Source organism: Pan paniscus, chromosome 3 (genome assembly GCF_029289425.2).
Source record: "Pan paniscus chromosome 3, NHGRI_mPanPan1-v2.0_pri, whole genome shotgun sequence".
In the NCBI taxonomy this organism is placed as follows: domain Eukaryota; kingdom Metazoa; phylum Chordata; class Mammalia; order Primates; family Hominidae; genus Pan; species Pan paniscus.
In genome coordinates this window covers 61,007,081-61,151,259 of record NC_073252.2, presented here as the reverse complement: position 1 = coordinate 61,151,259, position 144,179 = coordinate 61,007,081, and the positions used below count along the sequence as shown (strand labels likewise).

Here is a 144,179-nt window from a genome sequence, read left to right as displayed (position 1 = left end):
TGTTTTTTGTATATCAATTGTACTTCAGTAAAGCTATTAAAATTATATGCATCTATTTTTGAAATTTACATAATGCGTTACTTTTATTGATGTACAAATTATTTCTTTACAGGAAATCAAATAATTCATTGAAATGTTGGGAAAATGGTATTGTTTTTATTTAAATTGATGATCACAAATTTCACAGAGAAAAACACAAATATATCAAAATAATCTTTCCTGGATCCGACAGAAATTTATTTAAATTTTAAACTCTATATCTGATTCTTAAAATTACTTCCCACAAAAGGAGATAAAATTTCAAAATTCAGGTTTCCTTTAATACTGCAAATCTTGACTCGTACTGTTTTCAAACCATTTTATCAATATAAACAACAGATGACATTTTAAAATTATGGACAGAAACCCAGCTTCTGTCTATAAAATAAAAAAAAAAGTGAATGCCTTACTTTATCCATCAACCAAGTTCTATGATAATGGATTTTCTAAATAAAGTGAGAAATAGCTAGATATATAATGATAATTCCTATCTCTGTTACAAGGCCTTCTTTTTCCAAGCTAAGGGCATTTCCTCCATTGCTCCCCAAATAAACTTTCCCCTTCCTTGGGGCCTCTCAAGTACAATCTGTGGTGCATGGGGACAGCTCTTAGAGCCACTGAGTTGCTATTTGAACTATTCAATAGTTGGTATTGGAAGGAAGAAAATATAGTCAGTTGGGACACAGGATACTGGCACCGCCGTAAGAGAGGGGCTTACTCCTTTGATGGGAAGTGGGGACAGAAGGCTAGAGTACAGCAGCTGTTCTCTCAGACCTGGCCTAGAGGACATCCACCACCCCCTTTAAGCTTACTAAGCCTCCTGTTGCTAATTCAGAGATTTCTCCTTGAAGGACAGTTTTATGGCCAGGCCCACATAAATTGAGCCTTAGCATGCAAGCATCAGTGGTGCCCCAGACCCAGGCCTTGCCACCCTGGAACAGGTAGGATGCATTGGCAGAAGAATGACAATAAATCCAACAGTCTTTGTGCCCCATTTAGTGGTCAATGGGCGCACAGCAGGGGCAAGGGAAGTTTCCATCCCACGTGTAAGCATGGTTAAATCCGGTAGATGGAGGGCTCAGGGAAAGCGGCCATGAGCTTTGAGCACAATTGGGCCTGACCCTTGGGGGACGGCCTAAGGGAAGATGAGTCCCAGGACTAACCAGGATTGCGGGCATCCCGGTGTTTAAAATTCCAGATGGGCACCACACCTTCCAAACCGGACACTCCCTTAAAATGTATCCTGAATAACTGGGACAAATTCGACCCTGAAACCCTAAAAAAGAAGTGGCTGATTGTCTTCTGTGCCACTGCCTGTCCACAGTATTCCTTACAAAATGGAGAAACTTGGCCCCCTGAGGGAAATATTAATTATAACACCCTTCTGCAATTAGATATTTTCTGTAAACAGGAAGGTAAATGGAGTGAAGTCCCTTAGGTACAGAGTTTCTTTGCCCTTCGTGACAATACTGCCCTGTGCCAAGCCTGCAAGCTTTTCCGAAATGACAGAGGCCCACAATTGCCTCCATACTCAGGGCCTCTTCGCTCAGCCCCACACTTCTCCACACTGACTCTCCTCCATCCGGCCCCACTGAGGTGTTAAAGGCACACCAGCAAGAGAAGATAAATTCCATGAGTCAGGCACTGAAACTATGTCCCTTACAAGCAGTAGGAGGAAAATTTGGGCCCATTCACGTGCATGTCCCCTTCTCACTCTCAGACTTAAAACAAATAAAGGCAGATACAGGGAAATTCTCAGATGTCCTGATAACTATATAGATGTCCTGCAAGGATTGATGCAGTCCTTTGATCTAACATGGACAGATACCATGTTGCTTCTTGATCAGACCTTAAGTCCTACTGAAAAAGAAGCAGCTTTAGCAGTAGCCCGGCAATTTGGGGATCTGTGGTACCTTAGCCATGTAAATGATTGAATGACCCTGGAGGAGAGGGAAAAATTCTCCACAGGGCAACAGGCAGTCCCCAGTGTATACCCTCATTGGGATACTGACTCAGATCATTGAGATTGGAGCTGCAGGCATTTGCAAACTTGCATTTCAGAAGTCTTGAGGAAGACTAGGACAAAGGCTATGAACTACTCAATGCTATCCACAATTACACAGGGAAAGGAGGAAAACACCTCGGCTTTTCTAGAAAGGCTAAGGAAGGCCCTAGGAAAGCACACCTCCTTAAGTCCAGATTCCGTAGAAGCCCAACTTATTTTAAAGGATAAATTTATCACCCAATCAGCTGCTGACATTAGGAGAAAACTGCAAAAGTCTACTTTAGGCCCAGAACAAATTTAGAGACATTATTAAACCTGGCAACCTCGGTGTTCTATAACAGGTACCGAGGGGAACAGGCTGAAAGTGAAAAGTGAGGTAAGAGAAAGGCTGCAGCCTTAGTCATGGACTTCAGACACGCAGACTTTGGTGGCTCAGAGGGAACCAAGAGAGGAGCAGACCAATTGCCTAGCAGGGCTTGTTATCAGTGTGGTTTGCAAGGACACTTTAAGAAAGATTGTCCAACAAAAAACAAACTGCCCCCTCGCCCCTGTCCAATATGCCAAGGAAATCACTGAAAGGTACACTGCCCCAAAGGATGAAGGTCCTCTGGACCAGAAGAACCCAACCAGATTATTCAGCAATAGGACTGAGGGTGCCTGGGGCAAGCGCCAGCTCATGCCATCACCCTCACAGAGCCCTGGGTAAGTTTGACCATTGAGGGCCAGGAAGTGGACTTCCTCCTGGGCACTGGCGTGGCCTTCTCAATTTTAATCCCCTGCCCCAGATGACTGTTCTCAAAGTCCGTTACTATCTGAGGAATCTTAGGACAGCCTGTAACCAGGTATTTCTCTTGCCTCCTCAGCTGCAATTGGGAGACTTTGCTCTTTTCACATGCCTTTTCTATTATGTCTGAAAGTCCCACACCTTTATTAGGGAGAGACATATTAGCCAAAGCTGGGGCCATTATCTACATGAATATGGGGAACAAATTACCCATTTGTTGTCCCCTACTTGAAGAAGAAATAAACTTTGAGCTGTGGGCCTTAGAAGGACAATTTGGAAGGGCAAAGAATATCCATCCAGTCCAAATCAAGCTAAAAGACACCACCACTTTTCCTTATCAAAGGAAATATCACTTAAGGCCTGAAGTTCTCAAAGCATTACAGGATATTGTTAGAAATTTAAAAGCTCAAGGTTTAGTAAAAAAATGTAGCAGTCTTTGAAACACCCCAATCCTAGGAATACAAAAACGAAATAGTGGAGACTAGGGCAAGATCTCAGGTTTCACCTATCTACCTTCAGGAAATTTTTTTCATCTGTGATAACACAGCCTATCGATGCCAAAATGGCACTCCAAAAGAACTATGCTATGTCTCATTTCTAGCACCTCCCATGTCCATATATACTGAACAAGAGTTACAAAGTCTCCTTATGCCCCAGTCTCGCCACACCCGAGCCCTTATTGTCCCTTTTACAGTAGGAGCAGGAATACTAGGCAGGCTTGGGACTGGAATTGGAGGCATAACCTCCTCCACCCAATTCTATTATAAATTATCACGAGAATTAAATGATGACATGGAATGAGTTGCCGACTCCCTAGTGACCCTACAAAGCCAGCTTAATTGTCTAGCTGTGGTAGTCCTTCAAAATCAGAGAGCCCTAGAGTTATTAACAACTGAAAGAGGAGGAACCTGCCTCTTCTTAGGAGAAGAATGTTGCTATTTCGTTAACCAGTCAGAAATCATTACTGAAAAGGTTAAAGAAATAAGAGAACAAATAGAAAGCAGACAAAAAGGAGCTTGAACACTCAGGGCCCTGGAATATGTTTAACAAATGTATACCTTGGCTCCTCCCCTTTCTAAGCCCTGTGACAGCCATCCTACTATTACTCGATTTCGGGCCTTGCATTTTTAACCTCCTTGTCAAATTTGTTTCCTCCAGGATCAAGGCCATCAAGCTACAAATGGACTTACAAATGGAACCTCAAATGAGCTCAACTCACGGCTTCTACTGAGGACCCCTGGATCCACCCGCTGGTCCCTCACTAGCCTAAAAGTTCCCCTCTGGAGGACACCACAACTGCAGGGCCCCTTCTTCACCCCTAACCAGCAGGAAGTAGCCAGAACGACTGCTGCCCAGTTCCCAACAGCAATTGGTGTGTCCTGTCTAGAGGGGGGACTGAGGAGATTCCAGCTGGGCTTCCTGGGTCAAGTAGGGGCTCAGAAAGCTGTGAAACTCACTCATTTCCTGTATCAGGACTTACTCTCATACTGGATGAATAATATTGAAGATATATGCTTAAAATATTCCTAACATCAGAATTTGTGCATGTGTTTTCTTCCCCCAAGAAAGCTATAAACAGCAAAACTTTTTCTGTAAGCTTCCCTGTGTCCTCACTCCCACTCTCCCTTCCCCCTCCCCTGAAACAAAAAGGAATGGTAAAAGCCAGTTTCTTTTTGTGACCAGCAGACCTTATCTATGCTCCCAGATCCAATTCCTTGTAAACACAATTTGTAAAATCCTGTGAGATTCTGTCTCCTTTGCCATGCGGCTGCAAGGTTATAAAGTAGATAAAACTTAAGTTAGAATTCCGGTTTTCCTTAAGACCTAAAACATGTTAATTACCTTTGTTTCTCACTCTGGTAACATCTTCCCGCCACATGTATTTCCCGCCTTAAAGAGTTTAAAAGGTGATAAAAAAATTGATCACTGGCTATCCCCTAGGGACAACTTCCACACTGTGGAAGCTTTGTACTGTCACTCTGCTCAATAAAGCCTAGGGCTTTTTTTTTTTCTCTTAGTCGGATCCGTGTCTCTCTCTCACAGGGGGCTGCCGCCACACCAAATTTTTGGCATGGCTAAGGCAAGAACTTTCGGTGTTACACAAATATCAGTACCATTTGTTTATACCAACAACATCCAAGGTGAGAGCTAAATCAAGAATGTACTACTATTTACAACAGCCACAAATAAAATACCCAGAAATACAGCTAACCAGGGAGGTGAGAAATCTCTACCCCAAACATTACAAAATGCTGTTGAAAAAATTAGAAACAACAGCAACAAAAAGAAATATATTTCATGCTCAATTATAGAAAGAATTAATATTGTTAAAGTGATCATACTGCCCACAGTAATTTACTGATTCAGTGCTATTTCTATCAAACTACCATGAACATTTTCAATGCAATTAGAAAAAAAACCCTAAAATTCCTATGAAACCAAAAATAGCCCAAAAGTCAAAACAGGTCTAAGAACAAAAACAAAGACAGGCATCAAAATACACAACTTCACACTATAATACAAGGCTACAATAACTGAAACAGCATGGTAATGGTACAAAAACAGACACATAGACCCATGGAACCAGTTAAAGAACCGGAAATAAAGCTTTACACCTACAGTCATCTGATTTAAGCAAAGTCAATAAGAACAAACATTGGGGAAACAACTCACTATTCAATAAATGGTGCTAAATAACTGGCTAGCCATATGCAGAAGATTGAAACTAGATATCTTCTTTTTACCATATGCAAAAACCAACTGAAGATGGGTTAAAGATGTAACTGTTTAACTAATATGGTTTGGCTGTGTCCTCACCCAAATCTCATCTTGAATTGTAGCTCCCATAATTTCCACATGTTGTGGGAAGGATCCAGCAGGAGGTAATTTAATCATAGGGGTGGGTCTTTCCCATGTTGTTTTTGTGACAGTAAATAAGTCTCATGAGATATAATTGTTCTATAAAGGAGAGTTTCCCTACACAAGCTATTTTACCTGCTGCTGTGTAAGATGTGACTTTGCTCCTCATTCACCTTCTGCCATAATTGTGAGGTCTCCCTTGTTATGTGAAACTGTGAGCCCATTAAACCTCTTTCCTTTATAAATTAACTAGCCTTGGGTATGTCTTTATTAACAGCATAAGAATAGACTAATACAGTAAATTGGTACTAGGTAGTGGCGTACTGCTGTAAAGATATCAGAAAATGTGGAAGCAACTTTGGAACTAGGTAACAGGCAGAGGTTGGAACAGTTTAGAGGACTCAGAAGAAAACAGAAAGATGTGTGAAAGTTTGAAACCTTCTAGAGACTTGTTGAATGCTTTGAACAAAATGCTGATAGTGATATCGACAATAAAGTCGAGGCAGAGGTGGTCTCAGATGGAGATAAGGAACTTGTTGGTAACTGGAGAAAAGGTGACTCTGCTGTGTTTTAGTGAAGACTGGTGGCATTTTCCTCCTGCCCTAGAGATTTGTGAAACTTTTAACATGAGAGAGCTGATTTAGAGCATCTGGTGGAAGAAATTTCTAAGCAGCAAAGCATTCAAGAGGTGGCTTGGGTACAGTCAAAAGCATTCCATTTTATGTATTTACAAAGATGTGGTTTGGAATTGGAACTTATGTTGAAAAGGGAAGCAGAGCATAAAAGTTTGGAAAATTCATAGCCTGACGATATGGTATAAAGGGAAAAAAAAACATTTTCTGAGGAGAAATTCAAGCTGGTGGCAGAAACTTGCATAAGTAATTAGAAACCAACTGCCAAGAAAATGGGGAAAATGTCTCCAGGGCATGTCAGAGGTCTTCCTGGCTGAAGCCCTTTCCATTACAGGCTGGGAGGCCTAGAAGGAAAAAATGGTTTTGTGGGCTAGGCCCAGCATCTTTCTGCTTTGTGCAGTCTCAGAACTCGGTCCCCTTTGTCTCAGCTGTGGCTAAAAGGAGCCAAGGTAGAGCTCAAGCCATGGCTTCAGTGGGGCAACCCCCAAGCCTTGGAAGATTGTCAGCTTTGATGTGGTGTTGAGCCTGTGGGTACGCAGAAGTCAATAATTGAGGCTTGGGAACCTCTGCCTAGATTTCAGAAGATGTAAAGAAATGGCTGGATGTTCAGGCAGAAGTTTGCTGCAGGGGTGAGACCCTCATGGAGAAACACTGCTAGCACAGTGTGAAAGGAAAATGTGTGTGGTGAGTGCCCCCAACACACCCACACACAGACTCCACCAGAGCACTACCTAGTGGAGTTGGGAGAAGTGGGCCACCATCCTCCAGACTGCAGTATGATACATCCAGAAACAGTTTAGACCATCCAACTGGAAAAGCCACAGATACTCAATGCCAGCCCATGAAAGCAGCCAATGGGAGGGCTGTACCCTGCAAAGCCACAGGGATTGAGCTGCCCAAGACCATGGGAGCCCACCTCTTACCTCAGTGTGACCTGTATTTGAGACAATGGAGTCAAAGAAGATCCTTTTGGCAATGACTGACCCCTGGATTTTATTGCCTTACCTGGATTTCAGACTTGCGTGGGGCCTGTAGGCCCTTTTTTTGGCCAATTTCTGCCATTTAGAAGGAGTGTATTTAACCAATGCCTGTTTCTTCATTGTATCTAGAAAGTAACTAACTTGCTTTTGATTTTTAGGCTCATAGCTAAAAAGACTTGCCTTACTTCAGATGAGACTTTGGACTATGGACTTTTGACTTAATGCTGAAATTAGTTAAGTCTTTGGGGAACTGATGAGAGTGCATGATTGGTTTTAAAATGTGGGGATCTGATATTTGGAAGATGCCAAGGGAAGAATGATATGATTTGGCTGTGTCCTCCCCCAAATTTCATCTTGAATTGTAGCTCTCATAATTCCCACATATTGTGGGAGGAACTTGGTGAGAGGTAATTGAATCATGGTAGTGCATCTTTCCCATGCTATTCCCGTAATAGTGAATAAGTCTCTTGAGATCTTATGGTTTTATAAAGGAGAGTTTCCCTACACAAGCTCTCTTGCCTGCCTCCATGTAATACATGACTTTACTTCTCACTTGCCTTTTGTCATGATTGTGAGGCTTCCCAAACCATGTGTAACTGTGAATCTATTAAACCTCTTTCCTTTATAAATTGCCCAGTCTCAGGTATGTCTTTTGTAAGAGCATGAGAAGAGGCTAGTACAGTATCCTAAAACTATAAATTCCTAGAATAAAATCAAGAGAATAGAACATAACTGAACTAAAAAGCCTTTGTCCAACAAAAGTAACTATCAACAGAATAAACAGATGACTTACAGAATGGGAGAATATAATTGTAAACTATGCACCTGAAAAAGGTATAAAATCAAAAATCTATAAGGAACTTAAACAAATTAACAAAACATACACAAATAACTCCATTAAAAAATGAGCCAGGGACATCAAGAAAGAATTCTCAAAAGAATATATACACAGGAATGTGTTCAAGATGGTCAGCTAGATGCAGTCAGGAAGTGCCACTGCCACCAGGGGAACACCAGGATTTTAATCATACCAACAGAATTTGAACAGATCTTTGGAGAGAAAATGCTGAATATGGATGGAGAAAAGAAGTAGTCACTGAGGCCGAAGAGGAAGAAGGCTGAGGACGCTCAATGGGGTGCCTGAATACTACAGCTGGTTCTCTGCCCTGAACAGTTTCTAGGGAAGTGTGAGTGAAAGGACTAGTAGATAGCTCCCTCTCACTGTAGACATCTGGAATCCTGGCTAGATGGGGCTCCATACCTTCAAGGACATGTGGACTGGCAGACGGGTCTCCCAGAGATTGCCCAGAGATGGAGCTGCAGACAAAAAGCCAGGGACGTTTGTGCATAGGTCATTTCTGGTGGAGCCCAACCATAAGTGCCCACATACCACGCAAATCTACCTCTAATAGGCTCTGGCCTTAGCTAACCAATGGGGAGTGAGGAGAACCTACTTTCAAATGGAACTGTGACACACATGTTCTGCAGGAATACTGGCCCACCAGACCCCTCAACCCAAGGGCCCCTATCTGGCTGCTCCATAGGAGTTTGTACACAGTATAGCCTCTGTTTTCCAGTTTGAGTGCTTTGCTCCATCTGAATGCATTCTGGCACCCTGGAAGCCCTTCACATTTTACCCCACCCAAAATCCAACCCCAAGGGACCAGACGATGGAGCCACAAACAGGATCTTAGTTCCCCAGGGCTGCAACCTGCAGCTTTGGAGTGCCCAGCTGGTGGCTATGCTCAGCACTTGAACAAGGAAGGAGACTACACTCTCTGCAATCTTGGAGAGCTGGGGCACACAAATGCATGGTCTTGTGTAGGTTCCTCCACAGGGTTGTTTCAGTGGGGGTGTGGCCTATTTTCCTACCAGACTTCTCCCTAAAGGAGCCCCAATAGACCTTTCTATATGCTCTAATATATTATCCAAAATTTTTCCTTTTCTCTACTTCTCTCTCAGGAAGGCCAATGAGTCAGAGATTTGGTCTTTTTAGATAATTGTATTTTCTCAGATGTTTTATTCATTTTTCTTAATTTTTTTATTTATTTTTCTGTGACTGGTTGATTTGAAGAACCAGTCTTCCAGACGGAGCAGGTCACCTACAGAGTGAATCCCATCAAGCTAGCAGCAGACATCTCAGAAGGAAGTTTATAAGCCAGAAGAGACTTAGGGCCTGTTTTTAGTGTCCTTAAAGAAAAGAAATTGCAACCAACAATTTTGTATCCTGCTGAGCTAAACTTACTAAGGGAAAGAGAAAAAAGAAGGCTTCTCTGGCAAGCAAATGCTAACAGAAGATATTTCTAGTGGATCAGCCACATAAGAAGTCCTTAAGGGCGTGCTACACATAGATTCAAAAGAATTACCCCTTCTACTACAAAAGCACACTTAAACACATAGTCCACAGGCACTATAAAGCAACCATGCAATCATGTCTGTATAACAACCAGCTAACCATACCATGACAAGATCAAAATCACAAATATCAATACTAACCTTGCAGCATATACAGGGACTCTCTTTGAATGTATACCGGCTAAATGTACCACTCAAAAGACATAGAGTATCTGATATGCCAGACACAAGAGTATGTTGTATACAATAGACCCATCTTACATGTAATTATATAATAGGCTTGAAATGAAAGGGTACAGTAATATCTATCCTGCAAACAAGAAATGAAAAAGAGAAGGAGTTACTATTATTATGTAAGACAGGCTTTAAGTGAATAAAAATTTAAAAAGAAAATAAATGATATGACCTAATAATAGAATATACAGTCCAACAAGCAGTTTTTATTATCCTAAATATATACTCATCCAACATTGGTGCAAACATCTTTATAAAACAAGTATTTCTTGGCCTATGAAAAGATTTAGACAGTCATACAATAATAGTGGCAGGAGTTGACACCACACTGACAGCATTAGACAGATTATTGAGGCAAAAATCTAACAAAGAAACTCTGGACTTAAGCTTGACGCTTGACCAATTGGACCTAACACTCTGCAGAACACTCCACCCTACGGCCATGAAATTTACATTCCACTCATTTTTATATGAAACATAGTCTAAGATCAACAACAACCTTTGTTATGAAGCAAGACTGAATACATTTACAATAATTGAAATCATACCAAACGCAAATCACAGGGGAGGTATAAAATGTCCTGCAAGGAAAAGGACACTATGTCATCTTCAAACAATGGAAAAATGCTATCCCTTAACAGAAAGGAGTGGACCTCTTTTGCAGATTCGGAGTTCAGGGGAGTCTAGAAACTGAAGATTTTAACTGCAATGAATTATTTCTCAAATGTCTTATAATTTCACTCTATCGAAACTGAGACCCTGAATCTGGTTAGTGATCAGACTAGACTGGGAATTCAGCTAGATCTGAGCTGGTCTTATTTTTAAAATTCAGTCCTGGACTTAAGATTCAGATTCATTTGGTGGTGGGGACCAGGTGCTTCTGCATGAAGTGAGAGTCTCTGTATATGCTGCAGTTAGGGAAGCAGGAGCTGAGGAGAGACAGAGTAATGTGATTTTAAGTTCAGCTCCCTATAAACACACACACCTGCAATGAAGAGTCCAGATGTCCCAATACCCAAAACGATACATGATTTCAAGATAATAACAGTTATGTTTTGATGTATTCACACAAGAAAGTGTCAAGGAGAGTTTTCTTGGCATAAATAGAATAATCAGTTTTGTCCTGTTGTCTGACCACCCACAACTAGACACAGCTTAATTAACCTTTACAGAGATGAGACTCCTACATAAGAAAAACTTAAAACAAAGGTGTTGCATTCAACTCCTTGCCTTCTGAGGATGCCCTACTCTGTAATGTCATAGCTTTCAATGAACTGTCTTCTCACTGCACTCTGTGACTGACCTTGAATTCCTTACTGTGTGGAATCCAAGAACCTTCTCTTGGTGTCTGAATCTAGACCCCTTTTTCTGGTAACACTTCCAAGGAGACTTTTCTGGCTTTCACCGTTTGCCTTAATTTGATGGTTATTGGTCCTCACTCTTCCATTATTTTCTCCCAAGCATTAACTCTGCAGAAAAAAAATTTGCCTCTATTGTGGTCATAATTTCTACTTTTCCCATATTGATAAATTTGTGATATATCCTAATAAGTAAAGCTTTCCCTTTCAAAATACTACCAGCATAATTTACCATTACTGAAAGTATGAAAAATTTAAATTATCACATTCCAGGGGCTATTTGTGTTCTCTGTACCAATAGTGATAGGATTCTCATTACAACTGGTAGTGTATGATCCAACTCTAAAATCTCATTTTGTTGTCTGTTCTTTTTTTCTGACCTCTCTTGGTGCATATTATCAAATGCTGGGTGCTTCCAAGAAGTAGACTCGAAGCTGAATATTTTCTGAGGGAGATAATTAGGGAGATTTCTTGAAAATAACATCTGTGAAAAAGTAGGAAGCAAGATTGGACAGTGGAACAAAATAGTACATAATTCAGTGCAATAGTTTGAATGTTTGAGTGCCCCCAAAATTAATATGTTAAAATTCTTATAACCAAAATGATTGTATTAGCAGACAGAACCTTTTAGGAGGTGTTTAGGTCATGAAGGCAGAGTCCTCATTAATAGAATTAATTCTTTTGAAAAATATGCTCACAATAACTCATTCATCTATTTTCCCCATTAAGACATGGTGACGGGTTGCCATCTTGGAGGAATGCCCAATACCAGCATCTTGATGGTGAATCTTTCAGCCTCAAGAACTGTGACAAATAAATGTTTGTTGTCTGTAAGCTAGCCAATGTATGGTATTTTTCTATACAGCACCCTGAGCATGCTAAGACATGCAGTCTCAGCATAGGTTTCATCTCACCCACTGGGAATTCTGAAGCTAAGTTAGCCCTTCAGAGTTGGTCCAAGTTGAAATGAGGAAAATGGGCCTTTGGAGTCCTACACGTGACCAGGAATTGGATATTGGCTGTCTTGGAAAAGTCACTACATGCTAGATAGCTTTCAGCAGAGATGTACTGAGAGAGAGAGCTTATAGATGAGGTATGTCAGTTGTTCATCACTTCATCAGCTGGAAAGTAATTTCTATATTCCCAAAAGGGAAATCTGGGTGACACATAATGCCTGCACTCAAGGACATTAAAAATATTGAACAATATTGCCACTCTGCAGGCAATATTTGCTCAGAAACTGTGTTCAAATATCTTTTTAAGAAATATTTACCTCATTTCAGATTAACAGATTATTAATAGAATAAAAACAAATTTCTCTATTTTGTGACATGCATCTTTTCCTTCCTAATTCTACTTTGATGTAAATTTCTGGTGAGACCTTTTTAAAAGTACAACTTGCCTGAATTACAAGGCAATCTGTGAAACAAGTTAAGTAGTAGGCATTTAGAAGATAAATACTTTCTAAGACTGAGGAACGTAAGCAATGTTGCAAATATTCAGAAAAGGAAATTATTGTGATTTAGACAAAATATTTTCAAATGAAACAAAGTAACCGTAATTGTACTTAAAACATATCTGTTTGGATAAAAATAAAATGAATTTCTACAGTCAGAAAAACAATGTCAAGGAACATGAAATGAAGCTAATATAATAAGTGTGAAACTACATAGAGAAAATGAAGATGTTCTATTTGAGAATGTTTAGATAAATAAGAATAGATCACACCGCTGCCTCACTGTGGACAGAATGATGCTTTCTTATACTAGAAACTCTTTATATACAATTAAATTATCTCTTGTTCTGGAGACAGCCACATTTACAATAAGTAAATAACAATAAATTTATTATTCACACATACAAACACAAAATCATTCATCCTTTTCTTTATTCTCTTGCTTTCCAAAAACTCTATTGTCAACACTTAAATCATTGTGACATTGATTGACATTGATATGTACCAAGTTAGAGAAAGTTAGAAAGAAAGATAGCATTTTAACAAGTTGTCTAAGAAATGGGCTTTTTTGTTTCTTATGCTGACAGTTGTAGTCTAGCTCTGAGTCCTGTGAGAATGTGCTGGTGTGGACAGTGAAATACCGTCTTTATATCAATTTAATAATGATGCTTGATGAACTTGCTCAGAAACACCATGAGGTAACTGTGCTTGTCACCTTCAGCTTCCATCCTCATTGATTCCAACAATTTGCTGTTAAATTTGAGGTTTATCCCACATCTTTTACTGAGAATGAACTTGATTTCATTTTTATGAAATTGATCAAGATATGGACATACAAGTTTCCAAAGAGTACATTTTGGCATATGATTCAAAGATGCAAAAAACACATATTATGAATGTTCTGATACTGTTCAAAAGCTCTGTGAGTATGCTGTTTTGAACAAGAAACTTATAAGGAACAACAAGATTCCAGAATTTATGTCATTCTTGCAGATGTCATTTCTCATTAGTGAGCTGCTATCTGAACAGCTTAATCTGGTAAACATTTGTTATACATTTGGTCTACTATCATCCATTTACAACTGGCAGTATGTACCAAGAACTCTGTGGAGGACTTTCATTACCTCCTTCTGATGTAGCTGTTGTCATGTCAGAACTTAGTACCAAAATACATTTACAGAAAGATGAAAAATCTTTTGCATTTTCTTCATTTTAACTTTGCATTTGATAATTTTAACAAAAAGAAGTGTGATCAGTTTTACAGTCAAGTATTAGGTAAGTTAGTGGTTAATTTATTCCCTTTTCCCTCCAATATGTGGAAGGAAACTTTCCTTTCTTTGTGTCTGTTAGAGTGTGTTTATGAATTAAAATAAAAAATAACCTTTTTTGTTATTTGAAAGATGATGTTTGGCAAGTTGGTGGAGACACTGAAACTCTCATACATTGTTGGTGAGAATAGAAAATTATTCACCCACTGTGAAAAAGTCTAGCAATTCCTCAAAAGTTTACACATATATTTACCACATAATTCAATAATTGCCTTTCTAGGCATATACCCAAGAAAAATAAAAACATGTCTACAGAAAGCATGTACATCAATGTTAATCAACGCTATTCATAATGGCCAAAAGTGGAAGAAAAACAATGTCCGTACACTGATAAATGAATTAAAAAATTGTGTTTATAAGTAGCATCTGATACTATTTGGCAATAAAAATGTGAACGCTATTCATAATGGCCAAAAGTGGAAGAAAATCAATGTCCATCCACTGAAAAGTGAATAAATAATTTCTGCTTATAAGTAGCATCTGATACTATTTGGCAATAAAAATGAAGTCCTTATGTACACTATTCTATGGATGGTCCTTTAAAAACATTAAACTAAATAAAAGTAGCCAGCCACAAAAGACCACATATTATATAGCTTCATTTATTTTTAAAAAGATCCTGAATAGGCATATTTGTAGAGGCAGAAATTATATTACTGGTTGCCCAGTGCAGTGTGGGTGCAGAAATTCAGGTGGGGAGATGACAGTTAATATACAGGATTTTTTTTTTTAGTTAAAATTGATTGTTATGTTGGATGCACAAGTCTGTGAATTTACTAGGAAATATTTAATTTTAAATAATAATTCATGAATCATATGGTATGTGAATTATACTTCAACAAAGTTTTACAAGATATTCCTTGAACCACGATATTCAAAAATTCTATTTGCATTGTATAATTACTTCATCTCTCATTCTGTGTCAAGGGGCCTGCAGGACTCTCTCACTTGCCACTGTTCTTGACACTATTATAAAATACATTATATAAAACAGGATACTTGCAAGGTCATTAAACTTAGGTGGATGACACCAAATATAAACATAAAAGAAACATCAAACATCCTTGAGTAAATATGAAGTAATCGAACTTTGTCTCCTTGCCATCCATGTACTCAGGATGCTCATATAATGTATTTACTTTGAATTGCAGGAGTTATGTTTTAACTTGATTGATTTATCTCCGTATATAAGTATGAGAAAGAAACAGTGACTGGAAAAGAATTATCACATTGCACCAGGATGGCTCTGAAATGGACTACAGTTCTGCTGATACACCTCAGTTTTTACTTTAGCTCTGGGAGTTGTGGAAAGGTGCTGGTATGGGCCGCAGAATACAGCCTTTGGATGAATATGAAGACAATCCTGAAAGAGCTTGTTCAGAGAGGTCATGAGGTGACTGTACTGGCATCTTCAGCTTCCATTCTTTTTGATCCCAACGACTCATCCACTCTTAAACTTGAAGTTTATCCTACATCTTTAACTAAAACTGAATTTGAGAATATCATCATGCAATTGGTTAAGAGATTGTCAGAAATTCAAAAAGATACATTTTGGTTACCTTTTTCACAAGAACAAGAAATCCTGTGGGCAATTAATGACATAATTAGAAACTTCTGTAAAGATGTAGTTTCAAATAAGAAACTTATGAAAAAACTACAAGAGTCAAGATTTGACATCGTTTTTGCAGATGCTTATTTACCCTGTGGTGAGCTGCTGGCTGAGCTATTTAACATACCCTTTGTGTACAGTCACAGCTTCACTCCTGGCTACTCATTTGAAAGGCATAGTGGAGGATTTATTTTCCCTCCTTCCTACGTACCTGTTGTTATGTCAAAATTAAGTGATCAAATGACTTTCATGGAGAGGGTAAAAAATATGCTCTATGTGCTTTATTTTGACTTTTGGTTCCAAATATTTAATATGAAGAAGTGGGATCAGTTTTACAGTGAAGTTTTAGGTAAGAATTTTTTCAGTTAGTAACATGAAGCTCTAACTTATTTGTGTCTTTGAAGCAGAACTTGCATAAAGCCATAAAGTCAGGGAAGTGGAGTTTTTGGTAAATGAATTTATGAAATGAAAATACAAGATGATCTACCAATCTCACAAATATTATAGAAAAGGTTAAATTATAGGGTCAGTGAAAATGCTGTGACTATCACTCATACAGAACACCCCAGGAAATCATAAACCTATATATTAGTACACCTAAGACTTTAAGCAATTACATATCTGTTTTACTATAGAATGTTTCAGATCTTAAAAACAGCAAGATCCGTCAAGTAACATCTAACCGAATGCATAGATTTAGAATGAGTAATTACACATTTTTTCTACAACTATCTATATAACTGCAGAAATTTTTCCTTCTAAATCTCAGTTGTCTTATTTAGAAATTAAAAGATCTTCCCATGTTACCAGGAGGTTGTCTTCACAGTAGAGAGAGATAATGTCTATATCTCAGATGCAAAAATCAATAAGGATAATTTGAAGTTTCAAATGTTTCTATACTCCTTCACTAAATAATTGGAAATCTTTTATTTAAAGTCCAATCATCTTGTTGAAGTGTGAAGGTTGTTATATCTATATAGTTTATTTGAAACTATGTCTCTTTATTTAAAAATACGAGACTGATTAAGGTCGAGTACAGATCTCTATTTCAATAATTTCTCAAAAATTTCTAGCTATAATTTACAAATATTTTTACTTAATATTATTGAGATCTTAGCTTGGATCCAAATGAGTAGTTGGTACAATGATTTCAGCCATACTCACAAAATAGTCCACAGTTAACTTGAAGAACCAAAGATAAAAGGATTAGCTTAATGAGTTGTGTAAACTAGACTGTTAGAAAATTGTTTCTATGGTTACTGTAGAATTAATTGATTATGGAGCTCAAAGATTTGTTTAAATATCTAGAGGCTACTATTGAAGCTTTAAAGAGAAAATAAATTGATGTTTAATTCTCTATGACTTATTTTAATAATTGTGAGTATACTGACATGACATTAGAGATGTAGCTTAACCTCATAATTCTCCCACTACTTTGCCTTTCTTATAAATAAACAAGGGCAAAATATAGAATACATAAAAAATAAATTATGTTTTATATGAATATATGTACATATTTCTCAAAGCGCACAAACTTTACCAACATTTTTGCCTACATTATTCTAACCCCTTTCAGAAAATTACATAAAGTAATTATCTTATGTCATCCACTTCTTCTTTTCTTTATTCCTATCAGGAAGACCCACTACCTTATCTGAGACAATGAGGAAAGCTGACATATGGCTTATGCGAAACTCCTGGAATTTTAAATTTCCTCATCCATTCTTACCAAATGTTGATTTTGTTGGAGGACTCCACTGCAAACCTGCCAAACCCCTACCTAAGGTAAACATACTTTCGTTGGTTTTATTTTGTTGGCTTCAAATTTCAGTAGAAATGACTCTATAGTCTTCATTCAGAGTGTTTGACTAACACTGAAAAAAGATGGGAAGTAGGTGGGGTAAAGCAGATACCAATTAGAAACTCATGTACATGTTAATACTATCACACATATGTGAGTTTTATGCATGTTACAAATAGAGAGGAATACTAAAGAAACTTTGAAAATAGGATTGGTTAAATTAAAGTCTTGATTATGCAACACCTAAGAAGGTATTGGTCATTCATTCAAAGAATATTTACAAAGAGATTAGCACAAAACACAGGTAAGTGCAGAATTTTCAGAGAAAAAAAATAGACACAGTTTCTGTCCCTACATACCTTATATTCTACTTTGAAATATAGAATATAAGTAAGTAATGAATATTATATAAAAACTATTATCTCAAGAAAAAACCCAATGCTAAGAAAGCATCAGTGGAGATAATAGAAAGTATCCTGGAGTCACTGATGAGTACGATGAGAGCTGAACAATATGCAGGAATAGGGAAAAGAATGATGGGGAGAGGCAGACAAAAAGGGAAAGCAGATAAAGTGGTCAGGACAGTTCTCAAGTCCTCAGGTTTAGTTTGCAGGGAATGATTAAGAATCAGATGATGCTAAAAGGTAAATTAGAGCCAGGTACGTATTAGGAGTTGAAATATTTATTAAGAACATTGAAAACATCCTAAAAAGAGTTCAGAAATAAGGATATATGAAATGATTCTTTTTATAAGAAAAGCCTCCAAGATATTCAATGGATTAAATTGCAGAAGGGCCAGACTGTAAAGACCCAAACATTCAGGAAATTTTTCATGGATTCAGGTAGCAGATGATGAAAAAGTGGACTACACTGTTGATAGAAATAATTATGCCTACATTTACAAAAATAGTGCCAACTTCATATTGTGTTGTGTGGAAAAAATATTAACACAGACAAAACACTTAAAATGTCTCTGGCATATAGTCAGTGACTCAGACATGTTATTAATTTTGCAATTATGGTTATTTTATTACTAATACTACTAGCTACTTAACATGTGCAAGTCACTTGAGATATCATTCCTCATTTAAGAGAACCAGATTATTCAGCACATCAAGGTTATATTATCTTGGAAAGTCATAGATGACAGATACCCTTGGACTTGATTAAAAGTAGACATATCATTTGTGACAGCAAGATAAGCTAGTTGAAATTCTAAAATTCTTCCATAAGTAATAAGGATCTTCACCAGTATTCCAGCTTAAAACACTTCCTCAACAATATAAATGTGTGCCTCAAATATGTGCAGACAAACACAGGGTTCACATGATTTTAATAAAGCATTTAAATCATTCTGCATTGAGATCCCAGAATTTTACATTTTAGAGCATAAACATACCCTATTAGAGCAGATGATTTCTGCCTTATGACAAGCAACTCAATAAAGCTTCCTGGGGGAACTCATCTTGACATCATAGGTGACTGACAGAGAAGCACAGAGATAATGAACAATGCATGTATAATAAAGACCAAATAATTTCTGCCACTTGTTTCTGAATAGTGCCCTTAGTTTCAATACGAAAAAAAATTCCGTCAGCATAAAAGATTATATTCTTTTTGAAGGAATACAAGAACTTCATATATTTTAATTAACATCACATTTTAAGGCATATGTAAAAAGTAAGGCTTCTTCAATGCATTATTATGCAATCTCTTAAAAGATCATTTTTGCTTGCATAAAACTGAGAATTTGTTCCATTGTTAAAACTCAGTATCTATGTTTAATGCAAGTTGTATAGGCTTTATATAGTCAGTTTCTCAAGAGACAAAAGTTGCGGTAAGACTAATGAAAAATATATGCCACTCTACCCTACTCTTGAAAGATTTCCCCACTCACACTAAGGGAAACTGATAGTGCCAGTAGAAGGAGGAAGAGAGTAGGATATGTAGAAGGACAAGAAAAAAAGGTTCACTGGTAGTACATTAGTGGTAATAACTAATACTAGCTCTTGTTATTAACTTGCAGAAAGCATTGAATGAAAGTCAATGGTTGTGAAACCAGTTCTTTAATTGTTTATTATGTAAAATATTTGCTAAGCCAGGTTGCTTTCTTTTCAATTATATATTAGATTCTCAGATAATTTCTATATATTTGAAGAGAATAAGACACTTGACAAAATGTATCAGGTGTTTTAAAAATACATATTGTTATTAGTTTTATAATATAGTCATGTGAAATCATAAAAAAATTAATCAAGGTGTACCTATTAAACATTATGGAAAATATTCACAAAATTAACATTGGAAGTAATCCAACATGTTACATTAAATAATGATTAGAAACATATGCCTACAATAGCACTAAAATAATTTTATCAATGAAATGTTCAATTATGCTGTCAGCCATAATACACATACAGTGAATAAGAAAATTATAAATATAACAAGATGGCAAATTTTGCAGGAGGAAATGTATATCAAATGAGATTAAAATTTTCTAAATAAGTGTCACATATGTACATTGACCTATATAAGTAGGGCAAAATCCATAATAAAAAATACATATTTTCTATAAATAATATCTCTAGATAGAAATTTTAGAAAAAATTATTTTTAAAAAACTTTTCATACTGTTATAAAATTTTTTACATTAATTTTGTAGTATTTTTATAATATTATCACAAAAGGAGAAACAACCAGTCAATATCAGTGATGAATCTCTACACAGAGGTTAGATTCCTTCAACACTGCATAGAAAAACAAGGCTCTGGCATCAAGCTAGTGAGGTGAAACACTGAACACGAGTTACATTAAATGTGGCTACAGGTAACTGCAATCACACACAATACCTAGATGCCCCAAGTATTATGTGGAATAGTAGTACAGGGACTCTCAGGTTAACTTAAGATTACAAATCACATTTTAAAAAACGTTCTGCCATATGTGGTGCACAGTTTACACTTAGACACATTTTTTCTATGTTTTATTAAAAACCACTGGGGAAAGTTTTACCCCAATGATTAAATCTGAAAGTATTTAAATTTATATATTGGCATACATTGGGGAACTCAAGTCAGAATAATTCTCAATCAATTGCAGCCAAGCACATCTTCACCAGGCGTGTAATGTGGTGTACGTGAGCTACTCAAAAGAGAGACAAGATCCCCCTGAAGAAAGGCCTGGTGGCCTCTCCTATTCTGGTGCAAGTGCTGCCTCTGAGACACAACAAAGTGATGATGAGAGTTCCTCACATGCAGTTATAAACAGCACATCAATTTAACAGTGTGATTTCAGGGCAATAGGTGCTCCACCTAAACAAAAACCCGAAAGGTACAATTATTCAACTACCAACTATAAACTGTACAATTCTGTATTATAAATGAGACTCTAAGGACTGATTAATAAATATTCCAAATCACAATACTAGACTCCAGAATGTCAGTGATTCTTAACCACCAGCTTTTATTTTTTATTTTATTTTTTGAAAAACTACTGGAAAACTCTGACAAATTTTAAGTGAAGCATAAAGCATTGTAGAGTAACGTAAATGTAGATATAAAATCATCCCAACTGTGAGTAGCTTTTCCTCAGTACTCATAGTTAGGGAAGTAAAACACTAATGACTTCAAACTAAAAGAATTCTACAGAAAACCTGCCTGAAATAAACACAAGTGATTTAGTAGAACAAAAATATAGGATTAAACCCTAGTGGTGCCACTTTTCCAAGGACTTATAGTAGCAATTATAGTATTATAAGTGAAGAGTCTGGGTATATTTTTTAACATTATCTCCCTAACTACAATGTAATAGCTCCTTTTCTTTTCTCAATTACACACATACAGACACATACCTACATACACACACATATTTACACAAATATCCTTAACAGAGGCCAAATATCTCATACATCTTCTTGCAAAGAAACAGTGATTGAGTCAGTTAAAAAATATTATTTACTCCAATAATTCCTCAAAATACTGGATTTTCTCTCTTTGATATTTGGTACCAATTCTTTCAGTAGTGCCTGCTGTGGTGATACTCTTTTGTGATGCAACATTTTTTTTTTTCACAGGAAATGGAGGAGTTTGTACAGAGCTCTGGAGAAAATGGTGTCGTGGTGTTTTCTCTGGGGTCAATGGTCAGTAACATGACAGCAGAAAGGGCCAACGTAATTGCAACAGCCCTTGCCAAGATCCCACAAAAGGTAAGATAAAGTGCCTTACTGGTGTGGAAAACTACTGAAAGAGGCTGTTAAAGTTTGTGATCTACATAGAAAGAACATTAAAGACTAGACTGAACTATTTATAGCTGACTACAACCTTAAATATGCTTGTGTAGCATCCACTGACAGAAGTAATAGTTGTGCCTCAGACTAAGGGGTTGCATGTGGCCCTGGGGGAGTTACTACCTTTGGTATGCATGAGTGATTCCTATTAGCATCAGTGGGAATTCAGTACTCCATATGTATCCACAAAAGGGAACTTGAGACCCACAGTTACTTTTAATTTCTGATATTAACAGTCATACCTACTGCTGAATTTAACTCAGTATATTTCAGTTAAGTGAAAATGGTGCTTCATGTAGTCTTTAGAATGACTTTCAGGTGTTTTCAACTAAAAATATATATCCAGAACTGTTTTCTTGTAGAAATACAAGTAAGATTTATGATAATTTTCTTCAAAAGAGTTTTCCTAATCTCAGCAGTATCCAATGGGTGAAGAACACTTGACTAACTCTTGGGCCACCTCTATTACTTGTACTCTGGAAGCCCTTAGTGAATGTTTACAATTAAGGAATGTAGTATTTCTGTTTGTACTTTAAGTCAAATGCTTATATGAAATATGTGGCAACAAATAGAGAAGACTGGCTCTGTTGGTCATTATGCAGCATATACTGTATTTAAGGTTCAGTGGTAGTATAGCATGATTGAATGTCATTAATATAGGAATAATAACTGGCACATGTGGAGAGTAGGGGAGTAAAAAGAATGAATTCCAGTCCTGTGATTAAAAGTGTAAACTATAGGCTGGGCATGGTGGTTCGCACCTGTAATCCCAGCACTTTGGAAGGCTGAGGCGGGCGGATCACGAGATCAGGAGATCGAGATCACCCTGAACGATATGGTGAAACCCTGTCTCTACTAAAGATACAAAAAGTTAGGCAGGAGTGGTGGTGTGTGCCTGTAACCCCAGCTATTCAGGAGACTGAGGCAGGAGAATCCCTTGAACCAAGGAGGCGGAGGCTGCAATGAGGCAAGATCACAACATTGCACTCCAGCCTGGGCTACAGGGCCAGACTCTGTCTCAAAAAAAGTAAACTAGTAAACTATAGACTCTACTGTAGTATATTTCAGGACCTAGAAGTTTTACTTTTATAAACATGGTGCCTGGAAGATGTCACTAATGTATTTTACTTCAGCATAGGGAACAAACTTTTTAAGTATATTAATAAATATTCCTGTATGGTAAGTTTTTAACAATTTTTTAAAATAAACTTTATGAATATGACAAATAAAAAAGAAAGTTCAGGCCTAAAAATTAGAGCTTTTGGGAAAGCACTAATTATCTCAGATATTAGTTCAAAATCAAAAATATACATGGATGATGCTATAGTAATAGGCTGTTTTTCATTGATAATAAATTTGGCATTAATAATATGACCAGGAATAAATTTATTTAAGAAATGTAGATGAAGTATCGATATTATCATGTTATTGGGATCAGGTAAGAGTTATCACCAAATTCTGCCCCTGTCATTTGACCCTTTTGTTTAAGAATTCCTGAGGGCACTGTACACACTACAGATGTTATCAGAAAAAGTTACGTTTTAATGGGTGACTTCAGTAGCACAATAACAATAGCAGGTATTTCAAAAAGTCTGACATGCATCATGCAGTTTAGGTTTGCCATATTATCCAGCCTCAGATACTTCCTCTACATTTTGGAATAGGCCTATCTGAATGATGTTCAGGCTACTATTCAGAGAAAGAGTGGCCTAGGCCGACAGACAACTAGTCCAAGTACCCACACAACCAGGTAGATTTAGAGAAAGAGAAAAAGCAGCTTGCCCTGCTGGACTGGGCCCCGCCAATATCTGAAGCAGGAAGATGAAAAGGAAAGGGTGCAGATGGATCCTGACCTGAAGGTGGATCCTGTCCAGTATAAAATGTGGCCCCACAAGGACTCAGCACTAAATACCAGATTAACAACCCCTCCCACTGGAGGCAGCAGAAGGAAATATAGGAAGGAGACAAACAGAAGGAAGCCAGGCAGGGGAACAGGTTCAGATGCCCTCTCCATAGAACATAGTAGGAATATATTTTCTTCTATATAGAATAAACCAGTGACCTTTGTGCATTTGTCAATTACTTTTTAATTTCTTATCTGATAAAGCTTTCTTGTAATGACCTCTAAATTTTGCTGAAACCTGAGTTACTTTAACACTGATGTAGCAAATAAAATTAAACATTGTAAATTATTGTTCAGTTTATGAGGATTGCTTTGGAGTTTCAAAATTAGTAACAACATAAAAATGTCTTGGCTATAGCAGAATATATTAATCACTGTTGTCAAAGCTTTGTAGCACCTTGTCTAAGTGTTAATAATCTGTTGACCAAATTCAGGAAAATACAATTTTGAGGTTATTCAAAAGCTTTATTTTTATTCATGATACCAACATGTTCCTTACTTCTATGCCAAAAAAAAATCCAAAATTAGCAATACTGGTTGGTAATACTCTGAATGTGTGTCAAAAATTGTCACTTGAAATTTTTCTTGGAAGTAGTGCTTGATAATTTGTAATTCCAATGAAGTTATACATAAAACCCTTGCAGCATTTATTTATTTCTTGTAAGTAGCTTATTTTATAGACTTGCTATTTTGTCGATCAAAGGACAACAGGCTGTAATATAATAACTTACAGACAAGTAGATATATTGAAACTATTCATATTACTCAAAAAGAAATGAATACATTACAATTAAATTTGAAGATGAAAACTAACATAAAATACATAAAACAAAATAAACATATAGGTCATTACTAAATTGTTACTTTTTTGTATACCAGAATTACAATGACTCCCTATAATTTTTTATACTTTTTTTAGAATATTTTTATTTTTTTAATTAAATTAACTTTTATTTTTAACTTTTATTTTAAGTTCAGGAGTACATGTGCAGGTTTTTTACATAGGTAAACTTGTGTCATGGGGGTTTGTTGTACTGATTGTTTCATCACCCAGGTATTAAGACTAATATTCATTTATTATTTTTCCTGATCCTCTCTTTCCTCCCATCCTCCACCTTCCAATACATCTCAGTGTATGTTGTTGCCTTCTATGTGTACATGTGTTCTCATCTTTTAGCTTCCACTCATAAGTGAGGACTTGTTACACTTGGATTTCAATTCCTATGTTAGTTTGCTAAGGCTAATGGCCACCAGCTCAATCCTTATCCCTGCAAAATACATATTTTTGTTCTTTTTATGGCTGCATAATATTCTGTACTGTATATATACCATATTTTCTTTATTCAGTCCATAATTGATGGTCATTTAGGTTGATTTCACGTCCTTGCTATTGTGAATAGTAATGCAACTAACATATACTTTCATGGATCTTTATGAAAGAACAAGTTATAGTCCTTTGGTTATATACCTAGTAATGGGATTGCTGGGTATTTTTGCCTCTAGGTTTTTGAGGAATCACCACACTGTCTTCCACAATGGTTGAACTAACTTACATTCCAACCAACAGAGTATAAGCATTCCTTTTCTATACAACCTCGCCAACATCATGATATTTTTTGAGTTTTTAATAATGGCCATTCTGACTGGTGTGCGATGTTATCTCATTGTGGTTTTGATTTGAATTTCTCTAATGATGTGTGATGTTAAACTTTTTTTCTTCGATGGTTAGCCGCAGGTAGTTCTTCTTTTAAAAAGCATAAAAATTTTCTAAATACTTGAACTTTTCATTGATAATCTTATTTTTCTAAGGTATTACTTTGGAAAATAATGGTTTCTTATATACTTAAATCATTATAAAAGTTCAGAAAATAAAATGTGGTCATTCTTTTTACATCAGTCTTTGAGTAGATTTATTTACTAACATCCCTTGATTTCATTTCTACTCTTTTTACAGTTCTAACATTCTACAATTTTTGAGTTCCACTCATGGAATAAGATATTCTCTTTACTCTGACAGGTTCTTTGGAGATTTGATGGGAATAAACCAGATGCCTTAGGTCTCAATACTCGACTGTACAAGTGGATACCCCAGAATGACCTTCTAGGTAACACTCTGGTGAACAAATACTGGATATATTAGTAACTGCACATTAGAGTGTTAATAGTTCATCTTGAAGCATGCTTATTGAATATTTCTTATAGGAAAACAAAAAAGAACTTCTTTATATTTATTTTCCAGTCCTAGGGGAAAAGAATATGCTATAATTGTTGGCATTTTATGATATACACTCACATTCTTTGTGGTCAGAATCAGAGGTAATCTTTATTTCAGGTGCTATTATACCTCACAGAATTTTTCAATATCTTCCTGGGCTGTCCCTCTGTCTCCCATTTCTACAACTTTACACCTGTTTTCTCCTCTCCTGCAGGGTTATTTCAAATGCCACTAAATATAATAGGTCTTCTATCACCAGTGACTGTATTTTCTGGAGGACTAAATTCCTAATCTTAAAGTAATGACACATTTCATGATGAAGTGTGACCTGTCTTTCCTCAATCCTAGCACCACCACCAAGCCACTGCCTGCTGCCTTCCACACCCCACATATCACACTCTGTGACTGTACTTAAAATAACACTTCATTTCATGACCATCTCTTTGCTGTCCTCTTTTGTGCACATTTTTAAAATCTAGAATGCTCTTTTTCATTAGTCCAACTGGAAATCTTGTATTAAGTTTTGCAGTCTGAAGTCACACCACCATATAGCCTTCAGTTACATCTCCAACACAAGTACCTTTTTTTCCTCTGAAGTCTGAAAAGTAATAGCAAATTAGTTCAATGTGTTATCTAGAAAACACTGTCACTTTCAGAGCCTTTCATTGTGCATTTCATTTTATTCCTATGAATAATTTTGCTAAAATTCATCCAATCCTAGGTCATCCAAAAACCAGAGCTTTTATAACTCATGGTGGAGCCAATGGCATCTATGAGGCAATCTACCATGGGATCCCTATGGTGGGCATTCCATTGTTTTTTGATCAACCTGATAATATTGCTCACATGAAGGCCAAGGGAGCAGCTGTTAGATTGGACTTCAACACAATGTCGAGTACAGACCTGCTGAATGCACTGAACACAGTAATTAATGATCCTTCGTGAGTAGAACAATATTTTTCACTAGATGGTATTAATAGATAGCTTTTCTTGTCAATAGTGAGCATGAGTTTCATCCTTTTTATAAGAGAGTGATTTTGAAAGAATTTAAATGATTTAACCAATCCGAAATCTGCTTTTACTTTTTATCTGTTATTTAAAAATTGTATTTGAACCCCATACATCTAATGAGTAACCAGTTAGTGAAACAGTTTTCTAAACAAAAATAATTTTAAAATGATATAGATAATATAAAAAAATACATTTCTTAGAAATTTGACATAATGAATCCATGGTAGAAAGGAAGAATAATCTTGAAATAATACAATAAAATGTTTTAATTAAATATCTAAAATGTCTCAGAATATAACTATTTTCTTGCTGAAAAATTAATTTTTATTATTATCTTTATTGTAACAGACTTGAAAATGAGATTTAATTTTGAGAGCATAAAACCCACCTATTTATGGCAAAAATTCCAAATATTTTTACTATGTTTACAGAGTCATGAAGTCATCTCCAGTGTATAAGTTTGGAACATTTTTATCAACGCAAAAGAAACTGCAATGACACCAAAATCACCTCCCATGACTGCTTAGTCATAGTCTAACACCAATTTGTTTTCTTTCTCTATAGATTATTCTCTCTAGATGTTTCATATAAATGGAATCATACAGTCTAGGGTACTGTGTAAATGACATTTCACCTAGCCTAATTTTTTTTATGGTTTTTAGTTTAATTCATGTTGTTGTGTGTTTTAATATTTAATTTCCTTTTACACTTGTATAATATTTTGTAATATGGATACGTCATAATTTAGTTGTTCATTTATCAGTTCATTGGCCTTTGTGTAAGGAGGGTATCATCTAAAGAAATACTCTAAAAATACTTTATCACAAAGACAATAGAAGGAGAAGAATGATCAAAACACCTTTAAAGAAGATGGGAAATAATTGAATAGAAACACAAACCAACTTGGACAAATAGAAAAGAAATATAAAACAAAGTGGTAGATTTAAATGTGATTATACAAATACTTTCACTCAATCTAAACAGACTTTTTTGAAAAAACAAGAAAATAATGAGTAAGGACATAAAACATTTGAAGAACACAATTAACAAATGGAATCTTATAATGTAAAATGATATACACACGTACATATACAATGCACATATATGTAACGTATATATCAACTGGAAGACACATTTTCCTAGAGCATGTTGAATAGTTAATAGTCATTTGAAGTGGCATGTGGTGGGAAATAAATCAAGACTTAGGAAATATAAAAAGATTCAATATCATAAAGACTATATGATCCAGCCATAGTGGAAGTAAGGGAGGTTAAAGATATCACTAAAATATCTTTAAATTTTGGAAATTAACAAAATACACTTCAAATATTTAAAGTCAAGAAGTAAATCATAATTATGCATGCACTGTTATCTCAGCAATTCTACTCTCAATTATATACCCAACAGATATGTATAAATATATAAATCTAATGGTATATAGAAGAGTGGTCATGACAGAATTATCAACAGTTCCAAAAAGTGTTAGCAACCGAAATATCTATTCAACATAAAATGAAGACATAGTTTGTGCTTTATCAATCAACAAAATACTACACAGCAATGGAATTACCCAAGAACGGTTACACTAAAAAAATAGACACTAAGGAGTACATATTATATAATTCAATTACATAAACAAGCAAAACTAGTGTTGCTATTCAAAGTCAGGTTATTCTTTAGTTGGTGGACAAAAGTGGTGACTAAATGGTTCAGAAAAAGACAGCTATTCTAGGCAGGTTGTGATCTCCTGTACTATGAACTGAACAATAGGTAAATTGGTATCTTTGCCTCAAGATAATGTTCAAGATAATCTTCCATTTTTGAACTATTCACTTAGTGTATGTATATTTATCTTTTGTATTTTGTATTTAAACGTATATTTTATGAGATATATAAATCATTTTAAAAATTCTAGGAATCAAATAGAAAATAAGCACAGAAAACAGAGAAAATCCTAGAGGTTCCATCAGATTGTGGCCAGTAAAAGCCTCTCTTAGAGGTAACACTTAGAGGGAAGCCACAAAAAGGGAGAGAAGCATGCCTTGGGTATAGCAAGAAAGAATATTCCAAGAGCGGGAGAGAAGGGATAAAATGTGTAAAGTGCTAAGATGAGAACACCTTTGGAAGCTTAAAGAAAAATAGAAGGCCAATCTAGAAGACAGTCTGCAGGTAAAAGTGTTAGAAAAAGACCTTGCCAGTGTCTAACAATGTAGGGTTCTGTAGACCAAATAACAGAGTTGGATTTTATTCTGAAAATAATGAGAAGCCAGGCAAAAATCTTAATCAGGAAAGTGCCACAATCTCACTTTAATTGCAAAACATCATTCTGGCTACAGGGTGGGAAACAGTAGGAGACAAAAGAGTAATCTAGAAGCAAAGTGACTAGCTATGAGGCATGTCACTCACCATGATAAAATTCCTTTTTAGGAACTTAGAGATGTTAATTCTCAGATTGCATTTTTCACATCTTTCTTACAGCACTTAAAATGGCTCATGATATTGAGCACATTCTAATATGCCTGTTTTAGAACTAATAGTGTAATGTGGAATGTGTTCATAATACAAAGGATAAATGCTTAAGGAATGAATATCTTATTTTCCATGATGTGATTATTTCACTTTGTATCAAAACATCTCATATACCCCATAAATATATGCACTTAATATGGACCCACAAAAACTTAAAATTAAAAAATTAAAAACAAATTAAAAATGCCTCATACTTTCTCTGCTTGAAAAAAATAACTTTCTCACCTGACTTTCCTTTTCTACTTTAAAAATATGTGTCAATGAGAAAAGTCCAATTTAAAAGCCAAGCTTTGTATGATGACTCAAATTAAAATACATAAATTCTATATCAATTCTTTAACATTTAATTTGAATTATTTGACACTTTAAAAGCCTTTCATAGACTTGATATGTACAGGCAAATTAACTTACTTTCAGTGTTGGTATCTTTATTTTTATCCTTCAGATATAAAGAGAATATTATGAAATTATCAAGAATTCATCATGATCAACCAGTGAAGCCCCTGGATCGAGCAGTCTTCTGGATTGAATTTGTCATGCGCCACAAAGGAGCCAAACATCTTCGAGTTGCAGCCCATGACCTCACCTGGTTCCAGTACCACTCTTTGGATGTGATTGGGTTCCTGCTGGCCTGTGTGGCAACTGTGCTATTTATCATCACAAAGTGTTGTCTGTTTTGTTTCTGGAAGTTTGCTAGAAAAGGAAAGAAGGGAAAAAGGGATTAGTTATATCTGAGATTTGAAGCTGGAAAACCTGATAGATAGGGATACTTCAGTTGATTCCAGCAATAAATATTGTGATGCAAGATTTCTTTCTTCCTGTGACAAAAAAAAATCCTTTTGAAGTCTACCTTGTCAAGTAAAAATTTGTTTTTCAGAGATTTACCACCCAGTTAATGGTTAGAAATATTTTGTGGCAATGAAGAAAACACTAGGGGAAATAAAAAATAATATAAACCATATGAGCTTGTATTGAAATTTGTTGCACTTATATTGAAATGTGATCATGGCTCACTTCAGCCTCAACTTACTAAGCTCAAGAGGTTCTCTCACCTCAGCCCCCCGAGTAGCTGGGACCATAGGTGCATGTCACCATGTCCAACTAATTTTTTATTTTTTGTAGTGATGAGATCTCATTGTGTTCTCCATGCTGATTTCAAACTCCTGGGCTCAAACAATCCTCCCATTTCAGCATCCCAAAGGGATGAGATTACAGGTATGTACCACCATAACTTTACAAAATGAGATTTTTATATAAGAATGATTCAAATGTTCAGGGATGAAAGAGTCACTAACATAAAAGAAGAATGGGATGAGGTGAGAAGGATGAATACAAAAATAATTAGATATTCTTGAAATCAGAAATGTGCTCCCTAATTATATGAAATGTTGTTTGATTACATAAAATAAAGTGGAAATGAATGATTGACTGAACAGCCCACAAGAAGAATCACTTAATGCTCTGAAAATTACCAGTAAACTGATTAAAATCTAAAATTGCTTTCTGTTAAAGCTTTACTGATTAGTTTTTCTTCCAAAGCTCTCTTGTTTCTAGTTGTTTTCTTGTTCTTAACTACCCATTATATGCTTTGTTAAAGTGTTTATGCCCTGATTCAATGTGATTATCTCAATTTTTATTTCATTCTGTCCTAACTCTTGCAACCTGCATGTCCTCTTTATTATTGATCAATCCAACTGCAAAGTTCACCTTACCTGACTAAGGATTATTCATTAAGTTTTACTTGTTTATCTGACCTTTATTATTTTGTCTCTTTGCTAGTCACTCTGAGCCATGGTCATGATGACTTAGGATTCTGGATCTCTTATGAATAACAAATTTATCCTTAATAAAGTCTCTATACTAAAGAAGAATCTAATGAAAAATATCACTTGATAAAATGAGTGCAGTACGTGAACAAATTTCTGACTGGATCATAAACCCAAAAAGTGTTTAATCAGTTTATTATTTAGGGACTAACAATGAAATCAATTATATATCATCATATAATTTGAATTGGTAAAAATTAATATTTATCATAGGTAAAGCACAAAATAACTGGCGACTCCAGTGTTGGTTTGTTGGGAGTATGAATAGAGTGGTGATAGGTGAAGGGCACCCACGGGCCCAGCACAACAAGAATCCCTCTAACCAGGTCCGAGCTAGCAACTACTGAAATCAAAAATCCAACCTACTAGTATCTCAATTTTTAATATATATTTGGACATTAGACAAGTGACCACCAGTGGAACTGTGGACTCAGTAGCCCAAATCTAAACTCACCTTTGTCTGAACCTCTATATGCCCCCACTTTCAAAAAAGAAAGTCATGCCTCCTACTTATCCAAACTTTACCAAGATTCAGTGTCTTAGGGTACAACTTTAAAATAATAACAAATGAGAAATTTGAAATTTTATGCCTCACCAGTTTTCAATTTATCGTCCCTCATATCCTAATACAGCTTTATGATACTGAATCAGGATCCTGTAAGCATTCCTCCTTTGCCAGCTAGTTGCAGGTTAAGCTTCATCAATAGAGGACACTCGAGTGATGGTGAGGTGCTTGATGCAGGAAGGTGCATCCCTTCCAAGACTCACACTTTAGTTATTCAGTAATGTTTATCATTAGTATTGGAGTTTAAGAATATGAATGTTAAAGAATATATTTAAGAATACTAAAGAATATACTTTAAGAAGGTAAGAGGAAAACTTCTAATAGCACATTTGTTTTACCTTTTATTAAATATTGCATTCTGCATGGAAATTAATTCAGAAAACTCCTACATAAACCATTTATATGAGTCTTTTGTAATCACTGAAAGAAATAGACTGTTGACAGTCATCTTTTAAAAGGGTGTATACCATTCAACTCTTAGGTATACCATTTATTATTTTGTTTCCTGCAAACTCAAAGCATCTAGGAGTGAGATTACAAAAATAACAAAAAAAAAAGCAGTGTTGGCTAATTTGTCAGCATATGGAAGTTAAATTTCTTACAGACACACAACTTCTGTGTAAATGTAAATCACTTGGCCATTCTAGCTCTATTATCAAATTTATAGTTTCCCAGAGACAAACATTGCTTTGGCTTTTGTCTGGTTTTGGATAGTTGGTTGTCTTTTCTCTTCATGCTTCCTTATCTCCTTTATTTCATTTATTTTTAATTAAAAAACAAAGAGACAGGAGTTACCTATATTTCATTGTTGAAGGTTAAATTTTGTTTGCATTTGTACCTTAGTTCCACACTTTTTTCTTTCTGGAAACGTATATGATAAACATATGCTTGAAAACAAAGGATTACATGGATATTCTGAACTCCCAAAAAGAGAATCTCATGACTAAGCCAATTTCACATTTCTAATTAGCATACTTGCTTTCATTGAGTGTTTTGAAATTTAACTAAACATAAAATTAAAAAAAAAAACCTCTAGGCTAGTGTATATATAGCACTAACTAAAGAGAGGAAAACTAGAATTACAGTAATAACAAAATTAATTGAATATCATAAAGAATTACATGCAGGTTGTTAGACTATAATATTAAAATCATAATTACCTTTTAACTATAGGAAAACTCTAGTTTATTCCAAAGACTACATAAATCTATGCTTCTACTTTTATGTTCAAATACACTGAATAGAGTTCCTATACAATCAAATACGTGGAGAATACTATTGAGCATGAATCTTCTCTTTCTTATATCATTCCCCAATTTTTATGTTCATTTGAGCTAGTGTATTTAAAAAGTTTCCTTTGGAGTCATCAGAATATGTCTCAAGATTTCAAATCCTGCAATGTGGAATAGGGACTTAATGCACTATTTTTATTTTATTATTAACAAATGACAAGCAAGGGATATGTTACTAAAGTAATAGAAAAGATCACTAGGCAAATAATCAGTTGTGTCCACATACACAACCATAATGCTTTCCATATTGTTATGTAAATCTAATGCCTGTTATGCGAATTGAAAAATGAGATTCAAATTCCAAATGGAAAGCCATACTTTCTCCATTGTGTGAATAGCTTCTTATAAGGATTGGAGGTTCTACTGACTTTTTGTGGTATCTGAGCCAGGCCTGAAGTGATAAGATCAACCTTTTCTTCTGTAAGGTTTTGCACAACTGACTCCAGAGAAAACACAACAACACCATCCTCATCAGAGCTCTGGACAAATTCTTCCATTTCCTACAGAGGAAAAACTTTCTTCATTATAAAGATGCAATGCCACATAGAATAATATAGTTTACGTATACTTCTAAAATAAAATTTTGAAGTTGACATATATATAGTTATATCATCCCTATTTTCTGAGGTGCATTTTAGAATAGAAATGTTCAAGTTTGTGTTAGAAACATATGGCTTCAGTACATAATAATTATTTACTAGAAAAAGCACACAACCAAATAATTATAAAGAACATTTAAGTGAGAAATGTGCAGCTCATTTAATATTTAGTAGACATCAAATTCTAAAAACATAATGGTTTGCAAACTCATAAAACTATTTCAACAATATCAAGTGTCAATTTGTTGGCATTTTGTGATGTCAACAAAATAATAAAATTTTTAAAACCCCACATCAATTCCCCCACAAAAGTACAACTAGTAGCTATCCAAATACACAAATGTCACTCTGAATTCACCAGATCTCAAGAGAGAAGGAGAAAACCCTAAGACTCACGGACATGAAAAACTTATGATTGGTAAGATGAATAATTATTTTGGACTGTACCACCCCCCTTCCACACACCAAAATGATACCACTGTGAGAGAATTTCCTTTTACCTGTGGTTACTGAAATGGGAAGAGGGAATTTCAAGTGGACATATATTCTATGCATAATGATATGCATATCTGGTCAAGAAAAGCAAAACTACATAACACACACACACACACACACACACACACACACACACACACACACACATATTCTATGTTCCAAAGAAGCTGAGATTACAGGAGTGGGCCACCACACCCAGCTACTTTTGTATTTTTAGTAGAGATGGAGTTTCGCCATGTTGGCCAGGCTGGTGTTGAACTCATAACCTCAAGTGATCCTCCCGCCTTGGCCTCCCAAAGTGCTGAAATTACAGGCATGAGCCACGATGCCTGGCCCCTATCTAACCCTATTCTTGAAAGGTTTTCCCATTCTCATTAAGGAAAATGATAGTGCCATTAGGAAGGCAAAGAGAGTAGATGGAGAAGGAGAACAAGAAAAAGAATGACTAGTAGTACACTCATGATAATTACTGATAATAGCTGTTATTAGCTTGCAGAAAGAAGATTTGAATCCAAGTCAATAGTTGTGAAACCTGTTCTCTAATTCTTTATTACATAAATCAATTGTTACTTTACCCCTAATTGCTTGCTTTTCAATTGAATATGAGTTTCTTTTAAAATTTCTGTATATTTTAAAAGAATATTTGGCAAAAAGTACCAAGTGTTTTAAAAATGCATTGGAGTCATAATATGTTATATAAAAGCATGCAGAGAAAACAATAAATCAAGATGTATATATTCAATATTTATGGAAGATATTCATAATATAAACATTGGAAGTAATCCAAACATCTTAAATTAAGGAATACTTATACTCTGTGTATGTCATACCATCACAATCATTTTATCAAACAAATATTGTTATTTAATTACACTGGCACCCATAATACAAGTTTAGCTGGAAACTGAGGATCTAAATGATAAATATAGCAAAATGTCAACTTATTTAAAGATGAAAACGTACATGCAATAATATTAAAATTTTCTTAATAAATGTCACATATGTACATTATATTATATAAATAAAATAAAAACCATAATGAAAATATACCATTTTTACATTGGTAACGCCTCTGGGACAGAAATTATAGGAGCATTTTATTTTCTTTTTAAAACTTTTCATATGTTTATAAAATTTCTTGCATTGATCTTTTTTTTTTGAAATGGGGTCTTGCTCTGTCACCCATGTGGGAGTGCAGTGCACGATCTTGGCTCACTGCAACTTCCACCTCCCACGTTCAACAAATTCTCCTGTCTTAGCCTCCCAAGTATCTGGGATTACAGGAACTCACCACCACACGTGGCTATTTTTTTTTTTTTTTGTATTGTTAGTAGAGATGGGTTTTAACCATATTGGCTAGGCTGGTCTTGAAATCCTGACCTCAGGTGATCCACCCACCTCGGCCTCCCAAAGTGCAGGGATTATAGGTGTTAGCCACCGTGCCCGGCTCTTGCATTGATCTTGTATCACTTTTGTAAAGTTTTCACAGAATGGGAAAAAAATAGCCCACATCAGTGATGAATCTGTAAACAGAGGATATATTATTTTAACACTGGGTAGATGAAGGCTCTGGACATCAGGCCAGTGAGACAAAACACTGAACACAAGTTACATTAAATGTGGCTACAAGTTACTGCAATCACATGCAATACCTGAATATACCATGTATTACCTGGAATAGTACTACAGTGACTCTCATGTTGACGCTGAGGTCTTAAGATTAAAAATCATATTTTAAAAAATACTCAGCAATTTGTGGTCTGCACAGTCAATATTTTCTTTCTTCATTTGTAAGGAACACTTAAGAAAAAGTTTTACCCCAATCATTACATTTGAAAATATTTAAATTTAAAAATTGGCATAGACTGGGAACCACAAGTCAGAATAATTGTCAATCAATTCCAGGCAAGCACATCTTTACCAAGAGTTGTATATAATGTGAGAAAGCTACTCAAGACTGTTACCGGAACTCCTCTGGAGAAAGGCCTGGAAGCCTCTCCCACTAAGGTGCAAGCACTCCCTGTGAGACATAGCAAAGTGATGATGAGAATTCCTCACACCCAGTTACAAATAGCACATCAATTTAACAGTGTGATTTCAGGGCAAAAGGTGTCCTACCTAAACCTTGACCTGAGAAATATGATCATTCAGCTATGTAACTATTTACTGTATAATTCTGTATTACAAATGGGAGTCTCTGGCCCATTTCACAGAAATTCCAACTACAATACCAAACACCTGAATGTCAGTGATTCTTAATCACCAGCTTTTAATAATGATTTTTTTTGGTAAAAAGACTGGAAATTTCTGACAAACTTTAAGTGAAGTATGAGGGATATAGTCCAATATGAAATTTGATGGCGTGTGTAAACAGGAAATTCAATGAAAAATGGATAATAATTATAAAAGATGACAAAAGTTATTGATGTTTAAGAAAACAAAAATGAGGTCAATAAATCATTATCCTACAAAATATTTGCAACCTATAAAAACCTGAGAAATCTATTCTTGAAGAAGTATAATGTAAATTAATCTTTTCAAATAAATTTAAATATACCATTTGAAACTGAAGTTCTACATCTAGAAATCTGTCATGCAAAAATCCTTGCACGTAAGCACATGTATGAACAGGATGTTTCCTCCAGCACTTGAATGACTATAAGTCAATATCTTCAAGATATTTCTGGGATAGTATTTATTTCCTCTATGTGGGGCCCATTTGTGAACATCTATTTCATATTTAAACATCTATAAATAAATATATTTAAAAGTTTTAAAAAATATTAGCAGTTATATAAATCTAAATTCACAAAATTTTAGTAATTTTTCTGATTTCTATGTCAATATACAATAAATATTACAGTAACTTAGTGACTGCTGCTGCGTACTTCAACAGGTTATATATATGGTGATTTTGAGATATAATTCAAATACTTTGACAATACTTCTGTCAAGTCATATTGTTTTTCTTTGAACTTTGGCAAACCTTGTGGCTGTTTCAACAAAGAGAATGCAGTAGAAGTGATATAGCTTAACTTTCAAGGCTCTCTTAGAAAAGCATACATTCCTTCTTTGTCTCTTTGTCTTGTCTCTGTCTCTTTTCCATTTCTCCATCTCCGTCTCTTTCTATCTTGCTACTACCCATACCTCCTCAACTAAATGTAAAGCTTGGTGCCATATCTGAAGTCCCTATGTTAAATAACATTTTGCGGAAAAACAAAATAAATGAGATACATATATATCATATAGACTAAGAAATCCTGATAGTTTTAGAAACTATGTGGAAAAAACACATAATTGTTCCAAGCCAGCACCTAAACTGTAAGAGATAATTAAATAATCATAGTTTTATGGCTTAAATTTAAGGGCAATTTGTTATTCGGTGGTACCAATATTTCTATATATTTTACATTTGTAATAAATTACTTTTAATATATAACTACATAAATGGGAAAATGTAGATGTTATATTTTAAAACTAACTGTAACCCAGATAGAAGAGTCAGCATAACATGGTGGTTAAGTGTTTCCACTTTGGACCCAAAGATGGCTTGATTCAAGTCACTGCCAAATCCCACTACAAAATGATGTGGGATTGGGCACATTAATTAATCTTTCAATGCCTCAGCTCCCTCATCAATGAAATGATAAGGATTATAATGACATTATCAACCTCATGGAGTTGTTAAGAGAATAAATTCATTAATATGGCAAAGCACCAAATACAGTGGCATATATAGCAAAATAGAATGTAAACTAATTATCATAATTATTAGACAGAGAGAAAAATTTCCACAATAATGTTATTGTTCAAATAATTGTATGAATTTATTTTTAAACATGACAAGTTTCTAATAGAAATTTTTAAAAACAGCATTTACTATTTCAAATATGTGGAAATTAAATTTATTGTGTCAACCAAGTGCTGGCAAACAATGGCCTCTGGGCCAAATCTGGTCAAATCTCACCATCTTCCTTTTTCAATTAAGGTAGAAATTATAAACATAAAAATCACCATGTTAACCACTTAATTTTTGCAATTTGTTGGCATTTAATACATATGCAATGCTGTGCCACTATCACCAGTATCTAAATCTAGAGCATTTTCTTTATTACAAAAGGAAACTCTAAATCCATTAGACAGTCATGTCACATTCCCCATTCTCCAGCTTCTGCAGCTTGACATTATGTATTTTCATCATTCTATAGCCCATTAGGTAATGCAAAGCATATAAAATAAAATAGAATGAAATAAAATATAAAGAAGTTTCTAACATCAACCAAGAATGTTGCTTCTTTATTTCATATATGGTATTTGTTCATAATTAACAATTATCTGATTTATAGAAATTCTACTTTAATTACATAATTACTATTTTCTCAAATATACACAGAAGTGTTGTGATATATACTGTTGTAGTTTCTTTCTCATTTGGTATTGAAGTATCTTTCTTGAGACTGGCCATAGCCAAGATAGCCACTCCTTAGGAGAGTGCTGACCAGAAGAGAGGAGAAGTGGGTTCAGGTTTATGTGTTAGGTAAGACACATTGAGGAAGTAAAACCAAAATGCATCAAATAAAAGAAATTTGTTCCAGGTCCAGGGGGGTTGGGTTGATGACAGAAAACTAACAAGGCATTCATAGGAAGGAGGAAATTCAACAAACAGTGTGAAAATCAGAGTCAGAAGCCCTATGAAGCCATTCCTTTATTAAGTTCTGTGAGTGTTAACCCTTAGATTTTATGAGGGAGTTTTAGAATGGCTAATTTAAAGAACATGTAATTATAAACTTAAAAAATATGTAAAGGGAGGAGACTAATTATACAACTCTCATGTTGACAATAGGTTATATCATGATCATCAGTTATAAAGTGTGCTTGGTTTTGGGGTCAGTGGAACAACAAACAAATGAACTATATCACAAACAACACATGAGAAAGAAAAGAAAAACTGCTATCACTAGGTGTTAAACAACTTACGTCAGGCCTGAAATTGGATGCTGAGTTAGTAACTATGTTAAGCAAATTTATCACAAGAAGGAACAAAAAGTGTTAGGAGAAAACATTGATGTAGCCCCTTCCTGATTGATAGTGTGAGAAATGCTATGAACCCATGAACCAGCTCCCCAGTATAAGAATAACTAGTAAAAAATTATTGTCAAAATAAAACTATTTGAAAATACTAGGAATTATCCTCATCATATGTGGAAAAAAAATTCAAAAACTTCTGCCAAATCTTGGTAAAACAGTAAGAGCCTGTGGCATTTAAACAATAACCTTATTTTTCCTCACTCACCCTCCTAATTCAGTGTGACTAAATCTCCATTCCAGATAGGTGCAGACAAAGACGATAGGGCTTCAAATCTACAAAACTCCAACAAGAGGGAGATGTATCTTCTGTAGAGAGGAAATCATCCTAAACTCTTCCACTCACACCCAATCGATGTGTTATAGAGGGTAAATTCTAGGCTAGTTAAGTCAAACGGGTTATCTCTTCTTCTATCCAACCACAGTCATAAGCAAAAGTTTTACTTAGGAATGGCATACTGAGAATCTGAGTACCAAATAATTATAGCTGAAACTTATTTATAGGATGGTGGTTCCATGATGGAGATGCAAACTAAACGTAAGGGCTATTATTTTTCTGTTTGAGCACAGATGTCACTCAGAGAGAAGTGTTCCATTGTCCCTGCCCTCCAGTTCTAACACCAATGGGAGATTTTGCCCAAGGAAGGAGTCAGACCATTCAAAAGAGTGTTGTAAAGCACTTGCAAGAGTAATTTACTTTACTTGAATCAATATGTAGAAGTTCAAGCCTAAGAGTACTTTCAAAATATGGAAAGTTTTGTTGGTAGGCAGTTATTAATATAAAGAAGAACATAGCTTTATGAAAGATGCAAATTAGCTGATTATACAAAACTAGAGAGAGACAGACAGATAAAAAGAGTCTTTCTGAATCCAAACCAACCCATAGTTTTGTGAAAACTGTATTGGGGTAAAAATAAAAACAAATGGTAACCTGAATACAAAAAAAAGAGAGAATCAGAAATGGTAAGTAAAAAGAAATTGTGACCAATGATATAAACAAATATCTGCTTTCTAATTATTTTTTGCTTCTGAAAAGACATAAAATTATATAAAGTAATAATAATGTAGTGTGAGGTTTGTAACACACATAAATGTAATATAACAATAGTCGCACAAATTACAAGAGGGAATGGAGTTATGTCTAGGTAATATTTTTATATAGGAAGTAAGGTAGTATGAGTTTAAAGTTTATTCTAATAATTTAATGTGTATATATGGCAAGTCCTCAATTACTCACAAAGTAAATAATGGAAAAAATATAAAAATTATTAAAGAGATGGAAATGTTACATTTAAAACATAAATTAATGTAAAAGAAGAACATAAAAATATAATGTATTAAAAAAGACAAACAACACATAAATCCAGCTGTATGAGCAATACTAAATATAAATTAATTAAAAAATCCTATTAGAAGTTGAATATCACAGATGATATTTTAAAAAATTCCAAGTATATGCTACCTAGAGAGACACTGTATAAACTTACAGATGTAAGCAGTTGGAAATAAAATGATGTAAAATATATACAATGCAAATAGTAACAAAAATAAATGAGTGGCTATAGTAATTTCAGACATTAAAGGTTCTTGTTCAATGTTATTAAAGAGGAACATTTTTTATTATAAAAGTGTCAACTCATTATGAATATATAAAAATTATAAATACATATGCACCCATCATTAAAACCTCATATACATAAAGCAAAAACAGATAAAAAGAGACATAGACATTTTAACAATGACACACGCACCTCATTCCTTCATTTTTTTTTAAACTAGGATTACAGGTGTGAGCCAGTGTGCTCGGTCTGCATTTGTTTTTATTTTATTATATTTTTTGTAGAGACAGAGTTGTCCAGTGCTCCACAGATTGGTCTGGAACTCCTGAGCTCAAGCTATCCACCAGTCTGGGATTCTCAAAGTGCTGGGAGTACAGGCATGAGCCACGCACGTGACCAATCCTCTTAATTTAAAATAAAGTATGACTTTAATTTAGTCAGTAATGTATTAAGCTGGGAGGAAAGTGATCTGGCTGTTCCTTAAGTTCTTCTCCTGTTGCCTAAGAGGTAAGATGGAGGTATCCTAGAGCATCCTTGGCCAAGGAAATTGACATGAAGGCTTTTTGGAGGTAGTGTCTTCTAGGGAACACTAAATTTTCTTTTCCTGTTCTTTTTTTCTTTTTTTCCAAAGTTTAAGTTCTGGGGAACATATGCAGGATGTGCAGCTTTGTTGCATAGGTAACAAAGCTGGATTTGGTGTTTAGAAGTGGGACTAGCCTCGGAGAAAAGAGGCAAGAGGAAGTTTGTTTGACAGGCATTAGGACCCAGGAGGCAAGGGTCAGGATAGATAGGATAGATGGGCGAGTCTTGCTTGGGAGACATAACTTTGAGAGTTATGCTTATAGCTGCAGGGTCAACCAACTTTTTTCAGGACCCTGGAGCTTAGTGGCTTTCCTGTCTGTTGACTCTCAACTCAGCCCAGAAGTACAGGAAAAGCAGAAGCTGGTTCCCAGCAAACCAACACTCCTGCCTCCAAAGAGTTGGGGGTTGTTAGAGAGCTCTTTCCCAGAAAGCCTGATACTCATGCCTTTAGTCTGGCGGCTGAGCTAGTCACTTTTAACTGGCCGACAGGTGCCCGGTGACTAGCCCCCAAACTCTAAGGAAAAATAGGACAGAATACCAAGCAAAAGGGGTCGGATGGCACTCACTGTGTGGCAACATCCTGGATGAGCCCCCAAGATGTTTCTGGAGTTTCTTCCTGCTGGTGGGTTCGTGGTTTCAATGACTTCAAGCAAGAAGCTGTGGACCTTCACAGGGAGTGTTACAGCTCTTAAAGGTGGCACGGACCCAAAGAGTGAGCAGCAGCAAGATTTATTGTGAAGAGCAAAACAACAAAGCTTCCACAGCGTGGAAGGGGACCCAAGCATGTTGCTACTGCTGGCTGGGGTGGCCAGATTTTATTCTCTTATTGGCCTCTCCTATGTTTCATGTCTGTCCTATCAGAGTGCTCTTTTTTCAGTCCTCCCTGTGATTGGCTACTTTTAGAATCCTGTTGATTGGTGCGTTTTACAGAGCACTGGTTTGTTCATTTTACAGACTGCTGATTGGTGCATTTTACAGAGCACTAATTGGTGCATTTTACAATCCTCTTGCTAGCTACAGAACACTAATTGGTGTGTTTTTACAGAGCACTGATTGGTGTATTTTACAATCGGCTTGCTAGCTACAGAGAGCTGATTGGTGTGTTTTAGAATCCTAGCTACAGAGTGCTGATTGGTGCGTTTTACAATCCTCTTGTAAGACAGAAAAGTTATCCAAGTTCCCACTCGACCCAGAAGTCCAGCTGTCTTCATCTCTCAAGTCTAAAGTTTTTCTAGTAGATTTCTAAATGTTTTCTCTATATAAAAGCATGTCATATGCCAATAGTTTAAATTTTTTCTTCCCTATATAGATTACTTTATTTCATATTCTTGTCTATTTGTCTTAACTAGAACCTCTAGTGAGATGTTGATTAGGAGTAGAGAGAGTGGATTTAGCCTTTCTACATTAAGTATAATGCTAGCTATGTGTTTTCTTATAGATGTCACTTATCAGGTTTGTGTCAGGCTAGGTTTCCTTCAACAATTAGAACAGTCAGTTTTCACTAATCCTTAACTATAATTTTAATGAATCCATAAGTTAAGCATTAAAGAACTAGACAAAGTTTTACCTGAGTACAAGGACTGGGATGAGAAAACAAACCCATTCAGACCCCACCTTGGTTTTCACAGCCCCTACAGTCTGATAGAATAATAATAGCATTTTTACACATACACCTCATAAGATTAAATGGAGATTGAATAAATCACTCCTTCTTGTAGGTGCACTCCCACACATAGGCATGCAGCTTAAAGTGTATCTAAGCACTAGAAAAACACTTGTAACTTCGAATTGATCTGGTGAGTTACTGCAACCTTCTCCCTGTAACCAATTGCATAAATAAACTCCCCTCCTTCTGACTTTGTTTGCTTCTTGTTACTGGACCATGAGAACAAGCAGGTGGACCTTGTTCTGTCAGGGAACAGTTTGAGGAAGTTTCCCTCTATTCCTACTTTATTGAATATTGTTATGATGAAAGATACTGGATTTCATTAATTTTTTTGTGCATTCATGGAAATGATAATGAATTTCTCATTCTTCATTATAATTATATTGTGTATTACATTAATTGAAAGTGTTACAGGATCTTTGGGGTGTTGCTTTTCTGCTCAGAAACATCTGTGGCCAGTGGCACCTTTGCCCAAGTTCTTGTCATGCAGCCAGGAATAATGAGGTACACAGAAAAGTGAGGGGTGAGCAAGACAAAGAGGAGCTTTATGGAGCGTTAGAACAGCTCAGAGGAGGCATGCAGTGGTTAGCTCCTCTCTGTAGGCAGGTAGTCCCATCAGTTTTCAGCTCTCAGAAGAGGGGAGGCCCTGGAGAGGGTAGCTCCACATGAGAGAGATTATTTAAGCTATCTGGTAGAAGAAACGTCTAAGCAACAAAGCATTCAAGAGGAAGCAGAGCATAAAATTTTAGAAAATTTGCAGCCTAGTGATGCAATAGAAAAGAAAACTCCATTTTCTTGGGAGAACTTCAACCCTGCTGCAGAAATTTGCATAAATAATGAAGAGCTGAATGTTAATCAACAAGACAATGGGGAAAATGTCTCCAGTGTATGTCAGAGCCCTTCATGGTAGTCCCTCCCATCACAGGCTCAGAGGCCCAGGAGGGAAAAATGATTTTCTGGGCTGGGCCAAGAGACACCCTGCTGTGTGCAGCCTAGCAACTTGGTGCCCTGTAATTCAGCTGTTCCAGCCATAGCTAAAAGAGACTAAATTAAAGCTCAGGCCATGGCTTCAGAGTGTGCAAGCCTCGAGCTTTGGCAGCTTCCATGTGGTGCTGAGCCTGCAGGTGCATAGAAGTCAAAACTTGAGGTTTGGAAATCTTTGCCTAGATTTCAGAGAATGTATGGAAATGCCTGGATGTCCAGGCAAAAGTTTGCTGCAGGGGTGGAGCCCTCATGGAGAATTCTACTAGGGCAGTGCAAAAGGGAAATGTAGTGTCAGAGTCCCCACTGGGATACTGCCGAGTGGAGCTGTAAAAAGATGGCCACCATCCTCTAGACTCCAGAATCATAGATCCAATGATAGCTTGCATCATGTACCTGAAAAAGACAGGCACTCAACAGCAGCCAGAGAAGGCAGTTGGATAGGGGCTGTACCCTGGAAAGCCACAGGGACAAAGCTGCTCAAAGCCATAGGAGCCCACCTCTTGCATCAACTTAACCTGGATGTGAGACATGGAGTCAAAGGATATCATTTTGGAACTTTACATTTTAAGGACTGCCCTATAGGATTTTGAATTTTAATGGGGCCCGTGGCCCCTTTATTTGGTCCAATTTCTCTAATTTAGGATGGGTGTATTTATCCAATGCCTATACCTCCATTGTATCTAGGAAGTAACTAGCTTGCTTTTGATTTTACAGACTCATAGGTGGAAGATACTTGCTGTGTCTCAGATGAGACTTTGGACTTGGACTTTTGGGTTAATACTAGAATGAGTTATGACTTTGGGGGACTGTTGAGAAGTCATGATTGCGTTTTGAAATGTGAGCACATAAAATTTGGGAGTTCCCAGAAGCAGAAAGATATGGTTTGACTGTGTCCCCACTGAAATGTATGTTCCAAGGAAGCTGAGATGGGGTTTCACCGCATTAGCCAGGATGGTCTCGATCTCCTGACCTCATGATCTGCCCGCCTCTGCCTCCCAAAGTGCTGGGGTTACAGGCATGAGCCACCATGACCGGCCTAGTCAAAGCTGTTTTACAAGTCTCTAGAAAGTTCCAAACTTGTACATATCTTTCTGTCTTCTGAGCTCTCCAAGTCTCTAGGAAGTTCCAAACTTTCTCACAATTTCCTGTCTTCTCCTGAGCACTCCAAACTGTTCCAACCTCTGCCTATTACCCACTTCCAAAGACACTTCCACATTTTCAGGTATCTTTACAGCAACACCCCACTCTCAGTGGTACCAATTTACTGTATTAGTTTCTTCTGACACAGCTATTAATAACTGCCTGAGACTGGGTAATTTATAGAGGAAAGAGGTTTAATTAACTCACAGTTCTGCAGGGCTGGTAAGGCTTCAGGAAACTTACAATCATGACTGAAGGGGAGGAAAACACATCCTTCTTCACATGGATGGAGGAAAGAGAAGAATCAGCAATAGCAGGGAAAGCCCCTTATAAAACCATCACATCTTATGAGAATTCACTCACTATCACAAGAACAGCATGAGGGTAACCGCCTCTATGATTTAATTACCTCCCACTGGATTTCTCCCAGGACATATGAAAATTATGGGAACTACAATTCAAGATGAGATTTGGATGGGGACAGAGCCAAATTATATCAGTGAACTTTCTATGTTCCAAAATATAACATAATTATTTCTATTTTTCTGAAAAATAACATGATCAAAAAAATTAAAAATTTGACATCCAAGAAAGATATGATGCTGAGGATGGAAGAAATGAATTAAGAATGAAAGTTGGAAAACATGTTCAGGGTGCCTGACTAGAAGGTACTAGTGTGCATGGCTCTCATGGAGAGTAATGAAAAGAGCAAGTAAATACAACACTTTCAAGTGAAACATCCAGGGACTTGCATTGAGAATAATCAAGAAAATAACTTGACCCACAGAGATTAAAGAAAAACAGGACAGGATAATGGTCCACCTGGGAGCAACAAGCAGCTGGGGGAACCCCACCCTCCCAGGGAAGCATTGAGTAATTGTGCAACCACAGGAAACCATACTTCTCCCAAGAATCTTTGCAACCCTCAAGTCAAGAAGCCTACCTGTGAACTCACATCAACAGGGCCTTCATTCTGACAGCCAGAAAAAGGTGGAGTCTCAGCAGAGCATCTACTCAGGCATGCGAGGTGACCCTGGAACCTTAGCTATGTGGGCTTTCTGGCAAAAGTAACTGCAGCTTTGGCAAATTAGGAGATTAGAACCACATACATATTCCTAGGAAAACGGCTGAATCCAAGGGACTGAGAAGATACAGCCTGCAGGCCCCACTTTCACAGCACCTCACAGGTGAGCACCCACTGGCTTAAAATTCCAGCAAGCCACCAATAGCGGCATTGCAACTCCATAAGAAGGAGCTCTCAGTGGGAGTGGCAGGCTGCCACCTTTGCTGGCCTTTATTCTTAGTTTTTCTCTCCCATCACAGAAATTCCATCCTATGAGTGGACTGGGGCAATGGCTATTTGGTACTCAGTATTCTTTGTGCCGTTCTTGAGTTGAATCTCTGAGTTATGACTGTGGCTGAATGAAAGATGTGAGACCCTTCTTAGCCACACTTGCCTAGAATTAAGCTTCTGCAGCATATGCCTGAGTCTATATATATAAAAAAATCAGAGAGACACCTTTTCTCAACTGCATACCCTGACACTCAACTGGGAGCTTTGAAGAGTGAGAGCCCTGTGGTAGCATCAGCACCTCCCTGGAAGAGAGGGAGTTTCTGTCACTGAACTAGGAGCGGGGGCAAATGAGCATGTTGTGGCTTAAATGCCAAAGACACTTGCTGTTTTCACCACAAATTACTGGATTTTCTTCAGTGAATGTTACTTTATTATATGCCTTTAGGATTATTGCCAGGGACACCAAATGGTTGTTTTAAAAAACAATTTTCACCAGTTATTCCTGTTTCCCTTGAAATTTCCTCCATGGAACTTTTTATGCTACCATTTGAGGATGGTCTATTGCAGAATGTCTTGTAAAGTCTCTCTACTTTCTGCATATATTAAAATAATCAATCAAAAAGTAAAAAGTAATATTCTTTCTTTTAATTTTTATTTTATGTTTGGGGTACATGTGAAGGTTTGTTATGTAGGTAAACTTGTGTCATGGTGGTTTGTTGTACAGATTATTTTGTCACCCAAGTATTAAGTTTAGTACCCAATAGTTATTTTTTCTGCTCCTCTACCTCCTCCAACCTTCCACCATCTGAAAGTCTCTAGTGTCTGTTGTTTTCCTCTATGTGTTCATATGTCCTAATCATTTAGCTCCAACTTACAAGTGAGGACATGCAGTATTTGGTTTTCTTTTCCTGCATTAGTTCATTAATTTGCAAAGGATAATGTGCTCCATCTTCCATCATATTCCTCCTGCAAAAGACATAGTCTTGCTTTTCTTGTGGCTTCATAGTATTCCATGTTGAATGTGTACCACATTTTCTTTACCCAGTCTACCACTGATAAGCATTTAGGTTGATTCCATGTCCTTGCTAATAATTAGTGATGTTGAGCATTTTTCATATGCTTATTGGCTAGGAAATACCATCCTACACATAGAAATGGGCAAAGCTTTTATGACGCAGATGCCAAAAGCAATTGCAACAGAAACAAATGATGACAAATGGGATCTGGTAAAAATAAAGAGCATCTGCACAGCAAAAGAAACTATGAACACTGTAAACATAAAACCTACAGAATGGTACCAAATGTTCACAAACTATACCTCTGACAAAGTTCTAATGTCCAGCATCTATAATGAATATAAACAAATTAAAAAAAACAAACAACTTTATTAAAATGTGGGCAAAGAACAGGAAAAGTAAATTTTTATTTATCAGAAAATTGCAATTTAAGGACTAGAGATAGGAGACAAATCCATGACAAGATTCAGGTCAAGGCAAAGCTCATAAGAAGCTGGCATTGACCAGGAGTTAGTATTGTCATTATAACAGTGGGTTAGTGGTCAAAAGTATGAAAGCACATGGCCTCAGTTTGAATCCTGAGCTGACATCTACCCGTCTTATTAAAAGGATATGAAAAGACACTTCTCAAAAGAAGATATTTATGCAGCCAACAAATATATGAAAAAAAGATCAACATCACTGGTCATTAGAGAAATGCAGATCAAAACCACAGTGGGATACCATCTCATGCCAGTTAGAATGGTGACCATTAAAAAGTCAGGAAATAACAGATGCTGGAGAGGATGTGGAGAAATAGGAATGCTTTTACACTGTTCGTGGGAGTGGAAATTTGTTCTACCATTGTGGAAGACAGTGTGGTGATTCCTCAAGGATCTAGAACAAGAAATATCATTCTACCCAGTGATCCCATTACTGAGTATATACCCAAAATCTTATAAATCATTCTACTATGAAGACACATGCACACGTACATTTATTGTGGCACTGTTCACAATAGCAAAGACTTGGAACCAACCCAAATTTCCATCAATGATAGGTTGAATAAAGTGGCACATATACACCATGGAATACTATGCAGCCATAAAAAAGGCTGAGCTCATGTCATTTGCAGGGACATGGATGAAGCTGGAAACCATCTCTCAGCAAACTAACACAAGAACAGAAAATAAAACACCGCATGCTCTCACTCATAAGTGGGAGTTGAACATTGAGTACACATGGACACAGGGAGGGGAACATCACACACTGGGGCCTGTCAGGGGGTAGAAGGGTAGGGGAGAAATAGCATTAGGAGAAATACCTAATGTAGATGACAGGTTGATGGGTGCAGCAAACCACCACGGCACAGGTATACCTATGTAACCAACCTGCACATTCTGCACATGTATCCCAGAACTTAAAGTATAATAAAAAAAATTTTAAAAATAAAGAATAAATTGTCTGTACAAAAAACTTCTTAAAAAATTAGCCTAGCGTTGTGGTGTTCCTGCAGTCCTAGCTACTCAGCAGGCTGAGGTGGGAGGATCCCTAGAGCCTAGGAGACAGAGGTTACAGTAAGCTTCAATGTCACCACTGCATTTCAGCCTGTGCAACAGAGAGAGAGACCCTGTCTCAAAACAAAAGAAAAGGATTACCAAACCCAAACATAAAGCTTTTAGAGAAAAATAGGAGCCATCTCCCTTGATTACTTGGCAGCAGGCAAAGCTTTCTTAGACAGATTACAGAAAAAGCATAAAAGAAAAAATAATAAAATAATAAATTAGACTTCATAAACAAATGACAACAGTGAAAACTCCCACTCACAAGACACTGTAGAAACAATCCAAGTATCCACCAATTGGAGAATGAATAAACAAACGAGGTGCAGAATATGCAGTATACTCATATACATCTGTGACACGCAACAATACAGATGAATCCAAAACATGTTAGGCTGAGTGGAATCTAGCCACAAAAGAGTACATACTGAATGCATAATTTCATATATAAGATATTCTAAAACAATCTCCTCTGGGAAGCAAGGGCTGAGTTGGACTGCGAAGAGGCATGAAGGGACATTTGTGTGGTCATAATAATGTCTTATGGGTTTGGGTTTATAGAGGTGTAAGCATTTGTTGAAACTCAAAAAATGTATAGTGAAGATACATGCATTTCGTTGTATGCAAATTTTATAACAAAATACTGAAAAATATACTGTAGTCAATTATATATATATATGCTGACTATGAGTAAAAAAAGCACATCTCTTCCTAGATTTTACTGTTAAATTGAATGAATAAAAATCATATATCTTTCTTATCTGGTTATTGTGAGTAGCCATGCAATGGTTCTTAGAATTCTTGCTGAAATTATTCTCATCATAAAGAGATTCTTAGTAAATGTTTGCTACTATTACCATTTTTTCTTGTTGTATTTTGATTTTAGAATTTAAGAAGAGTTCAATATTTTACTTTGAGGCATTGCATTGAATGCTTTGAGGCATTTAGTGTTAAAATAATTATGGACTAATAGACAAATAATAAGGATGGATATAAGTATATGCTTACCAAGTTAAAATTACGAGGTGTTAATGCATAGCACTGTAGCAATAGCAATGGAGGTAACTTCTGCTCTTGTTATTTAAAGATCACAGTGGGAAGACTGTGTTTTTCAGAGGGTGACATTAATCCTGATTTATGTTTTTAATACAATTGTAAAAAACTATAATCAAGAAGTTACATAATACAAAGAACCAATACAATGCATGTCATTTCATATACATTCAATATGTGTTAACTATTCAAAAATTATCTTTATTTTTCAACATCAGAATGAGTTTATTAAAATTAATATTAAAAACATAATAGTAAATATTAAAATTATTTAATTTTTGTTAATGTAACTATTAATAAAATAGCATAACTAAAATTATTGTGTGTACTGAAATAATTTAAAAACAACAAATTTCTGGTTTCAGACATTTTGGCTGTTAAACAGAAATATTCCAATTTATCTCTTTCAAGTCCGTTATTTTATAATTATTTCAAATGAGACAAAAGCAACCACAACCACAATAACAAAGAATATGGTCACATTTATACTAGTATCTTATTTTTTTCAATTGTTTTAAACAGGTAAATTTGAAAGGCGTAGTGGTTTACAATTCATCAGTGATGGGATTAAAAATATTAACATGATAATTATTTCCTTATAATTAAATAGAAGAGGAACTAGTGATTGATTATGTCATGCCAATTTACTGAAAATAAAGCATTTTGGAAGAGTTTTAAAAACAATAAAAAAATTGAGTAACTAATGTGAGATGATTGACACATGCTTACCTGCTTCATTATAGCAACCTTTTCACTACATATTTGTATCTGATGATAGCATCTTGTATACATTATATATACCAAATAAAATTTATCCAGAAAAATAACATTTGATGAGCTCTCATGCTGAAAGACTGGCATAAACATGGTGAAAACTAGACAGTACTCTAATAATATTTATGCTTCCCTGCTTCAACTTTGTTCTCAGTCTTCTCTATAATGCATTGTTACCATCTTCAGCAATTCCTATTTCATTTTTGACTATTTTAAAACTTATGCACTAGCCTAGAACCTCTAATAAACATTTCCACTAAAACCACCAAAGTGAAGTATAGGCGACACTCCAGTATGAAGTGTGTTACCACTTCATGATAAAGACTGGGGATTTTTTCCCATAGAAAATGCTGTCACTGGAAATAAAAGACAGGCTGTTATTTTTCAGTTGCAACTGAAATATCCCTACATAAGGAGAAAGGGTGTTTGTAATGATTGAATTAGGAGACAGACAACCTAGAAAATTATTGAACTTTTATTGTTTAAGAGGTAACTACAGTTGAAATAGAAATAAAGATAATTTGTTTCTAGCCATAAAGAACGTAACTGTGTATAAAAAAAAATGGTAACTGTTGTAATTTAATGTATTTTTCCCCCAGGACTGGAACATAAATATAAACATGCTAGATTTTATTTTTGAGTGTTTAAATAATAAATGGTGAATCTGTTTGTTTTCTGTTGAAGTATTTTCATCATGATTGGCTGTTAGCCATGTTTTCAATCTTTGTTCTTCAGAGTCTCACCAAGGTCATTCTGGACTACCCACTATACAGCGAAGTATTGATACTAAGGTATCTGATTTCCTGTCATCAAATTTCCATGTGATCATTTATATAAAGAAAATACTTTGTTCTGAGTCAAATTCAAATTAAAGCATATTTGTTAGAATTCTAAAAAGCCTTAACAGGGTCAATTGTGAAATGATGTTTTGTCACAGGAGGAAGGAAATTTTCCATTTCCACCACTTCATGCTGCAATAAACTGGACAACTCCTAATTTTTGGTCATTCCAGCTTCAGGCCTTTGATATAAGTAATCCTTTTTCTCCTTCTTTCCTGTTTTGACAAACTTTCAGAAACAAAACAGGCAATATTTTGTGATGATGAATATCACATTTGTCACACAGGCCAGCAGGAACCCAATCACATCCAAAGAGTGGTACTGAAACCAGGTGAGGTCATGGGCTGCAACCCGAAGGTGCTTGGCTCCTTTATGGCGCATGACAAACTCAATCCGGAAGACCGCTTGATCCAGGGGGCTTCGTTGGCTGATCATGATGAATCCTTGATAATTTCAAAGCATTCTCTTTATAGCTAAGGATAAACAGAAAAATACCAACATAGAAAGTAATTTTTTTCCTAAATATATCAAGTCTATGGAAAGTCTTTGAAAAATGTTACACAAATAATTCAAAGTAAATATTATAGAATTGACATATAAATTGAATGTTTTAAATTGGGTCATCATAGAAAGTTTGGTTTTAAATTATAATTTTATCATAGGCAAAATTTTTTTAAAGTGAAATGGAGTCAGGTGGGAAAGTTAATATCTTTCTACCAGAGGAAATATGATGAGCCACTCTAAGTGCTATAAGTAAGAAAATAGAAATGCAATCTGAGAATGATCATTTTGATACACATAGTTTTTGAGAGACGGTTGTGCTCTCTTGCTCAGGCTGGAGTTGTTCCCTTTATCAGGGCTCACAGTAGCCCTGATCTTGTGGGCGTAAGCAATCCTGACAACTGAGCTTACTGAGTAGCTGGGACTACGAGCTCAAACACTCTGCCTGGCTTATTTTAAAATTTGTTTGTGGTAATGGAATCTCGCTATGTTGCCCAGGCTGGTCTTAAATTCCTGGACTCAAACAGCACTCCTGATTCACCTCCCAAAGTGCAGGGACTGCAGGCATGAACCACCGTGTTTGGACTATTTTCATATTTTAAGAAATAATTGTGTTCAGTGGTTGAAATGCCCTCTAACTAATCTCTCTGCTTCTATTCTACTCTTCTGTCTTCTGCTATATTTTCCTTCCAGAAGCCAGAATAATGTTTTTTTTTTGAAACTAATGTCAGATTATGACACTCCACTGATTAAGATTTCCATCTGGATTCTCATCACATTAAGAAGAAAATCTGTAATGGGAAGACATGAATGAACACGTGGAGGGGAACTGCACACACTGGGACCTAGCAGAGTGTAGAGGGTGATAGGAGGGAGACGATCAGAAAAAAATAATTTGTGTTTACTAGGCTTAATACCTGGGTGACAAAATAATCTGTACAACAAACCCCCAAGAAATAAGTTTGCCTATATAACAACTTGCATTTTTTACCCTGAACATAAAGTAAAAGTTAAATAAAAAATAAAATAAAAAAGAATGACATGCTTTTTAATAGAAAAAAAAAGGGAATAAGATCTGTTTTTGGTCTACAGAACTTGACATGGTCAGGCACTGGCAACTTCTCCTAACACTTTCCCCCTGCATACTCTCTTCTAGGGACACTGGGCTTCTATTAATCTTGAAGCTCTCAAAGGCGTTCTCACCTTAGCCCCTTTACACCTTTTGTCTCCTCTATCCCTTTTCAGAGCATTCTGTCTTGCAATAAAATGAGGCTTGCTTCTATATCTTTTTGAGGCTTCCCCTTAAATGATACTTGTTAAAGAGGCTTTTCCTGGCCACACTATATAGTACCTGTAGAATTTTCTCCAGTATTTCATGCTTATTTTGCTATTTAATTTCTAGAACTTTAAAATATTTTATATATCTTCTAAAATAAAATCTTAAGTATGAGATACATAAGATAAATATACACACACTAGTGAGTAACTCAAAATTTTAAGATTATGTTAAATATTATCCTGAAATAAAGACACCTACTTCTTAGGTTCTGGGTTATTAAAACCTGCCTAGAAGAACTCTCTCCTTTTGGACAATTTTAGTCACTACTTTCATTCTCAAGTTAAGTATTAACCTGACTTCTAATTTAATAAATTAGCATTACTTGTTTATGTAATTGAATTATATAATATATACTTATTTGTGTCTTTTTTTGTATAGCAGTTATTGGTTAATTACATTGCTGTATAGTATTCAGTTGATTGACAAATACAACAGAGTATTTCTTTATTTTATAACTGATGGACACCTGGGTTGTTTACATTTTTGGACACTATTAGTTATTCTGGTATAAATATATTTATCTATATGTATGTCATTAGTTTTACATATTAATTTCTGTTAGATATATAATTGGGAGAAGAGTTGCTGAGATAAATGTGCATGTATAATTACAATATTTTGTTGACTGAATTTTTTAAAAATGTATTTTTAATTTCCAAAGTTTAGAGAATTTTTTAGTTATCATTCTTTGTATGATTTCTAATTTATTTCTAGTATAGCTAGACCACATACTTTTTATGATTTTGAATCTCAACCAACGAATTGAGTTTTGAGTTTTTGCCCAGCATATGATCAGTTCAGGTCACTATTTCCTGTACTTTTAAAAAATGTTTATTTCCAGTATACACACATGCACACACACACTATATGTGTATGTCTACACATAGAATATAGAATATTTGAAAATATTTGAAAGTATAGAATATTTGAAAATCATTCCAGTGAGTAGTGATCACAGAGAAATTTCAGGGCAGGACATTACAGAAGAAAGTTAGTTTGAAACAGGAGAACTTAGTTTTAAATAAACAATTATGAGTTTGAATGATAATTTATTGGCAAATAATTCTTCACTCAAGTTTTAAAAGACAGTCACAAGATCAAGCCTTTCTTTAGCAAGAAATTCTTGCATCTCAACATAGAGTGGTATGTAAAGGTAAGAGTTTAAAAGCAGGGAAAATGATAAAATTGTATATTAGTTACTGAGACATGTCAACCTAATGGAATGAAACACAAATTGTTAATAGTAACTGCAAGAAATTAATTTAAAATTTGTATTTACTGATAATATCTGAGGTAGGAAAAAATGTACAGGAGAAAAGACATGGTTGTGGTTTCTGTCTTAATAAGCAGAAGGCTGATAATGACATTAGGTAAAATGAGTTTTAAAAAGCTCATCTAGCAAATGCATAAAGAGCTGATCACTCGGTGTTTTGAGCCCTCATGGAGGTGATAGATGTCTGGAGAGAGAAACTAATGAGAGAAGAAAGAATAAGTAACCAGTTAGGCAGATAGTTAGGACAGGTTCTTGGTAGAAGTCCTCCCCAAAAAATGACAGTGTGGAAGAAATCAAGCTGCAAGCGCAGATAAGGAAGCAAAGTCCAAAGCCCTTGTCTTCTGTGCAAACAGTGAGCTCCGCCTACACACGGTGGCCTTCGGTGAGCACATTCCTTTTCTTTCTGGGCACACTCGGATAAAGGAACTTGCACAGGGTGCTTGCCTAAGACAGACCTGTAGCTGTATAGATAAGGAAACTTACACAGAACCAGACATGTCTGCAGTGACACATAAGCAATAAGCAAAATAAAACAATATGCAGTAACTCAGGCTAAGGACCTGCATGCACACTAGAGAGAAGAGGTGGAGCTAACAAGAATTTGTATGTATGCAAAGAAGACATCCAGTCCTAACCTGTTTTTCGTGCCTTATGTGAATGAAACACTCTGCCCTATTAGCTTTTTTTTTTTTTTTTTTTTTTTTTTTTTTTTTTTAATAAAAGTCTTTGGATTCAACTGTGAAATGTATGACAGCCCTCTCAAGAACTCCTGGTGATGCGTCAAACAACAAGACTGCTCCAGTGACCCTAGGCTGCTTCGGTGTAAGAAGTAAAGTAGAAGTTCCTCTTCAAAGACTTCCCTCCCCATCTAATTAAGAATAAATAGTAACTTCTCTTACAAGCAAAATTTATTCAAAGACCTGTGCTAACATTCTTAAATATCTGCTAGCCATAATAAAGAAATCCATGTATTTTATGTTCTCAGCTCCCACAATTTAGTGTAAATATTTGCCCTGGCATGCTTACACTGGTCCAAGCAAGCATTAGGTCATAGCCTGTTCCTCTTCCTTATTTGAAGGTGTTTTTACCTTTCTCAGTATACCACAAGTTACTTCTGCCTTCCTTTGTTCTCCTCTGCCTTTGCCTTTTTTAAAAAGTTCTAAGTTGCCAGCCAATCAGGACAAATACACAATGTGACGTCCTGTTCCTTCCAATAGAAACCCCGGACACAGCAGTAAGCTTGACGTGTCAAGTTATAAATGACCGTCTCCTTTATTTGGTGTACTCTCATGGCAAAACTGCTGATGTGTGCACCTTTTCTGCATAAAGTAAAAAAAAAAATGGCCTCGCTGAAGAAATTAAATTTATGTTCCAGTGCTATTTCTTTACGGCACTGAAGAACAAAGATTTTAAAGATTCACTAACACATGTAACAAGGCAGAAACAACTCAACGTTAAAACATGTGGAGCCTCACTTACAATCAGCACGCATTGATGCACCACACAAAAAAGCCTAGGCCACAGCTCGCTCGGTTCCTCCTTTTAAGAAAAGAAGTGTGAAAGAATTTAAGAATGAGGAAAGACAATGAGAAAAACTCCTTTGGAACAATTTTTTGGTTTCGTGGGTCTTCTATTTGAAAGCATTTGTGTAAAATGGAGAAGTGTGAGGGCATTCCACGTCTAATGGTTTAGGAACACCCCCTAGTGCTGTGTTGCCATGGAGCTTTCAGAAGATGTGGTTGTTTAAAAGTGCGTAGCAGCTCCCCCCACCTTCCTCCTGCTCCAGTCAGGTAGGACATGTTGACTTCCCTTCACTTTCTCATAATTATAAATTTCCTGAGGCCTCCTCAGACAGGGTACCTATACAGCCTAGGGAACTGTGAGTAATTTAAACCTCTTTTCTTCATAAATTACCCAGTCTCGGGTAGTTCTTTACAGCAATATGAGAACAAATGTGAAAACAAAGTAATACAGAAGATGTGAGAACAATGTGACAGCAAACTAATACAGAAAACTAGAGAGGTGGGGCACTGCTGTAAAGATACCTGAAGATGTGGAAGCAACTTTGGAACTGGGTAATGGGCAGAGGTTGGAATAGTTTGGAGGGCTCCTAAAAAGACAGGAAGATGAGAAAAAGACAGGCAGATCCACAGGGCCAGAGCTTCCCAAAGCCTTGAGAGCCCTCCTCTTGCCCTGGTATGCCCTGGATGTGAGACATAGAGTCAAAGGAAATTATTTTGGAGCTTTGAGATTGAATGAGTGCCCTGCTGGGTTTTGGACTTGCCTGGGGCCTTTGTTCTGGCCATTTTTTTTCTTTTAAAATGGGAACATTCACTCAGTTGCTGTATCCCCACTGTATCTTGGAAGTAACTCACTTGTTTTTTATTCTCCAAGCTCATAAGTGGAAGGGACTTGCCTTGTCCCAGATGAAATTTAGGATTTGGACATTTTGGGTAATTCTGGGATGTACTAAGACTTTGGAGGACTGTGGAGAAGGCATGATTTTGTTTTAAAATGTGAGAAGGACATGAGATTTGGGAGGGTTCAGGGCTAGAATAATAAGGTTTGGCTCTATGTTCCCACCCAAATCTCATTTTAAAATGTGATGTGTTTCAGCTGTGTCACCATCCAAATGTCATCTTGAATTATAGTTCCCATAATCCCCATGTGTTTTGGGAGGGACCGGGTGGGAGGTAATTTAATCATGGCAGTGGTTATTCCCATGCTGCTGTTCTCATGATAGTGAGTGAGGTCTCATGAGATCTGATGGTTTTATAAGGGGCTTTTCCCCCTTTTGCTCAAAGGACACGTTTGCTTCCCCTTCTGCCATGATGGTAAGTTTCTTGAGGCCACCCCAGCCATGCTGAACTGTGAGTCCATTGAACCTTGTTTTCTGTATAATTTACCCAGTCTTGGGTATGTCTTTATTAGCAGTGTGAGAATGAACTATTACAAATTGTTATCTTCAGTGCTAGAGGTGGAGGCTGGTAGGAGGTGATCGAATCATGATGGTGGTTTCTAATGTTTTAGCACCATCCTCCTAGTGTTATCTTGTGATACAGCTCTCATGAGATCTGGTTGTTTAAATGTGTGTATCAACACCCCCAACCTTCATGCTGCTCCAGCCATGTAGAATATGTTGGCTTCCACTTTACCACCTGGCATGATTGTAAGTTTTCTTAGGCCTCCTCAGTCATGCTACCTATACACCCTGTGGAATGTGAGTCAATTAAACCTCTTTTCTTCATAAATTACACAGTCTCAGGTAGTTCTTTTTAACAATGTGAGAATGGAGTATCAGACTTTCTAGTGCTCCAAATAGTTACATATTATGTTCTGTTTTGCACATTTTAAACTGATGGCCAAATTACGTTAAGTAAAAATTTAGACCCAAAGGCTGACATGTACTAGAAAATTTCTATGTTCTCTATTTTTCTATTTTTTTCCCCTACTTGCTTTAAGTCTACTGTTAGTTTTCTACTGATAAAAAAAAAAAAATCACTTTTTGGCTAGGACCATTGTTTTGGTGTTTTTTTCTTTTTATTATTATTACTATTACTTGTAAACCAGTGAGTTTGTATCAATATCTCATGTCTGGAGTTCTAAAGTGAAAGCTCTAGAATCTTTGTATGACTGTGTATGTGTCTGTTTATCTGCACATACATGTATTTTTTGTGTGTTATAGCTACAAGGAACCAAATTAAATTAAGGTTAAGGAGACGTCATAAATTAAGGAAATAATAAGCCTAATGGCTTTTCAAGTCCATGTGACTTAAGTAAAATTTTTAATGAATAAGCTAGCTTTAAAATTATTGGTAAAGTAATACTAGAGATGTCTTAAGAATTGTCAGCATATTTCTTTCCACTTATTGATCAAGTGGTTTCATACTTATTCCTGCCAAATATTTTTTTTTCCTGCCAAATATTGTAAGGTGCCAAAATTTGGCCTAAGGTTTGTAATACTATGAACCCAGCCCAAAACAGAATGATCTTTGCTTGTGTAATTTTTAGTAAAGAAGACATTTAATATTATTGGTTTAATGAAAGCAACTAAATCCTGAGTTATTGGTAAAATACCCATATATTTAACCTTAAGTTTCTTCGTTAGGTAAATACCTGAAATTCATAGGGTATAAAAATGTTTAACAGCAACAAAAAAATAATTAAGTGATGACTGTCACAGTTTTTATAAATAATCTAAGTAAACTATTAAATAAATGTATTATGTGACTATAATAAAATGAATGTCATATAATTTAGAATCTAAAATTATATTAAATAATAGATATATGTTAAATGTATGGGTACTTTTCAATTTCAAAAATTATAAGGAAACTTTTAAAAATGTTTTTTTATTAAAAGACAATTATTTTTGTAGTTCAAAGTTTATTTAAACATTATTTATAATACAAGGCAAAAGACACTAGGGAATAAGAGAGATTTAAAGAAACATAAATATAAATAGGTACCTTTGGTAAGAAAGATTACAAGAAAACAAATCTTGTATGATAAAATAAAATAACAGGTTAAGAAGATGTATGTTTAAGACAAACCCCAAAGCCGAAGTATGTTATGAAGAATCTGTTAAGTCATAGTAAGTTTAGTAAAGTTAAATTTATTTAAAAAAATGTATAAAACATATGATTAAGTAGGCTATAATTAAAATGAGATTATAATAGTCTTCCTGGTAATTGGATATTAATATTAAAATTAGACAAATACAAAACTAATGAATTGGTTATAAAAATTTGTATTAAAATATTGAGTTATTCAATGCAAGACTCTTTCAGTTTTTAAACTGTATAATCAGTGTAATAGAAATTTAGTTTCTGCTGAACCCTGGTGCTTCAGCTCTTTCTCTGTTTTGAGAAGGCCTGGGATGGTAACTCTCTCCTTAAATTTTTGTTAAATTCTGTAACATTTCTTTTTATTATTAGTCTAAAGCAAAGGAGACAGTTTTTGAAAACAGGCAAATGAAAAACATTTTTCAATCTGCCTGCTGAAACCAGCTCAGTCGTGGAGACACTAACCCAGTGGTGCTAGAGGAATTAAACATACAAACACAGAAATATAGCGTGTGGAGTGGGAAATCAAGGGTCTTACAGCCTTCAAAGCTGAGAGCCTCGAACAGAGATTTACCCACACATTTATTGACAGCAAGCCAGTGATAAGATTTACTAAAAGTATTCCTTACGGCAAATAAAGGGATGGGCCGAAATAAAGGGATGGGCTCTGGCTAGTTATCTGCAGCAGGAACATGTCCTTAAGGCACAGATCGTTCATGCTATTGTGTGTGGTTTAAGAATGCTTTAAGCGGTTTTCTGCGCTGGGTGGGCCAGGTGTTCCTTGCCCTCACTCCGGTAAACCGCAAACCTCCCAGAGTGAGTGTCATGGCCATTAAGAGCATGTCACAGTGCTGCAGAGACTGTTTCTGGCCAGTTTTAGGACTAGTTTATGGCCAGATTTTGGGGCCTGTTCCCAACATCTGCCTTTGTCTGTATGTCTGTTATGTCTATATATTACTTGTGTCATGTGGAAGCGATATTTCAATTATCAAAATATATGAAAGAGCTCTAACCAACTGACTTAAAGAAAAGTTAATTGCTTATCACTCTAATAAAAGCTAGCTTGGATACCTTTGAGTTCACATGACTATAGCAATATTTGGTAACATTAATTTGGTAAATTTAATCTCAAATTTCTCTCCAATAGTTTAAAATCTGAGTCATGTTATGTTAAATTAAGTAATCCTCAGTATGGCCACTGAGAATTTAGGTTACAAAGAGTTAAAATAGTTGTAGAATAAAACGTTTTTTTGGGTGAGGTTTATAAAAACAGAAGGATGTGATTTTTGCTATTGAAAATGTAATTTTTTTTCTTTATGTTTTATTATACTTTAAGTTCTAGGGTACATGTGCACAATGTGCAGGCTCATTACATACGTATACATGTGCCATGCTGGCCCACTGCACCCATCAACCCATCGTTTACGTTAGGTATTTCTCCCAATGCTATCCCTTCCCCCTCCCCCTACCCCACGACAGGCCCCGGTGTGTGATGTTCCCCACCCTGTGACCAAGTGTTCTCGAGGCTGAGTCAACTTAAAATTTATATATATATACATATATATATATGTATATATGTGTGTGTGTATATATATATGTGTATGTGTGTGTGTATATATATGATATATATGATATATATATATGACCAGATGGATAAAGAGAAAAGTGAAAACTCAGGAAATGAGAAACTTTTGACTCTCAGATGGCTACATGGTCTCCCATCTTCAGAAGCTGCAGCTGGGCTGCATTCAGTTACTAAAGGTAAAAGTTAGCAGTGGAATTTAGAGATGGATGATAGACGTACTCCCAGGGAGTTAGTTCAGTGGATGCATCACAAAATGGAAACTAATAAGAAAACTACAAAATGTTAATTCCCTTGGTTATTGCTATCTGTAATCGCTAAAATGAAAGTAAAAGAGTGCGGAGTTTTGCCTTAAGGCTTGACCAAATTTACATGTGGACTCTCAGCTCAGGCCACTGGCTTCAAAGCTAGACACACACACAGGCGCGCGCGTGCGCGCGCGCGCGCGCGCGCACACACACACACACACACACACACACACACACACACACACACACACACACACATACATCTTAAGCCAGGGCAACAAAGTTACCTTTGAGACCTGTAGTTACCAAGAAGATAGCCAATGCAGTTAAATAGAAAAAGAAGTTAACTATTAAGCCCAGAGGGTATAATGTAAAGAAATTGCTCCTTTGTAGAATAATATAATCAGTTTCCTGAGAAACCTTTACTATAATGGACTGGAAAAATAACTACTTTAAGGACAATATTTTTTATTTTAAATGCTACAGAATGAAAAAGCATAGGTTTATGCAGGTCCCACAGCTCACTATTAAGCAATCACTGAGGAGTATATGTGACCCAGCTTCACAAGCAGCCTAGTGGACTGAATAATTGCCACCGTAAGGTTTGATTACCTGAGAAATGGACTGCCCAACTCACCCTGTAAAATTCCAGGTGGAGTTCCCCAGATGAAGCACCTGATATGCTTCATATGCAAGCCATATGGAACTGGCTTTATGATGACCAGAATATTATTCAATTAAATATACCTATTACCCTGGTCATAGTAAATGGTATGGTTAAGGGGGCCCTTTCTACCTGGGCATCCCAGGTGACATTACTCCTGCAGTATCAAAGAGCTGTTTGAGAAGCCTTCCCAAATTTGCTGTCCCCCATGGATCTTACCGATGTTATTAAAACATTAGGGTAATTAAAAAATTGGGCAAGGTAAAAGGGAGTCAAAGGACTCATCTATCATGGTGGAAATCTTTAGATGATTATTAAGAAATAAAATAAATAAAATAAAAATTGATAGGGTAAAAACAAAGGCTTTTACAATGCTATAAAAGTGGGGTGAACAAAACGGAGCTCCTGCTGGTCTTCAAACATTATAGGGACCTACACCAGTTTTTTTGTATTTGCCTTAGATTGGATTTTTTTTAAGCAAAGTTTGTAATCTAATGGGAAAGCTGACATTGCCTGCGCAATGTTGAGGCAAGTTTAGATAAAAAATTGATAAAAGGACTTGAGTCTCTTGGATCAACCCTCTTCTGGGAGGGTGAATTTTTTACCAGAAAGGTAAATTGGTTTGAAGAGAAAGAAGAAAAGCTCCTGGGATCAGAGCATAAAATTGTAAATGTTGAGAGGATTATGAAATTTGAGATGTTTAAACAGGTTATATGTAAGGTGGTTGTGATTCCTTTACCTAAATGTTTTATGAAAATGGGTATTCTATCTGAATGGGGGAGATTTTCCCGATGTAGTTGTATAAAGTTGAAGGCATGTAAACCTGCTCTTTGAAAAATGCTATTTGGACAGCTAAGTGAGTACTAGCTAAAGTGCTGGTTGAGACAAATCCTTCACTTCATAGCCCTTTGTGGAAAGTTTATTTGGGCTTATGGCAAAAGCCTGTGAGCACTTTCAAATGACAATTACTGGGACTTGAGACTAGAGAATTTCCATTTGTGAAGTATTTACAGCTTTGCTATGGGATGTTAACTGAAACTACTTCTATGCTAGCAGAAATAATGGTGACTGAAAGAGTTCCATGATAAAATAAAAATGGTTTATAAGGGAGCCTCTTTTTCTCCTTAGGATGGACTCTGACTATGAGAGGAGCTGTTATATTCTACAGTGCTTAATAAAAAGCTCTCATATTACAAGAGCTGCTTATCTTGTGAATGGCAGTTCAAAGGTGAATAGATGCCTTCTTGTTTGGAAAGCTGCTGCTCCAGTTAAAGAGGAGTCAAAGAAATATTTTTCTTTTGAGTTTTTTATAGTTTAGAGCAATTGGGTAAAATTTGCTTTTGTAAGCAAATTTACCTCTCTGAGTTCTCCAAAATTTGCAAACTGTTCATGAGTCTTTTGATTGTGTGATAATATTGTTATTGGTATAAGTTTAGTAAAAAATATATATTTTTAAAATAGGACAATTGGAGACACCAGTTATTTTACCAAGGCTTTGACTAGAATAACGTTTTTACGTAAAGTTCCAGTAAAGCTAACTTGAAAAGAGCCTATGTGGCCAAACAATTCTTGCTGAACTTTATGTGAATAATAAGGCCAAGTATAATAATCCTGAAACTTATTTTGCACACTAATTGATCTTACTATAACTTTTTTTTAGTATGAAAAGCAACTAGAGAGAGAGACATTGTTTCAAAAGAAAAGTCACTTTCGTTTTTGAGTGCAGGTTGAATCATGACTCATTTCTTGGCTGCAATAATCTCCTAAAGAATACCAGGTTATCATTTTTCTTCATGTTTTTATTTGGCACCCTAATGGAATAGTTTTTTTTTTCTCCTCTGCCACCCACATTCTCTTTTGTCAAATTATTAATGTTATTAATGTCTCCCCCTAGTTTTAGTTCTGAGAAAATCAGAATCATGCTATTCCAAAGACTAGAGATGATTTGACAAAGCCTGTTAACCTCCTTCATTTGAAATCCTATTGGGATTGATTTGTTTTTTACTGCAAGTGGCCTTCTGTAAAACAATACAAGTACCTTCCCTCTTTGTCCAGGGACTACCACAGAAATGGTGGGACCATGAGATTGTAAGGGCCAGTTTTGAGGGATAGAATTAATTCAGACCCTCCAAATCAAGAAGGGGAGATAAACAGCTGGTAAAACTAGGAACTTTGCTTTCTGAGCTATTATATGACACATTTTTATTTATCCCAACCATAAAGAATTTTCTGCTTCCTGTAGAACTAAAATAAAATTATTACAGAGGCAATATTATGATACCTCATGACAAAATGTCCTGGATATAATACTCACAATTATGAGATTTTATTTAGATAGATACATATTTGAAACAATTTTTTTAAGTCACATTAAATTAAATTACTAGAAGACTTCAAAAAGTCTTGCAGCACAGCAAAAGCCTCTAAATTGCAAAAAAGCATTTTTAACAATGTTCATGGATTGTATAGCTAATTGGTATAGGTCTATAACTAAAACAAAGACTACATTAGCTATACCTATAACAATTTAAGATAAGTTAGTTTTTTAACCTCAACTTTGGCTTTTTGTTTCTTGGGTTTTATATTACTTTAAACATTTTAAGAGTTAATTATAATGCTTGTCCATATTCATTCCTGTCTGGTCTAGAACATTTAAGTTGACGGTAAATATGTTGGCTCTAAGTCTCTTAGCCATAGGTGTCTCAACCACAGACAGTAAGAACCCAGGGCACATGCCATCCCAGCAATGCTATGGAACAAAATAAGAGTTTGCTGGCCATTGACCTTGCCTCTGGCAAACCCTGGCAAGAAGGGGAAAAATGTTAATGAAAAATAATATTCTAAGGCCCACAATCATCCGAATGAACCCTTCCGCTCACAAAGGGCATTCCAAAGTTAACCTGAAAAGCTAGTTCAGGCCATTTTGGAAATGGGAGAAATGAGACATGCTCCATTAGAGCCTCCTCCATTTTGGAATTCAGGAAAAGCTGACAGCATTACATCACCACAGAACAAAATACTGATAGAATACACTGTTTAAGTTTGAAAAGAAACTTTTTTTCTATTGATTCTAATGCTTTAGACAATAAGATAATTCTTTTAACCAACTGCCAATCAGAAAATCTTTGAATCTAAATATGACTTTCAGAATCTCACTTGCAGTTGCCCCACCTTTTCAGACCAAACCCACGTATCATTTACATGTATTGATTGATGTCGAACGTGTCTCTAAATTGCATAAAACCAGGTTGCAGCCTGAGCACATTGAGCACATGTTCTAAACACCTGAAGGCTGTGTTATGGGCCATTACTCACTCATATTTGGCTCAGAATAAATCTCTTTGAATATTTTACAGAGTTTGACTCATTTCCTCACAATAATTTGACACTTGAACATGTGGGAGCTCCCAGAAAACCCAGGACCCCCAAAATGTTTCCTGAACTTGAAACTAAAGTACCAGAAGGGGCCCACTGAAGGCCTTTCAAACTTTAAGCTCCTCTGATGGAACTGGTCAGTCCTCTTGAGCCCTGGATCTCCCTTTGGTTGACAGACATCAATTTTTCCTCAACTTATTTTTTTCCTAGGAAGTTGTTGTTTAGGATTCTAATTCTAGTTCTGGGGTGCATTCTGAAGAGTCTCCTCCATTGCCTTTTATCCAAAAGATAAACTCAATTGGCTTGTCTGCACATTTACATGAAGATAGAACTGTCATTTTTATAGATAAACGAGGGACTGAGCTCCTCAGCTTTGAAGAGAAAGAACATTTTGCTCCTCCCAGAAAATGGGCCGTGGATGACCAGGGGCTAAGTGGGAACATCTAGATGTTTGACTCCCATCCCCGTTATGTGCAGTGCCCCTACAGAAGATGCCCCAACATAATTAGTTTCTTCTGTGTTTAAATGTTTTTAACTGCTGAGATATTTAAAAGCTTGTAGAAGCAATCTCTAAGAAGCAGACACATCATATTATTGCAATTTTTGTAGTTCAATTTACTATGGAATTTTTATGACTCTCCATCAAGTATACCTTCATGTTCATATATTTTCCTAAGTATATATGTACATATCACTTTATGTAGAAAATCTTCCTCAAATTAAACTAGTGAAAATATTACTTGTTCACTCATGGATAGACATAGATTTATGTATCTGGATATATGGTCTAAAAATTTCAAAGAAGATCTATTTTCAGAACATACCTTATTAGGAAAGTATATTCTGATATATTCTGATACATTTTCAGAAGATACTTCATTAAGAAAATATAAACAGACTAGAATTTAGCTTTTGTAGTACATGTTGAGCATCATTGCCTCAGACTCATATTTATCTATAAGTTTTCCCTCTTTAATAAAAAGACATTACTATAATAAAGTGCATGAATGCATTACTTTTTTCCTTTCTTACGCTTTATTTTTTTCTTTCTAGTGGCATGACTATATGTTCAAAGTTTAATAAAGTAAAATATTCAGTGTATATTTCTTTTCTAGATATTAAAATGATTTGTTTTATAACCAATTGTTGATAAAAATATTTTTATAGACAAGAGAACTATAAAAATCTTTTTCATGTGTTAGAAATGATCATTATGCCTCTCTTCCATCCGATTGTTCAGGCACATCTCTTGTCAGACAGAAGAACTGCTCTTAAGTTGATTTCTTTCTTCTCTGTGATTTGCTTTGCAAACCTTTTTCTGAATCCAGAGGCTGTAATGACCAATATTTAAAGGCAGGATTTGGAGATCTTTTACCATTTATTATGCTTTCTTCAACATAGGTTTTAAAAATTATTGCACAGGATATTTGGCTCTTTATTCCGTCTACAATTTATTTTTTCATATTATGATGGGAGAATAAGTAAAATGATTATATATATTTCTGATTTGTGTATCCTCGGTATTCCCGGTATTAAAGAAGTCGGAAATGTCTGGCTTAACAAAATAAGGCCAAGAAATAGTGAGATCTTGTTGCAGGAGAGAAATCATGTAACATTATAATCTAGAGAGACTGGGCTAAACCTGCGGGACCATGTCTATAATGCCTAACTAAAGGGAACTAGCCTCCTCCTTTATTTTGTGTATTATTATCCAGTTACAAAGGGTCATTACTAAAGTGAAAATAGTAACTCAAGCATATTTAAGGCCTCATGTGGAAAACATCTTTAGTCTTTCTAACCAAGGATTTTACCAGGTTGCATAGTTTTGTATAGGAAGTCAGTTACGACCATCTATAATTTTAAAGCAAAGAACATTTCCATTAAGAACTATTTTGTATTTCATGAAGGATTTGAATTTTAAACTCCCAGGTAGCACAAAAGACTTGCATAAACACCATGTTGAGAGACTTGGCCAAGTTTAGCTTAACTTATACATGCACTAGGTCATGAATTTGTCTTTAAAGGTCACCCTAACTTCCATGGTAGGTCTTGGCTCAAAAGAATATGATCCTGCCAAACTGCAAAACATACACTGTCTAACCCATGTTGCCTAATAATTTTCAATTATTTCCCTCTTAATTTTATGTAATTTTTCATTTCCACGTAACCCACTAGTTCCTTGTTTTCCTCATTTTTATTCATATCAGTTTTCTCTTTAAAAGCCTCAGTTACCTTTGTCTTAGTTAGAGTTCAGTTCAATTTATACAGTAGTCTCTATCTCCTACTTCAGTAGTCAGAATAAAATCTGTCTTGCCATTTTTAAGAAGGATCTTGCTCTGTTTTTCTTTGACAGGGACACATATAATACATATCATTGTTATTTGTTTGTATAGAAGAGTATTCTTTACCTACGTAACAAACCTGCACATCTTGCACATGTATCTCTGAACTTACAATAAATGTTGGAAATGAAAAATAAAATAAAATAAAAATAAAAAAGAGGTTCCTAAAAATGCACAGTAGAAATGCACTATTTCTGACCTTCACAAATAAACGGCCTGAGTTTCCAGTGAATCTCATTTTTTTAGCTTAGAAATATACATGAGTAAGCATTAAAATGGAATTATTTTAGGTTTTCTGAAATTAAAATTGTATATTACTTAATATTTAACAAAGAATAAAATATTTGAATAAATCAGGAAGGCCCAAGTCTTGTGAAATATAGAGGAGAATTTTGCCACACCTTGATGACTAGTTGTGGCATTAAATGTCATGACCTTCCCTATCATGCCTGCCTGCCTTAGATATCAAACAATGCTACCTTCTTTTTTTTCTTTCTTGTCTTAACAAACTTTTGATAATCAAACAAAGAACATATTATGAAAAAAGAGTAAAAATTGCCTCGCAGACCAGCACAACCAGAGAGCAGTGCTGGAACCAGATGAGGTTTTTTGCAGGTGGCGGCAAGTACTTGGCTCCTCTGTGGCGCATGACAAACTTGATCCAGAAGACTTTTTGGTCCATGGGCTTCATAAGCTGATCATAATGAATGATTCATAACCATATAACATTCTCTTTACAGTTAAGGAAAATCAAATAGACATAAACTTATAGAATATAAAATAGAAATATGTGAAATTTTTGTGTAGATGTTAACAATTAGTGCCACATAAAAGTAGATGAAAAATAAAATATTTTATTTCCTGGTGGTTATAGAGATTTTGGTTTATGGGTTAGAATTTGTTGGATGCATAAGATTTCAAAATGTGAAAAGAGAATTTAAGAGAGAACAAGTATTTCTATCCTAGAAATTAAAATTAGTTAAGTCTAAAGGATAAAAAGAAATCATTTGAGGGTACAGAGGTTGAATTAATCATTAATGAAATTGTAACGAACCTGGTGTGCATGTTTCAAAATAGTATCAAAGTCTAGGGATAGGAGACAAATCTGTGACAAGGTTCAGGTACATGTCAGGGCAAAGCTGATAAGAAGTTGACATTGATCAGGAATTGGTGTTGACATTACATCAGTGAATTAGTGATTAAAAATGTAAAAGTAAATGGCCTTAGTTTGAATCATGACCTGATATCTACTGATCCTTTTTTTTTTAATGTATCTGTTCCTAGTTTTTTTTTTATTGTTAAATTGAATGAATAAGAATGGTACCTTTCTTATTTGATTATTGTGAGTAGTAATGTAATGATTTTTAGGATACTTGGTAGAATTATTCTCATCATAAAGAGAATAAGTAGATGTTCACTATTATTACTGTTTTACTTGCATTGTGATTTTAAAATCTAAGTGGTGCTTAATATTTTACTTTGAGGCATTGTAGTTCCATTTATTTAGAGTGTTGAAATAATTATTGACTAATAAGGAATAAGGATGAATATAAGTATGAGGCTTACCAAGTCAAAAATCAAAAATTGCTAAAGCATGGCACTGTAGCAATATCAATGGAGGTAACTTCTCTCTTTGATATTTAAAAAACAGAGTAAGAAGACTATGTTTTCTTAGAGGAGGGCATTAATCCTGATACATATTTTTAATACAATTGGGAAAAACTATAACCAAGAAGTTACATAATACAAATTACCAATATAATGCATGTCATTTCATATACAATGTGCATTAACTAATTAAAAATTATTTTTCAACACAGCATTATATTTATTAAAATTTATTCATATTACCAATATAATAGCAATAGCATAACTGAAATTAATATATGTATTGAGATAATTTAAAAATCCTCTATTTCTGGTTTCAGACATTTTGGCTATTAAACGGGAATATTCCAATTTATCTCTTTCAAGCCAATTATTTCTCAATTTTATAAATCTTCCAAATAAGCAAAAGCAATGACAACCATAAGAGCAAAGAATATGGCTACATTTATAAAGTATTTTCTTTTTTCAATAATTTTTAAAGGCAAGTTTGAAAGCTTTAGTTGCTTGCAAGTTATCAGTGATGGGATCAAAATGTAAGCATAAAAATTTGGAAAACATTAAATATAATGGGAATTAGAGATAGATTGTCATGCTGATTTACTGAAAATAAATTATTTTACAAGAGTTTTAAAAACATGGAAAAAGGGTAAGTAGAGTGAGATGATGGACATGTTTATTTACTTCATTATGGTAGTCTTTTAACTAAGTATTTGTATCCCAAAATATCACTTCACATACCTTCAATAGACAAAACAAAATTTATTTAAAGACTAATATTTGATGAGATCTCATCCTAAAAGGCCCTCATAACTGTGCTGAAAATTAGTCAGTGCTGTAATAATGTTCATGCTTCTTTCCTTCAACTTTGTTCTCAGTCTTCCTTATCATCTTCCTGTTACCATCTTCAGCAATTCCTCTTATTTCACTTTTTGGCTGTTTTAAAATGTATGTACTATCCTAAAATCTCTGACAAATGTTTCCACTAAAACCACCAAAAAAACAGATTGTGATACTCACAGTGGTTTATTGACAATTGTCTTTAAGCATTACCAAAAAAAATGTACTCAGCATTGTGTTCCTGTTTAAAGTCACTGCTGCTTCCTTGGCCTTCATGTGAGTAGTTATCAACACACGCTATGTAGTTAAAAAAATACATTCATGAAGAGTCATTAATGACTGCTTTTCATGCATTGATCAAATCTATAGTTGACATTGTTTTTGAGTCTACTCTAACAGCTTATGCCTTAGCCTTCATGTGAGCAAACTTATCAGGTTAATCTACAAACAAAGAAAGCCCACCATAGGGATCCCATGGTAGATCCTCTCATAGGTGCCATTGGCTCCACCATGAAGTATAAAAGCTTTGGTTTTTAGATGACCTAGGATTACATAAATTTTTGAATCATTATTCGTGGTGAGTCTTAGAATTAAAATGAGCAATGCTCAATATGAGGCAATGAAATGGGCAGTGTTCTCTAGATAACAAATTACTGCAACAGTAAAACTGCATTAAAATTACTTTCCGATCTCAAGAAAGAAGCACCAAGTTCTCTGGGGCAATAAGTGAAGGCTACACATTGAAGAAGTGGTATGTGACTTGAGACTTGAAGAATGAGTACAAGATTGTCAAGTGGACAAATAGAAAGAGCACACTGTGGATAAAGAAAACTGCATATCCCCTACTCTAGCCCCCTAAAAAGCAGGATGCATGCTAGAACATCTACTTGCTATCTGAGTTGTAAAAGTAACTCCCATTTGCATGAAAAATATTAGTATAGATGATTATAAGAATGCTATACAGGATATAAAACTAAAAACTGCTTTACAAATATTCAAATATCAAAGTTGTGTTGTACATATTAGAGAGCTAGTTATTACTATATTTTATGGTGGAAGGAGCATCTGAACCTCTCTTCCTGCCTGGCTTCCTTCTGCCCGGTATGCGTTGCTCTTTTAGTTTAGCAGTCCATAGATGGCTTGTGTTAGTCAGCTCAATTAGACACCTGCCTTATCACAGGAAAAAAGGGCTTTCTATATCAGGGGTTCTTGCCTTGGTTTATCAGAAGAATGGGATTGTCGTGGGCTTGAAGAATGAGTGCAAGGTTTTATTGAGTAGAAGTAGTTCTCAACAGATGGGGGAGCCAGCAGGCAGACGGATTTCCCCTAGAGTAGGGCTGCTGAGCAGCCTGACTCTTCTTCAATTGCCCCAGCCAAACTCCGCATTGTTCTGCTGGTTGATGGCCTGCCTGCGTGCTCCCCTGGATGTCCTTTTGATGTCCAGCCACTTGTTTCTTCTTCTGCTAATCCACTCGTTTTGACGTCCAGCCACTTGTGTGCTTGCCTGCTAGAGTCTCAGGAGTTTTATAGGCACATCATGGGGGCATGGCAAGGCAGAGTGGTCTTGGGAAATGCAACATTTGGGTGTGAAAGCAGGAGTGCCTGTCCTCACCTAGGTCCCTGGGCACAAGCCGGGGGTGGAGCCCTTGCCAGGGACCCACCCTTCTCCTCCCTGCAGTTCCCTGACCCTCTTCCATATCATTTCTTTCTCCTCCTCCTCCTCCTCATCCTCCTTCTTCTTCTGAGAAAGAGAGAGAGAGCGAGCGAGAGAGAGAGGGTCACATTGTGATTCTGAAGTTGGAATGCAGTGAAGCAGTGGTGCAACCATAGCTCACTTCAACCTTAAACTACTGGGCTCAATCAATTCTCCCGCCTCAGCCTCCTGACTAACTAACCCTACAGGCATTTCACCTCAATGTCCTGCTTTTTTTTTTTTTTTAAAGAAATGGGCTCTCTCTAAGTCATCTAGTTTTGTCTCAAACTCTTGGGCTCAGGGGATTCTCCCACTTAGGCCTCACAAAGTGCTGGTATTATAGGCATGAGCCACTGTGCCTGGCCTTGACTCCTGCTTATATCCCCCTTCTTTCTCAGATGGGAGGTAGCATCAATATAGGTGTTAGAAGCAAAGTCGTTTTGGGGAAATGTTTTATACTGTACAGGATCTACTTTAGACCCTCCTTTCTGTTACTTCTTTCTTTCAGACATTGGCGAAGTCCAGTCACCAAAGCAGTTTGGTTTTTCTATTTTGCTAAATATACTTGGCTGAGTGGGTACTTAGACACAAGAAAGGTGAGCCTTGGGTTTCCATTCTCTGAATAGCCCTCTGAACAACATACTGAATAGGCCTATTTCAAAATTAGGGTAAGTAAAAAGGCCCAGATTACATGGAAAGCCTAAACTCCATGATATGTTTCAGATTTTTTTCAATACCTACTTCTTGTTATTGTGCTAGTGAAGTTACCCATTAAAACATAACTTCTTTCTGATAACATTTGTAGTGTGTATCCTTCAGTCATCCTGTAAACAAAAGTACTAAATGACAGGGCACAATTTGTTGATATCTGTTACCTGCCTCCAATATCATGATAATATCAAAATGCCACACTACACTTCCTCATTACTGTTCTTTTTTGTTCTTATAAATTCAAGTTATCATTTGGTGTCATTCATTTTTTTTCCAAATTATAGTTTATAACTATTCATATTAAGCAGAATTTCCATATCATCCACAATGTTATTACAGTAACTGAAACACAAAGAAATAAGAGATGGGTGGGGATGCTCGTGGTGTGTGACCTGATATACTCTAAAGTTTCTCTCTTTTTGTTTGCATCTCCCACAGGCAAGTATCAGTTCTCTCTCTCTCTCTTTTTTGAGATGAAGTATCACTCTTGTTGCCCAGGCTGGAGTGCAGTGGCGCGATCTTGGCTCACTGCAACCTCTGCCTCCCTGGTTCAGGCAATTCTCTTGCCTCAGCCTCACAAGTTCCTGGGATTACAGGCATCCACCACCACGCCTGGGTAATTTTTTGTATTTTTAGTAGAGACAGGGTTTCACCATGTTGGCAAGGCTGGTCTCAAACTCCTGACTTCAGGTGATCCACCTGCCTTGGCCTTTGGTTCAGGTTTTGAAGGAGAGTAGACTATCCAAGATTCATTTATTGTTAGATGTATTTTCCAAAGTGTGAAAAACAGGAGTAAATTCAATAATGAATATCTGCTATCCAAAACTATTTAATACAATCAAGAATATCTTTCTTATTATCCCAAACATCCCAGTTGCCTCCTTTTAAAAATTTCTTTCAAGTATTAAAACACAATTAATTCTACCTTATTAATTATCTCAAAAGCAAAAATAAATATGTACCATTCAGCATACAAAGTTACACAGTAAAAATGAAAGTGCGTATATACATATATATGTATATATATATATCTTTGCTAATTGACCCACTCATTAAATTTACATTTGATCATACTTACTCTTAACATGTACATATAAATGTAGGTCACTGTAAATTAAAAAAAACTAGTTCCACACAATACATGCTTTTTTCATGATATTTAAACCTCATTCAATTCTCATATATTGTAAACTTAGATAAACCCACAGTTTATTGGACAGTTAACATACAAGACAAACATCATAATTTTCACTAAAAATCTGGGCCAACTCATTGTTTATTTGCCCCTTGAAATCAAAAATAAATTAGAATTGAAGCAGTGTATTGCTGTAACTTACTTGGAAGGTAAGTAGGTTCTCTCATATTTATAGAACTTAGATTGAAGACATTACTGGTAAACTCCAATACGAGTGCTTTTAAAGAGAATTTAATCTTAAACCTTGAGACAGCATAGGACAAACCCTATAAAATTCAGTTTTATTTTTCAAAATAAAAGATCCTTTTGAAACTTAATATCTTCACTTATCAATATTACTGCATTATAAAGCTAGTTTATATAATCCTGCATAGCATTGGTCAAAATCACAAGGCACAATAAAAAATTAAAACATTATATGAACAAGAGAAGTCATTGAAAATAATTTAAGGCCTTGAAGTGATTTAATCAGTCTAACTTAAACCTGAAAAATAAACCATTAATTATCCACCTGAAATTCAAGAAATATGCTTTTTAAGCTTCTGTTCTGTGGACCAAATAACAGAAACAACTCTTTCTTATGGTTTATGTATTAGAATCCTTCTGGACTTGAATGACTAAAAATCAATTCCATTTTTCAATTGTTCATGGAAGATTTAGGACTGTTTTAGCCGTGTGTGTGGAATGCCAAACTGTGGACACTGTGCAGATGCTAGTGCTCAGAAGGCTTCTGCTGCTAAGTAAGGGTGAGACTGAATCGTGGACTTTCGCCTTGATGTTTCCATTATGTTGGTTGCTTCATTGACATTCCAGTTTTTCTTATCTTTACAGCCAAGTTGTCGAAGCACACTGCACCTATTAATAATGTCTATGGTTTGTGCTTTCAACTGTTCTGCAACATGCAAATCTGCAAGGACAAGGGGATCAGCAATATTTTCTACTGAGAGATTCTACTGAGGAACAAAGCTTCCTCACACATGACCTTTAGCTGTTCCCAGTGCATGTTTGTCTGCAGCTGCCAACAAGTTGTCCGTCATTTTGTCAAGGTTTAGTTCTTTCCCTGTGTTAATGAATCTCATCACTTCTTTAAAAACATCAGGGTCTAAATCATTTATTTCCACTCAATTCTTTATGCTTTCTTCCATTTCATGTTGAAACACGGCATTAAAAACGAGATTGAGGTACAAGCAGATTTATGAGCTTTAAATTCTTGTCCTCTCAATAAATTAGGTATTGATGGGACGTATCTCAAAATAATAAGAGCTATTTATGACAAACCCACAGCCAATATCATACTGAATGGGCAAAAACTGGAAGCATTCCCTTTGAAAACTGGCACAAGACAGGGATGACCTCTCTCACCACTCCTATTCAACATAGTGTTGGAAGTTCTGGCCGGGGCAATTAGGCAGGAGAAGGAAATAAAGGGTATTCAATTAGGAAAAGAGGAAGGCAAATTGTTCCTGTTTGCAGATGACATGATTGTATATCTAGAAAACCCCATTGTCCCAGCCCAAAATCTCCTTAAGCTGATAAGCAACTTCAGCAAAGTCTCAGGATACAAAATCAATGTACAAAAATCACAAGCATTCTTATATACCAATAACAGATAAACAGAGAGCCAAATCATGAGTGAACTCCCATTCACAATTGCCTCAAAGAGAATAAAATACCTAGAGATTAATAACCAGAATATATAAGGAGTTCAAACAAATCTATAGAAAAACATCTAATAATCCAAGTTACAAACAAGCAAAAAATCTGAATAGACACTTCTCAAAAGAAGAGGTACAAATGAAAAACAGGCATATAAAAAGGTGCTCAACATCACTGAACATATGAGAAATGCAAATCAAAACTACAATGAGATATTATCTTACCATAGTTAAATGGCTTTTAGCTATGTCAGACAATAACAAATGCTGAAAGAATGTTCAGAAAAAGGAATCCTTGTACACTGTTTTTGGTAATGTAAATTAGTACAATCACTATAAAGAACTATTTGAAGTTTCCTCAAAAGACTAAAAATTGAGCTACCATATGATCTAGAAATCTCACTGCTGAATATATACTTAAAAAAGGAAATCAATATATTGAAAGGAAATCTGCACTCCCAGGTTTGTTGCAGCACTGTTAAAATAGCTAAGAATTGGAAGCAACCTTATCAGTAGATTAACGGATTAAGAAAATGTGGTACAAACACATAACACTGTAATACTAAGCCATAAAAAGAAATGAGATTCCATCATTTCTGACAACATGGATAGAAGTGAAAATCATTATGTTAAGTGAAGCAATCCAGGCACCAAAAGACAAAGATTTTATGTTACCCCTTATTTATAGGATCTAAAAATCAAAACAATTAAACTTGTGGAGATAGAGAATAGAAAGGTGGTTACCAGAGGCTGGGAAAGATAATGGGGGTGTGGGGTTTAGGTGGGGATGGTTAAAAGGTTAAAGAATAAGTAAATAAGACCTATTATTTGATAGCACACCAGAGTGACTATAGTCAATGATTTTATTTATTTATTTATTTATTTATTTATTCATTTATTCACCTTGAGATAAAACCCCCATCTCCCTGGGACAGAGAGCACCTGGGGGAAGGGGTGGCTGTGGGCCCAACTTCAACATTTAAATGTCCCTGCCTGATGGCTCTGAAGAGACCAGTGGGCCTCCCAGCACAGTGTTCGAGCTCTGCTAAGGGTCAGACTGCCTCCTGAAGTGGGTCGCTGATTCCTGTGTATCCTTACTGAGAGATACTTCCCAATAGGGGCTGAAAGATGCCTCATCCACGAGAGCTCTGACTGACATCTGGCAGGTGGCCCTCTGAGATGAAGCTTTCAAAGGAAAGAACAGGCAGAAAACTTTGCCATTCTGCAGCCTCCTCTGGTGATATCCAGGCAAACAGGGTCAGGAGTGGACCTCCAGCAAACTCCAGCAGACCTGCAGCAGAGGGGCCCGACTGTTAGAAATAAAACTAACAAACAGAAAGGAATAGCATGTCCACTCAAAGACCCCATCTGAAGGTCACCAACATCAAAGACAAAAGGTAGATAAATCCACAAAGATGGGGAGAAGCCAGTGTAAAAAGGCTGAAAATTCCAAAAACCAGAATGCCTCTTCTCTTACAAAGGATCACAACTCCTTGCCAGCAAGGGAACAAAACTGGATAGAGAATGAGTTTGATAGGCTTCAGAAGGTGGGTGATGACAAACTCCTCCAAGCTAAAGGAGCATGTTGTAATCCAATGCAAGGAAGCTAAGAACCTTGAAAAGAGGTTAGATGAATTTCTAACTAGAATAACCAGTGTTTGACTTCTTCCTGGTTTAAGCTTGGGAAAGTGTACGTGTCCAGGAATTTATCAATTTGTTCTACATTTTCTAGTTTATTCGTGTACAGGTGTTTACAGTATTCTCTGATGGCAGTTTGTATTTCTGTGGGATCAGTGGTGATATCTCCCATATCATTTTTTATTGCATCTATTTGATTCTGCCAATTCATAGCATATACAGCGTTCTGGAGAACTTTGGCCCAGCCATGAAAAGTACTGTTACCTAGCTGACACTGTAACTATAACTTCTGAAGGCCATTTCACTATAGTACAAAGGTAGTTGCTTCAGGAGAATGAGGAACATGGTAAAACCAGTAAATTTCATGAGCATGAGCTCATTGTTGCGCTTCTTTGGCAGTAAAGCCAGTTCCTTAGTCAGAAAAAATACTGTGTGGAAGACCATGATAGAGAATTAGGCATCCAGTAAATTTATGGATGGTAGTTTTGACAGATGTTTATGTTCAGAGAGGATAAATCCATATTCAAAATAAGTATGTATTCCAGTAAGAAAAAAATGCAGCTCCTTCTATGATAAAGGTGGTCTAAGGTAATCAATCTGTCACTGGGAAGCTGGTTGATTATCTTGGAGAATGATGCCATATCAGGGGCTTAGCATGGCTCTCTGTTCCTGCATATTGGGCACACAGTGGTGGCTTCAGCCAGTTTGAACTTAGTGAGTGAAAGATCATGTTGCTTAACCCATGCATAACTTCCATCAATGCCATCATAGCCACTTTGCTCATGAGCCCATTGGGTGATAACAGGGGTAGCTGAGGAAAGAGTCTGACCCCAGATCTACAGGAAGGGTCATCCCATCCACTTTATTATTAAAATTTTCTTCTAGTGATGTCATTCTTTGAAGAGCATTCACATGACTCACAAATGTCTTCATATATTTTGCCCCCTCAAAGAGGTTTATCCAGATAGTTTTTCCTTAATTTTCTTCATCATCAATCCTATAATCCCTCACAAATCCTTAACCTTCCAGCCTAATCATTGGCTACATCCCAATGTACTATATTAAATGCAGAATCTCTACTTAATGAGACCACATATATTAATTTGGTGTCATCAAACTTCGTGTCTCTTCTATTGTTATTCCCACACCCTTATTATCCATTTTCACATATGTTTACCAGATTTCTGATTATATAAATTAGAGCACTCAGGTGTTTCTTTCAGAGTGCAGTGCACCTCCTCATGGGTGATATCTTGAATCTCCCTTTAGGGACCTGCTGAGACTTAAGTCTAGTTATAGGTTTAGAAACCAAAAGGGGTCGTTAGGATAGGTCCTGAGGAAAATCAGCCTTGCTTCACCTGCCAACTGCTTCAGGAGAGGCCATTACTGTTATTTCTGGCAATGCAGTTACGTTGACATAGGTGGAAAAACCGATGACACTGTGGGAATGGGTGAGGAATGACACTGTCATTGACATGGGAGGTCACTTACCTAGGCAAAAAACAAACAAACAAAAAAATTACTCAAACATTAGGCTAAATGTCCCTAGCTTCATCAGGGTCCTCCCATAGATCCCCATTTCAACTTACAGGGTCCCATTCTTTCTCAATCAATGCCCTCATTTTAACAGCAGACTCCCAGTGAGGTTGAAAATCCATCTTTACTATACGTCAGCTAATTAAATGACAAGGGTTTCTCTTTGATTTTCAGCCATTTCATCCCTATGGCTAAAGGAGAGATGCTTCTCCTTTAGGGAACATGTAGAAATGCTTAGGCTATATCCATTTTCAGCCAAGAATTTGAATCTCTGAGCTCATCCTTTTCTTTCAACATTGTCCAGCAATGTTAGCAACAAACCAACATCATTATATTAATTGGTTTTCCACAAATTTCTGAAAGTATCATGTATAGTGTCACAAAATACCCTGCCTCTTATAAGTGGTAAATTAGGTGTATAAAATGCATTTTTTAGCATATCTCTATAAACAGCTTAGGCCAAAAACTATCTATGTTCTCTGTATTATCGGAAGTAGAGTTCTTAGGACTTTTAGGTCTAATCAGATTATACAGCCAATTCCAGAAACCCCAACAACAATTAAGGAAATTCATCCTTAAAATTCTGTTCCTCTAGAATGACTCCTGGTACCAAAATCTGTATTAGTCAGGGTTCTCCAGAAGGATAGAAACAATAAAATATAAATGAAAATAATTTTTAGGAAAATTGTCTCAGAAGATCAATAAAGTGAAGTCTTAAAACAAGCTATCTGCCAGCTGGAGAACCACAGACATTAAAAGCCTGGCTTAGTCAAAGTATAGATCCAGGAAACCAGATAGTGAAGTCCCCGGTTTGAGACCAAAGTCCTGATTGCCTGCAGCGGGCCACTGGTTTAAGTTGCAGGATCCAGAAGATGAAGATCCTAGAGTCTTATATGCAAAGGAAAAAATGAGAAAAAAGATGTTCCACTGTGGAATAAAGAGAGAGGAGCAAAGGCATGAGCAGAGTGTTGCCCTTCTTCCACCTGCTTTGTCGTGGTGGGACCCCAGCCAATTGAATGGTGCCTGCCCACATTGAGGGTGGGTTTTCCTTTCTCAGTCCACTAATTCTCATGTCAATCTCCTCTGCAAATATCTTCACAGACACACTCAGAAACAAGGCTTCATCAGCCATCCAGGCATCCCTCAATCCAGTCAAGTTGACACCATCACATTTAGTATATTGTGAAAATTAGTAGTAATCATTCAAATTTTTTTTTTAAATGTTTAAGTGAAAGTTTTAAGTCATTGTAAACCATGGTTTAAGCGATGGTAAACGAAGCACAATCATCAGTTTTATTTAATGTGAAACTGAATATTGTGTTAAAGGAAAGTAGGCTATTCACAGATTGGCTGGGTAGCCATAAATATGGAGAAACTGGTTAGAGAAATTTCTATGTCCCAAGATGTAATTATTACTACTATTTTGAAAACTAACATGATCATAAAACTAACAAAAACTGACATTCAAGAAGAATATAATGCTGAGGATGGAAGAAAGTACTTAAGAATGAAAGGTAAATGATGATATTTGTTTTACTGACTGAGCTTTAAAAGAAGATTTTAAATATTTAAAAGAATATTCTAAAAAGGAGTGCTTAGAAAGTACAATAAATACAGTTTATAATGATTTTTTTTTTCTTTTACTTTTTCTAGGATGGAGTTTTGCTCTGTCACCCAGGCTGGAGTGCAGTGGCACAATCTTGGCTCACAGCAACCTCCACCTCCTGGGTTTAAGGGATTGTCCTGTCTCCGCCTCCAGAGTAGCTGGGATTACAGGAGTGTGTCACAGAGCCCAGCAAATTTGTATATTTTTAATAGAGATAAGGTTTCACCATGTTGGCCAAGCTGGTCTTGAACTCCTGACTTTGAGATCCACCCAACTCGACCTCCCAAAGTGCTGGGATTACAGGCATGAGAAATCGCACCCATCCTGAATTTTTTTTCTATGCCACCAGTGCCCCAGCTTATACTGAGTGAAGCAAAACTGGAGAGGTGTGTGGCATTGAAGAAAGAGAAGTGTTGTCAGAGTTAGAAAGTCATATTTACAAAGAATATCTAAAAATTAAGAAATTTACTCAATATGTGAATTAAACTAATATATGTTTCATAGTGTACTTTAAAAGAATCACGCTGATTATGGGAATATATTTTGATACATATGTTGGCATCAGGTGCAGAAGGTGTTCAGGAAAGTGTGTAGAGGAACTGGTTGAGACAGCTTTAGACAGTAAGATACTCACCATATGCAAAAGAATTGCTACAAGACATGAGTAAAAGCTTCCTAATCAGTTTAGGGGAATTTATGAGGTCAGAGACCATACCTTAAATTAGTCAGATTGGTGTATGTCCCAACGCACTAAGCAAGGGAAGAAGAAGAATGTGGATATGGACATTAATGGGTATTCACTCATTCTCCCAGATGACTGTATATTAAATATATTAGACAGTGAAGACTGGAAATGAGGACAAGTGTAGCCTGGATTTAAAGGTTAGTAAAATTATTTCCAGATGTGGTGGAATTATTTTCTAAGCTATAAAGAACACCATTCTAATGCTGATCCATTAAACATTAACACATGGATCAACTTCTTAAAATTTCTGCTTGAAATGTTAACTTCATAAAATATAGTAAATTGTCACATATCACTGTTCCTGTTATCTTTACTGGGGGCTGGAAAAAATGGGAAGAACTGGGCCTCCAGACTTTTCTTGGATGCCTCATTGTCAAATGTTAATAAAGAGCACAGCAGGACTTTGTGTTTTCTATTTTTGATGGTGCCCAAATGGTCTGTACTTTCAGATGTATTGCACATTTACATTCTCAATAAAGTATATTAATGATAAAAGACTTGTAACATGGAGAATAGTCATCCAATTCAATAAAACTAAATTCTAAAAAAAATTCCTATTTAATAAATGGTGTTGGGAAAACTAGCTAGCCATATGCGGAAAACTGAAACTGGACCCCTTCCTTACACCTTATACAAAAATCAACTCAAGATGGATCAAAGATTTAAACATAAGACCTAAGACCATAAAAATCCTAGAAGAAAACCTGGGCGATAGCATTCAGGACATACACGTGGGCAAAGACTTCATATCTAAAACACCAAAAGCAATTGCAACAAAAGCCAAAACTGACAAATGGGATCTAATTAAACTAAAGAGCTTCTGCACAGCAAAAGAAACTATCATCAGAGTGAACAGGCAACCTACAAATTGGGCGAAAATTTTTGCAATCTATCCATCTGACAAAGGGCTAATATCCAGAATCTACAAAGAAATTAAACACATTTACAAGAAAAAAAAAATCATAAAGTGGGCAAAGGATATGAACATACACTTCTCAAAAGAAGAAATTTATGCAGCCAACAGACATATGAAAAAAATGCTCATCATCACTGGTCATTAGAGAAATGCAAATCAAAACCACAATGAGATACCTTCTCATACCGGTTAGAACGGCAATCATTAAAAAGTCAGGAAACAACACATGCTGGAGAGGGTGTGGAGAAATAGGAATGCTTTTATACTGTTGGTGGGAGCGTAAATTAGTTCAACCATTGTGGAAGACAGTGTGGCGATTCCTCAAGGATCTAGAACTAGAAATACCATTTAACCCAGGAATCCCACTACTGGGTATATACCCAAAGGATTATAAATCATTCTACTATGAAGACACATGCACACATATGTTTACTGCAGCAGTATTCGCAATAGCAAAGGCTTGGAACCAACTAAAATGTCCATCAGTGATAGACTGGATAAAGAAAATGTGGCACATATACTCCATGGAATACTATGCAGCCAGAAAAAAGGATGAGCTCCGCGGGGCTCTGTGGCTCACTCCTGTAATCCCAGCACTTTGGAAGGCCGAGGTGGGCAGATCACAAGGTCAGGAGATCGAGACCATCCTGGCTAACATGGTGAAACCCTGTCTCTACTAAAAATATAAAAAAATAGCCGGGTGTGGTGGTGGGCGCCTATAGTCCCAGCTACTCGGGAGGCTGAGGCAGGAGAATGGTGTGAACCCGGGAGGCGGAGCTTGCAGTGAGCCAAGATTGTGCCACTGCACTCCTGCCTGGAAGACAGAGCAAGACTCCATCTCAAAAAAAAAAAAAAAAAAAAAAGATGAGTTCATGTCCTTTGCAGGGCCATGGATGAAGCTGGAAACCGTCATTCTCCGTAAACTATCACAAGAACAGAAAACAAAAAACCGCATGTTTTTACTCATAAATGGGAGTTGAAAAATGAGAATACATGGACACAGGGACGGGAACATCATACCCTGGGGCTATCGGCGGGTGAGGGAATAGGAGAGGGTTAGCATTTGGAGATATACCTAACGTAGATAACGGGCTGATGGGTGCAGGAAACCACTATGGCACGTGTATGCTATGTAACAAAACTGCACGTTCTGCACACGTACCCCAGAACTTAAAGTATAATAAAAAAAGAAAAGAATAACACTGCAAAATTTCTCTCTTCAGACCTGCTGCATCCTGTGATAATAATTTTAATTTCATAACTTAATAATTTCTCAAGATTCGTTATTCTCTAATATTCAGCTTTTAACAGTGGAATGCTTTTCAGGCAGTATAAATACTTTTAATAAAAAGATGAAAATATTTTTGAAGCCAAAAAAAGGAATTTCTAATTTTTAAATAAAAGAATCAAAAACATTTTTTGAGATATACAATAAATTGTTACTTTTCTTTTTTATCACCTTCTATAGTAATATAGTGCTTTAAAGATATTTTAATAGAAATTTCAAACATCTTGTTGAAATGTTCAAGGCATCATTTGTGGTAGTGGTTCTTTCCTAGAGTACTTTGTGATTATATATTTTTCCCTAGAAAAATAATCTTTCCTAGAAATAATCTTTTAAATAGTATTTGGACAGGTGTTCAGAAAAAGTAGAATACCTACTTGACTTTATTGAAATATTAAAAGAGTAACACTTTTTTGACAAGTAAAAACATGATATATGTTGAAAGAACACATGTTGATAATAAGAATAATTTGAGATGGGGAGTGCTGTAGATAAGAAAAAAAAACTATGGAGAGGGACATTTATTTACTCCTCAAAATTACTTGTGGAGATTAGATTTTCCTGAGAAAAAGAAGTTTCTACTTTGCTGGGTAAATGATTTTTTAAAATGTATTCAGTTATTTTCATTACATATTGACAAATTTTAATTGTGTATACTTATGGAGTATAAAGTGGTGTTATGAGTTTATATGCTTATATTTGGTATATAAAGAAAAAGAAAGTCTTTGAGATAAAATGCATGGGCCTAGATATTAATCTGCAGCCTGAGTAGAAGAAAACTAAATAGGTCCAAATAATGAAAGTTGTGTTTATGACCTATGAGCATATGAATGACTCAAGGCTAGTGCCCAATATTGATATGGTTATATGATTAATATGCTAAATTTACATAATTGTACTCACTCTAATACACTCATGAGAGTTGATCATTAATTTTCAAGATTTTTTCCGTAGCTGGTTGCTATACCATTAATTTTATTAGACATGATGGAGTGATTTCCATCACCAAATTTGGCAAAGTGCTATAAAATATATTTTTCTTTTTTATTTTGTTTATTGCAGAAGTAGTTGCTAAATATTTATACCACAACACTAGCTAATAAAATGTAGAAAACAGAGTCCATATGTAGAGTAAAAGCACAGTAGATTCTAGGATTTATCAAATAGAGTAACTCAAGGAGAAAGTCTTTTATTAGTTTTCTGTTGCTGCATTACAAACTACCTCATTTCTTAATATCTTAAAAAAAAAACTGTTTAACTCATGGTTTCATGGTTCTTCTCACAATTTTGATCTAGGCTAGTATAGCTGATCTCAGCAGGTCCTGCCCACGTTCAGGTGCATATGAAACTATAGGAACCTGGCTGATCCTAAAAGCCATTAGTTGCATGCTTTGCATTTGCCTGAGCCGTGTCTTTGTAGGTATATGTCATGTGGGTGTCTCTCATCATCACAATGCACAACTGTAGTACAAGTGCTAATAGGAAAGTCTCATACGCTAAAGTAAACAACATTAAGCATACTATATTTATGTAATAAATGTATGATTGTGCACCATATGTCCTACTGGAAACAATTTTTAAAATTCTCAAACTACTGCCTTTCAATTTAAGACTCTACTGGGCTACATAATTTAAAGAAATTTAGAAATTTCTCTCATAAAAAATATACATTTTGTGAAAAATATCCATACATGTTAAATAAATATGAAGAGTGTTTTAATAGGCCCCAGATTTTTAGGACAGTCCAGATTACACCTTCTCTGCTTGAGTCACTTTAATGATGCCTCAAAAATTGGATAATTTTAACATTCCACATGAAACTTTGTAATAAATTATATATATCGCACATATTTTACATACATATAACTTTATATAAAAACTTTAAAAATAGTAAATATACAGATAATTTCTGATATTAGAGATTACCAAAGTGTTAGTTTCTGCCTTCTTTATACTTTCTTTATACTTCATGTTTCATACATATCAGTTATGCCCTTTTCACATATATCTTTATATTTCTAAAATTTACATTTTTATTTTGTTTTCATTCTTACTCTAATAAACTCTCACCAAATCTGTACTCTTTGTCTACCATCGACTTACATTCACTTTTGTACACTCAACTTTACTAGTTACTCCTGGTGTATGCAATTCATGTAAAGTATGTAAAATCAAAACAACATTTTACATTTGTCATACTTTATGTAGAAATTATGTCATATGTTCTCAGTCTTTGCATAAAGGATGTGTGGTGATATATTCAAACTCTGATAATACATGTTATAGCAATATATTATTATTATAATCCAATTAGAATTATGAAGTAACATGAGGGCCTATAATATGCCTTTTAAAGATTCCTAATTATGGCACTATGACAAATTCTAACTCTAGTCAAATGAAAATAATTTCATTATACAGCAAATTTTGTGAATAAAAGTTTAGTTGATAATAACATAGATCCCATCTTATTTTGAGAGCTCAATAGCAGGTACCTATAATCTCTAAAAATGCTTGGTGTAAGAATAAAAAAGAATACTGTACAGAAACTAAAGAAAGAAAAGCTTTTTCTTCTGGCTAACAACATAAACTTTAACATTTGTCTGTATATAACAATCAACCTCAAGTATAACTACTTACAAAGTTGAAAAAATTTGACTTGGACTAAGAAATATGAGGTAAATTCAATAAATGATAAAAAATAAAAAGCAAAAATCTTATAAGATCAGACATAATTCAGGCCAAAGTATTAATCAAGAAAATGAAAAATTTTATATTTTTAAACATACACTTAACAAAAAATAAAAATAATTATACATATGCACCAATACCTACATTTTTAGAGCACTCTTAGGCTTCTCACATTTTTAAAAATAAAGCTTCTCATATTTTCAAAAATAAAACAGGTTTCTTTGGGAACAGATTTGGAGCTATGTGTTTATGGCTTGACTCTCCTGGTGCAGTTAAGTCTTGACCTTGGCTATACAGCTGGGGGCAGAGACAGTGACACACTTCTTTCTGAGCAACACTCATGCCTTAAGAGTAAGGCTCTGACCTTTATTCTTACTTTTCCTCTTCCATCATGGTAACTTCATCCTATGAATGAGCTGGGGCAGTGATTATTTGGTACTTAATATTCTCTGTGCCATTCTTGAGTTAAACCTCTGAGTTATGACTGTGGTTAGATGAAAGATGGGAGACCCTTCTTAGCCACACTTGTCTGGAGGAATTTAGCTCTTGCAGCATATGCCTTAGTGTGTGTAGATAAGAAATTCAGAGAGACATCTCCTCTCAACAGCATCCTCTGGCCCTCAACTGGAAGCTTTGGGGAGTGGGAAGCCTGTGGTGGTGTCAGCATCTCCCTGGAGCAAAGGTAGTTTCTGTCACAGTGAATTACGAGGGTGGGCAAGTGAGCATGTTGTGGTTTAAATGCCAAAGACTCTCACTGTTTTCACCACAAATTAGTGTATTTTCTTCAGTACATGTTACTTTGTTTGTTGTATGCCTTCAGGGTTATTTCCAGAGGCATCGAATGGTTGTTTTAGAAAAGAATTTTCACTAGTTATCACTGTTTCCCTTGAAATTTGCTCCATGGAACTTCTAATTCTACCATTTTTGAAGGGGCTGGTACAAATTTTTTTTGTAAAGTATCTCCACCTTCTGCATATATTTAGGAAAAATTAAGCCAACAATCAAGGAGAAAAAAACATTTTTTCTTTTAACTTTTATTATAAGTTCAGGGATACATGTGCAGTTTTGTTACATAGGTAAACTTGTGTCATGGGGGTTTGTTGTACATATTATTTCATCATCAGGTATTAAACCTAAAACCCATGACATATTTATTTATCCTTATTCTCTCTCTCCTCCCACCCTCTACCCTCCATTAGGTCTGTTGTTTCTCTCTATGTGTTGATGTATTCTCATTATTTAGCTCCCAATTATAAGTGAGAACAAGTGGTATTTCATTTTCTGCTCCTGTATTAGTTTGCTAAGAATCATGGCATCTAGTTCTATCCATGTTTCCACAAAGGACATGACCTCATTTGTTTTCATGGCTGCATAGTATTCCACAGTATATATGTACCACATTTTCTTTGTCCAGTCTATCAGTTATGGGCATTTAGATTGATTCTGTGTCATTGCTATTGTGAATAGTGCTTCAATGAACATACATATGCAGCTGTCTTTATGATAGAATGATATCTATTCTGTTGGGTATATACCCAGGGATGCAATTGGTGGATTTAATTGTAGTTCTCCTTTTAGGCCTTCAAGGAATCACCACACTCAGTTTTCCATAGTGGTTGAGCTAATGTACACTCCTATCAACAATGTACAGGCACTCATTTTTCTCTGCAACCTCACCAGTACCTGGTGTGAGATTGTATTCTGACTGGTGTAAGATGGAATATCACTGTGGTTTTGACTTGCATTTCTCTAATGATCAGTGACATTGAGCTTTTTTTTCATACTTCATATGCTTGTTGGTTAGGCTCTACCATTCTAGAGATAGAAATGGGCTAAGTTTTCGTAATGAAGACAGCAAAATCAATTATAACAAAAGCAAAAATTGACAAATGGGATTCAATCAAACTAAAGAGATTCTGTACAACAAAGGAAATTATCAACAGAGTAAACAGACAACCATAGAATGGGAGAAAATGTTTGCTAACTATGCATCTGACAAAGGTCTAATATCCAGCATCTATAAGAAATTTAAACACATTTACAAGAAGAAACAACTTCATTAAAACATGGGCAAAGGACATAAAAAGTAAATTTTTACATACTAGAATATTGCAATTTAAGAACAAATGGGACATATGAAAATTAAGAAAAAAAAATTTAGTTGAAAATGATATTGCTTTATACCTTTTTAAAAAATCTCCTAATATACTACAGGATGATTTTAACAGACAGTTCGAGGTTACCAGGCTATGGGCTGCTTGAATGGCAAGTGACTGTCTAATGTGTATACACATTCTTTTATGTTGGTGACAGTTTTGGAGCTAGATTGCAATGATAGTTACACAATACTGTGAATGCCACTAAATTGTTCACTTTTAAATAGTTAAAATGTACATATTATTTTATGTGATTCTTACCTCAAATATTAAAAAAAATGTGGCTGGCCAGAGTTTGCCCAGAGGCACTGATTTGTTATCCTTTGATTAATTAAATTACAATAAATGTAATTCCTACATATTTAAAAATAGCAAATGCTGTTATTTTTATCATTTACATTTGAAACATTTACATTTTAAAAAATATGTGAAGTAATTTAGGTAAGGACTCATATCATTGTGGAAATTTTTCTGTCTATTTAATAATTATTATAATTAATGCAAATTTATTTTGCTACATACAGCAACTGTAGAGCTTTACCAAGTTAATGCATCATCCTTTCATCAGCCACAGGAGGTGAATAATGGCATTACTCCATCTCCGTTTCACTGATGGAGAAGTTGAGGTGTACAGGTGAGGCAACTTGCCAAACCCCACCTAATTCTCTAGTGGTTTTGCAGGGACTTGAATCCAGGCTAACTGGATCCAGAGTGCAGGAGCTCTTAACCACCATGCTACACTGACTCCCCTTTCTGAGTTCCAGTTATTTTCAAAATGTTACATTTGTAGTTTCCATTTTCTTGTCTCTATATTAAATGTATATTGTTATGAATGTATAATTAAATTTTTAGAAATATCCTTGTAGCTATTTATCACTTCCTAACAAACTACCCTCAATCGTGGGGACTTTGAAAAACAATTAGCATTTTATTACAATTCCCATAGCATGAGTGTTGGGTAGGTTCAGCAAGGTGGTTCATACACAGTATTTCTCAGGTCATTACTTTAATAGGGTGGCTGGGGATGTAATCATCTGAAGGTCATTCATTCACATACTTGGTGATGGATGTCAAAAGACTCAAATTCCTGTGGGACTGAATAATCATGACTTCTTAGTCTCTTCTTTGCATCATTCCCCGAATTGTCATTTATCATCAGGACTTTGGGTGTGACACTGGGCTCCAAAGTATATAGAGGGAGAAAAAGGGAGAGAGGAGAGAGAGAGAGAAAGAGGTATAAGTAAAAGACATAGACAGACAGACAAACAGAGACAGAGAGACAGACAGACTGCCTTTTCTAACACAGTCTTCAAAACTATGCTGTCACTTCCAGTATACTTTCTTTGCTGAGAAAGCCACGAGTCTTGCCAAAATTCAAGGGGAGGGACCACGGTTTGATAAGAATGTCAAAGTGTTTGCAGTGATGTCTCAAAATTCCACAAATATAACCTATTGAGTTAGTCAACAGAAGCCTCTAAGCAACTATGAAATTCATTACATATGGACATTAAAAACACAATAAAATCCTAAAAATGTGTGAATTTATATTTTTTACAACTACTGAAACATTAAGCATTTTAAAATATTTACTCATAGATTTTTATATATGAAATAGGTGTCCTAAAAACTAACCTCAAATAAATTAAAAAATGTAGTATAATGAGGTGATCATAAGTGACTCAACTTTTCCCACTTCTGCTCCAGACACATACACATGCATAAGAAAAAATGATGTTGAACAACATATACAGCCTAGTATAAAATGAAAGAAGGATGTCCACCAATTGTTAAAATTGGAGGGAATTCTCTGAATACATGCTTATGAGAACTATGAGAAAGTGACTTTTGGGAGGAAACCAAATGAGACATAGTCCCTAAGTAAGGAACAAAAATTTACAGAGAGCAGTGACTTTTGTTAAAAAAATAATAATAAAATATGTGTGGAACTGTAGATGTCCGTAGCCTGTAGGAGAGGAAATTTTAAATATTGTGAAGGGATGCTCTCAAAATACACAATAAATATGAGCGATAGTGCAGAAATCAACACCTGTTGAATATTTCCCCAAGAAAACCACATGAGGAAATAACCAGTTTTACACAGTTGGAAGATTTTTACCTAAGGATTGTAGGTAGAGGAAACAATCAGAATGAGACTTTGATTTTTGATTTATATATTTATTCCTTTAAGATAAAAGCTCTCTTGTTTCTAGTGGATTTCTTGGTCTTATCTACAAGTTGTATGCTTTGTTAAAGCATTTATGACCTGATTCAATGTGTTTGTCTCAATTTTTATTTCATTCTGTCCTGCCTCTTTCAACCTGTATGTCCTCATTATGATTGACTAATCCAACAGCAAAGTTTACCTTATCTGACTAAAGATTATTCATTAATTTTTACTTGTTTATCTGACCTTTAATTATCTTTTTTTTTTTTTGGCAATCACTCTGAGCCACTGTTATGATGAATCAATGTTCTAGTTCTTTTATGAAGAGCAAATTTATCCTTAATAAAGTCTCTATACCAAAGAAGAAGCTATAGAAAAACATCCTTGAAAAAATCAGTGCAGTATGTGAACAAAATTCTCACTGGATCATAAACCCAAAAAGTGATTCATCAGACTAATATTTGGGAACTTACAGTGAAATCAATGATACATCTCAATATGCTTGGAATTAAAGAAAGCTAATTTCCATCATAGGTAAAGCACCAAATAACTGGCTACTCCAGTGTTGATTTGTTGGGAGTATGAATAGAGTGGCAATAGGTGAAGGATACACATGGGCCCAGCACAAGACTCCCTCTAACCAAGTCTGAGGTTGCTACTTCCGAAATAACAAATCCAACCTGCTAGTATCTCAATGCTTACTATACATTTGGACATTGGGGAAGTGACCACCAGTGGGGTGGTAAACCCAGTGGGACAACTCTAAGCTCATCTTTCTCAGAACCTCTACATGCCCCCACTTTCAAAAATGTTATTTTCAAAAGAAAGCCATGCCTCCTACTCATCCGAATTTTACCAAGATTCAGTGTCCAAAGGAACAACAACTTTTAGAATGATAACAAATGAGAAATTTGAAATTTTATGCTTTACTATTTTTCAGTTTATTGTTCCTTGGGTGCAAATATAGCTTTATGATACTGAATCAGGATCCTGTAAACATTCTTCTTTTGCCAGCTAGTTGAATGCTAAGCTTCATCAATAGAGAACACTGGAGTGGTTGTGAGGTGGTAGATGCCAGAAGACACATCCCCTCCAAGATGCTACTCTTTACTGTTATTTAGTAATTTTTACAATTATTATTGGGTTTTAAGAATTTGTATGTTAAAGAATATATTTAAGAATATTAAAGACTATACTTAAAGAATATAAGAAGGAAACTTCTAATTAGCACATTTGTTTTATCTTATAAAAAACATTACATTTTGCACAGATATTAATTCAGAAAACTCCTATATAAAACACTTGTCCTTGACATCGATAGACTCAGCTTCATATGTTATCTTCATGACTAAATTCACAATTATTTCATTTTTGTCTTCAACTTCTGTGGTGCTTGCATATTTCAGTCTTTAAGGAGCATATTCAAAATTTTATAGAAAAAGATGAAGGATGAAGAATGTTATTTCAATTCAATGATTCCATGTGACTACTTAGAGTTTCTTTGTTTAATTTTTTTTAACTGCTGAGATATTTAAAATCTTGTAGAATCAATCTCAAAGAAACAGACACATTCACAATATTGACATTTTTGGAATTTAATATACTATGTGATTTTAGAAGTCTCTATCAAGTAAATCTTCATATTCACATACTTTCCTAACTATGTGTGTACATAGTACTTTATATGAAAAGACTTCTCAAAATTAAAACAAATGAAAGTATTCTTTGATAACTCATGAATAGACATAGATTTTTGTATCTGGCTCTATGGTCTAAGAATTGCAAAGAAGATCTATTTTGGCAAGGTCCTTGGTACACTTTCAGAAGTTGTTTCATTAAGAAAATATAAATAGACTAAAATTTAACTTGTGTAGTACAGGTTGAGCTTCATTATTTCTGCATACTAATATTTATCTATAAGGTTTTCCCTCTTTTATAAAGAAGACAGTACTATAAAAAGCACTAATACATTACACTTTTTTTCTTGTACTTTGGTATTTTTTTCTTTCTAGTAGCATGACTATATGTTCAAAGTTTAAGTAAAATATTTAGTGTATATTTCTTTTCTAGACATTATAATAATTCATCTTATTAGCAATTATTGCTACAATATTTTCTCATAGAGAAGAGTACTATAAAAATCTATTTCATGTGTGAGAAATAATCATTATGTCTCTCTTTCATTCAACTGTTTTAGACACATCTCTTGTCAGATGGAAGAAATGCTCTTAAGTTGGTTCCCTTCTCTCTTATTTGCTTTTCAAACCTTGTTCTGAGTCTAAAGGCTGTAATGAACAATAATTTAACGCAGGTATTGGAGAGCTTTTGCCATTTATCATGTTTTCTCCAGCATGGACTTTAAAAATTGTTGCACAGAATATTTGACTCTTTATTCCACCTACAATTTATTTTTCAATATGTTATGAGGAGAGAATAACTAAAATAATTATATACATTTCTGGTTTGTATATCCTCAGTACTCCAGGTATTAAAGTAGGTGGAAATATCACACTTGACAAGGTAAGGGCAAGAAATGTGAGATCTTATTGCAAGAGAGAAATCCATGTAACATAATCTAGAGGGACTGGACTACATATCTATAATTCTGAACTAAAGGGAACTAGTCTCTTCTTTTATTTTGTGTATTACTATCCAATTACAAATGGTCATTACTAAAGCAAAATAGTAACTCAAGTGTATTCAAGGCCTCATGTGGAAAACATCTTTAGTCGTTCTAACCAAAGATTTTACTAGGTTGCATAGTTTTACACAGGAAGCCAGTTATAAACATCTAGAGTTTTGAAACAAAGAAATTTTTATGAGAAAACATTTTGTATTTCATGAACGATATTATTTGGAAACTTCCATGTAACAGGAAGAATCTGCCTAAACACCATGCTAAGAGACTTAGCCAAGTTTAGTCCAGCTTATATGTGCACTATGTCATGGATTTGTCCTGGAGGGTGACCCTAGCCTTCATGCTGAGGCTTTGCTCAATAAAATGTGACCCTGTCAAATTCCAAAATTACCCTAACTCATCTTGTCTAATAATCAATCATTTTACACTTAATTTTTATGTAATTTTCTACTTCCATATAGCCCACTACTCTCTTTTTGGTTTCCTTATTTTGATTTCCTCATATTCCCTTTTTATTCATAAACAGATTTTCTTTAAAAGTCTCAGTTACCTTTGTCTTAGTTGGAGTTAAGCTCAGTTCATACTGTAGTCTCTATCCCCTTCTTCAGTTGTCAAAATAAAATTTGTCTTGCAATTTTTAACAAGGATCTTGCTCTGTTTTTCTTTTTCTTTTTCTTTTTTCTGACAGGGACACATATATTCCATATGAATGTATTTGTTTATATAGAAGAGGGTTCTTTACCTATGTAACAAACATGCACATCCTGCACATGTACTTCTGAACTTGAAATAGAAGTTGAAATAAAACAATAAAAATATGATATGTATTTATTTTATATAATATATAAATATATAAATGTAGTATATTCTATAAATATATATATATATATGAAGAAGTTTCTTAAAATGCACAGTAAAACAAGTCTTTCTGGCCTTCTCAAGTAAACGGACTGAATTTCCAGTGAATCTCATTTTATTTTCAGCTTAAAAATATACACAGATAAGCATTAAAATTGAATTATTACAGGTTTTCTGAAAATAAAATTTTACATTACTTATGTTTAACAAAGATTAAAAATTTCAAACAAATCAGGAAGGCACAGGTCTTGTAAAATGTAGTAAAGAATTTAGTCCATACCTTGATGTATAGTGGTGGCATTAAATGGCACAATTTTTGGTATCATGCCTGCCTGCCTTAGATCTCAAACAGATCTACTCTCTTTTCCTTCTTTCTCATCTTAACAAACTTTTGATAATCAAGCATCATAGTATGACAAAGAGAGTAACAAGTGCCGTGCAGGCCAGCACATCCAGAGAGCAGTACTGGAACCAGGTGAGGTTGTGGGCAGGTGGCAGCAGGTACTTGGCTCCATTGTGGTGCATGACAAATTCAATCCAGAAGAGTTTTTGGTCCAAGGGCTTCAGAGACTGATCATAATAAATGATTGATAACTACATAACATTCTCTTTACAGCTAAAGGAAAATCAAATACACACCAGCTTGATTAATGAACCAGAAAAGATAAATATGTGAACTTTTTGTGTAGATGTTAAAAATGAGTGCCACATAAAAGTGGATGAAAAATAAAATATTTTATTTCATGGTGGTTATAGCAATATAATGAATAATACAAAGAAGATTACTGGGACTAAGATTTCTGGCCACATTTACTCATCTGATGATGATTCTTCAAGCTTCAGCCATGCATAGACTAGTCAGCTCCCAGTGTGACTAGAGCAGAGCTTGCTGTTTCCTCAACCTTCTTCCGTGCGTAGACGGGTCAGCTTCCGGAGTGACCAGAATAGGGCTGTTGTCATCTCCACTGGCAATGTGGTCTCATTGCATGATCAGCCAGGTCAGATGGTCTGGGTCCTGCTGGCTGGTCCACTGGTCCTGGGCTGCCGGTTTCAGCCGACTGTGGTGGATCAAAGGTATGATACCTGCAACAGCAGTGGGAGTGGACAAGACCACAGTATGGGGCCCATCCCATATGGGTCCCAGAGTAGGTGGATTCTATTTCCTAACCTAAAAAGAGTCTTCAGGTTTGAAAGGGTGTACTGGGTCTGTCAGACTTATAGGCATTCTTTCCTGTGTTCAGCCATTCACTTTTTGCATGGCCATACCTAAAGCCTGCATTTGTCTTCTTAAAGTTAGTTTTTGTAGCTCACGGAGATTACCTTTAATCTGCCTTATGATTAGGGGTGGCCAGCCAAACAAAATCTCACAGGGCAAGTACCCAGTTTGTTTTTTTTTTTTTGTGGGGGTGCACCTGACTCGGGGGAAGACCATGGGTAAGACCTGATCCCACCTCAGATGAGATTCCTGACCAAATTTCTTCAGCAGCTGCTTGAGTGTCCGGTTCATGTGCTCCATCTTTTCTGAGCTCTGTGGCTGGTAGGCCGTGTGCAACTTCCATTTTATCTTTAATAGTCAAGTTAAGTCCTGAACTATTTCAGCCACAAATGCCAGTCCATTATCTGACCCCAGATTTAGGAGTAGTCCAAATCTGGGAATAATGCCTCCCTTGGTCACCTCTTGTGCTTTTTATGTCTAGGTGGGGAAGACCTTGACCCATCCTGAAAAGATGCAGACAAGCACCAACATGTACTGATAGCCCCCTGCTCAGGGCAGTTTGGTGAAGTCCAAAAGCAGGTTATCACAGGGCATGGCCACTGTTTTCTGAATTCCTGGGGGCCAAGTGGGCCCTTGTCGAGGGTTGCTCTGAGCACAAGTTAAACACTGTTTACAAATGGCTTGAGTAATAGCAGTGAGCCGTGGCACATAGAAATGATGCCCTAATAATGTCTCTAGTACCATTTTTCCCACGTGAGTTCCTTGGTGGAACTGTTTTACAAATCTGGGGGCCAACATTTCAAGTATGGCTAGCTTCCCATTGGAGAATTTCCATCATCCTCCTTCAACGTAATTCCCATTTTCCTGGGTAAACCAAGCCCTTTCATTTGAGTGTAGCTTGGGGTCTCTGGAAGGGGAATCTCTGGGAGGAGAGTCATAGCTAAGGCTTCTTGTTTAGAAGGTGGAGTCGCCATTGCAGCTTGCTTTGCCTCTTTGTCTGTCTTTCTGCTTCCTTTAGCCTCTAATGTTCCTGCCTTTTGCCTACAGTGCATTACTGCTACCTGTTTGGGGGCTTATACAGTGTCTCAGAGCCATAGAATTTCTTCCTTGTACTTTATTTCTTTACCTCCAGCAGTTAAGAGTTCTTTTTCTTTGTAAATAGCCCCATGAACATGCAAAGTGGCAAAAGCATAATTGGAGTCTGTTTAAAGATTTGCCTTCTGGACTTTTGCTAACTGGAGAGCTCTTGTCAGAGCTATCAGCTCTGCTTCTGAGGGGAAGATCCTGTAGGCAAAGACTTCGCCTCCACTACTGAGTCCAAAGTCACCACTGCATACCCAGCTTGGCGGACACCCTCTAGTATGAAGCTACTCCCATCAGTAAAATATCCAATGTCGGGGTCCCCGAGGGGCTGATCTGTCAAATCTCTCTGGCTTAAGAACACTTCACCTACCACATCCACACAGCATTGAAGGGGGCTTCCTGGCATTGACTCAATGGTAAGCAAGGTAGCTGGGTTTAGGGTATTCACAGTCTAAAATTATGCAGAGATTTTCACATAGGAGCCCTTGGTATCGATTTATTCTAGGATTTGATAACCAGTGGTGCCCCCTTTGGTCCATCAAAGTTACAACTGAGTGTGGTACCTGGATCGTCATTTGCTGTCCTAAAGTCAGTTTATTAGCTTTCTGTCCCAGCAGAGCAGTGGCAGCTAATGCCTTAAAACTAGGAGGCCATCCAAGTGCCACAGAATCTAATTGCCTGGATAAGTACGTCGCTGGGCAGTTCCATGATCCTATGGATTGAGTTAGAACTCCTATGGCCATTCCCTTTTGCTCATGGACATATAAAAAGAAAGGCTTCGTTAGATCTGTCAGTCCTAAAGCTGGGACCAGAGTCAAGGCTTCTTTGATTTCCTTACAGGCCTTCTCCTGGTTGGCCTCCCAGAGGATGGTCTCCTTTTCCCCCACTTTGTGGTTTCATATAATAGCTTAGCCATGAGTGAGAAATTTGGGATCCAGATGTGGCAGAGCCCTGCTACCCCTAGGAACTCTCTTATTTGTCACCAGGTGGTTGGAGTAGGAAGTGCACAAACCACCTGCTTCCATTCACAACCAAGCCATCTTTTCCCTTAGCTTATATAGAAGCCTAAATATTGGAAACTTTCAAAGCAAATTTGAGCCTTTTTCCCTGACACTTTATATCCTGCCTTCCATAGCAGGTGCAGGAGGTCTTGGGTCCCTTGGAAGCAGTCCTCTTGAGTTGGGGCTGCTAGAAGAAGATCATCAATGTACTGGAGCAAGACACAGTAACTATTCGGTGGGGTGTAGACTTTAAGATCTGAGGCCAGTGCCTCTTCAAAGATTGTAGCGGAGTTTTTAAATCCTTGTGGGAATCTTGTCCAAGTGTACTGTGATTTACCCCCATTGAAAAACAAAACTAGCCTGACTGGTGCAAACTGGAGACAGAAAAATGCATTCTTTAAATCTAGGACTGTAAATCAAGTGGCACTTGCTGGAATATGTCCCATTAAGGTATGCAGGTTTGACACCACTGGGTGGATGGTCACTGTGGCCTGGTTTTCTGAATGCAAATCCTGTACTGGCCTATGTTCCCCAGACGGCTTCCGCACTGGCAAGAGAATGTTGTTCCATGGTGACTGGCATTTGGCTATGATTCCATGCTTATGAAGCCACTCTAAATGTTTGTGGACACCCCGTATGTCCTCAGGGAGTAGCGAGTACTGTCAGACCCGAACCGGAGTTGCTCCCAGTTTTAACTCTATCACCACCGGTGCCTGATTTACACTGGCACCAGTCCAGGTGGACTACTTTCAGCCCAAACTCTGGGAATTTTAGTAAGTAACCCATGCATTTCATTTACTCCTGGTTCCAGAGTCTTTTTTGCATAGTCTCCATTTCTCAGCCTGCAGGACAGTAAGAGTTAACATCATAGCCTCTGGGCAAACTACGTTTAAAGTTACATTCCCTTGCGGCCCAAATGTAATCTGTGCCTGCAGTTTTTGAAGTAGGTCTCTTCCCAGCAAAGAAACTGGACAATTTAGGAGGTATAGGAATTCATTTTGGACTTCTCATCCTCCTATAACACACCTCTTTGACCGACAGGCCACTTTTCAGGGACTCCAGTGGCTCCTACAATAGTTGCACAGTTCTTGGATTGTGGCTCTATAGGTCAGGTCACTACTAAGTGTTTAGTTCTGGTGTCTACCGTAAAGTCCATTAGCTGGCCTCTAACTTCTAATCTGACCATGGGCTCCTCGGGTCCCAAAGAGAAGCAGCCTGGTCTGTCCTACCCTCATATCCTTCAGCCCCTGCCAGTCCAATCAGATCGCTGTCTGGTTCCTCCCCGGTGTGGCAGCCACTAGTAGGTGGCCTTCCTATACTACTGCCCTGGGGTCTCTTTTCCCTCCAGTGGTTCTTGCAAAATTGGTTTTTCCTGTGGCTTTCTTTTTGTCTCTGTGTTTGCCGGAGAAGCTTTCACTTTTTGCTCAGCTCACCCTACAAGCTCCTGTGACTTTCCCTTTAACTTTGTGTTTACAGGCGAAGCTTTCACTTTGTCTTTGCAGCTGCCAGCACAGGTGATTTCTCTCAGCTCGACCTGCGAGTATCCTGCAATAAGCTGCTAAACAGGGCTGCATTCAGCCATGAGTTAACATAAGGAAATTTGGTCTGAATGCCCTGACTGTCCTCCTTGTTATTATTCTCTGGACACTCATCCTTCCAGTGTCCTTTTCTTTTGCACAGCTCACACTGATCTCTTTCCAGCCTCGGCTGGCCCTCAAATCCCTGTCCAGACTGGCCTCTTCCATGCCCATGTCCATACCCACATCCATGAGGGATGCTGCCAGCAAATCAGCCTTTTTCTTAAGCCTTCTATTAGCCTCCCTCTTTGCCTCCTGATCTTGGTTAATGTACACCTTCATGGCCACTTCAATAAGCTGAGTAGCATTCATCCCTGCAAAACCTTCCATTTTCTGCAATTTTCACTGGATATCCCCCTGGGCCTGCTCTACAAATGCCATGTTCATCATGCACTGGCCTCACCAAGTCTTTTATAAAACTGGCTGGGGCTTTCATCTGCACCCTGATGCCCCTCTGAGATTTTCCCTATATTGATTGCCTGTCTCCCGCCTTCCCTTAAATTTTGCAGGAGTGCCTCTTGGTATCTTGGCAGCTGCTATAGTTGGGCTGCCTCATTTGTTCGGGTTCTAGTGGGGGTCCTCTAGTTTCCAGGAGAGGCATTTGCATAGCCCTAACACAACCTGACTGGAGGTGGCTTGCCTGTTTTTCCTAGCATTTCACCTTAACTTCCTGGAGTGAGGTCTCAGATTTTTCCCTCTCAAGAGAGACTGGGGGCATGTATCCATTTGAGCTTGACTCCTCAGAGGCAGTTAACCTGGGGAAAGTGGGGGTAGATTGGAACATATGGAGGAGGGGTCTCTTTTCCCTCCAGTGGTTCTTGAAAAACTGGTTTTTCCTGTGGCTTTCTTTTTGTCTCTGTTTGCTCACGCTACAAGCTCCTGTGACTTTCCCTTTAACTGTTTACAGGCGAAACTTTCACTTTGTCTTTGTAGCTGGCAGCACAGTTGATTTCTCTTGGCCTGAGCTGTGAGCATTCTTCAATAAGCTGCTAAACAGGGCTGCATTCAGCCATGAGTTAATATAAGGAAATTCGGTCTGAATTCTCTGACTGTCCTCCAACTCAGGTCACCACCTTAAACACACGGCCAATTTTCTCCCTATCTGTAGTACATTTGGCAGGCCAGCCAACACCAAAAGAGGGCTATTCTAATTCACAGAGAGCTCTCAGCATCTGAGGGGTTAACTTGACTCCCTCAACCCCTGCAAAGCCTTTCTTAAAGTTCTTTAACATACATTCCAATGGGGTGGGTTTCGACGATTTTCCTCCCATTTCCTCCCAGTTATGATGCAGCACATTCACCTTTCCTTTTGTTTTAGACCGATTGGACCCGGTTGGTCCTACATTTTGCTCGGAGCGTACAGCCTACACTAAGAGATCAGCAGCTCCACACATGTCATTCCCGTTGGTTCCTCCCAGAACTGTCTCTTTCACACGCACTCACACACTTCCCCGCTCCCAGTTCCCTATCCTGGTTGGGGCAGTGAACCGCACTCACTGCATCCAGTTTCCTTCTGAACTAACTTAGCGAGCCACTCTCGCGTCCTGTGTTGGTTGGGGTGTGAGTTTCATCCAAATTGGTGAGCCACTCTCACCGCCCCCCAGCCTCTCTGTGTTGGATTAGTTGTCACTCCCTGGGAGGTGATCAGGCTCCCCTTCTGTCCTTATGGGATAGGTCCTGCCTTGGGCCCCAAAACTTTACCATGGTTCTGAAGAAAGGGCGCCATTCCTGGAACCGTCCTGCAACCCCTCCGGGTTCCCTTGTACTGTCAGGGGAGGGGCACCGGGGACGCGGGAGAGCAGCTCCTTTCTCTGGGCTTAAGTTCCCTTGATGGGTCCTGAAGTTAAGGGTCTCCCACAGCCGAGGCCCCAGACCGCCCACAGGCAAAGAAGCCAGCCAAGCTGCAGTCTCTCAGTCCCATCTGGGTCACCAGGTGTGTAGCGGATCAGGAGGACCCGAGAGAGACCTTGGGGTATATAGAGGAGGATATCTTTATTGAGTACACTCAGACCCAATGGACTTACCATCCAAAGATGGGGGCCCCCAACAAAGACAGCACTTGACTTTTATACACACTTTAAAAAAGGGGTGGGCTAACTTGGTGCAGGCTTACGGTGGCACGAAAGCAGGGATACAGAGGGAGAACAATTAATAAAATTGTGACAGGTTCATAACCCAGGATTACACATGACTATTGCTATGCAACCTAGATGACTGTTATCTAGGTTTTGCTCAAAAGAGCCTTGCACTGGTTTATCTTATAACCTTCACTATGGTGCCCAGACAGCTGTAGTTCAGGCGTATTCAGACTTCTCAGGACCTTTGCTGTGCTTTTTAGATATAGCAGAAATCTTGAGGTTACTAGTTACAGAGAACAAGAAACTGTAAAGTCATACCATAAAACAGAGGAAAATTTGTTTTTCTTCTCCCTATGTTGAAGGAGTGCTGAGAGAGTCACCAGACCACATTTCTTTGGTGTGTGTCCTGGCTTTTTAGATAGTATTAAGAATTTCCCTGGGTCTGGGCTGCACCCATTGCTGCCTCTGGGACTAGTTAGCCTAATACAGGAAAGCCTATTTCTCTTTTTAATTTTATTTTTCTTTCTTTCTTTAATTTCCTGCCTCAATCTCAGTAAATTAAATTATCCTAAATGTTAACTTTTCAGGGAGAAAATTTTCACCCTTTAACTCTTTACAGAATTTAAGACTCTTAGTTTTCCAACATTATGGCACTGTATTTAATATTTTGTGGGATCTGGGCAAGGGCTGATGCAATCACATCAGCCTTTTCTTCTGTAATGTTATCAACCATCGATCCCAGACAAAACACTGCAATGCTATTTTCTCCAGAGCTCTGGGAAAATGTCCATTTCCTATGAAGAAAGAATTTGCTCCATCACAAAAGAGCAATAACACAGCAAACACTATTGAAAAGAATGCTATGAGCAAATAAGGATGAGATATCAAATATTAGCTGGAATTGCTGGAGTAGAAGCTATGATAAAACATACATAATATGAAAATTTCCAACTTAAGCACTTCTAAGTGTACACATAGTACTGCTAGGTACACAATCTTAAGCAACCAATCTCCAGAACTTTTTCTGCTTTAAAGTTAAAACTCTATGCTGATTAAACAACAACTTTTTATTTTATGGAGTCCTTTTCACGTGGTAGCCACCATTCTACTTTCTTTTCTTTTCTTTTTTTTAATGAATTTGACTAGTTTAGATACCTTATAAAGAGGAATTACAGTGTTTGTCTTTTTGTGACTTATTAACTTAGCCTAATGATACCAAGTTTCATCCACATTGTAGCATAAACCACATAGTGTCTGTCTGTTCATTCCTTTATAGATGCTGGGATTGTACTGTTATGAATATGGATGTGCAAATATGCCTTTGAGAGCCTGATTTTAATTCTTATGGATAAATATCCAGAAGAGGGATTGCTGCATCATATGGTAATCTTATGTTAAATTTTTTGAGAAACTTCCATACTGTTTTCAATAGGACCAATTTTTTAAACAAACCTCATCACTCAGTTCCTTTGGAAGGAGTTAGGTGCTACAACATACATTTCTTCTATTATTAATGCATAGTCTTGCAAGTGTGTGTGTGTGTGTGTGTGTGTGTTTGACTTAGTACATATAATAACAATTAAAATAGCATCTTATACAGTAATGGGGAAAGATACTGTTAAAAAATATGGGACCCAGACTCTTCATTTATAATATTTTAAACACTAATATGGATTCTTAGGAAGACTAATGTTATTTGTTTATTTATCTTTAATTTTATATTGTTATAGTTCTGCTAAATAACTTGTGTTCATTCCAGGCAGCTTTTCTGTTTAGTCATGAGAATTTATTTCCCTGCCTATGAGCACAAAGGAAAAGTTACTTGTGATTGAGAAGACCTTATATATTTCTCTCAACTATATAATCCAACACAAAACATTTTTTCATGTTCTTATTGGACATTTAAATATTCCTTGGTAAAATTCCTGTTTAGATCTTTTAAACATTTTTTGATTAAATTATTTGTCTTTTTAACATTGAGCTGTAAGCTTTCTTTATATAGTTTTTATATAAGTCACTTATCAGGTATGTAACTTGTAAATATGTACTTCAAACTCTGGTTTCTCTTTTGACCTTATTGATGGTGTTCTTTAATGTGTGAAAATTTTAATTTTGATGAAATCTAATTTATCAATTTTATTTTGGTTGCTTCTTCTTCTGGCGTCATATCTAAAAACCTTGCCACATTCAAGATTACACAAAATTTTACTTTGCTGTATATACAGTTGTTTTGGTGCTTTGAAATATTAATGAATTCATTCTTTCAGCAACCCCATGAGGTCGGTAATGCTATGACAATCACTGCCATTTCATTGGTGAGGAAGTTGAAGCAAATAAAGTCTAAGTAACTTGTCCAGCCCCACATCATTATGTAGTGGTTTCTCAGAGGCTTGAATCAAGGCCATCTGGATCCAGAGTGCCAGCTCTTAACCACCACGTTATGCTGACTCTTCTATTTGGGGTACAGATATTTTCAAAATATAATATTCCCTATTTTTCACTTATGTAGCTATATATTAATTGTAATTTTATTACAAATGTATAATTTAAAATATTTAGAACTATTATTCCAGTTATGTATCACTGCATGAAAAATTGTTTTTAAATGTCAGGCCTTAAAATAACTGTAATCATTTTATTACCATCTCTCAGAATCTGTGTTTTGGTTGGGCTCAGTTATCTGTTCCTTCCACAAAGTTTCTTAGGTAGCTACTTTCCTATGGTGCCTCGGTCTGTAATTATCTGAAGATCATTCACTTACATACTTAATGATTCAGGTTGAAAGGCTCAGAGTACTAGTGGGCTACCAGGATTTCTTAGGCATATATTTGTGTCTCTCTGCCAAATTGTCATTTATTATGGGGACTACAGATTGAATTGAGGAGGTGTGGAGAGAAAAAGAGACATAAAAACAAGATAGAAAGAGAGAGAGAGAAGCAGAGAGGGAACATGTTGTTTCCAACAGAACTTTGAAAGTTAATCTGCATTATTTCCACTGCATCCTTTTTGTTGAGACAGCTACAAGGTCTGCCAAACTTCAAAGGGAGGGGATATTACTTGACAGGAAAATTGTCAAAGTATTTATAGTCATACCACAAAATCACAACCATTATAACATTTTGAAGAAGACAGCAGAAGTTATTAAGCAATTGTAAGATTTATAAAATATTAAATATAATAAAAGAAAATACAAAAATTTTGTGAATTTAGATTTCTACAGTTCTTGCAATTTTTTAAACATTGTGTTATATTTATCCACAGGTATTTTAAACATGGAACCAGTGTTCTAAAAAAAAAGCTGCAAATGAATGAAATAGCATGTGAGAAACCTGATCAATTCAAATTTTTTGAATAACACTAATGAATTAATAAAGAGATGTTAATTTTTAGAGCTTCCTGTATTGATTTTATGTATTTATTTCACAAATTAATTTTTGAACCTCATAAATAATATATGAAAATATTGTAAAAAGTTAAATGCTGCAGAATTCTGTAGAATAAAGTCTAAAATTCCCATCCTTGGATTTATGTGTACTCTGCTAGATTTGTTTTTCCTTGTACAAGTTTACATATATTTTATTTTATTTCATTGCAAGGAAGGCTTTTTTTTTCTGGAAACTATTTTTTCTATTTAGCAGTGGAATAAACTGTTCTCTGCGATGGCTACACTCACACATTTGTTGGAGGTATGTGTGTTCATTGACTGGAGCCATTTAAGTGCTGGAGGAAATATTCTGTTCATACATGTGCTTATATGGAAGGATTTCTGAATGATAGATTTATAGATGTAGAACTTCAGTTTCAAACTGTATATTGACATTTTATTTTAGAAGGTTATTTCACATTATACTCCCGCAAAAATAGATTTCTCAGGTTTTTATAGGTTGCAAATCTTTACAGCATTAATTTTCCATTGTTTCTATTTTCCTGAGCATCAGGTACTTTATAATCTTTCATATGTTTTCGGTGATTTTGCTTTGAAGTGCCTATTTATATTTTCATTAAGTTTTATATTGGAACATTTCCCTTTTTTGGTTGGTGATCGTAGTTCTCACTAAACAATAGATATCCATCTTTTAAGTATGATGTAGAATAGGTTTAATGTGAATTAATTCAGGCTTATAAGAATGATAACAAAAATTATTAACATTTACCACCTTATTATTTCTGTTTTTCTTTATAAATGTATCAATAGCTAGATGATTTGTATAAAATATTCTCTTATCAATGCTTCCTATAATTTCTTTAACATCAATGTTTTAGTGTGTTTGTGTATAACATGATTTATATATATATGCATACAAATACAAATCTACATATCTAGTGATATATATAGTGATATATATGTGTGTGTGTTTGTGTGTGTGTGTGTGTGTGTGTGTATATATATATATATAGTGATATGTATTTAAATCATGCCTTAGGCTCAAGAATATTTGTTGTGAGTCTTGGTTACTTATGGGACTTCTGATCAACAAAGACAACTAGGTTTCTGTCAATTTGGACCAGTTTGATCATAAAGTGCTTCCCTGATGTGCAGATTAAAGGAGGTTTATGGCTTGATTTAGCTATTTTCCACAAAATTTATAAACTTTTTGTATTCTTTGTAGATATATTTTTGTTATGCTAAAAAATTTAGTGTTGCCATATTATATTTATAGGAGGGAAGGATCAAAAGACTGTGGAAAAAAGAAAAAAAATTAATCATGATCATGTAAAGTATAGTTATGTAGAATAATAATTATTATTTCAAACTGTCTTCAATAAACACATTGAATTTCATGACATACCTATTAGATAGTTAAGTGATGCTGTGTTGTGTTTCAAAAGAAATGGACATGTATATGTACATGCATGTTTAGCAGGATTGAAAATTCACTAAGTACCTTTAGAATGCATTTCTTATATTATCACAAACTAATATTAAGAACTTACATTTGCTATTAAAGGTCAAAAAGGAGAATAAAACCTATATGAAATTTAGGATATTTTTTTTCTGGTTCTGTTAAGAATGATGATCGTATGTTGATGAGAATTGCATTGAATTCATAGATTGCTTTTGGCTGTATGGTCATTTTCATAAAATTGATTTTACCCATCCATGAGCATGGGAGGTGTTTCCATTTGTTTGTGTCATCTATGATATTTTTGGGAAGTATTTTGTAGTTTTCTTGGTAGAGGTTTTTTACCTTCTTGTTTGGGTATATTTCTAAGTATTTTATGTTTTTCTTTTTCTTTTTGATTCAGCTGCTGTGAAAAGGGTTGAATTCTTGATTTGATTCTCAGCTTGAAGTCTGCATAGCCAAAGCAAGACTAAGCAAAAAGAACAAATCTGGAGGTATCACATTACCCAACTTCAAACTACTACAGAGCTGTAGCTACTGAAACATGATGGCAAAGGTATAAAAACAGAATGTAGACCAATGGAACAACATAGAGAATCCAGAAATAAAATTGAATACTTATAGCCAACTGATCTTTGACAAAACAAACAAAAACATAAAGCGGAGAAAGGACAGCCTATTCAACCATTGGTGCTGGGATAATTGACAAGCCACATGTAGTAGAATGGTACTGAATTCACATCTCTCACCTTATAAGATAGATGAAGGAATTAAATCTAAGACCCGAAACAATAAAAATTCTAGAAGATAACATCAGAAAGTCTTTTCTAGACATTGGCTTAGACAAGGACTTCATGACCAAGAACCCAAAAGCAAATACAACAAAAACAAACATAAATCGACGTGACTTAAACTAAAAATCTTCTGCACAGCAAAAGAAATAATCAGCTGAGTAAACAGACAACTCACAGAGTGGGAGAAAATATTCACAAACTATGCATCTGACAAATGACTAATATTCAGAATCTACAAAGAGTTTGAACAAATCGACAAGAGGAAAACAAATAATATGATCAAAAAGTAGGCTAAGATCATTAATTGACAATTCTCAAAAGAAAATATACAAATGGCCAACAAACATAAAAAAATGCTCAACATCACTAATTATCATGGAAATGCAAATCAAAACCACAATGCAATACCACTGTCCTCCTGTAAGAATGGACATTATTAAAAAACCCCAAAATAATATAATATTGGCATGGATGTGGTAAAAGGAAACACTTTTACACTGCTGGTGGGAACATAAACTAGCACAACCACTATAGAAAACAGTATGGAGATTCTTTAAAAAACTAAAAGTAGATCTACATTTTTACCCACCTATCCTATTACTGGGTATCTACCCATAAAAAAAGAAGTCATTATATGCAAAGACTCATGCACACACATCTTTACAGCAGTACAATTCCCAATTGTAAAAATATGGAACAAACCTAAATGCCCGTCAAGCAATGGGTGTATTAAAAAAATGTGGTATACACACACACACCGTGGAATACTACTCAGCCATAAAAAGGAAGAAAATAATGCCATTCATAGCAACCTGGATGCAGCTGGAGACCATTATTCTAAGTGAAGTAATTCAGGATTAGGTAACCAAATATTTTAACTTCTCACTTACAAGTGGGAGCTAAGCTATGAAAATGCAAAGGCATAAGAATAATACAATGGACTCTCAGGACTCAGGGAAGGGTCAGAGTGAGAAGAGGGATAAAAGACTACACGTTGGGCGCTGTGTACACTGCTCGGGTAATGGGTGTGCCAAAATTTCAGAAATCACAACTAAAGAATTTATCCATCTAATCAAACACCACCTGTTCCCTAAAGTCTCTTGAAATAATTTAAAATATAAGAATAAAATCGACCAGATGAATATTTTTAAATGACCAGAAAAAATGGGTAAACTGAGGCTCACGGTGAAAGACTGGCTCAAAAGAAGGGTGGGACTGGACCCCAGCTTTCCTGACTTTTAGCCCCGTGTTCTTTCCACCACTCACTCACTCATTTCTTCATTTTTAATTTGTTTTTTTTTTTAGACAAACATGTATTGATTTTCTTGATATCATATGGAAAGTCTGAATTGGTTCATAGAGCAAAAGACTTTGTAAAATAGTTCAATATTACCGTAGGAAGCAGGTAGCAGTTGCTGTATTTCTAATTCCATATACATTCCACTGCGAAATGACTAAAGCTCTAAAAAGTTAAACATTTTGCCATAACTTTTAGGAAAAAAACTGACACTTAAGCAGTATGCACCGTAAAAGCCAAGCAGCAGTACTCATCTCAAAATAACAAAAGCAAGAGAGAGATTTTTATACAATTCAATTGTTTAACAGTTCCTTTAGCAACAGTTAAAATATGAAAATCCTGCTCAAAATGAAGCCAAAGTATTCTGAGTATTTGCAAAACAGTAACGATACTCTTAATACTCTTGTGTTTAAGTACAATATGTGAAATGCACTTAAGCTCAGTAAAAATGTTTTCATGTAACCTGTGAATGGGAGCAACAAATTTCAATATAAGCTCGACAAATTTAAATACAAGCTCATATGGCTTTATACTATTTTATAATTTCGCTAGTACTTTCCTTCTCAACAAAAAGTATTTCTAACCATTAAACAGGTATTAAATCTCTGAAAAACAAATTTTTATTTGACAAGGTAAGTAAGTTTTGAAGAGATTTTCCGTCACAGAAAGAAAGGAATCTTGCTTCATAACCTTTCTTGTTAGAATAAACTGAAGAAGTCTCGTCTATCAGGTTTCCTAGCTTCAAGCTTCAAATACAACTACAGCTAATCTCTTTTTCCCTTCTTTCCAGTTCTAGCAAACTTCCAGACACAAAACATACAACATTTTGTGATGATAAATATCACAGTTGCCACACAGTCCAGCAGGAACCCAATCACATCCAAAGAGTGGTACTGGAACCAGGTGAGGTCACGGGCTGCAACCTGAAGGTGTTTGGCTCCTTTATGGCACATGACAAATTCAATCCAGAAGACTGCTCGATCCAGGGGCTTCACTGGTTGATCATGATAAATTCTTGATAACTTTATAATGTTCTCTTTATATCTGAAGGATAAATGTAGAGATACCAAAAATGAAAGTAAGTTAATTTGCTTGAGCATATCAAGTCCATGTAAGGTTTTTATTTTACTTATTTATTTATTTACTTATTTATTGAGATGGAGTCTTACTCTGTCGCCCGGGCTGGAGTGTAGTGGCGCAATCTCGGCTCACTGCAACCTCCGCCTCCTTTGGGGTCAAGAGATTTTCCTGCCTCAGCCTCCCGAGTAGCTGGGATTACAGGCATACACCAACACACCTGGCTATTTTTTACATTTTTAGTAGAGACGGGGTTTTTCCATGTTGGCCAGGCTAGTCTCAAACTCCTGACCTCAGGTGACCCATCCATCTCGGCCTCCCAAAGTGCTGGGATTACAGGCGTGAGCCACTGCATCCGGCCCATGAAAGGTTTTTAAAGTGTCAAATGATTCAAAGTAAATGTCATAGAATTGACATAGAATTTGAGTAATTTAATTTGAATCATCATAGAAACTTTGGCTTTTAAATTGGAATTTTATCATTGACAAATATTTTTAAGGTAAAAATGGAAAGCCAAGTGAGAAAACTAATTTCTTTCAGGCAAAGCAAATATGAGCCATTTCATTATTATTTGTTAGTCTGTTAATTTTCAGTTTTTTTGGGTACTTAGTAGGTGTATATATTTATGGGTTGAGTGAGATGTTTTGATACAGACTGCAATGTAAAATAATCACATCATGGAGAATAAGGTATTGTTCCTTAAGCATTTATCCTTTCTGTTATGAACAATCCAATTATACTCTTTTAGTTCTCAAACAGGCAAATGAGAACGTGCTCAACATTGTGAGCAATTTTAAGTCCTTTAGGAAAGATAGTGAAAATACAATTATCACTTTTAAGTTCCAAAAAGGAATTGTGTCATGGTGAGTGAAATGCCTCATAGCTAGTCACTCTGCTTCTACCCTACCCTTTTCTCTCCTACTGTTTCCTACCCAGCAGCCAGAATTATATTTTTGAAATAAAAGTCAGATTTTGCCACTCTCCTGATTAAGATTTTTGCCTGACTTCTTATCATATTAAAAATAAAATCCAACTCTGTTATTTGGTCTACAGGACCCTGCAATGTCAAACACTGGCAAGCTCTTCTCCTAACACTTTTTCCATGCACACTAGGTCTTCTAGAGACATTGCCCTTCTATTTTTCTTTAAGTTCCCAAAAGTATTCTCACCATAGCATCTTTAAACATTTTGCCCCCTCTCTCACACTCTTGGAGCATTCTTTCTTGCAACAACCCAAGGCATGCTTCTATCTCTTTTTGAGGCTTCCCTCTAAGTGTTACCTCTAAGTGAGGTTTTCCTGGCCACACTATGATGGAACCTCTAGGATTTTCTCTATTGTTTTATGCTTATTTTGATATTTGATTCCTAGAATTTTAAATACATTATATAACTTATAAAATAAACCTTTAAATATTAAAACCAAAAGATAAATATACACACACTAAGTGAATAGGTCACAAGTATTAGATCATCTTGAACATTATATTGAAGAGAAGATACCAATTTACCTACTGTTCAGATCATGGTATATGATATCACAACCTGTCTAGAATAACTCTCTTTTCCTGAACCATTTAGTCACTACTTTTATCCTTCAATTAAATATTAGCCTGACTTCAAATATAATACATTAGTTTTCTTTATTTATGTAATTGAATTATATAACATACATTCATTAGAGTCTATTTTTTAAAATTTTGTATAGCAGTTGTTATTTAATTCCATTGCTGTGTAGTATTTTGTTGATTGCTAAACCACAGATTATGTCATCATCTTATGACCAATAGACATTGGGGTTGCTAACAATTTTTGAACAATATTAATAATTCTGTTATAAACATTCTTGTATATGAAATGCAAGAGTTCTGTGCCTCCCCTCACAAGATGTGCGACAGCTGTGTGGCTCATCTGTTCAGCCCCCATTCATGTTCAAGCCCCTTACGGGAGGGGGAGCATGCAGACAGGCAGGTGCGGGAGCCTGGGCAAGCGCCCCTGGACTGTGTTCCCACGGCAGTATCCAGGGGTGGGTGTCTGCAGCTCCTGAAGCCCAAGTGGGTATGTGTTAGTGTACTCTTTTAGCCTTGCCAGTTAGACTAAAGAAAAAGTGCAATCTAAATAAAATGTGCCAAAAAAAAAAGAACAGCAAAGAAAAGAGATGGACATGTAAGAATGTGTTCTCCTAAGTGCAGTCATAGAATGTGATATGTGAGATGTGCAAGGCAGCAGGCAGTGGGTTGTTGGTGGTGCTAGGATTGAGGAAGGACAGGTCACACTTCATCACGAAATGTGTCATCACTTTATGATTAAGATTAGGAATTTAATACTACAGAAAATGCAGAGTCACTGGTGATAGCAGAAGAGCTGTTATTTTTAGTGACATTTGAAATAACCCTGCATAAAAAGAAAGAACAAGTGTAAAGTTATAGAAATAGGAGACAAAGACAATCTATGAAGTTACAAAAAATTCTGTGAGACATAATAACACCTGAAATAATAATACTTTGATTCTGACCATAAAGAAGGTGAATGTATATCATAAAATGCCAACAATTATAGCTTATTATTTTCCCCATAGGACTGGAAAATAAATATAATGTAGTTGCATTTTATTTTTAAGTTTTTCCATAATGCAATTTCAATAAGCTTATTTCATGATTAATTATTAATACTCTAATGGGATATTACTAATACATTCAGTATTTGTACTCCAGAGTCATACCAAGAAGGTCATTCTGTGGTATCCACTTGTACACCCAAGTATTGAGTCCTAAAGCATGTGGTTTATTTCCATCAAATCTCCACAGAACCTGTTACAGTAAAGAAAATGTCTTATTCCATGAGTAGAACTCCAAAGTTATAGAATGTTAGAACTCTAAAGAGATTAAGAATGAGAGCAGGGGATGTTAGGTAATAAAACTACTCAAAGACTGATGTAAACAGAATGCTAACATTTCATTTTCTTAACTTTTATAATTAGTTAAGTATATAAGGAAATCAAGATTTTCCAAATAATAGCTTAGAAAAATGAGATTATCAATGAAAAGTTGAAGTATTTAAAAAATTGTTATGCTTTTCAAAAGAAGACCTACATGTGGCCAACCATCACATGAAAAAAAGCTTACCATCACTGCTCATTAGAGAAATGCAAATCAAAATCACAGTAGATACTATCTTGCACCAGTCATAATGGGTATTATAAACCCAAAAGGTAATATATGCTAGTGAGATTGTGTAGAATAAGGAATGCTTATACTCTGTTAGTGGGAGTGTAAGTTAGTTCAACCATTGTGGAAGACAGTGTGGCACTTCCTCAGAAACCTAGAGGCTAAAATACAATTCAACTCACCAATCCCATTAGTGGGTATATATCCAAAGGATGATGAATCATTCTCTTATAAAGTCACATACACATGTTTATTAATAGCAGTAGTATTCACAATAGTAAAGACATGGTATCAACCTTAATGCCCATCAATGATTGACTGAATAAAGAAAATGCAATGGGATACATATACACCGTGGAATATTATGCAGCCATAAACAAAAAACAAGATTTTGTATTTTACAGGGACATAGATGGAGCTGGAGGCCGTTATCCTTAGCAAACTAGCATAGAAACAGAAATCCAAATACCACATGTTCTCACTATGAAGTGGAAACTAAAAGATGAGAACACATGTGTTGGGAACAGGCCCCCCAAAATCTGGCCATAAACTAGCCCCAAAACTGGCCATAAACAAAATCTCTGCAGCACCGTGACATGTTCATGATGGCCATAATGCCCATGCTGGAAGATTGTGGGTTTACCAGAATGAGGGCAAGGAACACCTGGCCTGCCCAGGGTGGAAAACTGCTTAAAGGCATTCTTAAGCCACAAACAATAGCATGAGCAATCTGTGCCTGAAGGACATGCTCCTGCTGCAGTTAACTAACCCAACCTATTCCTTTATTTTGGCCCATCCCTTCATTTCCCATAAGGGATACTTCTAGTTAATCGAATATTTATAGATACAATGCTAATGCCTGGCTTGCTGTTAATAAATACATGGGTAAATCTCTGGGGCTCTCAGCTTTGAAGGCTGTGAGACCCCTGATTTCCCACTTTACACCTCTGTATTTCTGTGTGTGTGTTTTTAATTCCTCTAGCACCACTGGATTAGGGTCTCCCCGACTTAGCTGGTCTCGGTACACATGGAAACAGAGCAGGGAACAACATACACTGGGGTGTATTGGAGGCTGCAGGGCAGGAGGAGAGAGAAGATCATGTAAAATAACTAATGGGTACTGGTCTTAATGCCAGGGTGAGAAAACAATCTGTAAAACAAACCCTCATGACACAAGTTTATTTATGTAACAAAGCTGCACCTGTACCCCTGAACTTAAAAGTTAAAAAATAAAATAAATTTAATTTTAAACACATAAAAATTCTAAAAAATTATATGTATTAAAAATTTAAAAAGTCAATATAATTCTAGTGAGAAAAAGCAGTAACAATCTAGTAATGACCTGTGTTATTTTATGTATTTATACTAGTTTTCATCTTCCAAATTAAGTATTAATTTATTCATTTTTTAGTAACATAGGAAGTAGTTCATGTATTTCTGCTTGTCTGTTAGTTATTATATTAGAGTCTGGTGTCCTCTGATTGACAAAAATGCAAGTTGATAAAATAAGCTACTTATAAGAAATAAATTAATGCTACAAAGGTAGCATGTATAACTTCTTTGGAATTATGAATTATCAAGCACTACTTCCAGGAGAAATTTCAAGGGAAAATTTTTGAGACAAATTCAGACTATTATCAGTATTGCTAATTTTGGTTGTTTTTTCAGCACTGAAATAAGGAATCTTATTCATAAATAAAGATATAGCTGTTGAATAAATTCAAAATTGTATTTTTCTGAATTTGGTCAACTGATTGTTAACACTTAGACAATGTGCTACAAAGCTTTGACAATAGTGATTAATATGTTCTACTATAGCCAAGACATTTTTATGTTTAAGTTACTAATTTTGGAACTCCCAAGCAATTCTCATAAACTGAAGAATAATTTACAGTGTTTAACTTTTACTTGTTATATCAGTATTAAAATAACTAAGTTTTCAGCAAAAATGTTAGTATAGGTCATTACAAGAAGACTATATCAGATAGATAGGGAACTACAAAGTAATTGACAAATACACATGTCATCATTTTATTCTATATAAAAGAAAATATGTTTCTACTATGTTCTATGGAGGGGGCATCTGAACCTGTTCCCCTGCCTGGCTTCCTTCTGTTTGACTCTTTCCTATATTTCCTTCTGCTGCCTCCCCTGGGTGGAGTTGTTAATCTCATAGTTAGGGCTGCGTCCTTGTGGGGCCACATTTTATACAGCACAGGATTCACCTTCAGGTCAGGATCTATCTCCATCCTTTCTCTTTAATCTTCCTGCTTCAGACACTGGCTGGGCCCAGTCCAGCAGGGGAGGCTGCTTTTTTTCTCTTTCTCTAAATCTACCTGGCTGGGTGGGAACTTGGACTAATCTGTCAACCTAGGCCATTCTTTCTCTGAATAGTACCCTGAACATCACTCAGATAGGCCTATTCCAAAATGTAGAGGAGCTATATGAGGCTGGATTACATGGCAAGCCTCAACTGCATGATGCATGTTAGACATTTTGAAATACCTGCTATTGTTATTGTGCTAGTGAAGTTACCCATTAAAATGTAACTTCTTCTGATAACACCTGTAGCATGTACAATGTCCTTAGGAATCCTTAAACATAAGGATCAAATAACAAGGAAAGAATATGGTGATATCCTGACCCCAATATCATGGTAATACCAAAACTTTACCTACACCTCTTAATATATTTATTCCTGATCACAATAGTAGTGCCAAAAGTATTTATCCATGAATATACCCTTTGTATTATTTTAGCATCTTCCATGTATATTTCTGATCTTGAGCTAATATCTGATAATTAGTGCTTTCCCAACAGCTACATTTCTAGGCAAGAAATTTCTATAATTGGATTCTTTACAGAATTTAACAGCCTCTTTTAGCAGTTTTCCATACCAGTAAGGAAGTTTATTCATCTTTCTGCGGCATCTTGGCAAGAGCTGATGCAATTATATTGGCCCTTTCTTCTTTCATGTTACTGACCATTAACCCCAGAGAAAACACTACACCACCATTTTCTCCAGAGCTCTGGAAAAATTCCATTTCCTGTGAAAAAAGAATTTGTTCCATCACAAAAGAGTATTAGCACAGCAGGCACTACTGAAAGAATTGGTACAAATTACTAAAGAGAGAAAATCAAGTATTAACAGGAATTATTGGAGTAAATTATGTCTTTTAACTGACTCAATCACTCAGTTTCTGATCAAGACAATGTATAATATGAAGATAGCTGGCCTCTACTAAGGGTATTCATGTAAATATGTGTATGCATGCAGCACACGATGGCTTTGAATACGGCCCAACACAAACTTGTAAACTTTCTTAAAACGTTGTGATTTCTCTTGCTATTTTTTTCTCAGCTCACCAGCTATGGCTAGTGTTAATGTATTTTAAGTGTAGCCCAAGGCAATTCTTCTTTCCCACTGTGGTCCAGGGAAGGCAAAAGATTGGACACTCTTGTTCTATAGGTATATTTTGTGCTTACCATGAGGATTGTATAAAAAATTTTATAATAAACATTGTGTAATAAAAATATTTAAAAAAATAAATATGTAAATAAAATATAAATAAAATAAAAATATAGAATTAAATTATTTTATATAATTAATTATAAATAATTATAAATTATAAAAAATAAAGTATAAATAATAAATAAAATAAAAATATTTTAAAATAACGGTCCATTTTAAACCAAAAAAACCTTTAATTATATATGAAAACTCTATTTCTTTACATCTCCCATTTCTACTTTATGTTAGTAATATCACTAGCTATATATTTTATGTTGTGTCCCAATTAATATAAATGTAATGTTACTTTTATGCTTTTCTCTTTTACATTGCATATCAGAATTAAAATTAACATGCATCAACATTAAAAACTTATGTGACTTTATATTTAATTAATTATTTATCTTTACCAGATAGATTTATACTTTTACATTCATTCATTTTGCTACCTAGCCTCCCTCATTTCAACTTGAATGACTCCTTTTTGCTTTTCTTGTAGAACAGGTGTGGTAATAATTACCTTCTTCAACCTTTTTTTTTTAACCTGAGAAAATATTCCATTTTCCATTCTGAATGACAGGTTTGCCAAATGAATGTCTTGTGTGGTATGGATTTTTTCCTATTTTTCTTTCAATACTTTGAATATATTATGTCGCTTACTTTTGGTTTAAAAAGATATCCTCTTGTATCTTGTTGATATCAGGTGAATTCCCTTTTATGTCATGATCCATTTTTTCTTTTTCTGCTTCCAATATTCTTTGTCTGTGACTTTTGAAAGACTGATTATAATATTTATTGGTGTAAAATTTTTGAATTAATTTCAGTGTACAGTAGTTGTGTTTTAAAACAATTCTACATCCGTATTTTTTCTCAAATTTGGCAAATTTTCTGCCTGCTATTAATTCTGCCTCAATCTTTTCCTCTTGTCCCATGAGGGCTCTCATAATGCATAACTGGTCAGGTTAACAATGTCCCATAAGTGTCAGGCTTTCTTCACTTTATTATCACATTCTTTTTGCTCCTCTCCCTTAATAGTTTCAAATGGCCAATATTTTCAAATTCATGAATTATTTTTTCTAGCTGATCATCTATTGAACTTCTCTAGTAAATTTTTCAATTTAGTTTTTGTATTATTTAGCTCCAGAATTTCTATTTGGTTCCTTTCTATACTTTTTATGTCTTATTGATACTCTTATTTCATATATGTATTATTTTCCTGATTTTTAAAAATGTGTCTGTGTTCTTTTAGCTAATAGAGCATCTTTAATTATTTTTGAAATTTTTGATAGGTATTTAATATATTTTGAATTTTTTGACAAGTAATTAATAGATCTTTGTTCATTCAGGCTATAAAAAATGTTTATTTTGTTCCTTTAAATGGGTCATGCTTTCTAGTGTCTGCATGTTTTGCATTTCTTTGTTTAAATTTTGAGATTTAAAGAAACACCCACATCTCCAAGTCTTTATGTACTGGCTTAGTGTAGGGGAAGACTTTCATCTATCACCCCAGCTAGAGATTCTGGGAGCTTGGCAAACGTTTCCAAGAGCTGTATCCTCTCAGGGCTTTTGAATGAAATTACCAAGTTAAATAGGATTTTTTTGTTTGTTTGTTTTCAGGATTTTGTAATATTTTGCTTTCCCTCTTGCCATTCTGTAGTAATAATGCAGTTTTTTTGCTACTGCTTTAAACTACCACACTGCCTTTATTCCCAGGCATTCAAAAGCTGTGGTTTCTATAAGTGATTTAAGTTCGGTGACAGAAATCAGACCCTTGGAATGTCCCCTAAGGAGCCAGAAAATTAGACCACATTTCACTCTCCTTTCACTCCTGTGGGAAATGTGATGACTAAGGATATTTTTTTCCTGATTGTGTAATACTTTACTGGCTAGAGAAGGATCTATAGAGAGTTTATGATACAACACTTCTTAAGATATTTCAATAAAATTCTTCTTGGCTTTGCTCTTTTCTGGGGTGCTGTAATCTTTTCACTGGTTTCTGGGATTATCACCATGGCAATTTGGTCTATATGATGTTGTTAAGTCTCTTTCTGCATGGGGAAACAGGGACAGGGCATTCTTACTCTGCCACCTTTAAAACAACAATTTTGCCACCACACCATGTGCAAATTTTAAAGACTATGTGATGAAAATATGGGAATTTGCTGTTATTTGCTAGGTTTAGAAGTGAGATTCTAGGTAATTATTAAAAATTCCTTTGAGATTTCCTTTGTTTGCAATAATTGATATAATTTAAAAAAACAAAAGGTGATATTACCAGAAAATTTCTGAAATAAGATGAGATCAAATAGCATTGGTTTGGTGACTTTATATCATTTATTTGACCTTTGTTGGATACTTAGAATGTGTTAATTAATTTATACACTTTAAAATTTATAACACACACATATAGGATTGTAATTTAATTTGCATCTCATCACACTATGCTCAACCTAAAGTGAACATGGTCCAAAGGTTTGTTAATATGTTAGTGGTGTGAAATTTAGAATATTTATGCTGGGAGCTTCTTACAGGGAAGACAGAACAAACCTGGGCAGGCTCCTGGTTAGAAATTGCTGGTTAAGATAGAACATACTACAACGGCAAGGCCAATTGGATTCTGATTGCAACTGATCTCAAAATTCAATGCCAGATTGATGAAGGAGAGTCTTATGAGCAACAGCTATTGAGAGGCAGAGAATCCCACATACAATGAACGTCCAACCTAAAAAGCTCCAGAGTGTTAGCAGGCTCCACTCCAGAAATGGCTTCCCACCTGTCACAGCATGTTAATCAATTACTGTGTTTAATTACAGAGAAAAGATGAGGCTTAAAACAGATATAATCAGCTTTTCCTAGATTATAATAATATTGTAAAAGTCAAAAAACATATCAGTGTAAAAACTTAAGAAACTTTCAAAACAGTAAACAATTTTATTTATATTTATTGTATACATACACAAGAAAAATACTTATATTTATTTTTATATCATCATTTTAAAATTGAAATTAATTTGTAGATATACCTAATCAACATCTGTAAGAATTTCAAAATTTTCAAAAAGCCAGATGAGCCAATTTATTTATTTAAAACTATTAATAGGCATACACTAAGATTATATGACAGTAAAAAAATGAAAAGATTAACATATTTGCTTATTAGTGTAAACATTATTACACTATATTTAGCTTTGTGTAGAGCTTTACATATCAAAATATTTAATATATAATACTATTTGTTATGCAGGTTTTCTAATACCTTAAATTTTTACTATGTAAGCAATTATTTGATGAAATTACAATTCTCAAAGATTGAGACTGAAAAGCAGTTCACTGATCTTACTTTCAGAACAAGCATCTCTTTATTTTTCTACAGTAAATTATACTTTTGATTATAGAGATAAGAATTATGAGTATTCATCATTTTTAAAGAATAAACATATAAATCTTCCTTATTAAGTGTACTATCAAATAAATTTTATAAACTCAGTAATTATCACCATATATTTCAAATGGTTACTAATCCCCAAAATAATCTGTTCACCTTGAATATCTTACTGACATTTTCTCTATGTGAGAAAAAAAATAGTTTCTTTTGTTATTTGATGGCAATCATGAGAAAGGTCTTTTTATCATCAAGAAAACAGAAAAAAATATTGGTTGAGTGATGGCAGAAATGTAGGCCATGACATCTAGATGAGGTCTATGGAAATACAGCAAACTTTTCTAAGCGTAATGCCATGTCATCATTATTAGCAATTTATTTTCTGAGATCACTGATGCTGGCTATGTAGAAGGGCTTATTTAAATTGAAAAAGAAACATCATTATGTTTCTCATAGCCAGCTAATCTCATAGAACACTTACCTGATTTGTGTGGTTTACTGAATTTTGTGAATTTTACGTTTTTTACTTCTTTGTATCCATGTGTTTGGGCACACACCAGGAATCATCATATTGCATGTCACCCTATCACTTAAGGTTATAGAAGTAATGACATCATCAAAACAGTCATATCAGAAATAGGAAAATTTAGATGTATTCATGTCCTTGTGTCACAAAGTGAGAGAAGAGAGTAAAGACACCTAGGAAAATACAACGAAAGAATGAGATATACTCACAACTTCATGATCGTGGAATTCTAGGCTATATAGCTAAGATAAAATAACAAAATAGATAACATAAAAATAGCAACGTTTTCACCAAATTCTATGTGGCTGGAATTAACAGGATTACCCCATCAGGTCTTTCTTGAATTTGGAAAGATCTATTCCCTCTTTTCTATCTTTCTAGTTTTATTAAATTTTTGACAGGAAAATAAAAAACATTTTGTGAACAAGAATATAGCAGTTGCCACACAGGCCATCAGGAACCCAATCACATCTATAGAGTAGTGCTGGAACCAGGTGAGGTCATGGGCCGCTGATCGCAGGTGCTTGGCTCCTTTGTGGCGCATGACAAACTCGATCCAGAAGACTGCTCGATCTAGGGGCTTTACAGGTTGATCATGGTGAATTCTTGATAATCTCATAGCATTCTCTTTATAACTGGAAGGCAAAAACACACATAGAACTTAGAAAGTTGTAGTTTTGTTTTCATAAAAGATAGGTAGATAAACCGTAGTATATGTTATGCAAGCCAAGAACTTGTTCAGTAAAAGATTGATTCTGGTTGAGACATGAATATTGTTGGTTACATAGTATTAAACAGATATAGTGGAGAGACTGAAAAAGTATATTCTTAACAAAATGGGGTAAAATTAAGATGTGAATAAAAGCTTAGTAAATCAGTTGTTAACTTAAACCTAATATTTCCATGAAGAAAGTTTGACACTCTATGAACTACAATTTCCACAACTATTCCAGTAACAAGGTGATGAATGACTCAATATTGTGGAGTAAAATCCCTTAACATGTCTACCAGGATGATATTTAACATTTTCTGGTATAATGTATAACATAGTCAATGTTAGATCAGTCTGTACAAGCAGTAGTACTTACGAGGAATTGGTAATGACTGTTCTCAAAGCCCTCAGTAAATCTTCGCTTGTCATAGTTTTGAAGTTTATTTCTACAGCTGCTCCTTTGGCCTTCATGTGAGCTATGTTATCAAGCTGATCACCATATATGGGAACTCCCACCATAGGGACCCCATGGTAAATAGCTTCATAGATCCCATTCATTCCACCATGAGTGATAAAAGCTTTGGTTTTGGGATGACCTAGTGTGTAAATTGGATGAGAAATGGTGAGATATTTTATTCTAAACTTTTAAAATTATTTAAAGACTACAGATGGGAATTATGAGATAACTCACTGAAGCGTACAGCATTTTATTTAGAAGGTGAGCACATGGAGCATTGCTACTAAAGATCATTTCTGTCTTCAGAAAAATAGGCATTAATTCCTTCTGAATTTCCTGTCACTCTCACCTTAACAATAGAAAGTGTGACTCTATACAATTTTAGTCAATCCTTTAATTATATCTGCTTCAAAAGAGTAAGTAAAATAAAGTTTTATAATTTTAGATCTTTGCTGAATTTGCTTGCTGTTTAACATTTATTCATTTTTTCCTCATCTAGTTCATATTTTTACTTTCTCATAGACCTACCAAGAAGGTCATTCTGGGGTATCCAATCATACAGCCGAGTATTGGCTCCTAATGTGGATGGTTTTTTTCCTTTGTACCTCCATAACACCTATGGAAGAAACACATGTATTTCACAGAGTGAACCACAGGATATTAGCATTCTAAGGATGTAGATATAGTTATAAATTATAAACTCATTGTACTTCAGGTGATGGTTGAGACAGGGGTGTGTAGAGCTACCATGTAAGGACTGAAAGATACAGTAGGACGTTTTACAAAGATCTTTTAAAATAATGTGTACCAGTTGCCTATTAGGTATGCTATTATTATTTTATTATCAATTAAAAATATTTGAGAATGAGAATACCAAAGAATATTTAAAAAATTAATTCAGCAGTGGCTAATCTATTTTTATATAAGAATTAAAAATTTTATAAGTACCTGATCTGTGTGTCATTTTAACTCATGGAGCCAATCTCATTCTACCATCAAATTTACAGTTCCCTGCAGATAAAAATTTGCTCTCAATTATGTGTGTCTTTTGGATAATCGGGTGTCTTTTCTTCTCTATTTCCTTCCTGGCCTCTTTCTTCTTATATTTAATTGTTTTATTGAAGAAGAATGAGCTAGAAAATTACTTATGTTCCACTGTTCAATGATAAATTTTCTTTGAGATTGTACCTTTTTTTTACACAATTTTTATTTGTTGGACACCTATACAAATTTTATACATTTGAAAACAAAGAATGGCATAGATGTTTCAAACTACTTAACAGATAATTTCATAATTAAAATTATAATATTTCAAATTCCTAATTAGTATGCTTGCCTTTATTGAGTTTGAAGTATTTTAGCTAAATATAAAATGAAATATCTTTTGGATAGTTTATATATAGCACTATCTAAAGTGTGAAATTCTAGAATTACAGTAATAAAAAAGTTAAAATTAGTGGAGTATCGTAAATAATTACATTACTTAAATAATTGTTACTATACTATAATTGTAATTGACATTTTACTTTTGAAACTTCTAATTATTTAGAAAGACTACATTAATCTGAGCTTTTATTTCTAAGCAAAACTACCCTGAATACAGTTTTTATACACACAAATATGAGAAGATATTCTTGAGATTGATTCTTCTTTATTTTTTTAATATCAGTTTTCCTTTTTCTGGTCCTTTGAAATAATACATGTCAGAATTTTTTTTGGAATCATTGGCACACATTTTTAGAATTCAAATCCTAAAATATAAGGTAGGGCTTAATTTATTATATCTATTTTATTATAAACAAATGACAATCAAGAAAGTTGTTTCCAGTAACAGCAAGACTCAGTAGGCAAATGATCAGTTATGCCCATGTACACTACTATAATGTCTTACGAATTTTGGTACCTGTTATGCTAAGTGGAAAATGAGATCCAAGACCCAAATAAAACCATACTGTTTCATTATGTGAATAGCTGCTTATCAGGATTGGAGGTTTTACTGACCTTCTGTGGGATCTGGGCAAGGGCGGAAGCAATGATATTAGCCTTTTCTTCTGTAACATTTTGAAATATTGACCCCAGAGAAAACACCACAATACCATCTTCCCCTGAACTCTGGACAAAATTTTCCATTTCCTGAAGATAAAAATTTATCTGCATTACAGAGGCGTAATATAACAAAAATTAAAATAAAGGTTACTTACACTTCTAAAATAAAGACTTGAGAAATTATTAATGTGTAGTTATATTCTGTCCCTATATGCTGACACACAGAACTATCTAGTCTCTTTAAAGGACAGTCTATGTATAAAACATATGGCTTAAATACGTAATCATTCATACTAGAAAAGGCGCACAACCAAAACAGTATACAAAAATTTTCAGTAATGAGTACATCTCTTTTCATGTCTGTGTCACGTAGACACAAAATCCTAAAACCAAAATAATTTGCTAAAATATAAAATTATTTGAGGACTGACATCAGCGAGATGGTGGAATAGAAGACGTCCAGCATCAATCGCTCTTAAAAGTACAACTAGCAACTATTCAAATATAAAAATACCACTCTGAAAGCACCAGAGCTCAGAAGAAAAGTGAAAAATCTTATGGGTTCATGGAAATTAAAAAATCCATGACCAGAAAGAAGAAAGATCATTGTGCTGCATCATCCCATTCTCCAAACCAAAATAGCATCACTCGCAGAAAACTTCCCTGTACCTGCAATTACACAGGTGGAAGAAAATAGTTGCAACTGGACATTCAATCTCCATATCAGTGTGTGAATCATTGTGAGAAGCCTTCTTTGTTCCATCCCACAGGAGGTATTAGGAGTGTCAGAAGGGCTGAACCACCTGAGTTGAATTGGAAGCAAAGAGCAGAAGCACTAATCACAGCAAATGGCAAACAGATCTTGGCAGATGCTTTGTGGTCCTATCAGCAGGGAATTCACTGATGAGGACCTAGCCAGCACTACAGTAGTACAGGAGGCACAATCAAAGGGAAGGCTAGAATCTTTGGTTAGATTTTACAAATATCCCAGGTGCTCATGAAGAGCATTTCTCTGACTCAGAAACAACTATCAGGTTAGTAACTAAGTTCCAGTTATTTCTTAAGCCTTCCTCAACTCAGAAATTACTACAGGTTTGGGTTTAAGTTCTGGCACAGCATTATGTTTTCATGGTCATGATAAGTCTTCCCCAGACAGGAAAACAACAGCATGGAAGAGATTTAGCTCTACTGCACTATTTAGGTTTTGCTATTAACTATAAGCTCTCTTCAGAACAGAAAGAATCCTCAGGGCAGTGATTCAGCTCTGATATTAAGCAGTACACATTTAACACCACTGCATATCACCTTAAAAAGCTGAATCAGGTGGTTATCTTTTTAAATATGTAGACATCAATATAAAGAGCAAGTACCGTTAAAAAAAAAACTGGGAAGTATGACATCTCTAAAATAAACCAATAAAGTTTCAATAATGCACCAAAAGATTTGAAAATGCTTAAATATCCGACATCAAATTCACAATAATCTCTTTGACAAGTTCAGGAATCACATAAACTATAAATAAAAAAAAAAGAAACTTGGAAAATAATGCAAACATAATATTAGACAATTGAGGAAGAAATCAGAATAATAAAGAGGAAAGTCTACAACAATGAACACACACATCAAAAAAGTAGAAAGATCTCAAAAAACAATTTATGATAACATCTCAAGAAATTAGAAAACAAGAACAAGGAAACTCAAAATTATTAGGAAAACAAGATATTTAACAAAGATTAGAGCAGAAATAAATGAAATAGAAATAAAATACTATATGGAAAATCAGCAAAATATTGAGTTAGTTGTTTGAAAAGATAAAATCGACAAAGCTTTAGCAAGGTAACTGAAAACATAACAAAACGAAACAAACCAGAAAAGACACAAATAAAATGGGAGATTACAAAGAGACAAAGCAAATCGGGCATAGAGGCTCATATCTATAAACCCAGCATTTTCAGAGACAGAGGCTGAAGAATCACTTGAAGCCCAAAGACTGAGAATAGCTTAGTAAGAACCCATCTCTACAAAATTTGAAATAAATTAGCCAGTCTTGATGGTGTATGCCTGTCTCAGCTACTTAGGAATTTTGAGGTAGAAGGATTGCTTAAACTCAGGAGTTTGGGTTTCAGTGAGCTATAATAATGTCACCACACTCCAGTATGCATAACAAAGTGACATTTCATCTCTAAAATCTTAAGGATTCTTAAAAAAAAGGGAAAAAATGACACTAGAAATAAAAAGGACTATAAAAGGCTTCTATGGACATGTATATGCCAATAAATGGAAAAATCTAGGAAAATAAACAAATTAGTGGACACATAAAATAGGACTGGATTATGAAGAAATAAAAACAAGGAGAAATAAATAATGAGGAAGAAGTTTAAATCAGTAATAAAGTCTCATTAAAAAAGCCAGTGAGCTAAGGTCTTCACTATGAAATTCAACAAAATTTAAAGAATAATTAATAACACTTTTTCTCACTCTTCCAAACCATCAAAAAGTCAAAAAGGCAAAAACACTTCAGTATCATCTTGTGAGGCCAGCATTACCCTGATCCCACACCAGACAAGGAGGTGTGTATGTATGTGTATATATATATATGCATAATATATTTGCTTCCAGAGGAAGCTGTATTTGCTGTTCTTCAGCCTCTTCTGGTGATACCAGGCAAACAGGGTCTGGAGTGGACCTCCAGCAAACTCCAACAGACCTGAAGCTGAGGGACCTGAGTGTTAGAAGGAAAACTAACAAACAGAAAGAAATAACATCAAAATCAATAAAAAGGACATCCACACCAAAACCCCATCTGTAGGTCACCAACATCAAAGACCAAAGGTAGATAAAACCACAAAGATGGAGAGAAACCAGAGCAGAAAAGCTGAATGTTCTAAAAAGCAGAGCGCCACTTCTCCTCCAAAGGATTGCAGCTCCTCACCAGCAATGGAGCAAAGCTGGATGGAGAATGACTTTGATGAGCTGACAGAAGTAGACTTCAGAAAGTCTGTAATAACAAACTTCTCTGAGCTAAAGGAGCATGTTCTAACCCATCGCAAGGAAGACAAAAGCCTTGAGAAAAGGTTAGACAAATGGCTAACTAGAATAAACAGTGTAGAGAAGACCTTAAATGACCTGATGGAGCTGAAAACCATAGCATGAGAACGTCGTGACACATGCGCAAGCTTCAATAGCTGATTTGATCAGTTGGAAAAAAAGATATCAGTGATTAAAGATCAAATTAATGAAATAAAGCAAGAAGACAAGTTTAGGGAAAAAAGTGTAAAAAGAAAGGAACAAAGCCTCCAAGAAATATGGGACTATGTAAAAAGACCAAATATATGTTTGATTGGTGTACCTGAATGTGATGGAGAGAATGGAACCAAGTTAGAAAACATTCTTCAGTATATTATCCAGGAGAACTTTCCCAACCTAGCGAGGCAGGCCAACATTCAAATTCAGGAAATACGGAGAACACCACAAAGATATTCCTTGAGAAGACCAACTCCAAGACACATAATTGTCAGATTCACTAAGGTTGAAATGAAGGAAAAAATGCTAAAGGCAGCCAGAGAGAAAGGTCAGGTTACCGACAAAGGAAAGCCCATCAGACAAACGGTGGATCTCTCAGCAAACCCTACAAGCCAGAAGAGAGTGGGGGCCAATATTCAACATTCTTAAAGGAAAGAATTTTCAACCCAGAATCAGATATCCAGCCAAATTAAGCTTCATAAGTGAAGAAGAAATGAAATCCTTTACAGACAAGCAAATGCTGAGAGATTTTGTCACCACCAGGCCTGCCTTACAAGAGCTCCCGAAGGAAGCACTTAACATGGAAAAGAACAACTGGTACCAGCCACTGCAAAAACATGCCAAATTGTAAAGACCATCAATGCTATGAAGAAACTGCTTCAATTAATGGGCAAAATAATCAGCTAACATCACAATGACAGGATCAAATTCACACATAACAATATTAACCTAAAATGTAAATGGGCTAAATGGCCCAATTAAGAGACACAGACTGGCAAATTGTATAAAGAGTCAAGAACCATCAGTATGTTGTATTCAGGGGACCCATCTCACATACAGAGACACACATGGACACAAAATAAAGTGATAAAGGAAGATCTACCAAGTAAATGGAAAGCAAAAAAAAAAAAAAAAAAAAAAAAAAAAAAGCAGGGGTTGCAATCCTAGTCACTGATAAAACAGGCTTTAAACCAACAAAGATCAAAAGAGACAAAGAAGGTCATTACATAATGGTAAAGGGATCAATTCAACAAGAAGAGCTAACTAACCTAAATATATATGCACCCAATACAGGAGCACCCAGATTCATAAAGCAAGTCCTGAGAGACCGACAAAGAGACATACAATAATAATGGGAGACTTTAACACCCCACTGTCGTTATTAGAAAGATCAAGGAGACAGAAGGTTAACACGGATATCCAGGACTTGAACTCAGCTCTGCTCCAAGCAGACCTAGTAGACATTTACTAAACTCTCCACCCCAAATCAACAGCATATACATTCTTCTCAGGACCACATCACACTTATTCTAAAATTGACCACATAATTGGAAGTAAAACACTCCTTAGCAAATGTAAAAGAACAGAAATCACAACAGTCTCTCAGACCACAGTGTAATCAAATTAGAACTCAGGATTAAGAAACTCACTCAAAACTGCACAACTACATATAAACTGAATAACCTGCACCTGAATGACTACTGGAGAAATAATAAAATGAAGGCAAAAATAAAGATGTTCTTTGAAACCAATGAGAACAAAGATACGAAGTACTAGAATCTCTGGGACACATTTAAATCAGTGTGTAAAGGGAAATTTATATCACTGAATGCCCAGAAGAGAAAGCAGGAAATATCTAAAATCGACACCCTAACATCACAATTAATAGAACCAGAGAAGCAAGAGCAAATACATTCAAAAGCTGGTAGAAGACAAGAATTAACTAAGATCAGAGCAGAACTGAAGGAGATAGGGACACGAAAAACCCTTCAACAAATCAATGAATCCAGGAGCTGGTTTTTTGAAAAGATCAACAAAATAAATAGACCACTAGCAAGACAAATAAAGAATAAAATAGAGAAAAATCAAATAGACACAATAAAAATGATAAAGAGGATATCACCACTGTTCACATAGAAATACAAACTACCATCAGAGAATTTTATAAACACCTGTATGCAAATAAACTAGAGAATCTAAAGAAACGGATGAATTCCTGGACACATACACCATCCCAAGACTAAACCAAGAAAAATTTGAATCTCTGAATGGAACAATAACAGCCTCAGAAATTGAGGCAATAATATCCTACAAACCAAAAAAAGTCCTGGACCAGATGGATTCACAGCTGAATTTTATCAGAGGTACAAATAGGAGCTGGTACCATTCCTTCTGAAACTATTCCAATCAATAGAAAAAGAGAGAATCCTCCCTAACTCATGTTATGAGGCCAGCATCATCCTGATACCAAAGCCTGGCAGAGACACAACAAAAAAAGAGAATTTTAGACCAATATCTCTGAGGAATATCACTGCAAAAACCCTCAATAAAATACTGGCAAACTGAATCCAGCTGCATGTCAAAAACCTTTTCCACCATGATCAAGTTGGCTTCATCCCCGGAGGCAAGTCTGGTTCAACATCCACAAATCAATAAATGTAATCCTTCACACAAACAGAAACAACGAGGAAAACCACGATTATATCAATAGATGCAGAAAACGCCTTCAACAAAATTCAACACCCTTCATGCTAGTAACTCTCAATAAACTAGGAATTGACGGAACACATTTCAAAATAATAAGAGCTATTTATGACAAACCCATAGCCAATATCATACTGAGTGGGCAAAAACTGGAAGCATTCCCTTTGAAAATTGGCACAAGACAAAGATGCCCTCTCTCACCACTTCTATTCAACACAGCATTGGAAGCTCTGGACAGGGCAATCAGGCAAGAGAAAGAAGAAAGGATATTCAATTAGGAAAAGAGTAAGTCAGATTGTCCCTGTTTGCAGATGACATTATTGGATATTTAGAAAACCCCTTCATCTCAGCCCAAAATCTCCTTCAGCTGATAAGCAACTTCAGCAAAGTCTCAGGATACAAAATCAATGAGCAAAAATCACAAGCATTCCTATACAACAATAACAGACAAACAGCCAAATCATGATTGAACTGTCATTCACAATTGCTACAAACAGAATAAAATACCTAGGAATCCAACTTACAAGGGATGTGAAAGATCTCTTCAAGGAGTACTACAAACCACTGCTCAATGAAATAAAAGAGGACACAAACAAATGGAAGAACATGCCATGCTCATGGATAGGAAGAATTAATATCATGAAAACGGCCATACTGTCCAAGGTAATTTATAGATTCAATGCCATGCCCATCAAGCTACTGATGGCTTTCTTCACAGAATTGGAAAAAACTACTTTAAAGTTCACATAGAAGCAAAAATGAGCCCGCATTGCCAAGACAATCCCAAGCAAAAAGAACAAAGCTGGAGGCATCATGGTACCTGATGTCAAACTACATTACAAGGCTGCAGTAACCAAAACAACATGGTACTGGTATCAAAACAGATATACAGACCAATGGAACAGAACAGAGGCCTCAGAAATAACACTACACATGTGATCTTTGACAAATCTAACAAAATCAAGAAATGGAGAAAGGATTCCCTATTTAATAAATGGTGTTGGGAAAACACGCTAGCCATATGTAGAAAGTTGAAATGGATCCCTTCTTACATCTTATACAAAAATTAATTTAAGATGGATTAAAGACTTAAATGTTAGACCTGAAACCATAAAAATCCTAGAAGAAAACCTAGGCTATACTACTCAGGACTTAGGCCTGGGCAAGCGTTTCATGACTAAAACACCAAAAACAATGGCAACAAAAGCCAAAATTGACAAATGGCATCTAATTAAGCTAAAGAGCTTCTGCACAGCAAAAGAAACTACCATCAGGGTGAACAGGCAACCTACAGAATGGGAGAAAATTTTCGCAATCTACCCATCTGACAAAGGGCTAATATCCAGAATCTACAATGAACTTAAACAAATTTACAGGAAATAAACAAACAACTCCATCAAAAAGTGGGCAAAGGATATGAACAGACACTTGTCAAAAGAAGACATTTATGCAGCCAAAAGACACATGAAAAAATGCTCATCATCACTGGTCATCAGAGAAATGCAAACAAAAACCACAATGAAATACCATCTCATGTGAGTTAGAATGGCAATCATTAAAAAGTCAGGAAACAACAGATACTGGAGAGGATGTGGAGAAATAGGAATGCTTTTACACTGCTGGTGGGAATGTAAATTAGTTGAACCATTGTGGAAGACAGTGTGGGGATTCCTCAAGGATCTAGAACTAGAAATACCATTTGACCCAGTTATCCCATTACTGGGTATATACCCAAAGGATAGTAAATCATGCTACTATAAAGACACATGCACACATATGGTTATTGTAGCACTATTCACAATAGCAAAGACTTGGAACCAACCCAAATGTCCAACAATGATAGACTGGATTAAGAAAACGTAGCACATATACACCATGGAATACTATGCAGTCATAAATAAGGATGAGTTCATGTCCTTTTGAGGGACATGGATGAAGCTGAAAACAGTCATTCTCAGCAAACTATCACAAGGATAGAAAATCAAACACTGCATGTTCTCACTTTTAGGTAGGAAGTGAACAATGAGAACACATGGACACAGGGCGGGGAACATCACACACCTGGCCTGTTGGGGGCTGGGTGGCTGGTGGAGGGATAGCATTAGGAGAAATACCTAATGTAATGATGAGTTGATGCGTGCAGCAAACCAAAATGGCACATGTATACCTATGTAACTGACCTGCACATCCTGCACATGTACCCTTGAACTTAAAGTATTTTATATATATATAAAACTTAAAGTATTATATATATAATATATACATATATAATATATACATATAATATATACATATATACATATATAATATATACATATATAATATACACATATATACATATATATAATATATATATACACACACATATATAGCATAGATATCATCACCAAAACAGTATGGCAGTGGCATGAAAACAGATACATACACCAATGCTATATAGAATAGAGATCCACAAAATAAATTTATGCATTTACTGCTGCCATAGTATGGATATTTGAGCCCTCCACACTTCATGTTAAAATTTGATCCCCAATATTGGGGGTAGAATCTAACAGAATGTGCCTTTGTCATGGAAGCAGATCCCTCATGAATAGATTAATCCCCTGCCTGGGAGGCGAATTTTTACTCTATTAGTTCCCAGAAGAGCTAGTTGTTTTACAAAACCTGGCACTCCCTCACATCCCCTCTTTATGGTTTCCTCTCTTGTCATGTGACCTTTGCATATACCAGCTCATGTTTGCCTTCTACCACAAGTGGAAGCATCTTGAGAACCTTACAGAGGCCAAGCAGAAGTCAGTGCTGTGCTTCTTGTACGGTATGCAGAACTATCATTCAAATAATTCTATTTGATAGATAAATTTGCTAGTCTCATGTATTCCTCTATAACAACACAAATGGAGGAATATAGCAGCTAACTGACTTTTGACAAAGGTGCCAAGAACACATAATAGAAAAAAGGCAACCTCTTTGCTAAATGGTGCTAGGAAAACTGCATATCCACATGCAGAAAATGAAACTAGACCTCTATCCCTCACCATATACAAAGTAAGTAAAAATGAATTACAAAGTTAAATATAAGGCCAAACATTATACAACTACTAGAAGAAACTGTAGGAGGAATGATTTGTGACATTGGTCTAGGCAAGGATTTTTTTGGATAGGACTTCAGAAGCACAGCCAACAAAAGGAAAAGTAGATAAATGGGTTATATCAAAGCATTGAGCTTGTGCAGAGAAAATGAAGCAAACAACAGGGTGAAGAGACAATTCACAACACGAAAAATATTTGCAAACTATGAATCTGACAATGAGTTACTATCTCAAATATACATAGAAGTCACATCAGTCAATAAAAATAAATTACTAATTTGATTAAAAAATAAGCAAAAGACCTGAATAGACATTTCTCAAAAGAAGACTATCAGTGACTAAGAAGTATAATTACAAAATGCTCAAAATCACTAATCATCAGGGAAATGCAAATCAAAACTACAATGAGATATCACATCACCTCTGTTATGGCTATTATCAAAAGGCAAAAATAACAAGTGCTAGCAAGTATGCAGAGAAAGAAGATCTTTTATAAACTGTTGAGGGAAATGCAAATTAGTACAATTAGTAAGGAAAACAGTATGGTAATTCCTCAAAAAATGAAAATAGAACTACCATATTATACAGCATTTCCATTACTGGGTGTATATTTAAATAAACTAAGAAGTCATAGAGATATCTGTCCTTCTATGTTTACATCAACATTATTCATATACCCAAGGGATGAATCAACTTAAACATCCATTAATGAAGAAATACATAAAGAAAATATGGAAAAAATTTACATATATATATATGTCCATTCCATTGGATATATATACACACATTTGAAAATCTCTCTCTCTCTCTCTCTCTATATATATATATATTCAATGAAATGGATATGTATATTGTGTGTGTTTATATGTATAGATATATATTTCTATTCCATTATATATATATCCATTCCATTAGATATATATAAGCTTTATTTCTATTATATATTAACTTTTTTATAGCTCAATAGCATTCCACTGGAGAGATATATATATATATACATTTTCCAATGTTTATATATATATATATACATTTTCCAATGTTTATATATATATATATACATTTTCCAATGTTTATATATATATATATATACATTTTCCAATGTTTATATATATCCATTTCATTAAACATATATTGGAAAAAAAAGAATGAAATCCTGTCATTTGTAGAAACATGAATGAACCTCCAGGGCATAATGTTAACTGAAATAATCCAGGCAGAGATAGCATGGTATCCCTTATATGTGGAATTAAAAAATGTATTCATAATAGAATTAGAGAGTAGAATTGTGGTTACTAGAGGTTGAAGAGATAGTAGGGAGGGCAATGAGAAATGGTGGATCAATGGATACAACGTTATAATTTGGAAGAATATGTTCTGTTATTATATTAAGTTGTTGGGTAACTATAGTTAATAGTAATGTATTACATATTTCAAGATAGCCAGAAAGGAGGTTTTTGAATGTTATCACCACAAAGAAATGATAAATATTTAGATGATGGGTTTATTATCTTGATGTAATTATTACACAACATTTAAATGTATTGCAATACCACAGCATTTCTCTTAAACATGTGCAATTATTACATGTCAAATTTAAAAAATAAAAATAAATATTTAGTGTAAGACAGCCCTAAAATATATCTCAATTAAACTTGTAAAATTATCCGCACAAAAGCTTTTACCTAATAAATTATGACTGTATGAATCTAACTTTTTTAAAAATATGACTTCTATGATTATTTCTATGAGTGTGTGTTTGTGTGTGTGTGTTTGTGTGTGTGTGTAAAACTGGGAGTGTGGGAATAAAGGGTAGAATGGCATGGGAGATTACCTAGAGAATGATGGAAATTGTCAGCTCTCCTTCTGTATCTCTATTTTAGATACAGATGCCATGGCTTAAGAGAGCTTGGTTTTCTGGTATAACTTTCCTGGTAAGTAAAATGATATTAATAATTAATAAATAAAATTATATTCATCAATACACATCTTACTATAAAACCAATAATTTTTCTGGAAATCCTACTGGCTCTGAAACCTTCCTTATAGGATTTTGATTATATTTCCATAAAATGGGAAATGAGGGTTTTCTTTTCACTCTGTAGTGATAGGTAAACCCAGTATTGTTACCATAGCTATTGTGGTAAATTCTTATACTTTTATGTTGTCTGGCTATGCATTTAAAATATAAGTTGAATTTTCCATACCAGAAGCAGGTCTTAGTCAACACTGACACCGTTTAAAATCTTCCACCTCCTTCCATTTCCTCAATGTGTTCAGTCAGGATTTTTACTTACACACTGCCTCCTGGTAACCACCCTATAGGACAACTAGACATAGCCTACTTGGGCTTGAATCACTGATCAGATTCTGTGCAGATATGCCGAAGTGACTACCTTTCAGTCTCAGAATGCCTCCATGGACTTTGTGCCTGCTTGCATTAAACCTACCAATTAAGGTTCCCCATTGGAAACCCACCTAGGTAGCACCCTGGATCCCAGTTAACATTTTGGCACATAGATCCCTCACTCTCTTTCTTGGTCTCCATTCATTGGTTGAATGTGTTTTTCCCAGAGAATTTTCTTCTTCCCAGTGGCCTTACAAGGGATGCTGAACTCTTTTCTCTAGAAATGGTCAAAGAAGACTGTTTCTGTTATTTTATGTGTTTGGTTAAGTTTCTCCCATGTTTTCTCACTTGACCAACACAAATATAACATCCGGCCTTGTCAGGGTTTCCTATAATGTGGTTACCTTTGTAGGGATAAAGAAGACATAGGTCATACAAGAGACACAGTGGTGTCTTCCAGTGTAAACAAGTTCCCTATAAGAACAATCTTGGTATAGATTGCACACTTAGGCATTAGGCTGTTCATCAGAAGAAAAAGTATCCCGTAAGAGGTAGATTATGAACATCCATGACTAAATATCCTAGAATCTTGTCAGGTCAAGGCTAGAGCTAATAGCCACTTTTGGGGCAGTGAACTCAAGACATACTTACAAAACTATTAAAAAACTATAACAACTATTACTCACTTTTACTTCTCAATATTGTTTCTTTCAACATTCCTTGAACTATAAATTTTTTCCTCTGATGATTTAGGAATATAGTATACAATTTTATTTTCACTCCAAAAGAAACCTGCAGGCTGCAAAATTATTTCTATGAGCTCTACTTTGTCCTGATAACTATCGATATTTAGATTTCTGTCCACAGAGGTTGAAATCTTGTTTTTCTCAAATGGCTTTTATTAAACCTCACCTAACATTCTCACGAGCTCAAAGTGGATAGTCACAACACAGAATTCATCATATAAATCACAAACAAGATGACTTCTAAGCACTTATTTGAGTAAAAGTCATCACTATCATTAAACACTTAAACTTTCCATTTATTGAAATTTTCTTTTATTTCTTGTCTTCCTTCATCACTTATTTTCTCCCACTCACCAACTCCTGTGGAATATATCCAATATGTCTCATGAAAATATGCTCATTTCTGTACTATCATGACAAATATCCTTGTTCATAAGCCCAATTTGATTGTGAGAAAGGCTAGAGCATTCTTTTTAGTGATCTTCATGGCTCCAATTCCCTATTAATTCAATTTATTATCCAAACTATTGTAATACTAGTATTTTAAAATCTATTCTAATCATGACATTCTTCTGCCTACTTTCTCAATATAATGCTGAAAAGACATATAATCACCTATAAGAGCTCCTGTGGCATGGAAAATAAATATGGAGCTGCAAACAGACGACATTCAACATCATCCTTCTATAACTAAGGTTGTAATCTTTCAAGGGAAAACAAATAATGTCATAAAGTACATAATATTCCTTAATACAATAGTCCTACCTTAGGCAAAGCTTTGGCAGGTTTACAGTGCAATCCTCCAACAAACTCAAAATTAGGTTGGTATGGTTGAGGAAATTCAAAATCCCAATATGTTCGTATTAGCCATATCTCAGCTTTTCCCACAGTCTCACATAAAGTAGTGGGCCTTCCTCAATAAAAGAAATAACAGATGAATTAGCATACAATTCAAATAAAAAATTGTATCACTAATTTTTCAGTAAACTATTAAGAAAAAAATAAGTTTAGGTCCTCTAGAACAACATGGCTTTTAGATGTCAAATGGAAGGGGGAATTAATGAAATAATAAAGAAGAAAAAAGAAAGAAAGGAAAAAAGAAGGAAGGACAGAGAAAGAAAGGAGGGAAGGAAGAAAGGAAGGAAGGAAGGAAGGATGGAGGGAGGGAAGGATGGAAAGAAGGAAGGAAGGAAGGAAAGAAGGAAGGAAGGAAGGAAGGAAGGAAAGAAGGAAGGAAGGAACAAAGGACGGATGGTTATATTTAAGTGTATTTTCACAACTTAAAGACACAAATCCAAAATGCAAATGAATTTATTACTCAGTTTTTCCTCTGCAAGTGAATTGCAGATGATAAATGAGTACCACAATATCTTCACCAAATAACATCTCTGTATTTTCTAATCTATAGTCAGGGGTATATCTTTCAATAATCCCACCAGGATCAGTTCCCTTTATCTTGCTGTATTGCATATCATTACTTTAATTAATAGGCTACTGTTTTATTAGGAGAAATTCCTTTACTGATTCTTACCCATGACAATATTCTTTTTGGGTTGTGAAGCACCTATGTACATGCTATGATAATCATACACTTACTTTAGTGTTTCTCTCAAATGATGTGTTTTGAAGGAAAACACATTTTCAAGATTTAATTTTAGGTTTTTAATCAGAAGAATGGCTAACTACAAATAACTAAGTAATTAGTATCTCTTTACAAAAACATATTTTCAAGTGATAAAAAGATAAACTCCATAAGAGAATTTGTTTCTCTTTAAAATTCTAATCAAAGTTGGTGGTGTTATACACCATAGTGTGGAGAGCCTCTTTTTAAGGTCATCACATTTTAATGTTTGAAGTTTTTTCCTAGGTCATAAATCCAAACGCCTTGAATTTGATAGTGAATAAATTTTACTGAAGATACTCAGTTTGAAGTTATCAGAAATTAGAATAGAGCCTTCTCTCAGCTTCCAAGCAAATGCATTTATGTCCTATAGATTTGTTGTTTTCTGTGCCTCATATGCTGCCTGCATTATCAACTTGTAGGTAATATTAATTAATATGATATTTGGTCTCATTTAAGAAAGACTCAGTTTTAAGCAATTGGAGTCATTCAATGTTTAAAGGATAAATACACAGTAACAAGGATAAAGATGATCAAAGGAAAGAAAATTAAATTTGCTTTTTATACTAATAAAATAATTTCACATCTTATTTGAAATGCCATACACACATATCTTGGAGATATTGCAAGATAAGTTGCAGTTCATCTCAATAAAAGGAATATGCCAATAAAGTGTTTCACACAAATTTGGGTCCCAGGACATATAAAAGTTATGTTAACCATACCTTGTAGGCTATTAGCTGTGCAATATCATCACGTTTAAAAAGCAATGCACATACCTTAGTTAAAAGTATGGCTAAAAAGTGCTAATAATAAGCTGAGTCTTCAGCAAGTGAGGTTTTTTATTTTTATTTTTTCTGGTGTAGGGTCTTGCCTCAGTGTTGATTACTGTTGATTGATCAGGGCGGCTGGACAATTTTTAAAATTAGACAACAATGAAGATTGTTGCATGAATTGACTCCTCTTTTCATGAAAGATTTCTCTGTAGCATATGATGATGTTTCACAGCAGTTTACCCATAGTAGAATTTCTTTCAAAATTTGAGTCCATTCTCTCAAACCTTGATGCTGCCTTATCTACTAATTTTGTGTAATATTCTAAGTCATTTGTAGCCATTTCAACAATGTTCATAGCATTTTCACTCAGAGAAGATTCCAACTCACAAAACCAATTTCTGTGTTCATCTATAAAAAGCAACTGTTTAAAAAGCACCTCCTCATCGGTTTTACAGGTTTTAGTTTTATCATGATATTATAGCAATTTAGACAAACCTTCAGGCCCACTTATAATTCTATTTCTTTTTTCATGACCACCCCATCCCCAGTAAATTCTTCACATGATGTCTTCAATCCCTCAAAATCATCCAGGAGAGTTAGAATCAAATTTTTTCCAAACTCTTGTTAATGTTAATATGTTGACTTCCTCTCATGAACCATGAATGTTCTTAATGGAATCTAGAATGAAAAATCCTTTTGAAAAGGTTTTCAATATACTTTCCCCATTAGTAAGAGCTATAGCCTTACAAAATATAATTCTTACATAAGACTTGAAAGTCAAGGCTATATGATCCATGGCATGTAAGATGGAGGTAATGATAGCAAGCAGTCAAACATTAATATCTGTACGTCTTAATCAGAGCCCTTTGGTGACCATGTGAATTGTCAATGAGCAGCAATATTTTGAAAGGAATCCTCTTTTTTGAGCAATAGGTCTCAACAGTGTGCTTAAAATATTCAATAAGCCATGTCATATACCGATGTGATATCATCCAGGCTTTGTTGTTCCATTGATATAACACAGGCAAAGTAGATTTAACATAATTATTAAGAGTACTCTATAATTATTACAAAAAGTAAATGGGCATTGGCTTTACCTTTGTCATCAGCTGCATTAGCCACTACAAGAGATTCAGCCTGTTTTTTTGTAGCTTCAAAGAAAAGCATTGACTTCTCTTCTCTAGCTATGAAAGTTTTAAATGGCATCTTCTTCCAACAGAAGGCTGTTAGGTCTACATTGAAAATCATTTGTTTACTGTAGCCACATTTACTGAGTATATTAGCTAAGTCTTCTGCATGACTTCCTATTGCTTCACATTGAACTTTTGCATCATGTAGGCAGTTTATTCCTGTAAACCTCATTAGTCAACCTCTACTAGCTTCAGTCTTTTTTCAGCACCTTCCTCTCCTCTCTGAGGCTTCATGCAATTGAATAGTTAACGCTTTACTATGTATTAGTTTTTAGCTAATGCCAAAACCTAAGGTGATGTTGTGGTTGGTTTAATTTTTTTTCTTTTCTTTTTTTTTCTTTTTTTCTTTTTTTTTTTTGGTAGTGGTTTTGCTCTATCACCTAGGTTGGAGTGCAGTGGAGCAATCATAGCTCACTGCAGCCTTGGACTTCAAACTTCTGGGCTCAAGCCATTCTCCCACCTGAGCCTCCCAAGTTACTGGGATTACAGATATGAATCACTGCAGCTGGCTAGCTAATTTGATTTTCTCTCTAGACAACTAAAACTTTCTCCATATCAGCACTGATAATGGTTATGTGTTCTTATCATTTGTATGTACACTGGAGTAGCACTTTTAATTTCCTCCAAAAACTTTTCCTTTGCACTCACATCTTGTTTAACTGTTTGGTGCAATGGTGTAGTTTTTGGGCTGTCCCAGGCTTTTTTTGTTGCTACAAAGGAATAACTGAGGCTGTCTAATTTGTAAAAGAAAAAGGTTTTTATTTGGCTCACAATTCTTCAGGGTATACAAGAGGCATGGCACCAACATCTGCGTCTGGTGAAGACCTCTGGTTTCCTCCACTCATTGAAGAAGATGTTGGGAGCCAGCAAGTGCAGGGATCAGATAATGAGAGATATGCAAGAGAAAGAAGGTGGATGTTCCTGGCTCTTTTTAATAATTATCTCTCCTGGGACCTAATAGAGTGAGAACTCACTCACCCATTTCCCCAGGGAGAGCATTAATGTACTCATAAGGAATCTACCCTCATGACCCTAACACCTCCCATCAAGCCCCACCTCCAATATTGGTGATCAAATTTCAACACAGGATTTTGTAGGGTCAAGCAAACCATATCTAAACTATAGTACTCATTAAACTTATTCCTTTATATTTTTGGTTTAAATTGAGAGACCTGCTACTTTTCTTTTCACTGGAACATTTAGAAGTCATTGTATGTTATATTACTGTGTCTCAGGGAATAGGGAGGCCTAAGAAGAAGTGGGATGGGGAAACGAATCAGCGGAGCAGTTAGTACATGCACAACATTTATAATTAAGTTTGCTGTCTTATATTGGAACACATCAAGGTGCCCCCAAGCTAATAAACGTGTAACCATCAAGGAACACTGATCCCAGATCACCGTAACAGACATAAAAATGAAAAATTTGAAAAAGCATGATAAATGCCAATATGTGATAGAGTCAAAAGTACACACTTGCTGTTGGAAATATTATGCCAAATTGATTAGCTTGATTCAAGGTTTTCAAAAACCTTTAATTTGTAAATTGCAATTTTTGTATAGGACAATAAAGCAATGTATAATAAAATGAAATACACCTGTGCGTAAGCACTTATGGAAATAAATCCATGAATTGAAATTGACTGATATCCCTTTTCCTATAGTCGTTTTAATATATACTCTTGATTTAGACTCACAATAGATAATTCTATAAAATATATAATAATCAATAATTTAGTAAGTTGGAGCTACATAATAAATATAGTTATTAAATGAATTTCTTACATATCAAGCTGCTCCATGATTTTTAAAGAATTGTTGGGGAATTTCTGAATGCATGGCCAGAACCCACTTTTGTTTATTGGAAAATGCTCTTTCACCCCTTTGATAACACTTTTGTTTTATTTTAAATTTCAATCTTGTCAGGGGGCTTTTACTATAATCCTATTTTACCAAAATTTGCCAGTGACCTCTATATAGCTGTACCCCTTAAAATTAATATCTGAATGTAGACTTGAGGCCAAGAGATTTGTATTGTTTACCTAGATCCATAAAGCCTGGTAGGCTATCTGCAGCTAGGCACAGCTTACTGAATGGAAAATTATTTAAAGCAAATCAATACATGTAAATTCAAGTCATGTCTAAGGCTAAGGACATTTGAAGTGGGATCCTCTGAATATTAGTTCTGTGAAACAGTCTATGCATAAGAATTCGTTGGAATACATTAAACAATATTTTAGTGTCGAATATAATTGTACCTTTTTTCATGTTTCTACATAATTCTCAAACATATTTGGATAAAAACATGTCTTGCATTGACCAGCTCTGATCACAACTATATGAAAATTGCAAAGCAAAACAACTTTTTATCAGTAAAGCAAAGAAATAAAAATAAGTCAAATAGGTGTATATCAGTAAAGTAAAAATTCTACTATCTTATGCCCCACAAGACCGTAAGTCTTTCAACTTTTTATAATATTTTTTCAAGTTTTTGTGAAGTAATCACCTAAGAAATTAAAGAATTGTAGAAAATGTTCAATTTAATGACTTGAAAAATTAATTCAAAGAAGACATTCTGAAGATTTTCTTAAATACATGATGAGAGAGAAAATAATGATTAGCATTTTATTTCAATAGAAATTCTATAAAATTCAGACTAACAATCAGTGATTCTCAAAAATATGTGATGTTGATTTGCGCTATTTGGAGGAAATACAAAATATAATCTCTTAGTTATTGATGATCATTTTTAAGTATATTACTGGTATTAAGAAAGTAGGTTATCTTACGCTTAGAACAAATACACTTTCTTTATGAAAAACAGCTACAACATTTTCTAAAAAAACTGATTGACCTGCATATATATGTCATAGACAATGTATGACAATTTTTAAAAATATTTCTTTTGATAACTAAATTAAAAATAAAACAAAAGTTTCTTACCTAATGCCTTACTATAAAACTCTTCCCAAAAATGATAGTCGTAATCCTGAATCCAGAAGTAGAACAAAACTGAAAGCAATGAATTTTTTACTCTTTCCAGAAAGGTCATTCTGTCTGTTAGTCCTGTCATAGGCACAGGTACATAGGAAAGTGGAGCTGGAAGTTTCCCACAGCTTCGCTCCATATTGCCTCCTACAGAAATTCTAAGTGTGAGCACAAAAGGGACTGCAAGCAACTCAGCCATCAGGTCTCCACAGGGAATCACAGGGTCTATAAGCATTACATCGTAGTTGGTTTCCTGTAGCTTCTTCATAAGCGTCTGATTGTAGATAAAGCTCTCACACATCATTTTTAAAGTTCCTCTTATTTCAACAAAAAAATCATTTAATTTTATAACTGATTGCCAGGTTGGTAAGCCTGGCAAGACGTTCAGAGCTAGGTCAACAAATATTTCATTTTCTTCTGTTCTGTCCTGTGGCAGATGGACCACCTCAAATTTCAATGCAGAAGACTTCCTGTAGTCAATTAACAAAGACTTTGAGTGAGTCAATACTGTTACCTCATGGCCTCTCACTATGAGCTCTTCTAGAATGACCTTGACATTAAGCCAATGGCTCATGTCACAGGGCCACACCAGGACTTTCCCACAGAATCCACAGCCAACACAGAAGAGCTGCAGGAGCAGAAATACCAAAGCTGACTTGTCAGACCTCATGATGGCAGTTCCCTCACACACTGATCTGCAATGGTTTTCTAGTTACTAAGCAAGAAGTTGAAATGACAATATAAGCACAGAAGTTAAAAATTAATATTTTAAGAGTAAAGTTCACTGGTGGTTGCCAGTTTAACATGTACTGAAGGTATCAAAAAAATGCAATGTATCAGGGAAAAGTTGTTCCAACCCTCTAGAACTTAGAAATAAAATACATAAATATACTTTTATTACCTGGATTGATGATAAAGAAAAAAATTTTTCAAGTCTTTAGATTTAATAATTCATGTGCAGAAACATGCACACAATCACACTTACATTCATTCCACACTAAGTCCAAGGCATCAGATGGTTTAGGACAGCACATGTTTCACATCCCTTGCTCACAAGGACAATACAAAGATTTACTGAGAATATACTTGGAGAGTTTGGGTAACTATTTTGACTAATTTTATATAATAAGTACAGAGTGTTCAGTATTTCAGAGGGGAAAATGCACAATTGCTTTAATATGAAATAATAAAAGCTTTAATAAGGCATTTGACTTAGGAGGTGAGATGAAAGCTTTGATAGGATTTATTGTTGCCAAAGGAAGCATTTCACAATTGATAGAAGCATACTAAAGTATAGGATATTTGAAAATCATTCCAGTGAGTAGTGGTCACAGAGAAAGTTCAGAGCAGGACGTTACAGAAGAAAGTTAGTTTGAAATTGGAGAACATAATTTTAAATAAAAAATTATGAGTTTGAATCATAATTTATAGGCAAATAATTATTTACTCAAGTTTTAAAGGATAGTCACAAGATCAACCTTTTCTTTAGCAAGAAACTCTTGCATCTCAACACAGAGTGGTATGTAAAGGTAAGAGTTTAAAACAGGGAAAACGATAAAAAGTATATATTAGTTACTGAGACATGTCAACCTAATAGAATGAAACATAAATTGTTAATAGTTAAATGCAAGAAATTAATTTAAAATTTGAATTTACTGATAATATCTGAGATAGGAAAAAATGCGTAGGAGAAAAGACATGGTTGTGGTTTCTGTCTTAATAAGCAGAAGTTTGATAATGACATTAGGTAAAATATTATGCACAAAACTTAGAGCAGTTTTCAGAATCAATATCATCTAACTGGGTTATTTTTCCTGTAGTTACTGTTCAAATTTTCAACAACTGTATGTAGATGTGAACAAAAAATAAAATTTTAAGCATCCCCAACCATCTAAACGGACCCTTACTCTCAGCAAAGAGCATTTCAAAGTTAATCTCAAAAACTAGTTGAGGCAATGATGGGAAGTGGGGTGGTGGGATAGGATATGCCTCATTATACCCTCCCCCCTTTCTGAATTCAGGAAAAACTCACTAGCACTACCATCAACGCAGACTTTAAAACCAATAGAACAGACTCACTAATTTTGATAAGAAACATTTACAATCTATTCTCTCTGAAGCCTGTTGCTTGACAGCTTTATCTGCATGATAACACCTTGGTATTAACAGCCCTTTATCTTAACCTGGACATTCTTGTCTGTTAATTCTATAACTTAGACAACAATATAACTCAACCAATTGCCAATAGAAAATCCTTGAATTTGCCTATGACCTGGAAGCCCCACTCCCAGTTGTCCTGCCTATCCAGACCAAGTCAATATATAACTTACATGTATGGATTGATGTCTAATGTCACTCTAAATTGCATTAAAACTGTGTAGCCTGAGCACCATGATGACATGTTCTTAGGGTCTCTGGAGGGATATATCACAGGCCATTACTGACTCATATTTGGCTCAGAATAAACCTCTTTAAATATTTTAAAGTGTTCGACTCTTTTCATCAATAACAACTTGACACTTGAACATGTGGGGCCTCAGACAAAACTCAGGACACCATAAAACTTGCCTGAACTTGAAGCTAAGGTAGCAACAGAGGCCCACTGAATGCCTCTCCAATTTTGAGCTTCTTCTCCAGTGGAACTGGTATGTCCTCTTGAGTCCTGGATCTCCTTTTGGTATATAGTCCTTGATTTATTCTGAACATTTTTTCTTTTTTTTCTCCTTGGAGGTTGTCTTTTAGAATCCTAATTATACTTCAGGAGTTCATTCTAAAGGGTCCTCTCCATTGCCTTTTTTCCCAAAGATAAGCTCAAATGGCTTCTCTGCACTTTTGTATGAGAAGCTGAACTATTATTTTCACAGATAAATGAGAGACCAGAGACTGAGCACCTCAGCTCTGAAGAGAAAGGGCATTTTACTCCTCCCAGCCAAGGGGGCCCACTTGGAATGTCTGGGGTGTTAAAACTTCATGATGTATAGTGGCCAAACAGAGAACCCCTGCCAACACAACGAGTTTAAAAAAGCTCATCTAGAAAATGCATGTAAGAGCTGATCACTCAGTGTTTTGAGACCTCATGGAGGTGATAGATGTCTGGAGAGAGAAATTAATGAGAGAAGAGAAAATAAGGAACCAGTTAGGCAAATAGTTTGGACAAGTTTCTTGGTAGAAGTCCTCCCCCAAAAAATAACATTGTGGAAGAAATCAAGCTGCAAGCGCAGATAAGGAAGCAAAGTCCAAAGCCTTTGTCTTCTGTGCAACAAGTGAGCTCTGCCTGTACATGGTGGCCTTCAGTGATCACATACCTTTTATTTTCAGGCATACTCGTATAAAGGAACTTGCACAGAGTGCTTGTCTAAGACAGACCTGTAGCTGTATACATAAAGAAAGTTACACAGAACCAGACACATCCGCAGTGAC

At 35.6% G+C, this 144,179-nt stretch overlaps 2 protein-coding genes and 2 pseudogenes across 6 annotated transcripts; 1 reads left to right on the top strand and 3 right to left on the bottom strand.

Moving 5' to 3' along the window:
- The first annotated feature begins 12,924 nt into the window (after window positions 1–12,924).
- Window positions 12,925–31,251, top strand: UGT2B10 (UDP glucuronosyltransferase family 2 member B10). 5 transcript variants are annotated; one of them, XM_063603794.1, is made up of 7 exons: window positions 12,925–12,932; window positions 15,270–15,988; window positions 17,276–17,424; window positions 21,513–21,644; window positions 25,646–25,733; window positions 26,565–26,784; window positions 29,829–30,320. In XM_063603794.1, exons 1-7 carry the CDS (start codon window positions 12,925–12,927, stop codon window positions 30,106–30,108), a joined length of 1,596 nt encoding a protein of 531 aa, XP_063459864.1. In that variant the 3' UTR covers window positions 30,109–30,320. The 5 variants fall into 5 exon arrangements, with proteins under 5 accessions (XP_063459864.1, XP_034814598.2, XP_034814597.4 ...); XM_063603795.1 differs by lacking the exon at window positions 12,925–12,932 and having other exon boundaries at window positions 15,271–15,577; window positions 15,929–15,988; XM_034958707.4 differs by lacking the exon at window positions 12,925–12,932 and having other exon boundaries at window positions 15,245–15,736; window positions 29,829–31,251.
- Window positions 31,252–51,846: 20,595 nt separating this feature from the next.
- Window positions 51,847–114,689, bottom strand: LOC134730317 (UDP-glucuronosyltransferase 2B10-like; annotated as a pseudogene).
- On the bottom strand, window positions 74,283–74,839 carry LOC103786156 (speckle-type POZ protein-like; annotated as a pseudogene).
- A 3,378-nt stretch (window positions 114,690–118,067) lies between the features above and the next one.
- On the bottom strand, window positions 118,068–141,473 carry LOC100978938 (UDP-glucuronosyltransferase 2A3). The gene is made up of 6 exons (XM_003805532.6): window positions 140,715–141,473; window positions 134,951–135,099; window positions 122,235–122,366; window positions 120,762–120,849; window positions 120,153–120,372; window positions 118,068–119,699 (listed from the first exon to the last, which is right to left on the bottom strand). The coding sequence occupies exons 1-6, from the start codon at window positions 141,427–141,429 to the stop codon at window positions 119,420–119,422; spliced, it is 1,584 nt and encodes a 527-aa protein (XP_003805580.2). The 5' UTR covers window positions 141,430–141,473; the 3' UTR covers window positions 118,068–119,419.
- Between the last annotated feature and the right edge of the window lie 2,706 nt (window positions 141,474–144,179).

Bases quoted from the DNA above. Each gene is read 5' to 3' on its own strand.
- UGT2B10 (XM_063603794.1), top strand. The intron at 15,989-17,275 runs GTAAGAATTTTT...TATTCCTATCAG, and splicing joins GTTTTACAGTGAAGTTTTAG to GAAGACCCACTACCTTATCT. The intron at 26,785-29,828 runs GTGAGTAGAACA...TTTATCCTTCAG, and splicing joins ACAGTAATTAATGATCCTTC to ATATAAAGAGAATATTATGA.
- LOC100978938 (XM_003805532.6), bottom strand. From the start codon at position 141,429: ATGAGGTCTGACAAGTCAGCTTTGGTATTTCTGCTCCTGCAGCTCTTC. The intron at 120,850-122,234 runs GTCAGTAAAACC...TTTCTTCCATAG, and splicing joins TTGCCCAGATCCCACAGAAG to GTGTTATGGAGGTACAAAGG. The intron at 119,700-120,152 runs GTAAGTACTACT...TTTGCCTTCCAG, and splicing joins ACAGTCATTACCAATTCCTC to TTATAAAGAGAATGCTATGA.